The sequence below is a fragment of the Apodemus sylvaticus genome, chromosome 5, assembly GCF_947179515.1.
Source record: "Apodemus sylvaticus chromosome 5, mApoSyl1.1, whole genome shotgun sequence".
NCBI classification, from domain to species: Eukaryota; Metazoa; Chordata; class Mammalia; order Rodentia; family Muridae; genus Apodemus; species Apodemus sylvaticus.
Window position 1 is genome coordinate 65,251,041 of NC_067476.1, and position 140,538 is coordinate 65,391,578.

At 44.4% G+C, this 140,538-nt stretch overlaps 8 protein-coding genes across 11 annotated transcripts; 3 read left to right on the plus strand and 5 right to left on the minus strand.

The window, feature by feature from the left end:
• Positions 1 to 6,049: 6,049 nt before the first annotated feature.
• Positions 6,050 to 12,633, plus strand: Btbd18 (BTB domain containing 18). Its single transcript, XM_052181176.1, has 2 exons — positions 6,050 to 6,191; positions 10,069 to 12,633. The coding sequence occupies exons 1-2, from the start codon at positions 6,068 to 6,070 to the stop codon at positions 12,117 to 12,119; spliced, it is 2,175 nt and encodes a 724-aa protein (XP_052037136.1). The 5' UTR covers positions 6,050 to 6,067; the 3' UTR covers positions 12,120 to 12,633.
• Positions 12,634 to 12,979: 346 nt separating this feature from the next.
• On the minus strand, positions 12,980 to 14,632 carry Selenoh (selenoprotein H). 2 transcript variants are annotated; one of them, XM_052182823.1, is made up of 4 exons: positions 14,395 to 14,632; positions 14,160 to 14,305; positions 13,935 to 14,039; positions 12,980 to 13,159 (listed from the first exon to the last, which is right to left on the minus strand). In XM_052182823.1, the coding sequence occupies exons 1-3, from the start codon at positions 14,496 to 14,498 to the stop codon at positions 13,939 to 13,941; spliced, it is 351 nt and encodes a 116-aa protein (XP_052038783.1). In that variant the 5' UTR covers positions 14,499 to 14,632; the 3' UTR covers positions 12,980 to 13,159; positions 13,935 to 13,938. The 2 variants fall into 2 exon arrangements, with proteins under 2 accessions (XP_052038783.1, XP_052038782.1); XM_052182822.1 differs by having other exon boundaries at positions 13,910 to 14,039.
• A 780-nt stretch (positions 14,633 to 15,412) lies between these two features.
• Positions 15,413 to 23,452, minus strand: Tmx2 (thioredoxin related transmembrane protein 2). Of its 3 annotated transcripts, XM_052182826.1 has the most exons (8): positions 23,196 to 23,447; positions 20,351 to 20,411; positions 19,989 to 20,102; positions 19,654 to 19,730; positions 17,633 to 17,739; positions 17,368 to 17,433; positions 17,133 to 17,262; positions 15,413 to 16,645 (listed from the first exon to the last, which is right to left on the minus strand). In XM_052182826.1, the coding sequence occupies exons 1-8, from the start codon at positions 23,382 to 23,384 to the stop codon at positions 16,499 to 16,501; spliced, it is 891 nt and encodes a 296-aa protein (XP_052038786.1). In that variant the 5' UTR covers positions 23,385 to 23,447; the 3' UTR covers positions 15,413 to 16,498. The 3 variants fall into 3 exon arrangements, with proteins under 3 accessions (XP_052038786.1, XP_052038787.1, XP_052038788.1); XM_052182827.1 differs by lacking the exon at positions 19,989 to 20,102; XM_052182828.1 differs by lacking the exon at positions 15,413 to 16,645 and having other exon boundaries at positions 17,170 to 17,262; positions 17,379 to 17,433; positions 23,196 to 23,452.
• A 285-nt stretch (positions 23,453 to 23,737) lies between these two features.
• Positions 23,738 to 33,402, plus strand: Med19 (mediator complex subunit 19). Its single transcript, XM_052182829.1, has 5 exons — positions 23,738 to 24,000; positions 30,678 to 30,934; positions 31,087 to 31,183; positions 31,465 to 31,559; positions 32,110 to 33,402. The coding sequence occupies exons 1-5, from the start codon at positions 23,784 to 23,786 to the stop codon at positions 32,176 to 32,178; spliced, it is 735 nt and encodes a 244-aa protein (XP_052038789.1). The 5' UTR covers positions 23,738 to 23,783; the 3' UTR covers positions 32,179 to 33,402.
• On the minus strand, positions 33,327 to 61,801 carry Zdhhc5 (zinc finger DHHC-type palmitoyltransferase 5). The gene is made up of 12 exons (XM_052182824.1): positions 61,514 to 61,801; positions 56,686 to 57,848; positions 48,695 to 48,816; positions 41,943 to 42,100; positions 39,990 to 40,162; positions 39,748 to 39,850; positions 38,971 to 39,062; positions 37,992 to 38,124; positions 37,547 to 37,670; positions 36,287 to 36,399; positions 35,008 to 35,867; positions 33,327 to 34,605 (listed from the first exon to the last, which is right to left on the minus strand). The coding sequence occupies exons 2-12, from the start codon at positions 56,787 to 56,789 to the stop codon at positions 34,440 to 34,442; spliced, it is 2,148 nt and encodes a 715-aa protein (XP_052038784.1). The 5' UTR covers positions 56,790 to 57,848; positions 61,514 to 61,801; the 3' UTR covers positions 33,327 to 34,439.
• A 7,633-nt stretch (positions 61,802 to 69,434) lies between these two features.
• Clp1 (cleavage factor polyribonucleotide kinase subunit 1) lies at positions 69,435 to 82,460 on the minus strand. Its single transcript, XM_052182830.1, has 4 exons — positions 80,694 to 82,460; positions 73,406 to 73,731; positions 71,688 to 72,315; positions 69,435 to 70,523 (listed from the first exon to the last, which is right to left on the minus strand). The coding sequence occupies exons 3-4, from the start codon at positions 72,291 to 72,293 to the stop codon at positions 69,852 to 69,854; spliced, it is 1,278 nt and encodes a 425-aa protein (XP_052038790.1). The 5' UTR covers positions 72,294 to 72,315; positions 73,406 to 73,731; positions 80,694 to 82,460; the 3' UTR covers positions 69,435 to 69,851.
• Ypel4 (yippee like 4) lies at positions 79,904 to 84,512 on the plus strand. The gene is made up of 5 exons (XM_052182831.1): positions 79,904 to 80,129; positions 82,467 to 82,792; positions 82,953 to 82,996; positions 83,312 to 83,420; positions 83,586 to 84,512. Exons 2-5 carry the CDS (start codon positions 82,652 to 82,654, stop codon positions 83,673 to 83,675), a joined length of 384 nt encoding a protein of 127 aa, XP_052038791.1. The 5' UTR covers positions 79,904 to 80,129; positions 82,467 to 82,651; the 3' UTR covers positions 83,676 to 84,512.
• Positions 84,513 to 112,196: 27,684 nt separating this feature from the next.
• On the minus strand, positions 112,197 to 122,324 carry Serping1 (serpin family G member 1). Its single transcript, XM_052182832.1, has 8 exons — positions 122,212 to 122,324; positions 121,621 to 121,698; positions 119,912 to 120,494; positions 118,193 to 118,327; positions 117,310 to 117,513; positions 116,988 to 117,124; positions 114,686 to 114,905; positions 112,197 to 112,684 (listed from the first exon to the last, which is right to left on the minus strand). Exons 2-8 carry the CDS (start codon positions 121,672 to 121,674, stop codon positions 112,431 to 112,433), a joined length of 1,587 nt encoding a protein of 528 aa, XP_052038792.1. The 5' UTR covers positions 121,675 to 121,698; positions 122,212 to 122,324; the 3' UTR covers positions 112,197 to 112,430.
• Positions 122,325 to 140,538: the final 18,214 nt, after the last annotated feature.

Here is a 140,538-nt window from a genome sequence, read left to right on the forward strand (position 1 = left end):
GTTTACGAGGGAAGGGGTTGTGTTTGTTGGATTTTGTTTTTTCTTGGGTGGAGAGGTTGTTTTGTTTTGTTTAAGACAGGATCTCACTCTACCCCAGGCTATCCTCAAACTCAAAAGCCCTGAGCCTGTTTTCTGATAGGGCTGAAGGTGTTTTACCACCTGATAAAACTGGTATCAGTTATTCACTAGTTACTACAGGAAGATGAGTTAGGAGGTTTCTTCTTCTATGTTTGTACTTAGATTCACTTGTGTGTACTTGAGTGCACATGCACCACAGCAGTCAGATTCAGGTCAGAGAACAATCTGCAGGAATCAGCTCTCTCCTTCCTCCATGTGAGCCCAGGGGATTAAACTTCGGTCATTATCTTGGTGGTAAGTGCCTGTATCCACTATGACCTCTTCTAGCCCTATTTTTAATTTAATTTATTTTATTTTTTGAGACAGGGTTTCATTATGTAGCCCTGATTGGCCTAGAACTCTTGATATCTAGACCTGGCTTTGAGCTCACTGAGATTCCCCCAGTGTCTGCCTCCTGAGTGCTAGGATAAAAGGTGTGTGTTCTTATTGGCTGCTGCAAAGTGTATCTTCATAAAGCTTTCATATCTATAATGGTAATATACTAAGAAAAGAGACTACAGTCAAACCGCTGGCTTCCAGCTACATCTGTACAAGTACACTAGTTCCGATGCCTGCACCACTACCTGACATAATATCTGAACCTCAGTTTCCTTAGCTATAAAATGGAAATATCTATCTCTCACTGGGGAGATGGCTCAGTGGATAACTGTTCATTTGCTGCTCAACCATGAGGATTACAGCACCAATGTAAAGAACCAGACATGGCTATATGAATGCCTATGGATAGGAGTGGGGAGCCCAGAGGGTCACTACAGTTTGCTGGTCACCAACCCAGGTCCAAACTTAGGGAAGTAAATCAGGGAGTGATAATGCAGAACACTGGATGTTCTTCTCTAGCCTGTGTGCCTGTGCATCACATATCACAACACATACAAATCTGTTGTAAGAATAAAAATACACATAAAAGTCACTTTTGCTTTTCAGTCAGACCTTGCTATATATAGTTCCTACCAGAATAAAACTCAAGATGGCCTTGAACTTCCAGCAACCCTACTGCTTCAACCTACAAAGTACCAGGATGACAGAGAATCTTCTGGGTATATGCCCAGGAGTGGTATAGCTGGGTCCTCAGATAGTTCAGTCTTCTGAGCAACCACCAAATTGATTTCCAGAGTAGTTGTACCAGCTTGTAATCCCACTAGCAATGGAAGAATGTTCCTCTTTCTCCACATTACCTGGCAACATAAATGTTTTCTAAAGGTATCTAGCATAGCCGGGCAGTGGTGGTGCACGCCTGTAATCCCAGCACTCTGGGAGGCAGAGGCAGGTGGATTTCTGAGTTCGAGGCCAGCCTGGTCTACAGAGTAAGTTACAAGACAGCCAGGACTACACAGAGAAACCCTGTCTCGGGGGGAAAAAAATCCAAAAATCCAAAAAACCAAAAAAAAGATGTCTAGCATATAGTATAAACTCGTTAAGAATAAACTGTTGGCCTGGGGACATGGCTCATCAGTTAAGAGCACGGGCTGCTCTTGCAGAGAACCAATATTCAATTTCCAGAACACACACTGTGACTCAAAGTCATTCAGAACTCCAGTTACAGGGGATCTAAAGCTTCTACTCCCTTCCTTGAGTACTGAATGCAATATGGTTCACAGGTCACACACACACTTTTTTTTAAATGAGATGGCTCAAGGTGCTTGTCATACCGCAATTTGATTTTGATTCCCAGGCCCCTCATGGTGGAAGGAGAGAACTGACTCTCACATGTTGTCCCTTGGTTGCAACTCACACTGGCATATGCAGCCACACACATATAAACACTAATTAAAATGCAATTTTAAAAAAAACAAAGAAAAATGGATTATTAAAATGGGCAGGCTGGAGAGATGGCTCCACAGTTAAGAGCACTAACTGCTCTTCCAAAGGTCCTGAATTCCAGCAACCTCACAACCATCTATAATGGGATCTGACGCCCTCTACTGGTATGGTTGAAGACAGCTACAGTGTACTCATATAAATAAATAAATAAATCTTTTAAAAAATGGGCATTGTAGTGCACATGCCTGTAATCCTAGCATCTGGAAAGTGGAGGAGGCAGAAGGATCAGGAGTTTGCCTAGCATGAATGAAGCTTTGAGTTCCATTCCCAACACCTCATAAAGTAGGTGTTGTGGCAAATGCCTATCATCCCAGCAGGAAGAGTAGAAGTTCACTGTCTTCTTTGACTACTTTGCAAATTCAAGGCCTGGGCTACATGAGATCCTGGTAATAATAATAATAATAGTAACAACAACAACAATAACAACAACAACGGGACTGGAGAGATAATTCGGTAACTAAGAACACTAGTTCCCTTCTAGAGCACCTGGGTTTGGTTCCCAGCACCTACATGGTGGCTCACAACTATCTGTAACTCAGTTCAAGGAAATCTAAGTCCCTCTTCTGGCCTTCAAGGGCACTAGACACACATATAATACATAGATATATCAGGCAAAACACCCATACACATAATCATTTTATAAAACAAAAAAGAAGGGGGTCTAATGTGTAATAGTACTCCGGAGGCGGAGGCAAATATATCTCTGTAGGCTCAAAGTCAACCTGATTTACATAGTAAGTTCCAGGACAGGAGGGTTCAAAACCATACCAAACCAACTAAACCAACAAATGAAAAAGCAAACAAAAAAACAAAAAAGGGGGCTAGGGAAGATAGCTCAGTATTAAGGGAACCTCTTGGTCTTCCACAATTCAATTCCCAGACCCACAAATGATAATTCACAACTGTCTGTTGCTCTAGCTCCAGAGAACTGAACACCCTCTTTTGGCCTCTGTGGACACCTGTACATGAGTGGCACACACACGGAGACATATACACACATATTTTTAAATTTTAGTTTTAATAGAATTGGTATGGCCAGTCTTTATTCTGACACCCCCCTCAAAGTTTTCAGTGGTTCACCACTGCCAAGTAATGCAACCAAGGAAGCATCTATCAAGTGAAATTCAATCATTGAACTACTTCTGTCTTATTTTGGGGGGTGTTGTTTGTTTGCTTGTTTTGTTTTGTATTTTTTTTGGGGTGGGGGGGGTCGAGACAGGGTTTCTCTGTGTAGCCCTGGCTGTCCTGTAACTCACTCTGTAGACCAGGCTGGCCTTGAACTCAGAAATCCGCCTGCCTCTGCCTCCCAAGTGCTGGGATTACAGGTGTGCGCCACCACGCCCGGCTTTTTGTTTGTTTTGAAATCATTGTTTTTAGTACCATCCCTGAAAAGTTTCTAGTCAGAAACGGGGCACTCCACAACTTGAGTCACCACTTCTCTGAGATTCAGGACTGGACCTGAATACATGTGGTCTGGGTGGCGGGGTGCGGGGCAGGGTGTCACAAACCAGTCCTGCGATTGTTCCCCCTCCGGACCTCTCTAGTTTTAGAAAATACCTATCTTAAGTAGCAATATTGCAAGCAGAAACGAATGTTTGTTTTTTTCTCCAAAAGGTCTAGAAGGATCTAGCCAGTACAAAGGTTATTTGCAGCCTCTTCAACAGCAACAACAAAAACAAAATACCGCACCTCAACCGCTTCGAAGCTCTCCCTACTTAAGCGGAAGTCTTGGCCCCGTCCTCCATGTGCTCCGGGACAAGGCAGATTCCAGAAGAATCCCTCCCAGCAGGCCCGTGAGCCCTACCTCTCGCAGCCGGACCGCTCCCCTCAGCCTCAACTCCCTCGATACTTCGCCTCCCGCCAAAGCGCCCTCCTGCTCTGATTGGCTCTCCCAGGAGCGGCCGTCCAATGAGGATGACGTATTCAGGCGCGCGGAGGGACCGCAGGCGGAGGAAGGAAGTAGCGAGGAACCCTCGACGCCCGGAGCGCGAGGATGGCAGCGCGCGGTGTGTAGCCTGGGCCGCGGGCCGCGTGGCCTTAGACCCTCGTCATCATCACTGCCCAGTGCATGTGGGTGCTGGAGACCTGCAGCGGCCCGGGGACGGCGAGGAGAAGCTACAAAACCCTTGTGACCAAAGCCAGCGGAGTCCGTGAGGGCCAGTCCCGTTTTCAGGCCTCCAGTAGCTCCTTGCTCCATTCCCAGAAACCCTCGCGCCGAAGATCCCTCTTCAAAGGAGTTGGGCCTGGAGGCCCAAGGCGTGCCGGGTGACCTGCCTTGCAGGGCCTTCTGTGTCGCTCTTTTCTCCACTAACCCTCATTTTCTTGTTTCTGGATTGGGAGGGGATCGCTGAGGCTGTTGGCTTACCTGTGCTGCTTTGCTCAACCTTTCGGGCTTGAGCTGGACATTAGGAGGAAACCAAGCAAGTGGACAAGAGGACCAGAGGAAACTGAGGACAACAGGAACAAATTCTTTTGCAAAACAATTCCAGGTTGGGTTTGAGGAGAAGGCTAGGCATTGATGTTTTGGAAATCCTTCCCACACCCTTGCAACAGGGGCCTCGCTCTCGTCTACATTTCCTATGACTGGGATGAAAATTAGTAGTCTTTCTCTCCCTGCCCCTTCCACCCTCAACCCCACCCCCACCCCGATCATTTTTCTCAGTATAAGGCCTCACACATGCCAGGCAAGACTTCTACCCCTGAACTATACCATCAGTCCTTATTAAATTCTATTTTGAGAATGGAAATTAGCCATGCTGGTCTGAAACATATAATACTCCTGCCTTGGCCTCCTGAATAATAGCTAAGATTATAGACATAGGATCACCAAGTCCAGCTGATACTTCTCATTCTTAATCTACTTATTTACTCTTTTCTTTCCTGGTAGTTGGCGTGAACTATTTGGACTCTTCAGTGCTACCTGACAGAAAACTACATAACCGTACCAGAAAAAGAACATCCAGTTCTACAGTGAGTAGGGGTGGGGAAGTGGTCATGGCACATACACACACCCACAAACTAGAAGTGTTAAGTCAGAATGTTCATTTTATTTGGGTGGAAAAGAGACAACCGCTTACCACTCCTTGTTCCACTGTTAGCCAGGCAGTTAACCAGGGACACAAAGTCCATAGTTTCGCAAATTGATGAGGACAGTCTGGCTCACTTTGGTCAATCAACAGTAGTTTGGTTTCTATGTAAGACCTCCTAAATCCTGTCTTGTCTTGATTGTGCACCCTCTGCTGGTTAGTGTAATAAGTGAGAGTAAAATGCATGTGGCTTTCCAGAGTCACTTATATAGCTAGCAGTATTGTCTTTGAAAGTGTGAAATTCAGAGTATACTGAGATGTGGTGCTCAGGAAGAATGCCAATCATTGGCACTACAGGAGTTGGGTCTTGGTGCTAATATGAATGAAAAAAATTGAGTAATAAAGATAGCGGACATTTGAGGAAGAGTGTTATTTTGTGCTAGGCACACACTAGACTAAACAATTTTGCCTGTAATGACTCATTTAATTTTATTTTGAGTCAATCGCCCATGTATCCCATGCTGGCTGGCCTCAAACTCAAAGTTCTCCTGCCTTTTCCTCTCGGTTGCTTCAATTACAGACATGTAATTGTTTTGTTCTGTGTTTGAGACAGGGTCTAATATACCCTACGCTGGCCTTGAATTAGTTAATTCTGGGAGGATGGATGTCCTTGAATTCCTGATCATACTACCTGTCCTTCCCAAGAACTGGAATTCTAGACATACTCCACCATGTCTAGCTTATTTACATTTTTTTTTAGAAGTCTTACAAGGTAAGTACTGTTATTTCCATTTCATGCATTAGAAAAGTGAGTCTCTGAGAAGTTAGGTCATCTGAATAATATAAATACAGCTATGCTACTTCAGAATAGCCAAGACTCACCCTGTCATAATAGTCTTTCTTGACATTATCCTCACGGTAACTTCTCAGCTAGTGTTTCTTCAACTCATTAGCTTTTAAATTTTCTCTGCCATTGCATAGACAAAAACATAAGTTAGATATAATCATAACTCTGAAATATGTTATCTCCCCACAGGAATCTGAACCAGGAAAACTTAGAAGGTTTATTAACCAAATACAACATGTGCTCTCCTGCCAGTTCCAAAATCCTGTACAGGAACCCCCGATTCCTCCGGGTAGCCTTTCTGCAGCTTCATCACCAGCAGCAGAGTGGTGTGTTTTGTGATGCCCTTCTGCAGGCAGAGGGTAAGAAAGTAACTGCAGTTGAACTGAACAATCACTATAGAACAAACAAGGTAAAATGAGTTTAAGGCCAGAGGTAAACTGCCAACCCAGAAGAATGTTATTAGCTATAAATATTGTAAACTTTGACAAAAAGCTTTCTGTTTCCAGGACAATTATTTTTGTGAGGGTATGAGGCTTTGTTAGTGGTGGTGTTTGTTTTGTTGAGATAGGGTATCACTAGTAGCCCAGGTGACCTAGAACTTGCTATGTAGGCCAGGCTGGCCTCAAACTCAGAGACCTGAAACTCCTCTGCCTCTCCAGGGCTAGGATTAAAGGCTTTCTTTTACCACCACACCTGGCTTAGAATAAGGTTTTTGTTGTTGTTGTTTTTTGAGATAGGGCCTCATGTAACTTAGGTTTTCCTCACTCTGTGTAGCTGAAAAAGGTCTTGAACTTCTAATTCTCCTGCCTCCTAAATCTACCACCATGCCTAATTTGATGCAGAGCTAGAGATCAATCCTGTGGTTTTTGTGCATTGTAAACAAGCACTCTACAAAATGAGCTATATCCCCAGCCCTTCTAAAACTATTCTCAAGAGGAAAATTGTTGGGAAGCTGAAAAGATAGCTTAATGGTTCAGATTATTGACCCCTCTTCCAGAGGATCCTGGTTTGATTCCTAGAATCCACATTTCAACTTACAATTGTCTGTAACTCACACGTGTGGGACACAGATTCATTTGTAGGTAAAACATAAAACCATTTTTTTTAAAGTTAAACTGTTACTAATTTTTTAACTCCTAAAATTAAAACAGAATGGGGCTGGAAAGATAGGGCTCACTGGCTAAGAACAGGTTGCTTTTGTACCAGCAGGCACATAAGTCCTGTTCCAGGGGATCCAATGCTCTCTTAGCAACTGGCACATATGTGGTACATATGCTTCTCTGTGGATGGAGTATTCAGTATATAATTCAAACCTGGGTTTTAAAAAAAAAAAAAGTAAATCTTGAAGATAGGCAGGACTTGCTGTAAAAGGATCACAAGGACAGCCCAGGCTACAGAGTGAGGTGTCCTCATGCATGCTGCTCCTGTGTGTGCCCATGCTCTGTCACAGACACAGATATCATTTGTTTTGTGGGCTGGGAGGTGTACCATGGCACACAGCTTACAGGACTCAGTTGTCTCCTTTCATCATGTGGGCTTCGGGGATGGATCTCAGGGCTCGGCTTGGTTGGATGCTAGTACCTTCCTATGCTAAGTCATCTTTCATGCCCAGACCATCTCAACAAACAAACCAACATAACATTAAACAAAAGTGGGGGGGGGAGGGGTTGGCTGGAGGGATTGGTTAAAAGCACCTGTGGGTGTTACAGAGGACCACAGTTCAGTTCCCAGCAAAGGCATGGCATTTTACAGGCTATCCAGTTCCAAGAGATCTGGCGCCCTCTTCTGGCTTCCTTAAGCATCAGGCATCTATGCAAGCAGAACATACACATAAAATATAAACACATAAATCTTTAAAAAAAAAATAGCTGGGTGGTAGTGGTGCACGCCTGTAATCCCAGCACTCTGGAAGGAGGCAGAGGCAAGCAGAATTCTGAGTTCGAGGCCAGCCTGGTCTACAGAGTGAGTTCCAGGACAGCCAGGGCTATACAGAGAAACCCTGTCTTGAAAAAAACAAATCCAAAAAACAAAAGTAAAAAAAAATAAAAGTTGAGCATATAATTGAGTTGACAGAGTGTTAACCTAGTTTTTAAGAATCCCTGGGGTTCAATCCCCAGCAGAGATTAAACCAGGTGGGGTGGTACATGCTGTAGAAGCAGGAAGATCAGAAATTTCAGGTCATCCTTGACTACATAGGGACTTTTAAACCAGAATACAGAACATGGCATCCAGCCCCAAAATAACTAAGAGGATAGGGAAATGGCTCACTGGGTATAAGTCCTAGTGTGCAAGCATGTAGACATAAACCTAATACCCAAACACATAGTGCAACTGTCTATAATCCCAGCACCCCTACAAAGAGATGAGTCAGAAGACAGGAGAACCTTGGGAGCCCAAAGGACAGCTAGGCTGGCCTAGGAAACACATAGAAAGATAGAAACCTTGTATCAAAGAAAAATGAGGAAAAACACAAGTTGTTCTTTGACCTATATGTATATTTTATAGCACACACACACACACACGAACTGTGCATCCACACATATCCTATGCAAATAGGGGCTAGGGAAGGAGCTTAATTGGTAAAGTGCTTGCCTTGAAAACACAAATATCTATGTTTGGATTGTCAACACCTATATAAAAAGCTGAGTGTCTTGATATATATGTTCCTATATTCCCAGTGCTGGGAATGTAGAGATGGACAGACCCCTGGGGTTTGTTGGCCAGCTACTCTAGCCAGGTTGGTGAGATATCTCTCTCAAAGGATAAGATAGAAAATCAATTGAGGTCAACTTCTAGCCTCCACATACCCTAAATAAGTAAGCAAATATAAACTATAGGAGTTAGGGAGATTGAATGCTCTATGGGTAACAAACTTAACATGCAAATGTGAGGACCGGAGTTTGAATCTTCAGACCCCAAGTAAAGCAGTATGGTTGTGCATACCTCCAGACCCAGTGCTCCTTTGCCTAGATGGAAGGCAGGGGCATGAGAGTCCTGGGAAACTTGTAGACCAGCTGTCCTGGTATTATGAAGGACAACAAAGAGATCCTGTGTCAAGGAGAAAGGTAGGAACTGACATTTGAGCTGGTTCTCTTCCATGTTTATGTTACATAGCATGCAGTTATCACCCCTTCACGAATATGCATGTACACACAAAGAAAAGAACTAGAGCCTGATTGCTCTTCTCAAATGATTCATGCATTTGAACCAGTCTGGGCTATATAACCAGATCCTGTATAGAAATAAGCAAACAAAAACAAACTGCAAAGTCTTAATGGGTGTAGAAAGTCTTTAAAATGTACATACTATTCTAATCGGATAGTTGCAAAGGTTTAAAATATGTCAAGCACTTAGGAAAGCTTTTTTGTTTGTTTGGGTCTTTTGAAAACAAAATCTCACACCTTAATCCCAGCAATCTGGAGGCTAAGACAGGTGTAGGTGGATCTCTGTGAGGACACCCTAGTCTACTGAGGGAGTTCCAGAACAGCCAGGACTTCACAAAGAAACCCTGTTTTGAAAAACCAAAAGAAAAATATTAAAACAATACCATATATATAGCTCATACTGGTCTTTAGAATGTCTGATTCCTGATATTTCTATCTACCAACTTCTGATGTTACATACACCACCACATGTGACTTGGACAAGGTGTGTGTGTAGTTGTTTTTAGATTTGTTTTCTTTATATGAATACACTGTAGCTGTCTTCAGACACACCAGACGGCATCAGATCCCATTACCAGATCAGATGGTTGTGAGTCCCCATGTAGTTGCTGAGAATTGAACTCAGAACCTCTTGAAGAACAGTCAGTGCTTTTAACCACTCTTCAGCCTAGACAAGGTTTTTTTGTTGTTGTTTTTTTGTTTTTGTTTTTGTTTTGTTTTTGGTGTTTTGGATTTGGCTTTTTCGAGACAGGGTTTCTCTGTATAGTCCTGGCTGTCCTGGAACTCACTCTATAGACCAGGCTGGCCTCGAACTCAGAAATCCGCCTGCCTCTGCCTCCCAGAGTGCTGGGATTACAGGTGTGCTCCACCACCGCCCAGCTTGGACAAGGTTTTTAAAGCCCTAAACACATTGGTTAGCTGACACTGTTTCATATTTCCTCTCTCTTTTCAAGCTGTTGCTTAAGGTTTTTTTCTCATCTCCAAATTAGTAATTTTTGTTATTATTGGGACTAAAAACAAACCAAAGCAAAGAAAAAGCATATTAACTGTGTTTTTATTTTTGTTTTTTGAGGTGAGGCTGTCCCAGCCCACTGCTGCATCCTGTCTGCCTGCAGTCCCTTCTTCACAGAACGCTTGGAGCGGGAAAGGCCAGTTCAGGGTCGGAAGGTGGTGCTGGAGCTGGGAGGCCTAAAGATCCAGACACTAAGGAAGCTCGTGGACTTCCTGTATACGTCAGAGATGGAGGTATCTCAGGAAGAAGCCCAGGATGTGCTGTCTGCTGCCCGTCAACTCCGAGTGTCAGAGCTGGAAACCCTTCAGCTAGAGGGTGGGAAGTTAGTAAAGGCTCCACAGGGCCGAAGACTAAACAGAGAGTGCTTACAACCACCAAGTGCTGCACCAATCTCTACCAGAGTGGTGGTACCCAGAAGCCGCCCTCGAACTCCGCTGCCTGTCACGGAGACTCCTAGTCCTCTTGGGGCAGTGAGGTTGAAATCCTTAGGGGAAGAAGAGGGGGCTCACAAAAAGAGCAACCTACCAAATGCAGATAGCTTGTCAGACACTCTTCTACTCAAGAAGAAAGCCAGGATTTGCCTGACTCAAGAAAGAAGCTCATCTCCATCCAGCCAGAGAGAAGGGCCTAAGGAAAACAAGAGTAACCCTGGTCCTACAGCACTTCCCAGCTTGTACCCTTCTGTAGATGAGCAACTGTTGCCCAGAAAGATCAGGCTGAGTCGCTCAAAGCCTTCACCCCATGTCTATACATCTCTGCCTTCCAGCATGTTAAGTGGTCCCAGCTCAATACCCACAGCCCCTGGCCGGCGTCTTTGGAGGCAGAAAACTGTAAGTAAAACAGCACAGGGTGTGGATAAGCAGAAACCAGGGGAGATCAGTTCTCTCCAGAGCACTGCAGAGCCGCCTGATGCTGGGAAGACAGGCGGAAACAAGAAGCAGAGCCCAGAACTCAGAGCTCCTACCTCCAACTCTGTAGAGGAGGGGCAGGTTGGAAGAGTAAAACTTAGGAAGATTGTCAACGGTACCTGCTGGGAGGTGGTACAGGAGCCTCCCCTCAGAAACACTCAAGATAGCTCCCAGATCCTAGAACCCTCAGAAGTAGAAGAGCCTCCTGGAACTCTGCTGTCCTCAGTTAATGAACAGGACATACCTGCTAGAATACAACTGTGTCAGGACTCCCCTGAGAGCCCTAGGCTTCAAGACATTCTGCTCTCTGCTAGCCACTCCCCACACCACCCTGTGGTGAAGTCAGAGTTTGAGTCCAGTCCAATGCTGACAGGGAAGGAATCTGACTTGAATATTGACTGCAGAGAGCCCTACACATTTGACACAACCTTGCTTAGCCAACCTTGTGAGGCTGAGCAGTATCGAATCACAAGTGCTGCAGCCACCAGTGAACTGGAAGAGATTTTGGACTTTATGCTATGTGGCTCAGATGTTGAGCCACCAGTAGGATCTTTGGAGAGTCCTGGGGCTGAAGGCTGCAGAACCCCAAGTTATCACCTGTCAGAAACAGGAAAGAATTGGATTGAAGGGGAAGAATGGTGTTTGCCAGACATGGAACTCTGGCCCAGAGACCTCACAGGATTGGAAAAGGAGCCAGTTGGTGAGAACAAAGAGCCAGTTGAGCCCTTTAGTCCCCTTGTCTTGCGCTCTGAGAACACAGAATCAATTGAGCCCCTTAGCCCCCTTGTCATGCCCTCTGAGGTAAGTAGAGAGGCACTGTCACTAAGAGGCTCTTGGACTCCAGACCTTGAAATTACCAGCTCCCAGCCACTGGATGGTCAGGGAGAAAAACTTCTCCACCTTGACTCCTCTGACCCTTCCCAGAGATCTTATAGTGATTTCTCTCCTCCATGCTCAAACTGGGCAGAGACAGGGCTGGAAGTGTCCCTAGGCATGGATGAGGTATTGTGTCCTGTTCCCAAGGCAGTCAGGGAAGTGCCTGCCAACCCTGAACTGCTGGACCCATTTCCTGGCAGTTCTGAAGACGAAGAGATTGATGTGGTAGACTGGACAGTGGAAGGGAGGTTGGGGCCCACTAATGTTCCCTCTGTTTGGCCTGACCCTTCCTCAGAGTCAGAAACAGAAGTAGATATACTAACATAGTAGAGGCAGGAGGGCAGGTTAGCGCTCCTAGGAGGGTGACAACTGTTCAACAAAAGGCTTTCTTGGCAGAAAAGCAAGCACATCTCCTCCTCTCAGCACTGACCTCCCTTCCTCAGGTGTGCGCACCAGGCAGAAGTCAAATAAATAGCACTACCATGGATAGAAAATTATGAACAAAGCTATTTCTTTGTAGTCCATTTTTCAGTGACAAAACTTTGTGGTCCCCAGCTCTGGTCATAAGAATAGTTATGAGTAGGCCTCAGTTCATGAGACATCTCATAGTCACTGATAATTCAGGAAAACTTTGAGCATTGTTTGTGGTTGTATTCAAAGAATGTTTGAAGCCATGTTAGGTAGAACACTGAAATGAGTGGGATCTCAAAATTGCACAGGCTGGCCTTAAACTTTTGACTTCTGCCTCAGCCTCCTGTAGCTAGTGTTACAGACTTGTGCCACTAAGCCCAACCTATGGGGCGTACTCACTGCCGGTATGGGAAGTCAAGAGAAAGCTGCCACAGAAGCCAGAAAGATGTTACTTCCATGACCACTTCTGAGAAGTAGATTAAAAATAGTTGTTTTAAAAAACAGATTTGCTTTGTACCGTTTTGTTTTAAAGTAGGGCCTCTGGAGGCCAGATTGGCCATGAACTCCCAGTCCCCCTGTCAGACTCCCAAGAGCTGAGATTGCAGGTATACACCACCAAACCCCGCAACATTCATGTTTTATAAGTATTTCACATGTTTTTCCTTAGGTCTTAAAATTTCCAGACATAAGTTACTTTGCACTATGAAAAATACAAACACCAACAACCCCACAAAGCTAGTTCTATTAATTTTTAAGACAAAATTTAAACTTGATCCTTATTCTCAGATACTTGAACTTTTATTAAACAATTGAAACACTTTTACAATGCCTTGCTGGAGGGCTGCCTCACAACTGAACCATCACTTCTGGTGAGGAAGAAACTATGGCTTCAGGCACACAGCTTAAGTTTGGCCATGCACCATCATAAATGCTTCAACATCTCCAGGGACTGAAAGCTGCAAACAGAGACAGGAACATCAGAGCAGGGTCAATCACAAGGACTGAGAGAGACATGCCCACCCTCACCTACAACTCCAGAGCTCAGGAACTTCACCTTCCATCAGTGATTGCTAAACATGCATAACAAAGCACTAGGGACAAAAATCAAATCCATGTAACCAAGAAGTGGGGGTTAATGCTACCATATCTCACAGATTACTAACAAAACCCAGAAAAGGTAAAGTGAAGTAACAGCAAAGATTCTGCCAATACAAGGGAGAAAAACCTTAACTAGAAGTAAGCCATACTTTATTGACGGGGTAAGATTTGCAATAGACTCATGGAATTAAAAATAGTACCAGAGGTAGAAAACTGAATTAGCAAACAAAACTTGCCAATACCCTCAGGGCAAGACTTAACTAACTTCAGAGAGCACAAATGGCACTTAGATGTGTTTGGGGGTTGGGAATGTTTTTTTTTTTTTAATATTTATTTATTATATGTAAGTACACTGTAGGTGTCAGATCTCTTTATGGATGGTTGTGAGCCACCATGTGGATGCTGGGATTCGAACTCATGACCTTTGGAAGAGCAGTCGGTGCTCTTACCCGCTGAGCCATCTCTCCAGCCCCAGGGGTTGGGATTGTTATCAGCAGGAATTCTACAAATTAGCTCCTCTTCGAAAATCCCGAATCCCATGTAAAATATACCATAATGGTGGACGTTCCTGTCCACCCCAGTGTGCATCCCCTGGTCATGATGCAAACCTCAACAGGAGGATTCTTTCCCAACCTCTTTATGAAAGGTACTTCTTCAATTCTTCAACCACCTCTTGAGGCTCAGGAAATTTGAGCTTTCGCGGAGGGCCCTTCTTAATACCAGTCCAGAGTTCAACACCTGGGAAAGGATTGGATAAAGTCAAATTATGGTGGTACTCATTAGTAGTACCCACTCCCCTCAGTTATCAGGTGGCCGGGGGTCGCTCCTCGCCCCTCCCCCATCGCGGCCTCCACTCACGGCTGCTGTCCGGACGCAGCAGCGTCACCTCGAAGCTACCCCTCCGCGGTTTGGACGGGTTCACTTGCACAGGTAGCTCTGGGGCCTCCAGTTGCAGAGCCTGGCTTAGGGCAGCAGCATGGCGGCCGTAGACGCGTCAGCTCGTGCTGCGGACACAGCGATTGCAAATGGAGTCTCTGGTCCCAGCCGCCAGAGCCTACTCTTTCCTGCCCTCCTCGACTCCCCAGCCCCTCACCAGTGCTCAATGACCACGGCCGCTCCCTCCGCCAGCTTCTCGCGCTTGTCCGCCGGCTCGGTAGGCGCGGCCCCGGCCTTACGCTTTCTTCCGAGAGGGGCCATGGCACGGATTTCGGGATGAAGCGTTGGTGGAATAAAGTGGCGACGCAACCCCGAAGGGCCAGCAGCCGGGAATCAGTTGCAAAGTTCAAATCTCGCAGCAAAGGGAATCGCGCCGGGGTGGGGTGGAAGGGCACGTGATCTGAAGGCGGAACCTTTCAAGCACAACCACACAGCCTATCAGGAGGGAGTCGGCGCGGAAATCCGGATCAATCCACTTTGTACCGCTGTGGGGTCCTGTACTGGGATCAGGAGAAAACCACTTTGGGCGGAGACGGTGGGACCTGGAGAGCCTCCCTCCTCAGACCAATCCCAGTGAAGTCTACACCGCATTTCCATCACCGCATTTCCATGGCGTTTGTACGTAGACTACACAAACTAGCTAATGCGCACCGATTTTGTTAATCCACATACCCACGTGGTGAAACCAAACGGAACGATTAAGTGTTTTTGGATTAGGTTTTTTTGAGACAGGGTTTCTCTGTATAGCCCTGGCTGTCCTGGCGCTCACTCTGTAGACCAGGCTGGCCTCGAACTCAGAAATCCGCCTGCCTCTGCCTCCCAAGAGCTGGGATTACAGGCGTGCGCTACCGCCGCCCGGCTGATTAAGTGTATTTTTAAACCCCTGCCATTTGAACGGTTAAGTGTATTTTGAACCCCAGCCATTTACAATCCAGATGCAGTAGCTGGTGCCTATATATTCTCATATAACTCAGGTGAAATCAAGAGGATGGTGACTTAGGGTTCATCTCCAACGGATAAAGACCCTCACCCATAACTTTAAAAGGAAGTTAATTGAGGTTTAGAGGTGTGTTTGGCTTTTGGAGTCCCTGAGTTCAATCTTAGGATTTAAATTTAAAAAAAAAAAAAGCAGTTCCCCTGCAGCTGCCACTAATAAAGGAGAAACACCAGGGCAATCAAAATAACAATCCCTTTATTAGGAAAAGCTGTGGGATAGGAGAGAACAGCGGTCCAGCCACAGGGCTTTCTTCTTCAGGCCCCGCCCCGCCACACAGTGGAACCGTTCAGGTTTATAGCACCCTTCCTCTCAGTTCCCACAACTCAGGATGATCATTCAACTCTATTTCCAATGATAAAATCCTGGTTGAAGGCTTTTCACCGGGATCAGTGACGCTTAAATGATAACACCCCTTTTAGGTGTTCTGCCTTCATGTGTTTGTGTACCACATACATACAGTGCCAGTTAAGGTCAAGGGCAGATGTCGGAGCCCCTGAGACTAGAGTTATGGAGGGTTTAGCCTCCATGTGGCTGCTAGGAATCAAACCTGGGACCTCTGGAAGAACAGCCAATTCTTTTAACCACTGAGCCATTTCTCCAAGCCCTTAAATTTCTTTCTCTTTAAGATTTACTTATTATGTACAGTATTCTGCCGGCATGCCAGAAGAGGGCACCAGATTTCATTATAGATGGTTATGAGCCATCATGCAGTTGCTGGGAATTGAACTCAGAACCTCTGGAACAGCAGCCACCAGTGTTCTTTCTTAATCGATGGGCCATTCTTTCAGCCCCAAACTTAAATTTCTTAATGCACAGATCAAGACAGAAAGGCCTAAAGGAAGAAAGGGTCCTTAAGGAAAAATTCTAAGAGCTTCATACTCTGACATCTAACATTAGAGTTTAATTTAGTCTATGCTTTGCAAGCTCACTAGGAGGAAAAATTAAACCACAAACTGGCAATATCCAAGTGTTGAATAGCAATTTACACATTGACCGAACCTTCGAGGGAAACCATTTCTACCTCTATCCATGAGATCACTCCCTTCGAGAAACAGCTGCCCAGGGCAGAAGAGCCCTTCCTAGTAGACTGCTTCATGGTTCCCAAGATGCTTCTTTAAAAATCAGAAGCAGGCACAGTGCCCCCACCCAGGCACAGCTAAACAGAGAAATCAAAGGCCTCAGGCAAGGATTGTGATTACAGCTGGAACTGGGCCTCAAAGGTTCCTGAAACTGACAGGAGAGGGAGCAAAAACAATTCAGGATCCTATTTGTCCTTCTTGTTTTCCCCATTTGGCACAGCAGTGGGAGCAGGGTCCACAGGCTTCTCTTCTGACACGTTGTCTCCACCCTTTGAGAGCTTCTTCGCTCGTTGGTATAGCTCATTCAAGTTGAATTCTCGAATCACATTCTCCTACACAAAAAAGATGAACACATCAACCGCTAGGCAGGAAGGTGAAGTTCAGAGTTTAGGAGTAGGAAGTATTTACCTAAGCACAGTCTATAAACCAGAGGAACCAGAGGGCAGAGTCTGCCCTAACCTACCTTTTTTCTGATACTTGAATGTTCACTAGAGGCCAGTTATTGTGCCAAGAATTGTATCTACATGCAACGGTAAAGCAGTATGAGCTAGGTGGTACTGCCTTGGATTTACTGAAATTTAGTGATGAAGAACCTAATTGCCTACAGAATACAGGCACTTCACAGACCAAGTGTTTATCATTTTTCCTCAGCATTAGCAGCATATAACATAAATCTGCTGACTTAACAGGTAACATCCTATAACTAATCTACGTCCTCAGAATCAAGTGTCAGAACTCAGGGTTACACCCAGACTAAGGATATGGCCCATTCACTGCTGTGTATCTTTCTCCCAACCATTGCCCTTGTGTCTCACATACCTCAGAAAAGGTCCAAGAGACAGCTCGTCCTTTCTTGTCAATCTGTGGCCGACGAATTACCTCCTTGCCACCTTGGAAGAGGATCAGGGTAGGGAGTTGTTTGGTGAGAGGTGATGTGCTCACTTTGTACCTACAGGGTCAGATGAGGACTCAGTACAGTGCACCTGTGTACATTACTTACAGCAATCACTCCAAGGAATTCTCACTCAGGTCTTTAGCCCAAGCATCTACATACCGTGTGCTAACATCTGTGTAACGTCCAACATCTACCTTCCCAAAATTTAGCCCTGAACAGTTGTACCTGCAAAAAATATATAGTGTTTAACAGACTGAAAAATAAAGGACTGGACCGAGGAAAATTAAAGTATAGATATCGAGGTAAGAAAAGGAGAAAAAAAGAAAAAGAAAAAGCGAAACAACTTTGGATATGTGAAACTTAAGGACAAAGGAAAGGAGCCACAGCATTTCTGTTTCTGATAGGCCTCACTGTGCATACTCACTTGAGGGACAAGTCAGCGTAGATGGGAGCAAAGGACTGGCAATCATTAGACCAGTTGGCAAAGAACTCCACAATCCAAGTGACTCTCTTGTCTCGCTCCAGTTCTTCCTACCACACAAAGGGAACAGAGAATAGGCTAAATCACCTGGGCATCTGAGAAGGTTCAGACCTGACAGCCTGGGCTTCCTCTTTCCTATACGAGTACCCTGACAACACTTCCAGGTTTGTCTGTCGGTGCCAGGCATTGAACCCAGTGCCTCGTACATGTGAGGTAAGCAGTTTACCACAAATAAATATCACTTTTTTGGGGGGAGAGAGGGATAAAATAAGCATTTATAAAATATTATTTATCAAGAGATGGACCTTCTCCTGGAATGGCCATCAACCTTTTTAATAACCTGAAAAAAAATTAATTGTATTTATTGTGTGAGTGAAGGCATGTGTGCCACAGTCAGCTTCAGTCAATTGTTTATTTTTTAAAAATTTCTTTATTTCATATATGTGAATATACTGTTGCTGTATTCAGACACACCAAAAGGTGGCATTGGATATACATTACAGATGCTTGTGAGCCTCTATGTGGTTGCTACAAATTGAACTCAGGACCTCTGGAAGTGCAGTCAGTGCTCTTAACCATTGAGCCATCTCTCCAGTCCTCAATTTTCTCCTTCTAATCTGAAGATTGAGGCTTGGAAGCAAGGACTTTTTTTTTTTTTTTTAGTTTTTTTAGTTTATTTTTTAATTATTATTTGTGTGTGTGTGTGTGTGTGTGTGTGTGTACGTGCGCGCACGCACGCACGCACGCCATTGTGCACATATGGAGGCCAGAGAACAACTCTGTGCAGTGGATTCTCAAATTCTACTTGTTCCAGCGAGCAAGTTTCAGGCTGTCAGGACTTGTGCAGCACATATCCTTACATGACGAAACCCATCTCACCAGCCTACCATTCTTTACTGAGAGAGAAGTTTCCAATGGAGCTGGAACTGTTCTAGAACTCATTATGTAGCCTACACTTCCTCAAACTTGCAGCAACCCACTAAGCAGACCTTTAATCCCAGCATTTGGTAGGCAGAGGCAAGAGGAGCTCTGATTTGAGGCCAACCTGGTCTATGGAGGAAGTTCCAGGATAGCCAGGACTACCCAGAGAAACCCTATCTTGAAAAACCAAAATAGCCAGGTGGTGGTGGCGCACGTCTGTAATCCCAGCACTCTGGGAGGCAGAGGCAGGTGGATTTCTGAGTTCGAGACCAGCCTGGTCTACAGAGTGAGTTCCAGGACAGTCAGGGCTACACAGAGAAACCCTGTCTCGAAAAAACCAAATCCAAAAAACAAACAAAACAAAAAAAAAAAAAAAAAAACCTTATCCTCATCTAGCTTCAAATAAATGGGACATAAACAATATGGTATTTATTAGGCTCTGCACGATACTGGGAATCACCCCTAATCTAAATCTCTCATGCTAGTTTGGCTACTACCCCAACTATGCTCCCCAAATACTTGCTTTTTGCTAATTCTCTGAGCTACTTCTGCTCCAGCAATCTGCTGTCCTAGGGAGGCATTTCCCTCCGGCACGTACTTCCAATCATGACTCATAGAGACTTCCTGTCTTCTCCCTCTTTGCCAACTCCGTGCTCCTTCTCTTCCTGGTCCCTACCCGGGACCCACAATCTGGTAACTCAAACTCCATCTCTCTCTATCCCCCCCCCCACTCTCCCACTTATTGGCTGTCACTAGTTTTAACTACTAGTTTTAAATTGGGGAGCAAGGTTTAAACAAAGGCATACATGAGGATTCACTAGTCTGGAGCAACTGGATTTTATGGTACAGAATTTAGTGTTTGAGTACAAGCAGCACCAGACCAACCCCCTATACAGCAATCGTACCTCAGCCTCTCAAGTATGAGGATAACAATTACCCATCACCAACCCCAGCTATTTACTTTTACCATGAGGCACTGTCTTTATGAATGAAGAACACAAAACCACAAAGCAGGATCAAGAAACAGAAAGTAGAATACTCACGTCGATGGTTTTATCATTGAAGTACTTGATATACTCAGGACCCATGTACAAGGGGGGCTTGCAGGTCATCAGGAACACTGAACACAGAAAAAAATGTCAACAATGCCTTTTACAGATTTACTTACAAACTCACTCAGGAATTTCAGACATCAAAGAATACATACATGCACATATTCCTCTTAAAATCCTGTCTAAGTAAACACCACCAGAGCTACACACATTTCATTAGGTGCAAGATAAGGATCTCAAAAAAAAACCAAACCTTTATCAAAGAACTTTACTATTTAAAATTATTACATTATAGAACCTTAGCATAATAAAAGCCATCTTCTCACCTATGCAGAGCGTGAGGTACAGCAGGCCCATTCGAATATCCAATCGGAAGAAAAGAATTGCGTTGGCCACTTTACTAAACATGAAGATGTTGCCTACATGCTGCTCCACAGTGACTGGAACACAGAGACAGCACAGTCAGGCTGGGCTGAAGCTCCAGCCCACTCTTTGTCCCTCTTCCTGGGGTATTTTGAAATGGGAACAGGAGGGAGAGGACAGAGAAGCCCAAGGTGAAACTAGCCCCTGGCCTGAAATGTGGAACTAGTTAATTAACTAAATACAATGTTCCTCTAATAGGACAAAAAAGGAGCCTCAGCAGGACAGGAGGCCCAGATCCCAGCCAGTACACAGCAGGGAAACTCACTGGATCTGCGGTTCTTCATCATCACAATGGCACTAAGGAACATCAGGATCTCCACTTCTCTCTGGAAGATACAAGAGCACAGTGCTGAAGGAGACTGATGGGGTCGGGGGCAAACTATGAAATGCAAGACAAGAGATCTAGCTTGAGTTGGTAAACAAGACATAAACGGAGCTAGCTGAGGGGCAGTGGTACCAACAAGTCAAAAGACCTAGGCTTAGGGTCTACCCTTGGCAAATGGCTGGGATCTTTCAACAAATCCATGACCTTTGGGTTTTCTCTTTTTTTTTTTCTTTTTCTCCATCTCTCCTTCTGTCTTTGAGACTTGGTCTCACTGTCTTGCCTAAGCAATTTCTTGCCTAGTCTGTAAAGTACCAGTATTGGGGTATATAACTATGTCCCATATTTAGCGACAGCTATTGTGTGTATACACTCTCATGCATGTGCTACAGCACACATGTGGAAGACAGGACAACTGCAGGAGTCAGTTCTTCTTTCAAACTCACAATGCTCCTCCCACCTTAGCCTCTCAAGTGTGGGCCTTCTTTTTTGTCATTTGATTTTGAGAAGTATCTTGTTATACAGCCGGGACGACACTGCTTTGTCTTTTATTTTGTTTTCGCCAATCTTTCATAGGTCAAGCTGGCACCCAACTTGCTATGTTGGTTTACTTTAAACTTGTGGTCTTCTTGCCCGCACCCCCAAAGCTGAAATTACAATGTGGATTACGATGCTGTGCTTTTTACAATTACTGTTATTATTATATTATTATTAAATTCCTATTCAGTGACTCTCAAATTTTTATGCTGTTTTCCATCTTCAGGATACACACAGTGTTGAATCTACATGCAGTGATGCACACATGTGAACCCAGCGTTCTAGAGGACAGAGGCAGGAGAAACACCAAAAGCTCAAACCTAGCTTGGTCTACCTAACATGTTCCAGGACAATGAGGACAACAGACAGTCCCACTGTTGCTGGCCGAGCCTGAAGAGTGACCCTAATCTTTTAGGAGTCCACTCAGGCCAAAGTGGGATTCATAGTTTCATTAAAGGAGAGTTTTACAGCTAGCCAGTATAAAAAGGGGTGTGTGCATTTGTTTTTAAAAATTATTTTTATTTTATGTGTAATATATTAAATGTGTATTCGGGGTTAACTTGAATGTTTATAAATGTACTGTCTGTCTAGTACTCACAGAGACCAGAGGTCATTGCTGGACCCTCTGGAACTAGAATGATGGATGGTTTTGAACCATCATGTGGGTGCTAGGAACCTCACTCAAGTCTTCTCAAAGAGCAGCCAGTGCTCTTAACTACTGAGCCATCTCATCTCTCCAGTCCCCAGAGTTGAGGTCTTCTTAATTCTATATTTGCTTTTTATTATTTTTATCACATACTGGTATGTGCAAGTGAGTGCTGGTGCCTAAAAAAAGACCCCCCAAATTTGGAGTTACTGGAAGCCCCATCTCCTGATTTAGGCAATAAGAATCAAATCTGAGTTACCAGAAATGAGTACGTATTATTCCCCCTACTTCCCCCAAGACAGGGTTTCTCTGTGTAGCCCTGGCTGTCCTGGAACTAGCTCCGTAGACCAGGCTGGCTTCAAATTCAGAGTTACACTGGCCTCTGCCTCCCAAGTGCTGGGATTAAAGGCACATGCCACTACTGCCTGGCAGGAGTATGTGTTTTGAACCACTGAACCATCTTTCCATTCCTAGGCTATTTTAATATAGTCTTTAAGTATGCAGGTTAAAGGAGAAAGAGGAGTTCATAAAGACTCAAAAACATAAGCACTTCATTTTCTTTACCACTCATCTATACTGTACTGGTGGGATCTGAAGCTGTTATCTTCAGAAGGCCTAATGAAATCATAGAGCAATTCTGAGGAGGTACCTGGCAGAGTTGCAATTTATAAAGAAAGACTCTAGAGTACAGGAACTGAGATAAGTAGGGTATCTGGTGTGCTCTTTTGTTTTGAGTTAGGGTCTAACTATGTAGTCCTGATGAATCTAGAAAGTCCTATATAGGTTAGGCTTACCTTACATCAATGTTACAAAAGTCCACCTGCCTCTGTCTCCAGAGTGCTGGGATTAAAACGGTACAATGAAAACCCTGGCAACAGTATTTTATCTTTAATATAAACAAAGTTAATAATCTTGTTTGAGAGTAGAGAACATGAGGCCTACCCAAGGTTATATTAATACCTTTAGGCCATAAGTCCTGGCCATTGCTATTTTAGCATAAATATCTGTATAGGAAAGCTCTATGTCCACAACCTTCATGGCAAATGTTAATTGTTCTTAAATATTGCTCCTTAGATGGTTGAGGGGCTTCCCCCCACCTCATATTTTTGTAATCTTCCCTATTTTCCTATTCCATCTCAGAAAGATAGTGTGTGCAGTTACTATGCCCAGATTAGCAGTTTTCCACCAATGTCATTTATTTTGTTGAGTCAGCGACCTATGTCTGCCGGTCTATCAGAGAATTGAATACGGCTAGACAGCACTTTCTGAATGCTGTACCTTGAGAAATCGCCTAACTGCACAGTGATTACTTCGTTAAAAAAAAATTAGAAAAATTTTAAATGGTATTTCCACTCCTGGCCTTGTCTTCTTCAAAGGCACCCAGGTAACTTGGAATCACTGTAGAATACTGTTCATCTGTGAGGGAAAGCCTGGAATCTGTTTCTCCATCTTAAACACGAAGACTAAGACTAGATAACGGCCTAGGCTCCTCACTCAAAGTCTGAAAGGCGGCTACATCCCGAAACCTGCACCCATATTTTCACATGCACCTGCAGTGCAGGGATGGTCAAGGTCGAGAGGGATGGTAAGGCAGGGGGCGCTCACCCAGTCAAAGTCACACGGGTTGCCATCTTCGCGTTGCGTGGGGAGACCATTGCAAATCGGCGGCAGTTTCCTCACGAGGAGAAAAGCAACGGAAAGCAGGGCAGACAGAAGGCAATAAGGTCGGGCTAGCCATCGTGAAAGCCGCGGCACCGAGTACACCAAAGCAATCAGAGGCGCGAGGACAGCCATCTTTCCTGCCTACTCTCTCGCCGGCTCACTCCCGCTCCCCAAAACGTCGCCTCCGCCCCCACCAGAAATGCTTCTATTGGGCCAAATATCAGATGCAACGCCTCCAGACCCGGATGTAGATCTCTTATTGGGTGCTATAATGAATCAGAAAATGAGTTAAATAGTCTATTGGTCCTCATAGTTGTCGCTTTTCTACTTGAGTCATTTTATTGGCTATTAGTCTGCAAAACACTGAACAGTCTCTCAGGCGACGGAAGTAAGTTGCCGGAAGGTGATAGGCGGGGCTTAATGTACCCAATGATGGGAAGCTCTTAGACAAAGAGGGTGGTGCCCTGTTGAAGTCCTGTCCAATGAAAGTAATTAACGCCTGATCCCGGGTAAGCAGAAGCGGAGAGTGCAATGGAGAACTTCACCGCTCTGTTTGGAGCGCAAGCTGACCCCCCACCGCCACCAAGCACCCTAGGCTTCGGGCCTGGGAAGCCTCCCCCGCCACCCCTTCCTCCTCCAGGAGGTGGTCCAGGCACAGCCCCGCCCTCGACGGCGACCTCGGCCCCCGCAGGAGCCGATAAGTCGACGGCTGGAAGTGGCCCCTTCTACCTTATGCGGGAATTGCCAGGTGAGTGGTGGGCCAAAAGTAGCCACTCAGGTAATAGTTAGGTGACGGTTGGGCTAGCTGCCTGCCGCGCTGGAAGTGAGGTTACAGGGCTACGCGTGGCCAGTGGGCCAGTGTCTGAAGCCTTTCGGCGATTCACAGCCCTAAAGGATAATTTGATTTTCTGGGGTGGGTTTGGATTGGGTGTGAATATCTGGGACTACCTCTAGCGAGAAGTTCCGTGATCCGGGTTCTCTGACCGCCGTTTGTGACTATAAAAACGTGAGCCGTTGTTTGGAACTCGGGAGACCCGATTTAACGTCTGGAGACGTTACGATATTAGTTTAAAGTCTGTCACAAACTTGCTTTGTAGTAAGTTGCCTTCATTGTCAGGGTCTCGGAGATTAACCTGTTCAAAGAAAGGATTAGAATTGAATCAATTCTTACATTCATAAAATTATTCGGGGAAATTGGGGGCGGGGGGCGTGGCTCAATGGTAGAACTCATGCCTGCCATGGATAAGGCGTCGCGTTCACAGAATCACCTCTGAGTAGGTAGCATTCAAGAATAAATAAAGCCATCCGTGTATGGACAGAGAGGAGATACTAGATTCAAGAAGGTTTTGTGGTGGGGCTTGGAATATCTGAGGGGCAGACGATACATTGGACTCTGGAAAGTGAACAAATCCATTAGTGATGGGAAATAGGTAGAGGCCTTTATAAGGCAATGTAAGTTGTTTAAAGTTCAAGTTGAAGTCATTTCAAGATGGGTGCGAAATGATCTAATTTAGTGATTTTTAGATATTCAGTAGAAACATGAGAAATGAAAATGGGATAATCAAAGTTAACTGTTCAGAAAAGAGATGGTCTGGACCAGGTCTTAGCAGTAGAGAAGCAAATGAATACAAGTTACATGTTAAAGGTAAAGCCTACAGAAATAAAGAACTAAATATAAACGGAGAGAGGAATTGTGGGTGTGGTAGTCTGAGAGTAGGAAGTTATGGAAAGAAAAAATTTGAAGAGCTAAAAACTAAGAGGCGTTCTGCGCCTTTTTATTGGAGAGTTGAGTCCATTGATGTTAAGAGATATTAAGGAATAGTGATTGTTGCTTCCTAATATTTTTGATGTTATTTTTATGTTTGTGTGGATATCCTGTTTTGGGTTTGTTGGAAGATTACTTTCTTCCTTTTTCTAGGGTGTAGTTTCCCTCCTTGTGTTGGTATTTCCCATCTATTATCCTTTGTAGGGCTGGATTTGTAGGCAGATATCAATTAACTTAGAAAGGTTTTTTTATATCTACCATTTTATCTGTAAAATTTTCCATGAAATGGTCAATTTTAACGTGTTTGTCTATATATTTCTTAAATTTATCAAAAATATTTTCCATGTAAATCTTCAATTTTACCCGAAAATGCTTATAATTCCATTTTCAATCAACTTAGAATTATTTTTATGCCTATCATTTTATCTGTATAATTTCCATGATAGTCATCAATTTTAACATGTTTTTCTATATATTTCTTCAATTTTATCAAAAATATTTTCCATGTAAATCTACAAATTTTATCAGAAAATGTTTATAATTCCACTTTCAACTAACTCAGGAATACTTTTATGCCTACCATTATTATATCTATATAAAATTTTCCATGATAATCTTCAGTTTTAACATGTTTTTCTAATTTTTTCTATAATTTTACCAGATATATTTTCCATGTAAATCTTCAGTTCTATCATAAAATGTTTCTATTTTGTTTTTCAATTAATATAGCAATGTTTTTTATGTTTTTTTAAAGCTAGTTGAAATGAATCTTTTTTTAAAACAATTTTTTTTAACTTATTGTTATATCTCTAAGTACACTGTAGCTGTCTTCAGACGTGCCAGAAGAGGGTGTCAGATCTCATTACAGATGGTTGTGAGCCACCATGTAGTTTCTGGGATTTGAACTCAGGATATTCGGAAGAGCAGGCAGTGCTCTTAACCACTGAGCCATCTCTCCACCCCCACCCCCACCCCCACCCCCCTGTTTTAATGTCTTTAAAAAAAAAAAAAAAAGAGGTATCTGGGCACCTTGAATCTTAGGAAACTTGTGGTACTACATACCAGCACTCAGGAGGTGAGGGCAGAAGGATCTGGAGTTCAAGCCCAGCCTAGGAGACATGAGATCCTGCTTCAAAAAAATAAATAAAAAGTTTGTTTATCCCAATTATCTATTAGCAAAATAGTTTGGAGTTCACATCAGTGTAGTAACCATATGTAATACTTACCTTAGTCCTTTTAGATAGATTGGTATTGTCTGTATTTTATAATTGAAAACTGAAGCATAAAGAAATGACTGTGCTAAAGCAGTTTTCTTTTTCCTTATTTTAGTTGTTTTGTTCTTATTGGGTTCTTTAAGTTGTTTTTTAAGATTTATTTATTTTATGTATATGAGTACATCATTGCTCTCTTCAGACATACCAAAAGAGGGCATCAGATCCCATTACAGATGGTTGTGAGCTACCATGTGGTTGCTGGGAATTGAACTCAGGACCTCTGCAGCCAGTGCTCTTAACCACTGAGCCATCTCTCCAGCCTGTCTTACTGAGGTTTTGAGACAGGCTCTTACTATGTAGGCCTGATTTGTCTCAAATTCATTGTAGACTATGCTGGCCTTGAACTCACACAGATCCACCTGCCTCTGCCTTCAGGTATGTGAAGTTTATCTTTTGCATTACCCATCCTAATTGTACCATTTATTTATAACTCAGTTGATAAGTATTGACTGTTGGAGGCAAACGCTTGATATGGTGGGATTATAAGAAGTGGGGATTATTAAGCCTGGTCTTCAGGTAGCTTGTTTTTTGAGATCCAAGATACATGGTCTAAGGATTGTGCTTATATTTTGTGGGTGTCAGTCTTATTTATTTATAGTTGTGCTTCACACAGGAAGCAATGTTAAAAACTACCTGATGGTTTTTAAAATCTGTTAGCCAAAATGACAGCAAGAATAAGATATCATTTATGTGAACCCTGAAGAATTTATATAGGTGAACAAAATTAGAAAGTCATTTTCTCAAAGGAAATAGTGTTACAGTTGCTGTTGTTTTCTACCCAGAAGATAATTAGATCCAGCTGGATATATTAGAAATTTTACATGAAGACTAGTGGTTGATTAGACATCAAAGTTAAGTTGTAGTAAAATATGATTAGGAAGGCTATGGATGTAGTTTCGTTGGTAGAGTACATGCTTAGCATGCATAAAGACCTCTCTATTCAATCTCCATACTTGACAAACCAGGCTTGGTGATATACTTCTATAATCCCAGCAGGAAGATCAGGAGTGCAAGGTCATCATTGGCTACATGAGACATTGCCTTAAAAGGGTCTATGGGAACTGGAGAGATGACTCAAAGGTTATGAAGTTAAGGATATTTGATGTCCAGAGGACCAAGCTTGGTTCCTATAACCCACACGGGAACCTCACAATTATCTGTATATAACTCTAGCTCCAGGGATCCCAGTACCATCTGCCGGTCTCCACAGGCACTCAGATAATATGTGGCATACATCCACACAACATCCACACATATACACACAAATAAGATAAAAAATAAATCTTTAAACATGAATCAAGAGGCGGAGGCAGGTTGATCTCTGAATTCAAGGCAAACTTTGGTCTACATAGTGAGTTCCAAGTCATCCAAGACTTTAGAAAGAGACTGTATAAAAAATTTTTTAATAAATCATTTTTTAAAAAATTATTAGACTCAAGTACCATGAGAAGTAGAGGTTTATACACCCCCCCCCCCCCGCCCCCGCCCCAATGCACTCCAGGCCTTCCACAAGCTACATAGGAAACTAAGCACTGTGCTACTGTTTTATTGTTTTTTGTTTTGTTTTGTTTTAAACAAGAAGTATTGCTTTCTAAAACTACAGAACCTGAGTTCCAAGAATTGGAATAGAGAGGCCATAATGATGTGAACAATACTTAGAACTTCAAGAAAAGGAAAAAAAATGAATTTGCATAGAATTGACATAGAATTGGGAATTCAAATTTGTTTTTAGAGTCATACTTTTGGTTTTTAAAGATTTATTTATTATAAGTAAGTACACTGCAGCTGTCTTCAGACACACCAGAAGAGGGCATCAGATCTCATTACAGATGATTGTGAGCCACCATATGGTTGCTGGGATTTGAACTGAGGACTGAGTTAAGTCAGTGCTCTTAACTGCTGAGCCATCTCTCCAGCCCCGAGCCATGGTTTCATAAAGGGGTTTAGAAATCTTTTTCAGAGAACAGTTCAAATAGAAGTTAAACCTGTATTTATTTTTTAGTGTTTATATGTATGAATGTTTTCCTGCATGTGTGTTATGCACTGTGTGTGTGTGTGTGTGTGTGTGTGTGTGTGTGTGTGTGTGTGTGTGTGTGTGATCCTCTAACTGGATTTATCTACACATGCCTGCGAGCAGCCCTGTGGGTGTTGGAAATAGAACCTGGATCATCTCCTCATATTTACTTAATTTTTATTTCTTTCTTTTTTTTAAGGCAGTCTCATGTCACCTAGGATGGCCTCAAACTCCTGCCAGTCTAGGAAGAGCAAGAACTCCTTATTTTCCTACCTCTACCTCCTGGATGCTGGGATTACTGGAATATGCCACTTTGATATGCTTGAACTCCTTTTTTACAAGTTTTGAAAAGCATTGGCTGTTGTGGCTCACACTTTAGTCCCAGCTCTTGGGTGGCAGAAGTAGACAGATCTCTTTTCTTTCAAGACTAGCCTGGTCTACAAAGCAAGTTCCGGACAGCCAGGGCTGTTAAACAGACAAACCTTTCGGGAAGAAAAAAAATTATGAAAAGCAACAAGTGCCTTCTCTACTGAGCCATAAACATAACCTTCTCGGAGGAGCACTAGCAGAAATAGGACAAATGAGATAAAACAGAAGGCATGTCCAGTTAGGAGAGGCAACACTGTTGCACAACATTCTTCTGAGTTATTTCACAGTGAAGAGAAAGAAATATGTAGAGTAAGACCTAGGCCAGAAGAAAAGTGCTTGTTTATGTCACAAACATTTAAATGTATAACCTAGGCACTAGCCAGTCATATGAATAAGACACCAACCATCTGTCTTCACAGTTCAGAACCTGAACTTTCCCAAGTAGATATCATAAACAGGCCACTTTACCTGTTTGCTGTTGTAATTATCAGTGAAGTTGTACATTAGATATTTCTACTCTTTTATTTTGTCCATATTATTAGCATATTTCTATTCTTTTGAAAAAAGTCAGCCATTGAATATATTGTATCTGTAACTGAATTATAAGGTTGCTATGCTGGTTCACACAAAGATGTTTCTGAGATATTTTATGAAAAGCAGAACAGTATTTGATACAATGCCAAGTAAGTTATTCTAGTTAGCGTTTTCCTTTTCTCAGTTTCTATCTCTGCCCTCCTTTGCTCCAGCGCCTTTCCATCCCTCTAGTCCATGGTACAGTATTTTGTGTTTGTTTATTATGTTACTGAGGTGGGGTGTTTGAGACAGGCTCTCATTAGGTAGCTCAAACTAGCCTTGAATGCAACTGCCTTATCTCAGCCTTCTAAGACCTGGCATTATACCTACAGGTGTGCATCACCATACCTAGCAATCGTGTTATTACAGGTTTAGTGTCTATAGTCTAATATGCTTATCTAAAATGTTTAGTTTTTCAAATTTCAGAATATTTGCATAGATTTTTACCAGTTGTACATCCTGAATCCAAAAATAGGAAGTCCAGAATGCTCCAAAATATGATACTTTTTGAGTGCTAGAATTCACTAAGTTTCATATTTCAGATTTTTGACCTACAGATGCTCAACCATAAAATTTGCTTTTGTTTCTGTTTGATTTTGTGTGTGTGTTTAATTGTATGATTTTTCTGAGACAGGGTCTCTGTGAGACAGCCTTAGCTGTCTTGGAACTAGCTTTGTAGACTAGGTTGGCCTTGAACTTACAGAGATCCACCTGCCTCTGTCTCTCAATTGAATGCTGGGATTAAGGGCATGTGCCACCAGGCTTGGCTTTATTTGGTTTAATTTTTTTAAATAAATAGTTTATAATTGGCTTGAATAAGAATGCCCCCCCCCAGAGGATCATATATTTTAATGTTTAGTCACCAGGGAATGGAATTCCTTTAAAAAGATAAGGACTAGGAAGTGTGGCTATTGGCTCTGAGGTTGAACAAGCCCATGCCTAGGCTCTCTCTTTCTAGGCTGGGGATGGATAGCTCTCAACTCCTTCACTAGCACCATGCGCTCTCACTGTGCTACCCAACATGATAATGAACTGAGCCTCTAAAACTGCAAGCAAGTTTCTCATAAGAGTTGCTGTAGTCTCTTCATAGCAATAGCAGTAACTTAAGATAATTCTCCTTAAATTCTCCTCATTTACATTTACATTAAAATATAGTCCTTCTTGGGACTGGAGAGATGGCCCAACAAGATATGCAAAAGAACCAGATTCAGTTCCCAGGGCAGCTCACAACCTTCCTTAACTCCAGTTCTAGGGGATCCAACCCTCTCTTCTGACTTACTTCTGTAGGCACCAGACAGACACACATGGTACATATAACATGCAGATGAAATATAAAGTAAATCTAGAGGATTTTTTCTTTCAATTTACTTCTGAGTTACTAACAAAAAGTTATCTGCTTTTGGTATAATCTCATTATTACTGTTTTCTAGGCAGCACAGAGCTGACAGGCAGCACCAATCTAATCACACACTACAACCTGGAACAGGCCTATAATAAGTTCTGTGGGAAGAAAGTAAAGGAAAAGCTAAGTAACTTCCTGCCTGACCTGCCAGGGATGATTGATCTTCCTGGCTCCCATGACAACAGCAGCCTCCGCTCCCTCATTGAGAAGCCTCCTATTCTTGGAGGCTCTTTTAATCCAATCACAGGGACCATGCTGTCTGGTTTCCGCCTCCACACTGGCCCGGTGAGTCTCTCTTTGGGGAGTAAGAAAGCAAATGGTCTGAAAGGCGTGGAAGTAGTTTTCTGTGCAAGTCTGTTCCTTCATAATTTACTGAGAACAGATGATGGGAGAGAGGATTTTCTCTGCTCACCTGGACCTTCCTTTGGTTCCCTCAGTTGCCGGAGCAGTGTCGGCTGATGCATATTCAGCCTCCCAAGAAGAAGAATAAGCATAAGCACAAACAGAGCCGTACCCAGGATCCTGTTCCCCCAGGTAAGGAGCACCTCTTATTCAGATGGAGACACTGGCTCAAGTGTGACCTGGCCTTTACAGTTAAGCTTAAGTTACTCTGGACCCCGAAATGTCATGTAGTGACATTTCTTTGGCAAGTAGTGACTTAGCACAGGTGCTCTAACAGCATCTCTGTATCCTTTCTGGACACTTGAGAAAAATATTAGTTACAACTTCTAGAGTTAGATTTTCCTGTAGCCTTAAGAGTTTATAGCAGTAGATCTTAAGCTCAACGGGTTATTGACTCTTAATGTTTCCTATAGAAACACCATCTGATTCAGATCACAAGAAGAAGAAAAAGAAGAAAGAAGAGGATCCTGAACGAAAAAGGAAGAAGAAAGAGAAGAAAAAGAAAAAGGTAGGGGCTGTTGTGGTTAGGACCCATTGAGTTTTCTGTGTCACCTTGTCTTTTTTTTTTTTTTTTTTTGTATTTATGAATACATGTGCTTCCCTACATGAGTGCAGTGTCTAGAGTGCAGTGTCTTAAGCCCTAAAGCTGGAGTCACCGCTATGATGGTGCTGGGAACTGAACTCAGGTTTTCTATAAGAAATCCAGCCCCTTATTGATAATTTTTTGAGATAGTGTTTCACTAGGTTGTCTAGGCAGGCCTTGTAGTTCTTCTGCCTCCATCTCCCAGGTATCTGAGATAACAGGTTTATGCTAGCAGGCTCATCTTGTATGATTTATTTAGAATTTTTGTTGTTTTGTGACAAGGTTTCAAGTTGTAGTCTTGGCTGGCCTGAATTCAGTGTAGACCAAGCTGGTTTCTACCTCAGAAATTTTCTACCTCAGAAATTTACTTACTTCTGCCTCCAAAGTGCTGGAATTAAAGGCATGCACCACCACATCTAGTTAGGTCCATCTTTTAGTTTCTGAATGTTCTTACCCTTTTCTTTGTTTTCTCCAGAACCGACATAGTCCAGACCACCCAGGTATGGGCAGCTCTCAAGCCAGCAGCAGCAGCAGTCTTCGCTAATAGGACTACTAGACTTTGCCAAGGATGGCTTTCCTATGATACCAAACCTGCTGATAAAAACTCTCTTCCAGGCACTTGGACCCTGTTGTGGGGGCATCCAACAGCTGGACAGGGGCCAGCCCCTGCTGTGCATGTGACTAATACACTAGAGAAGGGCCATGCGGCCATGCTTTTTTTATGGTTTAGTCCAATTGGCGTTTTCATGGATATCCTTTTTACAATAAGCTGTTTTTCTTTTTTTTCCCCTCTTTTGTGCAGTTTGATTCCAGGACTTCAGTGTTTTATTTTTTGTTTTAAAGTATGTTTAACACACTGACTAGTATGGCTGTCTTTTAAGAGGCAAGTGCCATTCTATTTGAGTCAAAGTTTTTAGGGCAAGGCACTAAGATGCAAGAGATTTTTGGATCTTGCCATCACAGTATTTCCTTAGCAGGCTGGAAAATCAAAATGAGAATAGAAAACATGGTCTGAAAACAGTTTGCTAGTATGTTCCTACCATAGATACAAAATATGTTGCTGATTATGCTCAGAGCAGAGTGCCTGAATGATCTTCATCTTCCATCTGGAAAGCTGGCCCAAATAAGGTTTATACCTGTGTGAGCCACAATCACCAGTATATTTTAGCAGGAAAACAAACTAGTATTTGTCTCATTATGCTCACATCTTTTTCTGGGGCCTGGCCCCTAAGACCTGTGTATAATAGCCAAGTTTATTTCTCCCTGACTTTTTTTTCCCTACATGTTTTTTAAGTGAACCTCTGGCAAGAGGTTTAATGCTGGATTTGGTTGTTTTGAAAGTTTTTAGTTTGGGTTTTTGTGAGACATCACACTATGTAACCCTGGCTGGCTATGAAGACTAGGCAGGCCCCAAACTCAAAGAGACCCATCAGCCTCTACCCACCAAGTTCTGGGATCAAAGGCATGCACCACCATGCTTAGCTGTTTTTACTTTCAAAAAAGGAAATTGAGGAATAGCAACAGATTCAACACAGGATGTTTTTGTTATGAAAAGCTAGGTTTTTCTCACCCAGCAGGACATTTAATTTGATAGCCAGAATAAAAAGAATCAGAGAATGAGGTTTCCCTTTTGACTCCTTAAGACCATTCACCCTGCCTTAACCAGACAAAACACAAGTCAGGGGGAACTGGTTAGATCAGGATTTATTTTATTCCTTGTTGGTTTAAAATGGCTAATCAGAATAAAAAATTAAAGGGTCTCTGTATAGAGGCTGGAGTCTTCCCTGTTTAAAGGTTAAAACCCAGCTACCCCCCTACCCAGCACCATATTGAGGTGGGCTAAGGGGTAAACCCCAAGGGACAATCGGAGGGGCTTAGGCCTGCCACTCCTTCTCTCTATCCCATTTTTGGCATATGATGAAAAAATATTGCTTTTTGGATTCTTCTCTCCTGGCCTTGGATTTTAAGATTTCTCTGTAAATTATAGGGAAGCATTGAAGGGGCTCACTGAAGCCCACCACAATCCCTGTCTCCCAAGAATGGAGGGTGGGGTTGCCTGGTGTTAGGCCACGTTCTATTCCTCATCTCCCACCACCGTCATGGAACTGTGACCCCTTTCCTGGGAAAACTAAAAAATTTCCAAGTTCTTTTATCTGAGAACCCCAGATGTACCCAGGTTTCTTTCCTAATCACCTAGCACCAGGAAGGGTGCTACTTCCTTAGTCGGTAACTGGGACAAAAGAGAGGGAACCATGGAGAAAAGGAAGACTTTAATGTCTCTCTTTTCCTGCTGGTCTAAGGAAAGGGAAGAATAAAATCCCCCTCCTTATATATATATCTATATATCTATATATCTATATATCCCTCCCTTGTTTTCCCATCCCAGGATAGATATATAATTTCTTTGATATTTATAATATATATATATGTACACACACACCTGGTAACGGAGAAGAGGAAAAAAATAGAATCCGTAACAATAATAAAAAAAATTATTTCTGGTTTAAAAATGATCTGGTTCCCTCCAGGGCGACGAGCAATTGCACAAATGTCCACTGAGTCTGGTCCAGGGATCAAGGAAGGGAAGGTCTTAAAAGATCAAAGGAGGGGGAGGTGCCACCCCAGTCTCAGGGCCCCAACTCTCCTTAACCTCATGGCATTTTGTAAAACAAACCTCATCCTCTTGGAATTGGTGGTTTAAAAAATGTCCATGCAAAGAAGGGGAGCCCCTTGAAGGAAGGAAGGTGGCCACCTGAGGCCCTTTGGTGTAAGTGCAGAGGTGTGGGGGAAGGGAGGCGCCAAGATTCACACAGAAATCTCGTATGTGGTGCCACCCACCCCTGACACCTTCTTGACTCCTCCCCTTGTGGGGCTACTGAGAGGTGGCTGGCCTGGGCCAGGGGAAGCTGAGCCTATACTCTTGGGCTGCCCATTGGATTTGCTGTAGGTGGTCTTGAGCTGTACTTCATCTCTGGGGGAAAAAGAAGAAACAGACATCAGGGAAAGATGCACAAAACACACACAAAACACACACACAAAGGGTCTAATATCGGGGTTGGTGAGCTTTTTCATATATTACCCAAACAGTCCAGTCCCTTTTACTTTATTGATATGCTTTTTAAAATAAGACTGATTTCTGTTTCTCACCTAACTGCAGCTCTCATATACTTAATTTCTGGCAAAGAAAACCTTCAGGAAGGCAGTATTATCAGTCTTAAGTCTCTTAAGGAGGAATTGTTCATGAAGGCAATCAAATGTTCTGAAAAGAGTTCTCAGAATCCCCAGAGTCGCCTATACTAGAATCGTGTACAGCCAAAGGCCTGATGCTTTCTGCTAATTGAGCTGAATTAAGGGGGGTAAGACAAATACTTACTTGGGTGTCAGTAATGGCTGCAATGCTACTTCCTCTGTCTCAGAGACACCAGATGGGGCTTTTTGGCTGCTATAGGACATTGATCGGCCCAGGTAAGGGGCAGTTGTGCCTGGTTCAGGGGACCCTAGTCCCCGGCCTCTTAGCCCATCTGGTTTGCCAAAACGGGGGACAGCTGGGCGTCCCAGTGGAGTCTTGCTCAAGGGTGATCTCTTGGAATCATCTGAGGAGGAACTAGTACGGGGGGCATGGCCTGAGCCTGGTGTTGACTGAATGCCTGAGTCTCCCAAGCCTGGTTCTTCCTCACGGCCTGCAAGTGGAGGTGACTGTCGTAGCAGCTTCTCTCGTTCCTGGAGGGAGGCCACAATGTGGCGAGACAGATTGTCATAACGGACTGGTGAGGGTTCTCTGTGTGGTGGGCCAGTTGTCAGCAAACGTGGGTGCCTCTCGGCTTCCCGTTGCTGGGCCAGCCGGGCTGACAGGAAGGGAGAGGTGTAGCCTAATGGTGGGTCTGGCTCAGGCCCTGCCTGTACTGACTCAAAATCAGGGCTGTCTGAAGGAGTGAGTAGGCTGTCATAAGATAGACTTCCATTGCGTGTCTGGTTGGCCAGGCTCTTATAGGAGGTGGAGGTGGTGCCCTCTGAACGAATGGACTGCAACTGGCCCAGCTCAAAGCCTGTGCCCTGAGCTGACTTGAGGCTGGAGGATCGTGAGCCACTGGACAATGGATCAAAATGAAAGCTTTTGCCAAAAGTGGGAGACCGGAAGCTCTCTGGTTCCAAGCTAGGTTCTGAGCGGTAGCTGGGATGGCGGCTGCTATCTGCAATTGAAGTTGGCTCCTTTAAGCTGTCTCCACGACTCAACTGTGGAAAAAGAGTAAGCAGTCTTAGGAATCCTTTTGATAGCTGCCAGACACCAGAGCCCAAAGACCCCCTGAAGAACAAAATTGCATGCCAGTTGTACACTTCAAACCTGGACATCATATGGCTTGTCCTTACTGAAAAGCTATAACCTGGAACAAATACCTCACTTAAAGATGCAAGAAATGAGGCTTTCAGAAACTAAGTAACTTGGCAGAAGTCATTTCTCAAATCAGATTTGACACTAATTTGTGGTTTTATCTAGTATGTGTCATTGTTCCTTTTTTGATGAAAACACAAGGAGATTCAACTCCATTAGTGCCAATAATCAGTAAATGCAATGTCCTTGGCGTTTACAGTCCCCCCTCCTCTCCTCCAGAATGAGCAGAGGTTATGACCCCACTTCTTGGAGTACACAGTACCTTGGCGCTGGAGGAATGAGGCATGGCGGCTGATGTGCTACTGCTGCTATAACCTGGTCGATACTTGTACATAGTAGGTGTAGGGGGGCTGTCCTTGCCCAAGAGACTGCTATCTACATGGGGGAAAACCCAGAGAGAACTACTTTTAGTAAAGCTAATTCTTTTAACCTTTATGGGGTTTCTGAAAATACAGGGAAAAGACACAGCAGAATCAAATATACCTAATAAAAGCAAAGTCTAGGCAATAAGATTTTGCTGTGGTCTAAAGACTCAGCTGGGCCTGGTCCTTAGATAAAAGTCCCAGCTACTCAGAAGACTGAAGCAGGAGGACAAATGCTGAGCACATAAACACGTGCAAGCGGAATACCCATCTACATATGATAAAAATTATAAAACAGTGATAGGCCAGGAGACAGAGGCAAGCAAATCCCTCTGAGTTCAATGATAATCTGGTCTACATAGTTCTTGTTTCTTTGTTTCATTTTGTTTTTCCTGAGTGGCCTTGTCCTAAAACTTTGTAGACCTGGCTGGCCTTGAACTTAGAAGTCTGTCGGCCTCTAACTCCCTGGTGACCCACCCACTAAAGGCTTGAACTATCACTGCCTGGGAAGGGGGTGGGTGAGTTATTATTTTTTATTTTTTTAAGAGCAAAGATCTAGCCGAGCGGTGGTGGCGCATGCCTGTAATCCCAGCACTCTGGGAGGGAGAGGCAGGCAGATTTCTGAGTTCGAGACAAGCCTGGTCTACAGAGTGAGTTCCAGGACAGCCAGGACTATACAGAGAAACCCTGTCTTGAAAAAACCAAATCCAAAAAAAAAAAAAAAAAAGCAAAGATCTCTACTAGTTTCAAAATCAGTGGTGGGCAAATGCATCAAACATACTAAGAAATTCTCTGACTTAGGCATACTCTCAAAAAATAAAAGCAACTTGCCATAAAAGCCTAAAGACCTGAGTTCAATCTGCAGAACCCATAGTGGAAGGAAAGAACCAATTCCTGGAGGTTGTCCTTTGATCTGCCAAGCCACCACCACCAGCAGCGTAACACACACACACACCATTCACATATACAACTGTCTATTGATAAGTGACATCCTTCCTTTTCTAGCTATTCAAAGAAAACTACTCCAGTATCATCCACTGGGTGTTCTCAGACATAATTCAACTATTACCTCCCAGCCCTTGCTCATTTTCTCCTCAGCTTACATAGTACCCATTCCTGTCTTCTATCTCTAGGATCTCACAGATCAGGGTAGCCCTTACCCTCATTAGCAGCCAGGCCGAGGTGTGTTCGAAGGCCTGTGTATCGGCTCAGGTCTGGCTTAGGTGGAGGTGGAGGTTCCGCATCTGCAGACTGGCTCTCGGTTATCTCTAGGCTTCCCTTAGACTAATAAATGAAGAGAGAGAAATCAGGTAGGGAAACTACATTTAGGTAATATTAAATTGGCATAATGTAAGTACTAGGACAAGAGTCAGTTTGGGGATAATAAAGAACAAAAAAAGCTGTCTATCATCTGAAAGATGTTACATCTTATGAAGACATGGAAGAAAATGGCTTGGTGTGTATTGTCATTGAACTTGAAATCTAATGAAGAAAATATCTGTATTTAAGTGACTTTAACACAAAGATGTACATTCGATGCAAGTTTCTCTTTGCCATGAGTGAAATTCCGTGGGTTTACCTAGCTTTACTTTCCTAATTTCTCACCTTAGTCCGCCGCAGTTCTCCTTGGATGCCATTATCCATGATCTTCACAGTTATCTGCCCATCTGACACTTCTGGTCGAAGGAAAGGAGGTCTAATTACAATTGTCTTCTCTTTCTTTAGTCTCCCCAAATACCTGTGTAGCAAGAGTGAGAAAGTTTTCACTTACTTTTTTTTTTTTGATATTTTATTTATGTGCATTTCAAACGTTATCCCCTTTCCCGATTTCCCCTCCAGAAACCCCCTATCCCATCCTCTATCCCCCTGCTTCTATGAGGGTGCTCCCCCCCTCCCACCCACCCACCCACTTCTACCTCACTGCCCTGGCATTTCCCCTACACTGGGCATCAAGCCTTCAAAGGACCAAGGGCCTCTCCTCCCACTGATGACCATCCTCTGCTACATATGCAGCTGGAGCCATGGGTCCCTCCATGCGTATGTACTCTTTGGTTGGTGGTTTAGTCCCTGGGAGCTCTCAGGGGTCTTGTTGGTTGATACTGTTGTTCTTCCTTCACTTACTATTTCATTCAAAATTTCTACTTGCATACCTACTAGGAAGCATTGTGCACATACAATAAGCAGTCATGGGCTATAGTATATAGCTCAGTGATAAAGAACAAGACCAACAGTTTAATCTTCAGCATCAAAAACCAGTCCTATCAGAGTAGTGTAAAAGTTAGTGCTAAACTGATTTAATTCAATGAAAACCTTCAGCAAGAATATGCTTTATAAGCAGGTATCTAGCATTCTGAAGTTGAACTGTTACACATCCTCAGTTCTCAAATGCAATTAGCCATACCTAAACAACTCAAGTCAAGAATTCACCACAAGATCAGCATGTCTCTTCATTGTAGCACTCACCATTCTAAGAGCAAACCCTCCTAAAAGGCCATTTTCCATTAAACATCCCTTATTCAGAACAAGCCCAAAGGAGACAAAAGTTTAACTAAGAATGAACACTAGTCCAAGGGTGTGGGTGTACCTGGGTGCTGGAGAACTGCAGAGGACCCGGCTAACATTGTTACAGCAGCCATTGGTGAAGGGATTCACACCTCCCCGGAATTTACCTGTAACCTAGGAGATAGAAAGACCCAGGTAGGTCAGACTATGCCAAAAGACAAATGATTGTGCAGCCACTCTTTCAGGTCAAAAATTGATACTAGGAATGATTAAGAACAGAGATTCTAGAGTGAGGGTTCTCAGTTCAATTTCTAAGTCTACCTCATAGAAACTGACCCTGTTAACAGTTTCCTGTATAAAATAGGTTTACATACCTTTCTGAATACTGACTAAATCCCCAGATGAATTCCCTTATATAAATGGGTACAGTAACTCATCTCTCCATCATTATACTATTATACTATACTTAATACAGTATGCTACATAAAGAATTATTGTATTATTTACGGAACAATGCTAAGAAAAAGGACATATATATTCAATACTGATGTGATTTTCCCTCCAAGTCTATACCATCCATATTTGATCGAACCTAAGGAATCCCAGACAGGCTAACTGCAAGATAAGACTAAGCAATTGCCTCAACCTCCTAAGTAAGATTACAGCTCTGTACCACCATTTCCAGCTTTAACTCAACTTATTGCGGACTTGGGCCTACTTCATTTACTTTCCCCACTACTATTAATCTCTATCACATCACATTAAGTATTCACTGGCATTGTATCTGTGAAAGGGTTATGTTCTTCACTAGTAAGGGCTTAAGACATGCCCTGTTCAGTCTCCTGCTAGTTCTCCTTACCTGTTCATTGGTTGTGCGTCCCCTAGCCACCAGCACCACATGAAATCCTGTGAGGCCAGCTACAGGGATGAAAAATAAGCCAGCCACACACATTACTGCCATGCTGATTCCAAATAGTCAAGGAAAACTGAACAATGTTATCTTGCTTTCCCCGGCTCTATTATGACCACTTCCCCTTTACTTTTCAACTTGCCCCACAACCCCATGCCCCCATCCTACAAGCCAAAGGCATTCAAGGATACGTGACAGCAGTGCGGACCCCTGAGAGTTCCTCTATGTGATAGAGGACATAAAGGAGGCCAAAGCCAAACACACCCATGATGTGGGCTGTCAGGGAAAGGAGGAAAAGGAAGAAGTATCTGTAGTTCCTGCGACCAATACAGTTGTTTACCCAAGGGCAGTGATGATCAAATTCCTAGGAACAAAAAGATACAGAATAAAAGGCATCTTTAAAATACAGCACTAGGGTTCCCAGATGGTTCACTGGGTAAAGGTATCTGCCACCAAGCCTGACAACCTGGGTTCAATCCCTGGGACTCCCATGATAGGAGACAACCAATTACTACAAGTTATCCTCTTACCTTCACCCCTGTGCCAGTCACACATACATGCACATCTACCTGTCCACCCCTCTCCTCCTACTCTCCCATATACATAAAGAAGAAAACAAAGAAAAACCAACAGCCCCCACACAAAAAAAGCAGTATTAGATCTCTTCTGTTAAAAAGAGGAATTAAATAACAGAACTTAAGTTTTACTTTTAGTTATTTATGATCATTTAGTTACAAAAATTTGGAAAATTTTTAAAACTTAAATTTAAAAATATTCAAAGCAGTTTCTCTTTGTTCTATGTTAGCTGAAAGACCTTCCAGAGGTTGGCCAAAAGCCAAATTCTCAAATTGATCTAAAGTTTGGCATGGTGCTGCAAGTCTACAATTCCAGTACTTGCGACACATGAGGCTGGCCACAAAAGTTGAAGGCCAGCCTGGTCTACATAATGTGTTTTAGGCCAGTCAGAACTACATGACAAGTCCTTGCTTTAAAAAAAAAAAAAAAAAAAAAAAATCTATGCAACCAAAAAGACAAAAATGTTGGTAAAACATTCAAGATTTATGGGAAAATAAAACAATACAGAAGAATAGCTACAAAAATGGAGCTAAACACAAGGCCATGCTTTTTGTACAAGAGAGAACACTAAGTAACCACAGGATAGATGGCTGAGACTGAATCCTGGGGTCAGGAAAGCTGTTATTAGAGCAAAGCTTCCTGTGGAATAACAGAGCTCAAGCTCCGGCTCTCCTGTGCTTCCTCCAATACCAGTTGATTCAGCTGAACCATGCAGATCAGGCAGTTTGGCAGGATTACACCTCAGCAAGCTACTCTAGGAACTACAGAGATTGGTTGGTGATTAAGGTATGTGCTGTTCCTACAGAGGAATCTGAAGTCAGTTCACAGCCCTTCCATCGGTCAGCTTACAACCTCCTAGGCTCTGGTCTCCTGTCACAGCACTTCACGTGCAAATACCCACAAATACATATAATTTAAAAAATAAGTCTTTGCTTAAAAAAAATATTATTCTAGGGGGTGCAAGACGGCCAAGTGCTTAAGAGCCTTTACTGCTCTTTAAGACCTGGATTCTGGTCCCAGCATCCACATGGTAGCTCAGAACCTATTATCGGTAACTTTAGTTCCAGGGAATCTAATGCCACCTTCTGGCCTCCTCAGGCACCAGGTACACACAAAAATAAAAAACAAAACTTTTCAAAATTTATTTTTAAAGACAGAGCTGGAGAGATCTTCCAGAGGACCTAGGCTCAATTTCCCACATGGAGACAGCAGTCTGTGAGATCCACTTCTAGTCTCCAAATGCACACAGTACACAGATATACATGTAGGCAAAAACATCTATAAGTAAATAATAAAAAATTTAATTAAAAGACAACTTAGGATAGACAAGAATCTCACCCATCCAGTGTTCTTTTCCCCCCCAATATTTATATATGTATGTATATATGTATATGTGAGTACACTGTGACTGTTTTCAGACACACCAGAAGAGGACATCAGATCTTATTACAGATGGTTGTGAGCCACCATGTATGTGTTTGCTGGGAATTGAACTCAGGACCTCTAGAAGAGCAGTCAGTGCTTTTAACAGCTGAGCCATCTCTCCAGCCCCCATCCAGTGTTCTTACCTCCACACAGTTGTCACAGACACTGCAGTGGGAGCATCTAGGAGGGCGGTAAAAGCGGCAGGTGGCACACCATTTCATTCGCACCTGGATACCCTTGATCTCCACTGTTTTGTAAAGGGGAGCTCGGAAATCATCTTCTTTGTCTTCATCTTCTTCAGCTAGAAAAGAGAAAAATTTAAAAACAACTATGCCCAAACTATTAAGTACTAGCAACATAGGATGTTCAAAACATAGTTCTTTAATACTTATTAGTGTGGATGTGGCTGTGTGTGTATCTGTGTATGTGTATGCCAGAAAAGGGTATTGGATCCCATGGCGGTGCTGGAGTTATAGGCAGCTGTGAGCTATGAATTGAATCTCTGCTACCTTTTTAGCACCAAAACATAGTTTTTTGGGCTTTTTTGGGGGGGGGGGTTGTTTGGGTTTTTTTGTTTTTGAGACAGGGTTTCTCGGTGTAGCCCTGGAACTCACTCTGTAGACCAGGCTGGCCTCGAACTCCTAAATCCACCTGTCTCTGCCTCCCAAGTACTGGGATTACAGGCATGCGCCACCACTACCCGGCTAAAACATATTTTTTTTAATTACCTCAAAATAATGTTATATTTTACAAATCCACAGCTCACATCATACTAGATGGTTAAGAACAGAAGTTTTCCCCTCATTTCACGAATAGTAAGAATATATATTCTTAATTAATTTTTTTTTAATTTAGTCATTAGTCTGCATATATGTGTGAGCACATGTGTGTGGAGATCAGAGGACAACTTTCAGGAGTCAGTTCTCTTTGCATATGAGTTCACACATTTATTTTTATTTTATGTATACAAGTGTTCACCCACAAGTATGTATATACACCACATGCAGAAGCTAGAAGATGGCATCAGAGCCCCTAGAAGAGAGTCACAGATTTGTGAGCCATTATGTCAGTGATAGGAATAAAACCTGTGGCCTCTTTAAGAATAGCCTGTGTTTTTAACTACATAACCTCATCTCCAGTCCAAATAAATAAACCTTAAAAAAAAAATAAAAATAAAAAAGAACAATCTATTAATGAATGCTGGTAACTTTCCCCCAGTTCCCTCTACTTTCCCAATGATGCTGGCTGTAAGTGAGCATTGATCTTGTAAAAATCACTAATATTTTACTTACTTTTGTCTTTAATACATATCTACATATGTATTAAAATTCAACAAAATTTTATTTAGGGCTGGTGAGATAGCTTGTCTAGTAAAGACACTAGCTGCCATGACTCTAACAACCTGAGTTTGATTCCTGAGACTCACAAGGTGTAAGAAGAAAACTGACTCCATATGTGCAACATAAAATGCACCCAATAGAGTCGGGCAGTGGTGGTGCACGCCTATAATCCCAGCACTCTGGGAGGCAGGGGCAGGCAGATTTCTGAGTTCGAGGCCAGCCTGGTCTACAGAGTGAGTTCCAGGATAGCCAGGGCTATACAGAGAAACCCTGTCTCGGAAAAAAAAAAAAAAAAAGACAAAAAAAAACAAAAAAACAAAAAAAGAAACCCCAAAACCCAAATCAAAAAAAAAAACAAACAAACAAACAAAATAACAAAACAAAGCAAAACAAAACAAAAAACCAACAATGAATTCATGAAATTCTTAGACAAATGGATGGAACTAGAAAATATCAGCCAAGCTGGGCAGTTGGTAGTGCACGCCTTTAATCCCAGCACTTGGGAGGCAGACACAGGCAGATTTCTGAGTTTGAGGCCATCCTGGTCTATAGAGTGAGTTCCAGGACAGTCAAGGCTACACAGGGAAACCCTGTCTCAAAACAAACAAACAAAAAACAAAACAAAAAAACAAAAAAACAACAAAAAAAAGGAAACAAACAAACAAAAAAAGAAAATATCATCCTGAGAAAATATCAAACCCAATCACAAAAGAACATACATGGTATGCACTCACCAATAAGCAGATATTAGTCCAGAAGCTCGGAATACCCCAAGATACAATTCACAGACCACATAAAGCTCAAGAAGAAGGAAGAACTAAGTGTGGATACTTTGGTCCTTCTCAGAAGGGGGATCAAAATACCCATGGTTCACAGCCAACCAATAGATTGAGCATAGGGTCCCCAATGGAGGAGCTAGAGAATGTATCCAAGGAGCTGAAGAGGTTTGCAGCCCCATAGGTAGAACAATAATATATACCACCAGTACCCCCAGAGCTCCCAGGGACTAAACCACCAACCAAAGAGTACACATGGAGGGACCCATGGCTCCAGCTACATATGTAGCAGAGGATGGCCTTTTCAAACATCAAAGAGAGGAGAGGCCATGGTCCTGTGAAGGGTCAATGCCTAGTGTAGGGGAATGCCAGGTCAGGAAAGTAGGAGGGGATGGGGTTTGATAAGCATTGGGAGGAGGATGGGATAGGAAGTTTTCAGAAGGGTAACGAGGAAAGGGGATAACATTTGAAATGTAAATAAAGCAAATATCTAATTTAAAAAAAAAGAAACAAAGAATATTACTTTCCCCCTCATATGCAGTTGGCAATTTTTACTTTCATAATTAATCTAGAAAAAATGTGGGAAAGAAAAGTGATAATACAGGCATTACAAAAATGAAGTTTTCAGCCAGACATAGTGACAAACACCTTTAATCCCAGAGGCATGTAGATCTCTTGAGCACAAGACTTTAAGTTCAATCCTCATCTTACTACTCCTGTAGACACATACTATATATAAATAAGCCTAAACAGTGGCATATATAAAACTGTGGTTTGTTTTTCACATATGGTCTTACCATATAGCTATGGCTAGCTTGACAACTACATAAATCTGCCGGCCTCTGTCTCTCAAGAGCTGTGACCAGAGGTATGCAATCATGCCCAGGTCATATGTAAAATCTTCAGGGATGTAGCTCTCTGATAGAGTTACTGTCTAACATGTGCAAGTCCATGTGTTTACTCCTCAGCAATGTAAGAAAACAAAACAAAAAGTCCTTCAAAATAAAGGGAGTATACCATAATATAAGAGTTCTCTCTGGACAATGAAGTTACATGCAGCATTTGTCTCTGCAATATTCCTAAACAAAGATTTGACTAAAAGCTAAGCATTTTTTTTTAGTTGGCAGTGATGCCTTTAATCCCATCATTGAAGAGTCAGAGGTTGGTGGATCTCAGTGAATGAGGCCAACTGGGCCTATGGAGGGAGCTCCAGGACAGTCAGGGCTACATAAAGGAACTCTGTCACAAAAACAAAAACACATTAAATAAAACAACTAATTAATTAATTAATTAAAGGTAAGGAATATTTCTGTGGCCTAGGCTGGCTGCAAACCTGGGCTCATAAAACTGTCCTGTCACCATGTCATGCACCATCATCTTGGCACAACATCTCTTATTATACACATCTTTTCAACAGGAAAATAAAATGCTTGGTGTTTTAAAATTTCTGATTTTTCCACATTATCTATAGAACTCAACTAATTTAACAACAATTAAATAATTATTCTCATCTCTTAAGCACATGTGTGCATCTGTGCGTACACACACACCCACCACTCCCTTCTGAACTTAGCTATTTGAAAGTAATGATCTTAAAAACATTTTAAAAGCTGGGCAGTAGTGGTGGACACTTAATCCCAGCACTCAAGAGGCAGAAGCAGGTGGAGTTCAAGGCCAGCTTGTTCTAGAAAGTGAGTTCCAGGACAGTCAGAAGTCAAAGTCACCCTTTGTCTTGCTTACTAAGAATTGATTCCTTACAAAATTATTTTTATTTTACAGTCTCAAAAAAAAGAACAAAAACATTAGAAAAAGAAATTACAAATGGTCACCACAGCTTCCATATAGTAGGCTACTGAATATTTGATGAACGAATGTTAATAACTCACTAAAATAGCGTTCCTTGGTTTTGGGGCCCAAGTGTTCTCTCACAGAAATCCCAAATGATCAGTAACACTGAAACAGGCTTTCAAAGAACAATAACGATCAGGAAAACCTAATCTCACTTCCTATCCCAAGTCCACTTAGAAAATCATCTCATACTTGTGAGGAAAGTAGATGTCACTAGTAATAGCTTTTTGTTAGCTGATGATCTCTCTACCTCTTTCTTACTCATGATAGGTCTTATCCTCATGCCCTTTCCAAAGATGAGCCTACTCCCTCCATGAGCAGGACTTCCAATATACATCAGGGAAGATCGCACTTCCTCCCTGAAGATGACTTTCAGCTTTTCCTGTTCTTCCATTTAGGCTTCACATTCTTCTCTGGCTCAATTTCCTCATGCTTCTGTCTTGTAAAGATTGCTTCTCCTTAAATATTATACCATCTTCTACCTTCTTTGCTTACTTCTTTTATTTATTTATTTATTTTTTTCGAGACAGGGTTTCTTTGTGTAGCCCTGGCTATCCTGGAACTCACTCTGTAGACTAGGCTGGCCTCGAACTCAGAAATCCGCCTGCCTCTGCCTCCCAAGTGCTGGGATTAAAGAGTGAGCCACCTCCACCGGGCTATGTTCTGTCTGTATGTATGTTTACACACCAGAAGAGGGCACCAGATCTCATTACAGATGGTTGTGACCACCATGTGGTTGCTGGGATTTGATCTCAGGACCTCTGGAAGAGCAGTCGATGCTCTTAACCACTGAGCTGTCTCTCCAGCCCCTTGCTTACTTCTTTTTTTTTTTTGTTTTTTGTTTTCGAGACAGGGTTTCTCTGTGTAGCCCTGGCCATCCTGGAACTCAGTCTGTAGACCAGGCTGGCCTTGAACTCAGAAGTCCACCTGCCTCAGCCTCCCAAGTGCTGGGATTAAAGGCGTGCACCACCACGGCCGGTGGTGTTTCTTTGTTTTGTTTTTGTTTTTGTTTTTTTATTTTTTTTTTTCTTGCTTACTTCTTAAACGAGGACTTCTTATACTTGCTGACTGCTTGCTCATTTTCCATTCACTGCCTGCAAACAACTGTAATTCAGCTCTATCTTCTACTTATGTATACATGAATACACTACTTAAACTACTATTAAGATACATTTTTCAGCCAGCTGTAGTGGTTCACACTTGTAATTAGAGCACTCAAGAGGCTAATGCAGAATTCAAGGCCAACCTGGCTAGAGTGAGACCCTGCCTAAAAATAAAAATAACTTTGTAAGGAATCAATTCTTAGTGAGCAAGACAAAGACTTTCAATTACTATACTAGTAATAAGTCAGTTACTTCATGAGCTCTTCTTAGCCTTCTCTTTACTTTCTCCTCCTCCTTGTTCAATCCCTCTTCAGGGGCTATTTCTGCTATACTCATAGTAAAAATGGCAGAACTGACCAGGTCTTACCTCATCTCTTTCCTAAGCTGACTCTTCTTTCTCTAGATAATCTTACTCCTGCTGTTTCAAATACCATAGCTGCATATTCCTAAAACAAAGTATTTAACTCCTATTATTCAGTTGTGTGCTGGTTAATTGTACCAAGGAATACCTCAAATTCATTATCTAGGTCTCAAGAGTATAGTGCTTATCTAAGGACTGGGTTCAATCCCTAGCATAGAAAAAAAAGCAAATATACAACCTATTTAATATTCAGTTTATCAAAATCAGCATCCAATTTATCTCCCAAGTTATGAACCTTGAAACTATCACAATAAAATTATGCTCTCCCATCTAAGTGCTATGCAGGCCTAACCTTGCTTAGCTTCTGAGTTCAGACAAGATCAAGCATGTTCAGGGTGGTGTAGCAGCAGATTGTTTTATACTCTGCTCTGCCCCATTAAGCTGTCATAAGTGATTCTGTTGAATCTACTTCTGAAAAAGCTGTAATTCTAGTCTTAAATTCAAATTTTCATCTTGTTTATATTATTGCCAAAGCCTGTACACTGTCTGAAGAATTATTTTTTGTAAATTGAAGACCTCTTTGGTATCAAAGGAAGAAGTATAATATATTTACTGAGGCTTACTTGTTAAATGTAGCAAATGACATCCTTCACAACCTGGGCCTAGGTTTCTTTTCTGGCCTCACCATATACTACACCAAATGCTACTCCAGCCTTGACGACTTCAACACTCCATGGGCACAAGCTTCTGTGTCTCCTTCCTGTGCCTGAAACTGCCCTCCAGTCTTCTCAGCCATTCTTAGCAGTACTTCATTCATTTTGCTGAGCAAATGTACATATACTTGTGCCTGCTTTCTCAAGAGAACCTTACCCAGACTTACTTTCTCATTTGTACCTAACACCACTCAGTGTACAAGATCTAAACAAATTTCTGAATAAAAATCAAAGATTTGACCCAAAGAAGCAGACCAAAGCACAATCCCTATTCAAGATGCTATTTATAATTGATACCTGTTGAGAGAGAAAAAAATCAGTTTCTCTAATGGAGTGACACTGGGTATCAAGCCAAGGAACAACAGTAGGCCAACACAAAGCAAACTCCAGTTTGTGTGCATATATGTTAAGTTTAATTTTGTTTTGGTTCTTTTCTTTTCTTGTTTTGTTGTTGTTTGTTTTTGAGAGGAAAAGGATATGAAGTTGGATGGGCAGGGAGATGGGGAAAGATCTTAGAGGAGCTGGGGGATGGGAAAGAATACAATCAAACTATAAAAAAAAAAAACCTTAAATAATAATACATTTAAATAATAAAGGTTTGATCAAAAGTGAACCAAATTAACTAGATATTGTGATATATATTCTAGTAGCGGTATCCAAGACTCCCTACAAGCCCAAGATCAATTGTTATCTGCCCAAATAATTATTTTTAATGACAACAGGGAGCTTACATGAGAGTACAGAAAGATCTTACCTCGGGGGAAAATTCCTGGGTCCATAAAGGTGGCCATGCTGAAGTTGGCCAGCACAAAGAGAAACATAATTGCATTGTAAATGGGCACTGCAGGTGACACATACAGGCTTAGTCCTGGACACCTGTAGACAATAAAGAAAACAAACTCCTTTGACACCAACATAAATCTATAGAGAGTCAGCCTTCTTACATATATATAATTGTTAGATTTACCTCTGACATTGCAGATTATCTTTATCTCTCTTTCCTAGCCATTAGTATCCCAGTTTCCCACAAAACTGTTCAGTTTACTTCAGGATGAGACAATCTTGTATTAACTCCCTGCATCAAGGTCTGGTTCTTCAGAATCTTTACACAGCCTTACAATGTATCCTTATCTACTTACAAAACAGAACCAAGAACTAGGAACTGACTGAAGAATGTCAGCTACACTGCTGTCTCTGAAGCAACTTAAAGTTTTTGGACCCATCTCTCATTGATGATCTGCTTAATAGCCCAAAGCACGTGGCTGCTACCTGCCTCTCTAGCTCCCCTTCTGTCTTTACAAGTAGCTTTGTACCAATCTCAACTACTTTGGGTTTCTCTGCCATCACCTATCTAGAGACCAATTCTAATGGTTAAGATTGAAAATAAAAGTCGGGCAGTGGTGGCGCACGCCTGTAATCCCAGCACTCTGGGAGGCAGAGGCAGGTGGATTTCTGAGTTCAAGGCCAGCCTGGTCTACAGAGTGAGTTCCAGGACAGCCAGGGTTATACAGAGAAAAACCAAATTAAAAAAAAAAAAAAGATTGAAAATAAAAATAAATCTGGGCATGGTGGCACACACCTTTAGTCCCAGCACTCAGGAGGTTGAGGCAGGTGGATCTCTGAGTTTGAGGCCAGACTGGTCTATGGAGTGAGTTCTAGGACAGCCAGGGATACACAGAGAGACCGTGTCTCAAAAAGACAAAATAATAATACAGACAAGAATATATATCAGAAGACAGAAATTAAGTTAGGCACAATAGTGCACACCTATAACACCAATGCTTAGAATGTGGAAAGTACAACTGCCAGTTCAACCACATAGGCTCCACAGAAAGGAAACAAGGGGTCCATCACTTTGGCCGCACACATACTAAAATTAGAATAATACAGATCATCATGGCCTCTACGCAAGAATGACATGTAAATCTGTAAAGCATTTCATAAAATATAAAGAACAAAACTAGGTTTCTCCTACATCCAAAACTGGAGCAAAGAATGAGAGGAAAAGTTAAGACAATTTCAGACAAAAAATCCTATGGAAGGCTAGGTGAGAAAGGACACACATATCCAGTATCCATAGCATTCAAATCAAGAAACGTGCTTTAGATACCTCTGACAGGAAAGACAGGGAAGCCTGCTAATGCAAGCCTAACTTCAGGTTCTTTTAGAACCTAACTCTGAGTAGAGAGGCTGTCCTCTCTTTTCCCAGGAACCAATATTATCTCTTGTCTCAGTTCAGAAAGAACTTCCTCCTCACCACAAGACATCAGCTAAATACCCTAATCTGCTTTGTGTGGTTGAGAATTTAATCTCCAGAATAAGGACAGCATCTGCCCTTGTCCCTTTTTACCCAGAAGACAGGAAGAATTTAATGAAGGAAAAGATGGGCCTATGATAAGACAACTATTGATATCTAAAATACTAACAAACAGTCAAGAAAGGTGACCAGTTCCCTTTAAAACAAACAAACAAACAAACAAAAAAACCCACAACTGTAAATAGTGACCCAGGACAGTTTAGAGGCAGTAGACTTCTTAATTAGATATAAATAAACCAATGAGACACAAATCTGTCACCATTATCCAGTTTTTCAAAGTCAGCCATCCATTTAAAAATATATACTCTAAATACTATTTATGTGCCAGGCTTTGGAGCTAGTAAACATTAATCAACTCATTGTTCTCTTTACTGGGCTATATAGAATTGGGAACCAAAATAATAAAGCAGCCATAAAAGTGAAAGCATCCCTTTAGCCACAGCTCCACAGTATCATCACAGAAAGCCCCAGAAAGCCCCTTCCTCTGTGAGCGCTTCTGCTCAGAAAAGATGTTCTCATGTCATGGTGTGAGCTGGGGTAGACCTTTGGAAGGAAGAGTCCCTGCAGAGCCTACTTCCCAGGTTTCTCAGGAGGGAAGGAGAGAAACCAAAAACCAATCATCCAAGTCAGAGCCCCTCCTTAGTACTTAGCTGTCCTTCAGTTTCCGCCTGCGGAAGGAAAGAAAGGGTGACTCACTTCTACAGCCTGGGAAGATAATTAGAAGGGAGAAATAAATTAAATCTTTACAACAGTGAGGTGCTTGTGACTTAAGATTCTTAGAACTGGTCACTGTAGCCCCTCACCTCAGAGCCCAATCTAGGTCTTTCCTTTTATTTATTATTTTCCTCCTCACACCCTCCCATTGTTTTGTTTTGTTTTTGAAAGAGGGTCTCTTTGTATGGCCTATTTCAACCTGGCATACTAGAATACTCTCACACTAACTTTGGAACTTCTAATATTCCTGCCTGCTTCAGCCTCCTGAGTGACAGTATTACATACAGGCTGTGCTACCACACCTGGTTCAACTCTTGATCTTTTAGATCCCACCTTTTCTTCAGTGTCATTTCCAACAAAATAAATCACCCAATTCCAAATGTATCCTGCCAAACTTTACCTTTAAACCTCTATCAGTACATTTCAGTGAAATACATAATAGTAAAATTGAGTTTATCTATTGTTAAAATAAAGACTGTTCTCACAGTGACAGAATGTCTAAGTGATTCAAATAATTCACCTTCATGAACAGTATCTTCTAGGCTGAGACTTGCAGCTTCTAGCCTTAGGACTCTTAACTGAAGAACAATCCACCTCAACAATCTGTGAGCAAAGCCTGTTTCAGCCACACCCTATGTTCTACTTGTCTTGAGGAAAAAGCTTTCCATGTTTTAGCACTCTGCTAGATTCCAAGATGACCACCCCAAGTGGCCTGTTTGAATCGGTTGCCTTTGATAGAGAGAGATGTAGCCAGACCTAAGGAGAGAAGTTAGGACTTGTCCTTAGCTCTGTAAGTAATAATCACAGAGCACAAGAAGTTTAGGGAGTGGCTGCAGCTCAGGAGCTGAGTCACTGATGGGATTCCCAGACATAAACCACCCCAGGTAGAACAGGTTCTTCTGCCCACCCATTCATTATGTCTATTTTCAATGCCAAGTAAAAGGGGAAGTGGGGGTTTCAATAGACACTCTCCTGAAATCTTGTTCCCTAACATTTCTAACACTTCCTACTGCTTTAAAAAAAAAAAAAAAAAAGGTCAAATTCCTAGAAAGAAAAACTCGACCAAGAAGTTTTAAATTCTAATTCTTTCTCAATTCCCTGGAAACTCTTAAGCTTGCTACTTGTCACTTCAGTTGTATAATACACACATGAAAATAAAGGAGCATGTCTGAAAAGATGTTAAAATTCTTTTATGGGGAGGGGGAGGGAAGTCCTGTCCTTTGTTTTGAGACAGGCTCTCATAGTGTAGACTAGGTTGTTCTCTTACTGAAGACCCATCTGCTTGCCTCCCAAGTGCTGAGATTATAGGTACGTGCCATGCTTTGCTACTAGAATTCTTTTTAAATCAGCATGTATCATACTGAGAATTCACTAGATATAAGACACAAGAAAAATCATCACTATCATCAATTATCATTCAGCTCTTTCATCCTTAATCCCATCTTCCCTATGTGAGATACTAGAGATTCAAGGACGCTTAAAGCTGAGGCACTAAGCTCCTAAGAACATGCCCGTGCATTCCACCCAAGCCTAGCATACTGCTTGAGCATTTGAGCATTTGTCTAGTGTTTCTTGATGAGAAGGCTGGAATGAATGCCCCATTTCCATGCTAAAATTTCATCAAGAACACTTCTGTAAAGATTCCACAGAAAACAATTTGTCCTCTGAGAGGTTCATAAGTTTCTCTTTACTCTTGCTTTTTGTACTTCTAAACCCTGTAATTTCCAGCAGCTGAACCATGTATACAGTAGGACCTGGGCACTTATTCCTGGATGAGGAAAACCACACAGAAAGAAAAGGAACAACCATGCTTCAATTAATGCCCCAGATCACCAGGTTGTTCCCACTCAAATCAGGTGCCCACACCTCTCCACTGGTATGAAAAGAAAAGAAAAAACCCACAGAGGTTGCCCAGTTCTGTAGATAGAAAGATTGGAAGAGACCTGAGGCAGAATCTGAAAGAAAGCAAGTTGGCCACAGATAGGACACTGAAGAGACTATCTGGATTACACTTCAGCTTTCATTCTACCAAAAACAGAGATCTCCCTACCTCTTCTCCCCAACTTCAGAAATGAAAAATTGAGACTTGGGAACACTATAGAGGAGATCAATTTAGTGATTCCTAATGATGTTGCCAAGAGCTCGGAGGTCTTAGGCACTCTGGGAAGCTGGACTTATAAAAAATCTCATTTGAACCCTAGCATTCTTAATTTTTGTTTTATGTCCTAAGATTCCATGTAAGATACCATCTAGAAACTTTCAGACAGCTGAAATAAAGTGTTCCAATTCAACTTCTTTATAGATGGAAAGGAAGAACTGAGGTCCAAAAACACTTAACAAAGTACCAAACTCAGTCTCAAAAGCCAGGTATGGTGACACATTTAATCCCAATACTCATGAGCCAAAGGCAGTCAGATCTCTATGAATCAGCCTGGTATACATAATGAGTACCAAGCTAACCAAAACTATTTGGTGAGACTGTCTTAAAACAACAAAAAGCAGCCAGAGGTGGTGGCACACCTTTAATTCCAGCCCTTGGGAGGCAGAGGCAGGTAGATCTCTAAATTCAAGGCCAGGCTAGTCTATACAGTGAGTTCCAGGACTGGCTCAGTGCTACACAGAGAAACCCTGTCTCAAAAAAGCAAACAAAAAGTATTAAACTACCACAGATGGAACCCAGATGCAAATTCTATTACGTAATCAGGAAGATGCAGGTTTACTTAAACAGATATTCTACCCAGACAGTGAAGACAGAAATGAATTAGGACAGGCTACTAGCAGCTCCTGCCTGGCTTTAGTACTAAACAAATGAAGTCAATGAGGAGGAGGATCAGCTCTAGGGAGAACCTCAACTACTCTTTACAGACTTCTCTGGGGCAGAAAGCATCATTATTTCTTTGATGACCAGACCTAACTGGTAATTTCTGTTCATAGCTTTCCCTACTTAACAAAGAAGCATGGAGGGTAAATTGTTCCTAATTAGTTGAAGCCTACATGCCTCCACTAATTACGTCTGCCAGCAGAAAGGAACTCTTCCTCCTGTTCCCAGTCCTCCAGGTCCCATAGTAATTATCACCTGGGACCTAGACTGATGTAAGAGCCACTTGTAACCTAGTGAAAAGAACAGGAGGGTGACAGAGCAGTTACAGATTTATGGCCCCACACAGAAGTGAGTTCAAAAAGAGCCTTCCTCATTTCTTCTTTTGAAAGCACAAATTCTTTCACCCAGTACAGTTTTAGTGTTTCCCAAGGAACTGCATCTCAAAGGGAAGAATGCAGAGAAGAACCATTCTTGAGAGCAGTGGTGCCTCAGCCCAGAAGGATGCTTAGTCAAGAGACACTTCAGATGGAAATGACAAGGCTCAAGGCTCTCAGAGGAAGCAAGAGCTAAGTGATGGGGAGAGACTGTTCAGTGGTTAAGGGCACTGTTGTTCTTCCATAAGACATCTTTCTATAACTCCAATTCCAAGGTATCCAATACCCTTCCTGTTCGCTGAGGGCACCAAAAAAAAAAAAAAAGTGATAAAGTTAAAACAACAAAGAGCTTAGGACTGACTCCACAAGGTGGACCAGTGAGACTTTGGTAAGAAAAGGAGCCCAGACATTGATTCTGTGGAAACTAATTCTGGACAAATTTCACCTATGATTTTAGGCTCTCCTAAATTTGAATTAAAAGCAGAAATTCCAAATAGAATCCATTTTTTCCCCAGGCTAAGGATATAGTTTTATGTTAAAAATAGTCACCTAGCATGCACAAGACCCCAGAGGCAATCCCCTGCACCACAAAAACAAAAACTTTTTGCTACAGCTGATACAAGAGGGCACCCGAGTCAACTGGGAGCAAAGAATGAAAAAGTAGTCGAAACAGCTTCAACTATCAGTAAGACAATGCCTGTCAGAACAATTCTTTTGTGGGCAAACTGGTATAACAAGCCAAGCACTTCAGTGGTTCCAGATTAACAAATTAAGATACAGATTCTGCATGCTCGATCTCAACAACAGTTTGGAAGAGAAAAAACACTGCCTGAACACATTAGCTACAAGAGTTTGACTTCCAAAGGAAAACAGACATTCCCAGCAGGTATATCTAAAGGTATTACCCTGATCCAGTTCTTGACCCAGCACAACATTACTAAAGCACAAAGATATAACTATCCCTTGGTTAAGTTTTTGATCTTGCTTACACAAAAACAGCAAAAATCAAAACATGTTGACACTGAAGAAGCACTCCTCCCATTGCTATTTGACATATCAAGGGCAGAATATGAGTTATACAGGTGACAAGAGAATGAGATCTTAGTTCTCTGATTACTCCAAGAGGTACAACTGGAGTTCTTACTCAATGACTCAACAGTATAAAGCTCAGAAGGCTGGTATAGATTCATTATGAACTGCTAATAGAAAAGACATTAGGTGGCCACACTGGGGACAGAAGGGAGAAAAAAAAAAATCAGTCACCTCCAGTAAAATAAATATGAACAAAGTCTTAAGATCTTAACTAAGAAGGATCCTGATCCTAGACTCCAAGTGAGGTATCTTTGAATGCCAATTACTTTTCCCATTAGAATTAATGAGTATAAGAACTCCCACTCCTTTTAGTGAGAACTAATGCAAATGACTCTTCTAGCATTTTCTTCCCAAATAAAACTTCTTTCCTTGGAGCCTTTACTTCTCCAGACCTTAGCTCTTACAAGTATAGAAAAAAACAGTTAGGTAACACTAAAAATCAACACTATCTCATTAGTATATCTTTTTTTTTCCAGTTTTTTGAGACAGGGTTTCTCTGTGTAGCCCTGGCTATCCTGGAACTCACCTTGTAGACCAGGCTTGCCTCGAACTCAGAAACCTACCTGCCTCTGCCTCCCAAGTGCTGGGAATAAAGACATACACCACCACTGCCCGGCTCATTAGTATACTAAGACAGGAGGATCATGAACTTAAAGCCAGCCTGGGCTACACATATCAAGATTCTGTCTCAAAATTCTCAAATCTCAAAACCAATTTTGGCAGAGAAAGGTAAAAAACGTATACAATCTAAGAATTCAGGAGGCAGAATGAGGATTAACACAAACTTGAGACCAACCTGGTCTACTTATGGAATGCCAGGCCAGCATGGGCAACATAGTGATACAGTGTCTCAAAGACAAAAGACAACAATAATAACACCACCAACAACACCTCTCTGAGGTACTCAGCTTTCACAATTCTAGCCTATGTCTCAGACATGCCAGATGTGATTGCTATTTGAAAAGACTTAAGTCAGCACAGCCTTTGATCTCAGCATGTGAGAGACAGAGGCAAGTGGGTTATGTGAGTTCATGGACAGTCTGGTCTATAGAACAAGTTCTAGGACAGCCAGGACTCTGAAGAGATCCTGTCTCAAAAAGAAAAAACCAACAACAAAACAAATAAACAAAAAACCAACAACAAAAATATTTAAAGCAATTCTAGGTCTCTTTTTCATTTAAATTTCTTGAAGCCTCTCTGTGTATCCTACTTCCTTCCTAGTTTAGTATCACCTATGATGAAACTAGACAGGAAAACATGAAGCCATCTATGAGTCCGAAGGACAGAAAGTAGAGGGCACTAACAGAGTAAGGTCAGGCAACTGTAAATGAGCTTCCACATAACTAAAGAAACTGAAGAAACAAACAGTCTTCACTTTCCATGGCCTGACCCTCCCTCCATCAAATGCCACTTTGGAGAAAACTCACGTAAAGGCAAAGAAGAGTGTTGTAGCTCCCACTAGAAATATGGCGGCTGCTGAGACCGGTACATACTTGCTGGGTTTGAACCTCTTTCCAGACTCTGCGGGCATGTTGGAGCTCTGATGAAAGATGTGCCCTGCCGCATAGCCCAGGCCCACACAGCGGCAGAACAGACAAGAAAATGGGATGAGGGAAACAGAGAGGAAAGAAGCTGGGGAAAACAGAAAATGTATAATTATCACCCTTCCCCCTCCCAAATAAAAATGAAGGTCAAAAGATCTCAAATGAAGGAAAGCACATGGGAGGGGGAAAGGTGATTTCAACTGATTAAAAACCACCTCCCCAGAATAGAGCAGAAAAGGAGATTAAGAATCACAACTTGTACAGTTTAAAACATGAAGACAAACAGTAGGCTGTACGCATGCAAACAGTCCCAGGTGGAAAACATGCAGTCAGGCAGATGAAGGTATATCTCATGGATGAAGGCAGGTCTTCAAAAGGGAGGAAAGAAGCATCAGGGGGTGGGGAGGGCAGGAAGCTTTAACTCTTCTGAGGAAATACAAAAGCCCCTCCACAACACCACACTTCCACAAAAAATATGAGCAGCACCTAAAAGGTGTGCCCTGGGTTTCTATTTTACTCCAAGAAGGAACTTGGGGTCTCTTCCAGCTTAAAGAAAAGCTGATTTTTTTTAACTGCAGTCCTTGTCCCTTTCCTGCAGTCTTCTCAATGCCACCACTCTCACACCTTGACTTCACCAGGGCTGGTTGTCTGGCAATGGTGATTTAATTTTATTTATTTCTCTCTTGATGGCCAAAGATGGACAACAGCTGTTACAAGGTTGAGTTGTAAATCCTTTTCTTTGAATGGGGAGAGAGAGAGCAGTATTGCCTGTTTTCAATCTCTTCTTGTTATTCCCAAGCCTTTTAAGGGCTCTGCTTCCCATAAAGTTCATGAAAAACTAAAAGGAACTTTAAAATCCTTGAAGCCATGTCCTTTTCAGTAAGCAGAATAAGATGAAGTTGATTTCACCTGATGACAGTTTAAAAGATTACTTTAGATAAAGTTCCAAAAATGTCCCTGTTTCCAGGTTAGTCAATGTCTCTGATCTTTTGTCTTCAATCTTGGGCTTCCTGGATGCCGAGTTCAAGTGGGATATGGTGCTTTACCTAGAGAAAACCAAATTATCATTATCAAAAAAATTCTTTCATGGTATTTCTTAAGAACACCAAGGCTAGCTGGGCGATGGAGGCGCACGCCTGTAATCCCAGCATTCTGGGAGGCAAAGGCAGGTGGATTTCTGAGTTTGAGGCCAGCCTGGTCTACAGAGTGAGTTCCAGGACAGCCAGGACTATACAGAGAAACCCTTTTAAAAGAAAGACTATTCTCCACTTCACTTCTATGTACGTGAGAATAAACTCTAAATAGAGTGGAAAATACATTCAGAGTCCTTCACCTTTTTAAGGACTACTCAGATTGGAAGGAGAACCTAGTCTTATCTGAGCTAAGGTCATTCAAGGACTAGCTCTTATAAGCCCATCTCTCTTGACAGAAGGACAGTTACAACACATAGCGAGAATATAAAAATCTAAAAACAAACAAGGGCACAGGAGTGAAGGGTAATGCTAAAACAGATTTTTCTCTTTGGACAAAGAGGATATTTATTTCTATAATAAAGCAAGGAAGCTTAAAAATAGGACAGTAACTATCATTTCCTTTTTTGTGCGCCTCTTTCTATGCCTATGGCTTTTAGCTACAACACCAAAGAAGCAGAAATTCAATTTTTGTACTTTTGGAATCATCTATTAAGGGTCCTAGACAAATGATCTTGCACCAAAAGGTGAAATATTCTCTATGAGAAACTAGGTTTCCTCCAAATTCAATGTTTTTTTAATTCCTAACCCTGACCTACTCGGAGGTAAACTAAACTCCTCCTAATTCAATATGATTAGAGTAGCAATTATATCTGTTGATCACAGTAACAAAACAACACGAGCACCTTAATTTTACTGGATGCTTTTCATCTGGTGATCTCAAAGCACTTTACTCACATTATCTGGTGAGTCCCTTATCCTATTTTGTAAAATTGAAGGCTAGAGAATGCCTGAGGCCATTCCACTGAATCACTTGGGTAGCCAGGTTCTGAACCCCAGAGTATAATTGCTGACACAGACCCTTTCTACCACACTACATGCCTAATGATACCTTGGATCTACTGACCAAGGTTTCTGCTTAAGTTAGAATTTCAAATGAAAGCAGTGCTATTCCCAAGTTGTATACTGCTTGATACCAACCAATAGCAGCTATTAAAACATCAAAAGCTCCAGACAATGAAATACAAATGTGTTCTGTAATTTATCACTTCTTTTCTTACCTACAACATAGAAGGCAAAGGAGCCTCCTGTCACCACTCAGTCATGATGGTGAATACCTTTAATCTCCGCACTCTGAGAAGCAGAGGCAGGTAGATCTCTCCAAGCCACGCTGATATGCATAGCTTTCAGGCCAGCCAGGACTAAATAGTGAGACTTTGTTTCAAAAGAAAAAATAAATTAAAAAAAAAAAAAAGATGGGAGGAAAGGAGGGAGGTAAGCAACATTAGAACGAAGGCCCAAAGACTGCACTAAGTTTCTACAGTCCTACTAAAAACCAGATCCTATTTAGTCCTGATTTTATGCTTATTTCTATTTCCTTACTTTAGGCCTAAATATCTTTTATCAACTGGCACAAGGAAATTTCTTGATTTGTAGATAGTATTATTAAAGGAACTGTTTCCCTCAAAACTCCAAAGACAAAAGGAAAATTACTTAAATATTATGTAAAGTGAATCCTACACTATTGCAGATCACATTTACTACAGAATAAAAGCCACACAGGCCGGGTGGTGGTGGCGCACGCCTGTAATCCCAGCACTCTGGGAGGCAGAGGCAGGCGGGTTTCTGAGTTCGAGGCCAGCCTGGTCTACAGAGTGAGTTCCAGGACAGCCAGGGCTACATAGAGAACCCTGTCTCGGAAAAACCAAATCCAAAAAAAAAAAAAAAAAAAAGCCACACAGACTAATTCTGCCATGGTACAGCAGTACATGAGATTACTCATGTGAGGAACCACATACTGAAATATAAATGAGACCATCGTCTAAAATGTTAGGATATATATTAGAAGGGACAAGATAAAATAATTTATTGGTTATAAATAACAATACGCCAAGTCTTATCAAAGGAATGTGATGCAGAGACAGGACAAAACCGGAAAGGTGAGTGTGGTTCATCAGTCACACTCTGGTGTATCCACAACACAATCACCAAAGTGGACAAGAATGTGAGTGACACATGCTGACCAGGGGATGAAAAAATCACGAGTGAAAATATGTATGTATAAAACAAACAATACAGAGTCAGGTGTGGTAGCCCTCGACTTCAATCGCAGCACTTGGGAGGCATAGGCAGACAGAACTCAGAGTTTAGAGGCCAGCTTGGTCTTATAAAGTGAGTTTCAGGGCGGCAGCGGTTATGTACAGAGATCCTGTCTCAAAACAACAACAAACAATTCCAGATATGTAGTTTGAAGACTTTCATAAGGTTTGATATAAGTAGCTCCTTTGGAGCAGTGCCATTAAGAGTACATGCATTATTTGTTAAAATAGCCAAGCTCTATAGCACAGAACATTAAATTTGAATGTATAAAAATAGAGATGTCATATAGAAGAATGCATACATGCTATGAAGGAAAGATCCAAGTAGAAGTTTAAAAAAGAGAACAGCTGGGCAGTGGTGGCTCATGCCTTTAATCCCAGCATTTGGGACGCAGAGGCAGGTGGATTTCTGAGTTCGAGGCCAGCCTAAACTACAGAGTGAGATCCGGGACAGACTGAGCTTTACGGAGAAACCCTATCTCAAAAAATAAAAAATAGAGAGAGAGATCGAGAATTACCATTACAGATCGACGTAGGTGTCCAAGTACCTAGCGACAGAATTCTTACAAACACTATGTGAATTTGTATGTGCTCATGAGCAGCGGAGAGATCTGTCTGATACAAAGCAGACTCTCACTGGGATAAAAGGATGGAGATCTAACTTAAGATTATCCTGGACAAGATGGCATTAACCAGGAAGTAAACCCAAGATAACAAAAATGGCCTACAATGTAACATATATCTATTCTACGACTACTTCTAATAACTTTACTTTCTTGTTTCTTAATTTAATGGTTTCATTTGGCCAACAAGGAACTTTAAACCTCCCTAGGAACAGACAGCTACATATAAAAAAAAAAATTGTCAAATACATGCAAGCCCTACTTGTAAAAAGTACAAAGTACTAAAAGCATGGAGCACCTGGCTGGGGGGGGGGGGGGGCAGGGAAAAGCAGCAGATGGATGGGAGGAAGAACAGGTAACCACAGGTCGAAGCTCAAACTAAGTACCAGGGGAGTGTGGGGCGAGGGGCCTGAACCGCGGGGCGGAGAAAGGAGTACAGTTCCCAGCCGGCAGCTGGAGCCGAGAGTCATCACCGGGGACAGAACTGACTACCCCTGGCCCAGAAAACACCAAATCCACCGCGCGCAGGGCCCGCCGGAGCTGAGAGAACCGCGGGCCGGGGAAGGAAGGGGCGGCGGCTCCGCAGCTGGGCAGCCCGGGACCAACCGGTTCCAAGCCCCGGCGGCCATGGCTCTCTGGACTCCGCGGGCGTCCGTTTCGGGGCCCGTACAGCCAGAGGAGGGGTAGGGCCTTAACCTCCTCCCCTCCGCGGTCCCCCTTCCCTAGAGGTCACTCTCCCCTCCCACCTCACTAGCCCGGCACTTCCGGTTCCGCAGGGGCCAGCGTCCCCGGTACTCACCCCCGGCGCGGCGCCCGTCACCGCCGCCGTCGTTGTCACCGCCGTCGTTGTCGCCGCCGCCTCCCAGCAGTGCCGTCTGGCCTCTGAGAGGCAGCGCGCGGCCCCCGCACGCTCCACGCCCGCCCCGCCGCCGCGCGCTCCCGACGGCCGACGCTCGCCTCCGTGCCGGCGCGCGGCCGTTGCCCTCAGCCCAGGGTCTGAAGCCCTCACGGCGTTCCCATTGGCTCCCAGGCGCGGGCGCGTGGGACATCTCTCGCGGGGCACGTTCTTCTCATTCATGCGGCTCGCGCCGCCGAGCCCGCCCCCGTTCACTCTTCCATTCACCCCCCCTTAACCCCCGCCCCCACGCCGCTCTGGAACGTGCGCGCCACCGCGGGCGACCGCGGCGACCTCGCCTTCTGATTGGCTGCAGGGGCGCGGCGCCGCAAGCACGTAGTGATACGGGAGCGCGCGCGTTTGGCCGTCGTGTCTGGCTTGATGGTCGGGAGACCGGGCATGGCGAACTGCGCAGGATTGGGAAGGAGGAAATGAGCAGGCGAGGTCTTTCTCTTCCTTGGTCCGCTTTCCCATTTGTAGGGTAGCCAGGAGACACTTTTAAGAAAGAAATTGTACGTATGCACCGGAAGTGCTCAAAAAACCAAGCAGATAGATACCCTTTCTTAGTTCACCAGCCTCCTCCGAGTTAGCCTGGTACAGTCCTGACAAGGGTCTACGATAGCCAATCACCGGTTGGCCTTTCCGGCTTCCTTCCTTGCCTCTTCATTCATTGGTGTAAGAATTAGATAGGCCCCTCCCCCCCTTTTTTTTCTTTAAGGAGTGAAACTTTATTTAAAACAATCCGTTGGCGAAGGTGTCAGTGGGGTAAATTCTCAGACCATGGCGGAATTCCTGAGTGGTGATTGCTCACACATGGAAAGGAGGCGGCACGGCCAGTAGAGCAGTCTGAGGAGCGGGTAGTGTCAAGGGCTGGGTTAGATGAAGGAGCGCGGCTGCTGTCCCTAGATTCACAGTGCTAGATTCGCCGGTGGAGTGAAGCCCGGGCAGTGCGCGGTGCGAGGCGTAGACACCTCCGCCGACTACACGAGGCCTGGGCGCCCTGACCTCACCCAATTTGAGAAAACAGGCTGAAAAGGAAAGTCTTTCTAGAATAGCTCCTGTCCCTGGCGAGCTGCTGGCCAACTCTCCGTAGATCTCGGCTCTGCATTTTGCCCTAATTAGGCTGAGACAGCTGCGGACCCAGTAGCTTTGCCATAGGGCTCTCCTCTCACTTGTAAAGCAGCTCTGTTACATAACAGCCCTTCAAAACGATATCCCCGAGCCACTTCCCTGAAGCGAACGTCTCTCCTTCAGGGTGATTTCCAAGCCCTGTCGTTGTTTCCTTGACTTGACTTCAAATGTTACTGATTTAACTTTGACACTTCAGCCTTAGGCAGCCAGTTAAAGCAAAAATCTACCCCTTGTTCTTTAGAATCTAGCCTTATCCCTTATCATTTTTACTACTGGCTTCAATGCAACATTTATTGCAGCCCTTTCGAGTATGATTTTGTTTTGTTTTGTTTTGTTTTGTTTTGTTTTGTTTTGTTTTGTTTTGTTTTGTTTTTGGAGACAGCGTTTTGCTGTGTAGCCCTGGCTGTCCTGGAACTCACTCTGTAGACCAGGCTGGCCCCGAACTCAGAAATCCACCTGCCTCTGGGATTACAGGCGTGCGCCACCACGCCCGGCTTGATTTTTTTTTAAGGAGTGAAACTTTATTTAAAACAATACCTTGGTGAAGGTGCCAGTGCGGTAAATTCTCAGGATGGTTGCAGAATTCCTGAGTGGTGGTAAGGCCTGGCCTATGCCTCACACGTGGAGGAAGAAGGAGGCACGGCCAATAGAGCAGTCTGAGAGAGTTGTAAAAAATCTTCAGCCATTAGTTGGAGGTACAACTTTTATCCTATCAAGTATATTCTGCCAATAAAATAATGTTTCCTTAAGATGAATCAAATTTAATCTAGGATTTTAAAGCTTTATTTTCTATCCTTCACAAGTTAAGCATTCTTAGTTTTTCCTACCTTTTTAAATAGGAAAACTATTAGTGTGTGTGTGTGTGTGTGTGTGTGTGTGTGTGTAAGTGAGGGGGAAGGGGAAGGCAGACAGAGGTCAGGCAACTTTCGGGTGTTGGTTCTCTCTTGGCTTACAGAAATGGAGCTCAAGTTGTCAGTCACACCCAGCAAGTCCTTTCACCCACTGACCCATCCTGCCAGCCCAATTTTTCTACTAAGACCTGTGTGAGTCATCCTGTCTCTTGGCCAGAGTAAACTAAATGGAAAAAGTATCCCATCATCCAACCAGAGGTACTCAATACCTCAGGGTCAGTAGGGACTACCTGATTGTCAAGCCCAATTTTAACTGGATGAGTACTAGAAGAAGCATAATCACTGTCCCAAGATGTAGTGACAATTTAGGGATTTTGGTTTCTTTTAAAAACACAAAAATATAAGAATATGCTTTTGTTTTAATTGCAGATGTAGGAATAAGGGGCTGCTTCAGACTCTCTCCAGCCCCTAACTGTGTTTGCCTAGTGCATTAGCAGAGGCATGGTTTTGCCAGCTCCAGACAGTTTCTGTGATTGTGTAGTGTTTGTAATTCTGGGAACATTTCAGAGGTTATATAAATGTTAGAGCCCTGATATTGGTGGTTGTTGGTCATTCAGGGGGGTTGGTTGTAGTTTGTTAGTAGTAGTGCTCAAAGAAGAAACAAAAAGAAAGGAAAAAAGAAATGAAGATTCAGGAACTCAGCCAGGCAGTGGTGGCACATGCCTTTAATGCCAGCACTTAGGAGGCAGAGGTGGGTGGATTTCTGAGTTCGAGGCCAGCCTGGTCTACAGAGTAAGTTCCAAGAGAGCAAGGGCTACACAGAGAAACTCTGTCTCAGAAAAAAACCAAAAAATAAAAAATAAAAGATTCAGGATCTCTCTCTCTCTCTCTCCTTTCTATTGTGTCTAGTGATAGGAGGTGAAACTGGGGGATAAGGAGTGAGGAAGAGAACCCACAAAGGAGCAAAGGTACCAAAGCACAGCAAGAATTCCATTCTTCTTTTCTTTTCTTTGTTTTTTTTTGGGTTTTTTTGTTTGTTTGTTTGTTTGTTTGTTTTTTGAGACAGGGTTTCTTTGTATAGTCCTGACTGTCCTGGGACTCACTCTAAACCAGGCTGGCCTCAAACTCAGAAATCCGCCTGCCTCTGCCTCCCAAATGCTAGGATTACAGGTGTACACCACCACCGCCCAGCTCCATTTTTCTTTTCTTAGGAGTGCTTAATAGGATGTAACTCAAAAACTTCTGAAAAATAGTCCAGAGTAAAATGATGACTAAAACAATATATTATCCAGATCATCATACTTGAAATAAATTACTTTGGTTTTTTGGATTTGGTTTTTTCAAGACAGAGTTTCTCTATATAGCTCTAGCTGTCCTGGGACTCACTCTGTGGACCAGGCTGGCCTTGAACTCAGAAATCCACCTGCCTCTGCCTCCCAGAGTGCTGGGATTACAGGCCTGCGCCACCACCGCCGGGATAATAAATTACTCTGACAAGTATATCAGATAATACCGGCGCCTTTTCTCTAGTGTCACTATGCTCTTTCAAATCCTCTTCCCTTGGATTTTCTCATGCTTATAAATTGCAAACCAGTGTCACAGTTCAAATCAGCAAAAAGAATACTTTCTTTCCGGGCAGTGTAACAATAACAATAAATACATTTTTTAACCTCCTCACATTAAAATACTATCTTTACTCCCTGTCCTCATAAAATAGACCTTTGGAGCCAGGGATGAAGCTCAGTGGCATAGTTTTGGCTTAGCATCAAGGCCCGAGTCCTTGGCGTAACCTGCCACATATAAGCATCTGCTAAAAGACATTCTTCCGCTTTGTTCTCGGATCCTAGCCCCTTTACTGCATTTTCCCCCTGGTGTGTGTTTGTTTCTGTTTTTTTATGTTTGTGAGGTAGTAGTGACACACACACACCACAGAACATGTATAGAGGTCAGAGGACAGCTATGGGAGTGAGTTTTCTGTCAGGTTTGGCAACAGGTTCCTTTACCTGCTAAGCCATCTTACCAGCCCTCCACCCTGTTTCTTAACAAAAGTTTCTTGAAAGACAAGCCTGCACCTTGGCTCTGTCACCGCCATTGCAGCACTTTACTTTTCTAGGTTCTGCTACACACCAGTGCTCTGGGATCCATAGTGAAGTCTTCTTTGCTAGTCCCCAGTTTGCTTCACATTCTGCCCCCGCTGCTGTTTTGTTTCGTTCTGTTTCATGCAGTACTGACAATGGAATGCAATGTCTTCTGTCTGTACTACCAGAATTACATCCCAAACCCATTTGATCTTTTAATTCCACTTTCCTTGTTTCCACTTTCACAGTACCTAAATTACTAAATTATACTGCTTAAAACATTTCCATATTTAAAGGTTAGTGGCTGCCACGAACGTTCAACCTGAACCTGTTCTAAGGCTCCAAATCTGTCTATGCTGTACTTCCAGTTAGATGAGTAATGACTCAGACTTCAACAATACCCAAACTCACTTGCTAGTCTCTTACTACCTACTGTAGTTTCCTGGCACCTGAGCACCTGCAATCCCAGTACTTAGAAGGGCTAAGGTAGGAGACTCAAATTGGAGACCAGCTAGGGTTACAGTGACATCCTTTCCACAAAAAAAAAAAAAAAAAAGTTTACATACACACATATATATGTATATATAGAGAGATATAAAATGTAGTTCATATACACACATATTTATGAATGAATAATAATGATGAGATAGCTCAAGTTGGTAAGTAAACAAAGGTGATTGACTCTACAAGCCTGGTGACCTGAATTCCATCTTGAAACCCACATAAAAGGTGGACTAACACCACTCCATACGTTGTCCTCTGACCTCCACACATGTACTGTGGTAAGGATTTCACATAGATGCACATTCCATCATGCACATAGATAACCACAAAAAAATGGTAACAAAAATTTTTGGTGCTGGAGATATGATTCTGCAGTTAAGAGCACTGGCTGCCCTTCTAGAGGACCCAGGTTCAATTCCCAGAACCCATATGACAGTTTACAACTGTCTGTAACTCCAGTTCCAAGGGATCCAACACCCTCACATAGACATGCATATAGGCAAAGCACTAATGTGCCTAAAATACAAGTAACTAAATCTCTTAAAACCTTTAAAACATTTGTTTATGTAAGTCAGGCATGACAGCACATGTAGTAATCCCAAAACTTATATGGTGGAGGGAGGAAGACTGCTAGCTGTGTACTGAGTTTGAGTATACTCCCTGTCTCAAAACTGCTCATGGGCTGGAGAGATGGCTCAGTGGTTAGCAGTACTGACCGGCTCTTCCAGAGGTCCTGAGTTCAATTCCCAGCAACCATATGATAGCTCACAACCATTTGTAATGTGATCTGATGACCTCTTCTGGTGTGTCTGAGGACAGCTACAGTGTACTCATATAAAATAAGTAAAATTTTTTTCAAAACAAAACAAAAAACATGTGCACATAGATGACTCAGCAGTCAAGAACACCTGTTTGCCAAAAAGGGGGGGAGGGGCTGGTGTTATGATGGCACACACCTTTAATCCCAGCTCTTGAGAGGCAGAAGCAAGCAGATTGCTGACTTGGAGGCCAGCCTGGTCTATATACAGATAGAATTCCAGGACAGCCAGGATCATACAGAGAAACTCTCAAAAAACCAAAAACATGGGCTGGAGAGATGGCTCAGCAGTTAAGAGCACTGACTGCTCTTCCGAAGGTCCTGAGTTCAAATCCCAGCAACCACATGGTGGCTCACAACCAACCACCCATAACAAGATCTGACACTCTATTCTGGAGTGTCTGAAAACAGCTACAGGGTACTTACATATAATAAATAAATATTTAAAAAAAAAAAAAAAACAAAAACAGGAGAGGAAAAAAAAAGTACTTGTTACTTTTCCAAAGGACAGAATTTGGTTCCCAGCACCCACATAGCAATTCACAGGCTAAACTCCAGCTCCAGGGAACAGATGCCCTCTTCTGGCCTTCCTAGATACCATGCATGCATGTAGTGTACATACATACACACAGGCAAAATATTCACACACATAAATTTTTTTTAAAGAAAGATTTATTTTATACATATGTGAGTACATTATTGCTGTCTTCAGACACCAGAAGAGGACATAGGATCTCCTTACAAATGGTTGTGAGGTACCATGTGGTTGCTGGAATTTTGAACTCAGGACCTCTGGAAGGGCAGTCAGTGTTCTTAACTGCTGAGCCATCTCTCTAGCCCAACACACACCTAAAATTTAAAGCAAGAATTCACACATGCATGCACTCACACAACCCCTCATAATCATCCTTGATTCCATTTTCTCTTATCACTCAGCAAGTCCCATCCATTTTACTTTCAAAATACCACAGATGATACAGACAGTAGCTCTCCTCAGCCCCTTTTCTGCAGCCCTTATCCTGTCCACCAATTCACATGGATACTGACACATGAATATCCCCGTTTGTTCCCTGGCTTCCCCAGAGGCTTGCCCTCTGAAATCAACTGTCCACATAGCAATGATCTCTTTAAAAGAGTGGGTCAATAAAACATGGGCAGTACTGGAGGCAAGATAGATACAAAGGGACAGAGGACAGGGAAATAGGGGAACATCAGGAGAATTAACCAAAACTAAGTGCATGAAAATGGCAGAAAATCTGTCACATGTAAAATGCATTGTACCACTCCTCTGCTTAGTGTCCAGTTAGTCCTATGATCTCTCCCACTGCTGTGGGCAAAATCAACTTGATGCCAATTTATGAACCATGCTTTATCTGATCTTTCCAGTTCCCTCCAGCTGCACTGTTACTTTTGTTTGGTTCATTACACCCAACTACCATGCTTTTTTCTTCACTAAACTCGAAGCTTTCCTTTCTAGGATTTTGAAGTTTATCTGAAAGCTTTTACCGTTTAATTTGTCCAGGTCTTTCTCTCGATACACTCAGAAAGTACCACCCATGACTCTGTCCCATATCCCCAAATGTAAGCTTCTGTATACTACTTGCATTTTTTATTCTTTTGCTGAAAGCTTCATGAAACATTGTTTCACACCGAGAAGAGTTTCTGATGAGTATGAGAGTTGTGGGATGAAAAAAAGGTTAAATTTATTGTATACTTACTGATGTTCAGACAAGATATACCAAAATGGGCTTTTCAGACGAATGCCCAAAATCTCTAGTATATTTGGACTTTTGGGCCTGATTCCACACAGACAAGATGAAGAAAGCTTTAATAAAAAGGTAATGAACAGGGGCTTGAGAGGTGGCTTAGCGGTTAAGAGCACTGGCTGCTTTTCCAAAGGTCCTGAGTTCAATTCCCAGCAACCACATGGTAGGTGACAACCATCTGTAATGGGATCTGATGCCCTGATGCCCTCTTCTGGCACGTAGACAGAGCACTCACACACAAAATACATAAACTTAAAAAAAAAAAAAAAAGGTAATGGACTATCTCAAGGAAATTAGATATGAAATCATCCCAAATTATCTCTAGCCTCTAATCTCCGAATATACCAGGCACTGGAAACAGGTTTACCAGCAAGAGTAAAATGTGAATGGCTCACAAGCAAGTTCTTATTTTCCCTTTCTCACAGCATTTTAACAATAAATTATTCCTATAGTTTCTATAATGCTTAGGGGTGAGAAGTAAAAGTAAAAAAGAATCACACCAACTTTTTTTTTGGGGGGGTGTAGAATAGAGTTTATTGGGAGTTAGTGGTAGAGAGGTAGAGAGAGAGAGAGAATATAGAGAATGGAGGCCGGCCATGACCACGTGGAGGGGGGGAAGAGCCCCAGGGGCAGAGAGGTGAGTGTGGGAGAGCGGAGAGCAAAAGAGGTCACACCAACTTTTATGTCAATAGTATTTATTAAAATAATTGTTTTCAATTTTGAACTCTTTCTCACTTTCATCCTGGTTAAATAATATAAGAAATACTATATAGAGATATTAGAAAGTGTTAACAAGAAAACCCACATGGTAGCACAGTGGAAGACATGGAATTCTCTAGGGTCTTGGAATCTTTAAAATGGTACCTTAGGTGATCTTAAAAAAATTTTCTTTTTGAGCTGTCTCCTTTTGGCTCAGAGTAAATGAACCAAATAGTAGCCAGGAATCTGGCTTCTAACTGTTTCAAGAGGTAGAGACTGTGCTTTCTGCTAGTTGGGCCTTGTCAGCTGCCTTAATAAGATTGCTATAGTTCATTCCATCTGCCTTTGGTGATGGCCAGAACTCTATGGCCCAGAAAGTGAGGCTTCTTGCTATTACTACTTGAGATCCATGAACCGGATATCCATGATGAGAAGAAAGTTCTTAGGCAATGGGCGGGGGGCTGGAGACAGGACAGTAAACACCTGGTGTTCCACATCCACACTGGTCACAACAATGAATCCAGCCACACTTGTCTCAGAAAGATTTTCTTCTGTGCCCTCAGCAGTGCTGACACTCAGGAGATGGTGCACCATATCTCTACCAGGGGTGACAGGTACTAACTTGAGCTGGTTGTCTTCCTGAGACATGCCCAGAGGTAAACAGGAGTCTGGGATGGTGGGTGCTCCAACTTTGTAGATTTTCACATCAGAAAATTTGACATTGAAGGCATGGGGATAGAAACAGCCTCGGAATCCATAGAAATACTCACGGATACGTTCATCTCTACATTCCCGACGGAAGTCCTTGGAGCGTTCTACCACACCCCCTGATTTTGGGAGCAACACAGTTCGAACAAAATGAGGGAGGTCCCTTTTCAATTCATTGTACAGTCGTTCTTGATCCAGAACCACAACCACATCCACCTCAAAGGCTGAAGCTGCGTGCACCAGAGCCTGGTACCCATAGCCCTTGACCCAGCCACAGGTGTTGATGACACAGCCACTCACAGAAGCCCTTCTATTCACTTCACACCTTTGGTTGAACACATCTGCTAAACGAGATGTAATCTGGAGAAAAAAAGCGAACAAAAGTAAATAAATCTGTCTATTTTTCTTAGTGATTTATTAATTTTTATTTCATGTGCACTGATTGGTGTTTTGCAAGTATGCATGTCTGTGTGAGGACGTCAGATACTCCTGGAGCTTGAGTTAGTCATAAATTGCCATGTGGGTGCTGGGACTTGAACCCAAGACCTCTGGAAGGAGAGCCAATGCTCTTAACCACTGAGCCATCTCCCCAGCTCCTAAATCCATCTAAGTTCCTCTTTGAGTAATAGGTGCCATCCAAAAACTTCACAGGCTGGGAATCCAACTACAAGCCTTGCAATGTGCTTGTCAGTTGAGCTACATAGAACCTTAGCCCCTGCTTCCCAGGATTTTTACTTTTTCTGAAACAGGGTTTTAGTGCAAAACTCTAGCCTAGCTTCAAACTCCTGAAAGTCCTACCTTAGCCTTCCAAGTCCTAGGATTATAGGGATGGGCTACAGTACTCACTGGTATATTAACATCAAAATCGATATTTTTAATGACTGTGGTTTTAACCCCACAACACGGATTTAACTTTGTTACTTCAGCAGCTTCCTTTTTAAATTTTTTTTACTTTTTATTATGTATCTGTATGTATGCCTGTGCACACGAGAGCAAGTGCACACAGACACCTGAGGCCTCAGATCCTCCTAGAACTGGAGTGACAGGCAACTGGGACTAGCATGACATGGGTGCTGGGAACCAAACTCTGACCCTTGACAGGAGTAGTACTGTTTCTGGTTTGGTTTTGTTTGCAACAGGGTCTCACTATGTCCTGGAATTCACTATGGGGACTGGGCTGGCCACAGACTCAAGAGATCTGCCTGCCTCTGACTCTGCTGAAATTAAAGGTATGTGCCAGACTCCAAATTGCTGAGCCATGTCTCCAAGCCCTCTGCTTCCTGTTTTACCTCTTAATAATGAATTCCTTCGAATAGTGCTACAAAATGCTTAGCAGTCTAAAGCTGACTTAGTTTTAAAATGGTCTCTTATGAAATTAGATGACAGTAATACCACACCAAAAAATAAAAAAGGCAATTACATTCAGAAGGAAAACTGTGTTGTTTCAAGTAACAAAGTTCCCTACTTCCTACCCTGATTGTAACTTATCCCTCTACCCCACCTCCCCTTAGCTCCAGTTCTGACCTTATTATAAAGCTTGATGTTGGTCCCAGGTGTGGTAGAGCCAAAATGATACACAAGAGGGGCCTGGATGGAGAAACCTTCTTCCACATCTGCTGGACGCTCAATGTACAGGGCCCCCATGGTACCAGGGATGGACACAGAGCCCTGGCCTACATCCAACTCCACGTAAGTAGGACGGCGGCCCAAACGCACTGCGTAGTTGAGTAGCAGTCTACACACCGTGGACTTGCCCACATCAGTAGGACCCACTACCATCACGCGGGGACCTCTCTCTTCTTCCTTTTCTGCCTGCCTCCGCATCTGCTCCAAGGCTGTATGAGTGTTGAGGTAAAGCAACATAGGGGTGTCCTTAGAGACATAAGCCACCTCGGTCCGGCCACTCAACTGCAGAGAACAGCCATGCCAAGTGAAAACAGCCACCTTGGCACCAGCATCAAAGGTGAATTTCTTGTTTCTGGTCAGCTCTGTGCCAAAGATTTCCGCCATGCCAGCCAACAACTCCAACTGAACTGACTGAGATGCCTCCACCTCAAATCGAAGCTCTGTTTCTCGCTCTAGTTCAAACTTAGTCGTTGGCTTCTTATCATCATTGGATTCCTCGCTCATCTTTTCTGTAAAGCTGCCGTGCCTAGAACCCAAATTAAACATTTGATCAAATCACCATATCAGACCACTGTTCAAAATCTTCCCTTAGTCCCTTTTTCTTTTTCTGCACAGTTCTTATTGCCTCCAGACTCACTGTTTACAGCCGGTCTCCCCACAACCAGGAGGTAGAGGTATTTTTGTTTGCTCCCAAACAAAAGGTGTTAGCCGGGGGCTGGAGAGATGGCTCAGCGGTTAAGAGCACTGATTGCTCTTCTGAAGGCCCTGAGTTCAAATCCCAGCAACCACATGGTGGCTCACAACCATCCGTAATGAGATCTGATGCCCTCTTCTGGGGTGTCTGAAGACAGCTACAGTGTACTTACATATAATAAATAAATAAATCTTTAAAAAAAAAATGGGTGTTAGCCAGGTGGTGGTGGCACATGACTGTAATCCCAGCACTCTGGGAGGCAGAGGCAGGCAGATTTCTGATTCGAGGCCAACCTGGTCTACAGAGTGAGTTCCAGGACAGCCAGGGCTATACAGAGAAACCCTCGCGAAAAAACCAAATCCAAAACAAACAAACAAAAGGTGTTGAGGTGTAGTGCACCTCAACAAAAAACAGAGTGTGTGAATGACTAGGACATAAAAAGAAAATTACTTACAGATGTAACTAACAAGAGTTTTGAATTGCATAGTCTTTCCTCCATTACTCTTTAGGAAAATAAAGTAACACGTGCCCATTCTCCAACTCCCTTAGCCAACAAGAAACAAGCCTCTGAATCGTATGCAAAGAACAGGACACAGGGTTCGGACTCAGAAAACAATTACATGTCCAGCTCTGGGACTACCAGTAGTTACTATAATCCATCCACTTAATACCTGAACCAACTCCCCAGCTGATATATGGTGGACATTTACATGTCCTCACATAACAGTGCTGTGCCGGGGAATAACATGGAGCACAGTTGGAAAAACAAAACAATTCACTGTAAATTAGAAACTACCAAAGAAATTTTAATTACTATTTCTGATTCTGAACCATAATTCTGGGTCCAGTATTTGTCGCAGTTAGCTCCGACACCAAAGTTTGCCAGGGCCTCTCAGAGGTAATTAGGGTCCTTAAACCTTACCTATACAGCCACGGACTCCAAAACAGCGTTACAGAACGCTCGGCGCACACCTAAATACTAGCCGGAAAGCAAAAGCGGTTCCGCTCTTGCGCAGTAGTAGGAGACGCGGTTGCGTGATGCATCTTGGGATGTGTAGTTCGGAGTGAGCGCGCACCACCGCTTGGTCCTCTGGGAATTATAGTTCAAGGATTGTTCCGTGACGCGCGAAGGTGGGCGGGGCAGCGCCGTCACTTTATGCGGGAAGACCGCAGGAGGCGGAGAGACCTGGCTGGTTCGCCCACGCGCGGGAGGTAGTTACGTGGTCTCTTATCTGCTGTCCAGGAAAGCTAAGGGCGACCAGAGGGAGAGGCATTACTGTCTAGATCAAAGCTCTGCTCGACTAGACCACAAGCCAAAATAGTGGGGAAGTTATCTTAAGCAGGAGACCCAGGTGGAGGGAAAGTGGCAGAACACACACACACACACACACACACACACACACACACACACACCAGGTCAATCAAGCAGTCCCCCTTTGAGGTCATGCGGAACTGGCATATAGAAGAAACTAAGTGTAATTCTCCTGCCTCTGATCTTCTGAAGATGCTGGGATTTAGACTTGAGCCACCAACCAGGATGATTTTTTTTTCTTTAGTAAACATAGAATAAAAGTCCAATGACTTCTTTCGTTTATCTTATAAATCAGTCACTATCCAACAACTTCTGCCAGATTCTAAATTGTTTCTCTGTGCACAGCTGGCAGTTATACAAAGTCAGTCATTTACACACTTCTAACTGGTTCCACTTCCATAATCCACTTTTCATGAGTATGGTCTTTGGAATATTGTATTAGTTCACTACCTGACTTTGGATAAATCACAGGCTTCCTTTCCCTGAGACATCTCTATAAAATGGGAATAATAACAGTATTCAACCACCTAAAATTGCTTTGAAGATTGGATGAGACATATGTGCCAAGAACAATGCCTATAATATAGAAAGTATCTGATGTTAGCTTTAAGTTTTTATTATAGGCTGGGGAGACTATAATAACATCTGTTTATACAGTGTTTTACATTTTTCAAAGTAGTTTCAGGTGTCTGTGTCACAATACCCAACAAACCCGGGTAGGTATAATATCTCCAATTTCATTTAAGAAAACTAGGATAATCAGAGACATTTTCCCAAGCACTCAGTTATTAGTAGAGGTAGGCTTTTGTTTTGTTGTTGCTGCTGCTGCTGCTGCTGCTGCTGCTGCTGCTGCTGCTGCTGCTGCTGCTTTGAGACAGTGTCTCACTGTCCTGGCTGTCCAGGAACTCACTGCATAGACCAGACTGGTCTCAGACAGAGATCCATTTGTCTCTGCCTCCAGAGTACTGGATTTAAAGGCATTAAAGGTATAAAGGCTTAAAGGCAAGCCTTTTGATGGTTCATGTCTTTTGCCAACTTAATTGAATCTGTAAACAACTTGGACACCGAGGGTGGTGCATCTTTGGGTGTGTCTGTGAAAGGACTCCAGAAATACGTAACTGAAGAGGAAGATTCATCCTGAATGTGGACAGCTCCATTCCAGGGCCTGGGCTCCTAGACAGAATCAGAAGAGGAAAAGGGAAACGCCACTTAAGGACTTACATTTCACTCTCTACTTCCTGATCTGGCCAGACATAAGCAAGTTTTCACCACCATGGCTGCAAGCCATTACCACTGCCATGCCTTCCCTGTGTTGATTGACTCTGTGTCCTGAACCATTCATCAAAATAAAACCACCTTTCGGTTGCTTTTTGTCAAGCATTTGATTATAGTAATGAGAGAAACATAACTAAAACATTTAAACCAAGAGCTTAGGGGGCTGGATCAGTTATTCTTTCTTTTTGTTGTTGTTTTTTTTTGGGGGGGGGTGTTTTTTGTTGTTTAGTTTTGTATTGTTTTTGAGACAGGGTTTTTCTGTGAACTCTGTAGACCAGGCTGGCCTCAAACTCAGAAATCTGCCTGCCTCTGCCTTCTGAGTGGTGGGATTAAAGGCGTGTACCACCACTGCCCGGCTTTTCTTTTTATATATAATTTTTTTTCTGGGTCAGTTTCTAATAATGGGTAAACAATTGCATAGTGTTAGCTGCTAGGTGTTGTTCCATGGCTGGATGGGTAGTCCTTCAATTCTAGATAGAATCCTGTACAGTAGTTATAACTGTAACCTCCATTTTACAGGTTTTCTTTTTTAAGATTTATGTGTATGAATGTTTTGCCTATGTGTGTGGACCACACTCATACTTGGTGCCTGCACAGGTCAGAAGATGATGGAGTAATAGATGTTTGTGAGCAGCCATGTGGGTGCTGGGAATCCAATCCAGGACCTCTGCAAAAGCAACAAGTGCCCTTAACCCATGAGCCAACTTTCCAGCCACTCCACCCAGCCCATACTGTCTGTTTGTAATTTTGTTATTTATTTTTTATTTTTGGTTCAATTTTTCTTTTTCCTTTTTTTTGTTTTTTTTGTTTTGTTTTGTTTTTTGTTTGTTTTGGGTTTTTTTGTTTGTTTGTTTTTCAAGACAGGGTTTCTCTGTCTAGCCCTGACTGCCCTGGAACTCACTCTGTAGACCAGGCTGGCCTCGAACTCAGAAATCCACCTGCCTCTGCCTCCCAAGTGCTGGGATTAAAGGGGCTCAATTTTTCAAGAAAGGGTTTCTCTGTGTAGCCCTGGCTTTCCTGGAACTCATTCCTTAGACCAGGCTGGCCTTGAACTCAGAGATCCATCTGCCTCCACCTCTTGAATGTTGGACCTAAAGGCGTGAACCACAACTGCCCCATATATTTTTATGTGTGTAAGCGTTTTGTCCACATGTATGTGCATCGTGCGCATGCCTCATGCCATTCTAGATCAGAAGATATCAGATTTCCTGGAACTGGAGTTACCAATAACTGTGAGACACAATTGCTAAGCCATCTTTCCAATCCACTGTTTGGCTTTTAAAGCAGGTGAATACTTTCCTCATTCTTGCCCATGTGATAAATTTGAACTGAGAGATCAGGGCAGCTTTCTGGTCTACCTCTCTCTTGCTGGTCTTACCTAGCACTCGGTTTTCAGGCAGGTAAATTGTCACCTCTCATGGTTTTCTTTGGAGATGTGACCTAGTTATACCGTTCATTCTCCATGCAGACATTAGCTTTTGAATGAACTATTCGACATAGGATCCTTTTTTCATTCTTCAGAATTTTACCTCTAGACTTCCATTAGCAAGAATGTAGCTAAGGGCTGGAGAGATGGCTCAGTGGTTAGGAGCACTGACTACTCTTCCTAGAAGTCCTGAGTTCAATTCCCAGCAACCACATGGTGACTCACAGCCATTCGTAATGGGATCTGATGCCTTCTTCTGGTGTGTCTGAAGACAGCCACAGTGTACTCATATACATAAAAAAATAATTCTTTTAAAAAAATGTAACCTAATCCCCTTTCTTCAGAACTCACTCTTCCCGGTCTGATTCTTTGCTCCCCCCCCCCCTCTTGTTTTTCGAGACAGGGTTTCTCTGTGTAGCCCTGGCTGACCTGGAACTCACTCTGTAGACCAGGCTGGCGTTGAACTCAGAAATCTGCCTGCCTGTGCCTCCCAGGTGCTGGGATTAAAGGTGTGCGCCACCACTGCCTGGCTGCTTCCACTCTCAACACCTCCCAGTTACCTCAAAGTCATCTTCCTTCAGATATTGTATAATCATCTCAAGCTGAATTCAGGAAGAGCCCTCTCCTCCCTTTGATATTGCTCTCCACTGCTTCTTCTTTCTTCTTCTCCTTCTCCTCCTCCTCCCTTTGAGATGGGGTTTCTCTGTGTAGCTCTGGCTGTTCTGTAACTCACTCTATAAACCAGGCTGGCCTCAAACTCAGAAATCAGCCTGCCTCTGCCTCCCAAGTGCTGGGAATAAAGGTGTGCGCCACCCCTGCCCAGCTCCACTTTGCTTCTTAAATACAGAAAAAGAACAGCATGTAAGCCATCTGAGTGTGTGTGTTGCCTGCACTCTCTTCATTTCCAATCTCACCAGGCACCCCCTGCTGTCTCCCCACCCTCCACAGGACACCCCATCATTCCTTCCTGTGTGCTGGTCCTTCTCCTCTGCAGCTAAGTCTTTGATAGTTTTGATCCTTTGTTGATTTAAATTTATGAACTTTTTTTTGTTTTGTTTTTTTTGAGACAGGATCTCTCTGACTGACCTGGAACTCACTCTGTAGACCAGGCTGGCCTTGAACTCAGAAATCCGCCAGCCTCTGCCTCCCAAGTGCTGGGATTAAAGGTATGCGTATGCGACACCACACCACTGCACAGAGGGACTGTTCTCTGTTTTCCTCAAGCCCGGATCCTCAGCCGTCTTCCTCTTATACTTCCTTTCTCTTTCCTTTGTTTGGCTGATCATGTTGTGTGTCCTGATGTCCATGTGGGGGTGGCAGTGTGCTACAGTGAGGAGGGCAGAAGACAAGGCTTTGGAGTTGACCCTCACCTCGACATAGATTCTGGCCCTGACAGGGGACTGAACTCCGGTTTTCAGTCAGGCTTGTGGCAAGCAAGTGCACTCACCTGCTGAGCCATCTTCACAGCTCCAGTATTACCATTTTTATCTGTTACCAAGACAAATCCCGCCCCCCCCCCCCCCAGTCCCCATCCCCGCCATCTTTTTCTCTGGCTTTTGTGTTTTGAGTACCTTGAACTCTGGGATCCTCCGATGTCTGATTCTGCAGTACTGGAATCACAGACATGCGCCATCAATGACCAGCTTGCCTGTTTTTAGGCAGAGTCTCACACTGTAGCTCAGACTGGCCTGCAACTCTCTGTGTACTTCAGACTGACCTCTTACTCAGAGGAATCCTCTCACCTCAGCTTCTTGAATAATGGTAATTGCCATGACTGATTCCTTCCTTCTTTAGCCAGTTGTTCTCATTTTCAGGCCTCTAGTACCAACCCTCATAATACACACACCATGTCTTCAGAGTTTATCTACACTCCAGACTTGATCCTGATTAAATATTCAGAATTCCCTTTTCTTCTCATTGGACTAACAGGATCTCTCTTTACCTGTTTCCCTTGACTTAATCATCACCCCTCACATGTGAGAAGAGAGATAGATGAGAAAACTACTCTCCAGAAATCTGTGTTTCAGCTTTCATTTTCTAAAATTTAACCTATGAAATAAAATGGAATTTTATCTTGTGGATGGGTGCATGTTCTGGGCCCACATAATTTCGTAAGAGACATAGTACTGCACTTCATGGAAAGTGCATAACTTCTAGGTCAAATGAATTTTATCTGGAAGCTGATTAAAATATATATATATATATGGAAGCTAGAGAGATGGCTCAGCACTTAAGCTGCTCTTCCAGAGGTCCTGAGTTCAATTCCCAGCAACTACATGGTGGCTCACAACCATCTGCAATGAGATCTGATGCCCTCTTCTGATGTGTCTGAAAACAGCTACAGTGCACTAATATACATAAAATAAACAGCACTAACCCATAACAGCATTCAATTTAGAATGCTAATTTAAAGTTAACTACAAAAGGAGGGGACAAAATAAAATTTCATTACTCTTTACTTCATGACTATCGTATGTCAGGCACTTTGGAAATTTACACACTGTCTCACACAGTCAATTCTCCTTGAGGTAAACAGTATTATTAGCTTCACTGGTCAGAAGAGGAACTGTATGGTGCAGAAGGATTAGTCACTTGCTCAGTGTTCCTGGCAAATAATTGGCAGAGCTAAGATTTCAACTCTGATGTCTTGGATATCAAAGCCAGACACTCGGCCCTTGTCTGAAGATGAAAGCAAACTACTATTTTGCAAATATCTTCAGCATGCTGGGCTTTGCCCTAGACTTTGCCGTCTTCGATGCAGAGTGAAGTTTCCTTGAGGCTCTGCTTCTGAAAGTTTACACTTCTGTTAAAAACCTCATGTCACATAGGTTTCTCCATTCGCAGCACTAACTCTTGGGAGGGAGTTGATAAAAGAGCTTCCTGGGTTTCAGATGCCATATTTGACCTATGGCTTCTTTGGGGCCATCAAACAGACATTAAAGCTTCCAAGTCCTCAGTCTGAACACATTTGAGAGCCTGGTTTGTCATCCATGACAATTAATATATCCTCCCTTTACCCTGCACCAAAGCTGATGTCAGAGTTGAAGTGGAAATGTCTCATGTTGAGTACGTGTGTACTTCCTGGCTCTCTCTAGATCCACCTCCCTTCGCCATCCTGGCTCCCTCCCTGCCACCCTCACTCCATCCCTGCCCTTCCTTGGGTTCTGTTTCCTTGGTCACACAGCTTTGCTCCTTAACAACATATTTCTCCTTTTCCTTACCACTTACGTGGACACCCCTAAGCCATCCGTCCCTCTGCCCCTACTAACATCACTCCTCTAGCCTGGTCCCTTGATGCCTGCCCCCTCCCTCCCTCTCAACCCGCCTCCTGTGTCTCCCAGCCCTGCTCTGACGTGGGAGGTGAGGGGGGTGGGGGGTTGGATGACTCACAGTGTTATGATGCAGTTCCACAACACACAGCCACATTTACCCACAGACCGAGGGACAGAGCAAGAGGCAACCTCTGCCCCCCTCCCCAGCAGCTGCCAGCCTGCAGTCCCAGACCTCAGCCCCCCCCCCACTACCCTCCCCAAATCCCATCCCCTTCCCAATTGAAGGAGCCAACAGAGAAGAGAGAAGAGTGAACAGAGAGATTGAGAGAGATAGACGGAGATCTCTGGAGCAGACCTCAAGGTGAGGGGGCAGCCCTTCTCCAAATCAATTTTTCCCCTTCGCAAATTACCTCTTCCTGCTGCGTGTTGCTTTCTCCCCTTTGCAAAAGCATTATTCATGCACCCTTTGTCCTCCCTTCCCCCTCCCCGCTGCCTCTGCTCCTCTCCTCGGCTCCTCCATCCTTCCCCAAGCTCTGACGATTCTCTCGCACTTATTTCCTGGCAACTTTGTCTGCAGCATCTGACATCACTGTTTATTGTTTTTGCTGCTGGTGCAGACCCCCAGAGCCAGCCCTGGGAGCCGGCTGCTCTGCTAATTATTCGGACCATACCATACTGAAAATGCCTGGCCCAGGGGGAGGCGAAACCTCAAAGCAATTGAATACATCCGTTGTGAGCACAAGTCCCCCTCCCCTTTTTTATTCCCGAGAGGCACTGGATTCGCATCTGGTGCCACCAGTCTCTGCCTTGTCACTTCGGCTGTCAGTGGCCAGTCTTCCCGGGAGCAAACCCTTCCGTTCCCCCCCACCTCCCACAGTCCAGCCCCATCTCAGCTTCAGGGACCCATCTTCTTCCCAGCACTCACCTTTGTTTTTGTTTTGTTTTCTGACCCCAGTAATTTGCCTGATTTACTTCACCCCATGACAGGCGAGAAATGGCAGAGATGGGAGAAGAAATGACCCCAACTCTCCTTTTTTATGATTTTTTTTTTTTTTTGTCCTTTGCAGCTTCTCCTCTGCTGGACAGAGAAGCAGGGGACAGGGAGGGAGGCGTGACAGTGACGGAAGGACGGGGCTAGGGAAGAAGATAGCGGGAGGGGGCAAACCTGGCATCTCCTAGTCCCTTGAAGTAGGTGTCTCAAGGTGGCTGGTACCTCGAGGGGAACTGAAGGCAAACTTGAAGATCAAGGAAGAGATGCTGAACTGTAGCAAGGAGGGCCAGAACACAATGTCACCCTGAATTCAGCCCAAGGTGTCTTCCGAGGACTCAGACAACAGTAGAGAACCAGAAACTGAAGATGGTCTCACTCAGGGGGATTTGTGGAGACTGCATGACAACCCTTGGAGACAATAGAAGAATCGGGTGTTTATGGCCACCACGGAGGACAGAACAGCCTGTTTATCTTGGTAACTGAAGCTGTACTGCCTCCTCTGCTTGGTGGTCTAGCATCACGAGAGCACATCATCACGGGCACCTCTGAAGGAGACACAGGCTACCCAACCTACAGCTGCAGAACACTCCACCAGAGGCGGAGGCACATTGCCTGCTTATCAGAGTTAACAGCAGACAACTCCCTCCTTATCCTCTGCCTGCAGTACCCTCAGCCACTTTGGGACAGGAGTGTGAGCAGATCCCAGCGCCTCAGGATTCTTAATCGGATCCCTGCAATTATTTATTTTGCTGCTGTCCTGGCACTGTGTTTGCTCTGGCTTCTAGGAGGAGAAATGTGTTCTGCCTTGTGCCCCAAAGCCCAGCTTTTCAAAATAAGGAGTCCCCTTACCCTGCTGCCTCCGGTTAAGGCTGCTCCCACTCTATAGCGCACAGCCCAGGAGCCTGGCTTCTGAGGTGCTGCTTACTTTCCACAGGTCTAGCTGTCAGACTTGCTGGAGGAAAGTTAATTCTCCTCCTAGGGCTAGACGCCTGTCTTTAACTCAGATCTAAGGCCACGGTAAGTAAGCAATGAGACCAGAGGACCAGAGGCTAGGAAGACAGCAAGTGCTCCCTCTAGCCCCAGAGCTGTATCATCCCAGGAGGCAGGATTGAGGAACAGCCAGGGGTAAGGTCTGCAATACTGAAGAAGCTACCAAGTTCTGTGGAGTTCCAGGGCGCAGGACTCCACCCCAGGGGAGTGCTGGAACAATGTGTGTGCACCCATCTGCCTGTTCTTCTTTCCTTCCTTCCCAAAACATGGGCCAATTGTAGCGAATGGAGACCTTGAGACAGAAAAAAGCAGATACGCTAAATAAACAAATCCAACTTCCAGGAAGAGCTGGCTTTTAAAAAGGTCCCAATCTCATGTTAGGGTGCAGCTCCTCAGAGAACTGGACACAAGGTGGGCCTCTGTAGGCGATGCTGCTCCCAAAGCAGTGTCTGCCAGCAGGCTGCTCTCAATGGAAAATGCTAGAGGCTGCTACTGTCTCTGGAGAGAGAAAGGTACCAAATCCCTGGCCATGGCACAAGACGCCTGGAACCGCTGCCAGAACAGAATGGGACTCTAGGGGACAGAAAGTGCAAGGAGAGGCTGAGGGCTGGTGGTGATGGGGGCAGTGCGGAGGACTGAGCTCCGTCTTCTCTAACCAATCACAAGCGGCTCCTTGGAAGGGCCTACCTCCACTGATGCACCTTCTTCTCTTGCCAGGTGATTTCCATTTCTATCTGGTTCTCGTCTGGGGGGGGCCCTGGCAGGGCAGCCCCCCCACACTTCTACTGTCCTGAAACACGGCTCTAGCCAATCTGCTCCGCTGCTTTACCTGCGACCGTCTCTGTGGGGGCTGCACGGCACCAGCCCCTCCAGCCCGCCAGGGCATCGTCCTCCAGCCCGTCATGCCCAGCTGTGACCCTGGCCCGGCCCCTGCATGTTTACCCACCAAGACTTTCCGCAGCTATTTGCCCCGCTGTCACCGCACGTACAGTTGCGTCCACTGTCGAGCACACTTGGCCAAACACGATGAGCTTATTTCCAAGGTAACGCTGAAGTGAGGGTCTGCCACTCCCCCAGTCTTTTACTCCAGGCTTGCCAAGAGAGGGGGCAATGGGAACTGCCGAGGTCTCCAGCCACTCCAGCTGGGGTTTAGGTTTAGGGCTAAGGGAAACCCAGTAGTCACTGTCTGTCCTGTTTCCACAGTCCTTCCAAGGAAGCCATGGCCGGGCCTACCTGTTTAACTCCGTGTGAGTCCACCTCTTTCTTTGTGTGTGTGTGTGTGTGTGCGTGTGTACTTGTGTTTCAACAGCTTTCCTCTTTGCAAAATGGGGGTGTGCCTTCAAAAGGACCTGGTACTCCTGGTTCTACAATCCCCTCTGTAAAGGCGTAAGGAAACACAGTTTAGTTTCCTGGGGCAGAAAAAGACCCAAGCATTAATAACATTAATTCTAGAGGGGTGGCCCGCTGAAGGCAGGACCCCAGTAGAGATCCTTCTGGGTTGGTTGGGGGCTGGACTGACAGAGCAACCCTACTGTGTGCTGGGTCCTTGTTTCCTGAGACAGGGTCAACGTGGGCTGTGGGCCAGCTGAACAGCGCCTCCTGCTCACAGGACTCCACTCGGTAGCTGACATTTTCTGTGAAAGCTGCAAGACTACACTGGGCTGGAAATATGTAAGTATTTGAAGACTCCTACAGTCCCTGTGACCCTCCAAACCGTGTCCACACAGCAGGCAGAGTCCACAGACGGGGCTTGGAATTGGGCTGGCCTAGGTGGAGGTAGAGGGGAGGCACCCTTTCCCATGGTCATTACTTTACTCCCCTCCCCCAACCCCCCAGGAACAAGCTTTTGAGACCAGCCAGAAATACAAAGAAGGGAAGTACATCATTGAGATGTCACACATGGTGAAAGACAACGGCTGGGACTGAGGGGCTCAGCAGTCTGTGACCCTCCTCCGCATGCCCCACCCTCCTCACACCAGTCCCCTGGCCCTGCTGAGCAGTCCACACCAGCATGAGTACTGCCCACCCCTGGGGAAACCTGGTTCCAGTGATCACCTCCCCCTCCCCCATCACAGAAATACCAGGTTCTTTGGAACAGGAGCCTGGGATACCCCAGGGGTGGTTATGGCTCAGGAGTGGGTAGCAGTCAGGGAAATCCGGAACAGGGGAAGGAGAGAACTGTGGCAGGCACCAGAAACCAAGAGATGGCAGGGCATGAACTCAGGCAGATAGGACTATGAACTACCAAATGTTGATCAGCCTTTTCTGAATAAACAGGGCAACCATTGGCGGTGGGGCTAGACCACAGAGAGTGAAATTCTGGTCTCAGATATCAGGGCCCCAGAGTCTGAGGGTAGTTTATCCACCCCCATTCTTGGTTTAAAAAAAGGACCAGGGATGAGGCCAATAGAAGGAAAAACACAAACCCTAGACCCTGGGAATCAGTTACAGGGGTTTCCATTTCACTCCACTGTTTACCTTGGCACTAAAGAGGCACTTTCAAGTATGTAATCTTTGCCATTGGGTGGGGTGGGAAAAGCTGCTCCAAGAACAGCCCCCACCCCCAGCTGGCTGTTGCCAGAGAGCAGTCTTTAAGGGCATTCCCCAAGGCTCAGCCGCTGCTCCTTAGGACCCAGTCCTCTGGAGGAGGCGGATCATCAGCGCTGAGGGACCAGTCTTTCCTGTGACTGCCACCAGCGAACGAAACTTTTGTATGATACATAAAGTGTTTGGGTCTATTTTTAATAAAAAGGGGAAAAGCAACTGTGAGGTGGCTGTCCTGGCTTTCCTTCCTTAGGTATGGGCCTTGTACTGTCCCCTGTATGCACACCAGCAAGGACACCCCCCCTTAAACCAGTAGGAGGCAGCAGTTGCTTTGTCTGTGCCAAGATCCTCCACCTGTTTCACAAGCGGTAAGCATCCAGGTGAACCGAGGTTTTGATGAGCTTGTCCAAAGGGAAGGGACATCTAATACCGTCTCTCCCCAATGAGGCTACTCTTTTACCCAGATCAGGATGAGCAGCTAGTGTAAACATATTCCAGTTTAGTGTTTTCTTGTGTATCCATGATTTCGAGGGGTGGTGGTCCTAAAATGTCTTAATTCATGGATACCTTAAGGCTAAAATGAAAACCTATGGGCTGAGATAATGCTGGCAGTTGATCTAAGGTGGGCTATAGCATCAAAAGTATAGCATCAACACAAAGGTGTGATGTAAGGAGCATGGCCAGGAGCACTGATGTGAAATTTCAGGAGGCTCAGCCCCTACAGAAAAAGACTAGATCTATGGTAAAAATCATCTAAGTTACATTCTTATTTCTAGATTAACTAACTCATGGGCACTGCAAATATTTATAGGTATGTATTATTTGCCAGGGGATGTGTGGGGAGTAAGCCAGCCATGGCCAGACTTTTTGGAGCTCTGAATCTAGTGGCCAGAAAGCAGCTAATTAATTCCAGTGGAAGATAATATGGGCTCTAGTACAGACTAGCTTCCTAGATTTGAGGAGTCAAGGGTGATTCACAGAAGAGAGACCATGTTAGAAGGATGGGCAGGGTAAGGGCAAGATGAGGGAAGTTCAGACAGAACCGTGTGACGTGGCACAAGCTAGGGTAATTTGAGGAAACTGTGCTTTGCTGAGGCTGGAAGAGAAGTGCAAGAGGATGAGACATGAGAGATTAAAATGGGAGAAACAGGAAGGGGGCTGTAAACATTAGAGGATGGTGACTTCATCTCAAGGACACTGGGAAAGCATGGACAAACTACTGTTATAGGCTGGCCTTCTAACTTGCTGTATGGCTCTGACTTTCTAATCCTCCTACCTCCACCTTCTAAGTGCTGAGATGACAGGCATGCTCTACCCTGTGTTAGGCATCAGGTTCAGTAATTTCTGCACACTATACAACACTATACAAGCACTCTACCAACTGACCTCCATCCTCATCCCAAAACTTAAGAAAGCTAGCATGGCATTGCTAAATGACCATTTTGTGCAGACATGAAGCTTTGGGGTTGGGGTGGGGGTGCCATAGCTTCGCTACATAGCTCTGGCTTGCCTGAAACTTCCTATCTAGATCATGCTAGTCTTGAACTGAGTTTTACCTTGAACTTAGTAATCCTTCCTGAGTACCGGGATTAAAGGTGTGCACCACTATACCCAGGGAGATTCAGATAACTTTATTAGATTGAAGTAATGGATTTGGAGCTATCTGTAGTATCTCAAATTTCGTTAACATCAGAACGGAGAGGCAGTAGACAGGACAAAGAACTTGCAGACACAGAGGGGCCAAGAAGCCAGAAGCCCGAGTGCTGGGGCCAAAGGAGGGGAGGCTGATCCACTGTCTTACTGATGCCAGTATCTCCTTTCCTTAAATTCTAGTAGGTACCCAATACCATCCTTTGGCCCCACTTCCGGCATCAGAGCCGGCTTTACAATCTGCTCAAGGAGAGCCCTGTGAAAGACAGAAAGTCAGTGGTGTGGCTGTGGGGCACGAGAAGACTCTGGGCGCCACTTAAGAGATTAATCTTTTAAGATCATAACTAGTGCTGTCCAAATCTTGGGTGACCAGCAGGTCTGCTTTCAAGAACCATCACAATCAAGTGAGTGGTCAAGGGAGGGTCATGCTGAAAGCTGTGAGTGAAGAGACTCCTTCTGTCATGGAAGACGCAAGGACGAGCAGTAGGGGACCGGAGGGACCCCGAAGCCCCTTTCCTTCCCTGTGCACCTCCTTATCCCCAGTGGTCCTCTGTGGGTCTCACACAATTTCTTCCATACTTCACAAAGTGTTCATCCCAAACTTTATCTGAAAACTCAGACCTTCATTTAGGAGCTGCCCCCGGGGTTTTAGTCTTAAAAACTGAAGGGTTCAGATGATATCCTCACATAACCAGCAGGTGGCATCAAAACCATTCACCCTCCCCCACCTCCCCAGTTCAAATCTCTCTGGACAGGTCTACAAAAACATGGGTGTCTTTCTGTTGGGCTTAGGACAGAGCTGTTAACTTATGAGATCTACAGCTTTAGTAGCTGAATAGCTTGCTCATCCAACGAGGGGCTCCATATATCAAATGCCCAGCAGTGTAGCTGGCTGGTGCTCAGACGGGAGAGAACACAGTGCCGCTGAGGAGGCTGCCGGCACTGGGTAGTACTACAAGGCCGATGCCCTTTTAACATTGCACTGCTCGGTACGCGTTACACAGTAGCACAATGTGAAAAGAGCTCCGGCCAGCAGCAAAGGCATGCCGGCCGCCTCCTCACCCTCTCCCAGGCCCCGACCAAGCTCCGCTCACGGCCTTCCGCTCTCATTTCCTTCCCAGTAAAGATCCTTTTTTTTTTTCCTTGAGGGGTGGTGGTGGTGCAGAGCCAAGTGAGACAGCCTGTGGGATTCCTTATCATTTGACACTTCTCAAAGGAAATAACTGTTTAAAAAAAAAAAAAGACCAGGCGGTAACAGGCGAGGTTGCATTCTGCCTGCAACCTTTCAGGCAGAGCCTTTCACCGAGCGTGAGGATCTCAGGTGACCCTCCAGGACCAGAGTAATTAGAAGGTAACTACAGGTGCTTAGGCAGGAGAAAGAAGTTCCCTGATCTGGAGGTGCAAGCAACTGAAACCCCACTGTTTCCTCTCTGATGTCTTCAAAGTACCCCATGGATGTGGTATTAAGTGAAATGGTCAGTGATTTGGCTCTTGAATTAAGGATAAGCTCTCATTGCCAGTGGGATTAGAAGCAACGTTTCCTGTCTACCACGAGTTTAGTGGTGGAGTCTTCACACTCATTTCCGTGACCCCAGTTCAAAGCCAGGTGCACTTGGAACCCAAGGCTCAGAGCCACGCAGGCCTCTAGAGTCACACACCAGGTAAACATACTGATCTGAAGCCAGTTACAGCTCTAACCTAAGGGACCGAGACTGTCAGAGTCCTCCCTGTGGAGGTCCATTCAGACATGGAGTAGTCTGAAGGAGACCCCCACCCACCCTCATTGCTGCCAGCAGGAAAAACGGAGGACTGAATTCCATGTGGGTGCTTTTCCTCTGGGTTTCCCCTCCAGCCTCCTCCCCACCCCTCAGGAAGCAGGAGAGTGTCTTTCCCGCCTTCCCAGGCAGTTTGTTCTTGTAATCAGCAAACACTGGGCCCTGCCCCACAGTTTGCACAGTTCTAATGGACAGAAACCAAGGCCCGGTTTGGGTCAGTCGCCAGGCCTCTCTGCTCCTGGAGTTGGGCAAGCCAGATGGGAACAGGACCAGACCAACATGGGGCAGAGGGACAAAGACAAGACTACCCAGGGAGCTTCACGGTAGCCAAAGAAGCTGCTTCATCAAGGAGTTCCCAGATCTTTCCTTAGGGAGTGAAGGGATACGCAGCTGGGACACTGAGTCCCTTGGAGCTCACGTGCACAACTCATTCCTGAGGGGAGACCAGCAATTCAACAGCCAGCAGGACCCCTCCCCCACCTTGGGCCCAGGAGCCATCCCCCAGCTCCTTCCAGAAGCGGGTGTAGAAACAGAGGAGGAAATGGGGGAGGGGAGGCCCTGGCTCAAGTTCTCTCCACTCCCCCTCCTCATTGGCCACCATCTTCCGGCCCCAGCCCGCCAGAGCAGCAGGAATGGGGCCCAGCCTGTGGAAAGGAGAGAAAGGGCAGGTGGGGGGTTAGCCGGAGCAGCAGGGGCAAGGGGCTGGCTCCAACTGTCTCCTCCAGCAATCCCCCCTCCTCCCGCAACCATGGCGACGGGAGGAGGAGAGCAGGAGGGTCCTGAAAGCCCTGTTCTGTGAATGGGATGAGAGGGGCAGCTGGGAAGTGTGGGGTGAGGGGCACTTTTCCTCGACACCCAACTGTGCCCCCCCCACTCCCCGCCACACCTCGAGGCTGGACCACACGCGCTCGCACGCACACGCACAAACTCTCAGCCATACTTGCTGCACAACTCACCCCACAGTCGACACTCACCCCAACTGGAGGGTGGAGGCACGGCTCCCCACGTCCTCACAACCCACCGCTACTAGCTAAAGCCAGCCTCACACCCCTACAAGCAAGTGGGGCTCACCTTACAAGTTCTGGACGTGACAAATTCCCTGCAATGCTCTAGCTGCTCCTGGAACACACCCTCCAAGTCCCCTGCGTCCCCACACCCTCCCAAGCCCAGGGACTGGCAGATGGCTCAGCCTCAGAGCCCCCCACCCATCCCCACCACGCCCCCCATTGGAAAATGACAGTGAGGCCACCTCAGAAAGACATGCCTGGTGCTCCCCAGTTAGTGTTTCAAAAGGAAAAATATAGAAGATGCCTACGAGTAAGGGGGGGAGGGCAGAGGAGAGAAAAAGGCCAGAGCACCCCCTCCCCTCGCCGAGAAAGAAAACCGAAAAGCGCAGAGCTCCCGATACCTACACATCGCTCTTCTTAGGTTCCTCTGCCCGCCACCTCCTTCTTCCCGGGCTCTTTCTCTGCCTTTCCCTCCCTTTTGGCTCTCTTTTCTGGCCTCGCTTCCCTTCTCACGCCCTCTCGTATCCCGCCAGCCTCTCTTCCCCTGCCAGGCTCGAGTCCTCGCCGGCCGCCCCTCTGCCCGCCGGCCAGGACGGAGGCTCCAGGATAGGCTGGCTGCGGCGCTCCGCTCCTCTACAGATCTGGCTCTTCCCCCCGCGCCCCCTTTCTCCTTCCTCACTCCCTGCCGTCCATCTTGAATACTTGGGATTCTTGAATGGAGTGAGCAGGATCCGCTCCCCCAGGCTCTCATTGGCTGTGTGTTAACCCTTTTGAAACGAGATCCTCCCTCCCATTGGCTGCCAGGCTCCCCTCTTCTCCCCCAACCCCCATCCTCTCCGCCTCTCCACAGCCCTCGAGGTCAGGGCGCTCCCCGGCGCCCCCTCCCCTGGCCTCTCGCCTCCTGTTCCCTACTCCTACCCCATTTCAGCATGCCCCTCTTCCAGCACTTTTCCATCCCACCCCCCTACGACCCCAGGTTAAGGCAAAAGCAATTCCCGCCAAATGTAACTTGCGGCTGGGCTGGCAGAAGCCCTCTTCCTAGATGCCCCTGGATTTGGGAGACCTCTGAAAGATGTACCGGGTCAATTTCCTGCCTGTATTCAACTCTCCTTCAGACCAGAAGTTTTCTCTATCCGGGAATTTTCTCAGCATTTTAGCCTCACCCAAAGCAGTGCGGGAGCCTCTTGAATACGTGCGCCCCTTGGGCTGGGCAGGAAACTGGCAACTCCAGAAAGAAGAGGTGGGGCTGTAGAGAAGAGCTAATCCCGAGTGCCGCAGGGCAAGCCTGACCCGATCAGGAATGCACAGCATCTGAAGCCCTGTTCAGTCACAAACATCCCTCTGAACCAGCCTTGCCCCACCCCCATCACCACCACCCCTGCTCAGTCCAGGCTGACTTTCTTGCACTGGTTAGGGTCTTTGAGCTGGAGGATCCTAGAGTCTCAGAAGGAAGGAGAAAATGCGGGTGTATGTATCAGTAAATAGGATAGCTGGTATCTAGACCCATATCTACCTGTAACAAGCACGCAGTGATCATGTTCCTTCCATAGGCCTCAGCCTAATCAATTGAAAAAGAGAGATCCAAAACAGAGCAGCCATATGGAATTTTCTGGGTACAAACGGAAATGGTTCTATATGTGTGTCATCTAAGATGGTAGCCACCAGACATACCAAGCTATTAAGCACTTGAAATCTGGCTAGAGCAGAGGAACTGCCTTTCAAATTTAGTTTAACATCACTTTAAATTTTATCAGTATATATTAATTGTATACTGTTTATGACTTTTGTTTATTTTGTGTGTTTTGTATTTTGTTTTGTTTTGGGACAGGGTGTCTCAACCATATATAATTATATATTCATAAATACTGAAACATAAATACTGATGCATACATATATTCATATATATATAAAATCTTTACCCTGAAGAATAACAGAATATTCTTGGATTTTTTTCTTTGTTGTGTGTGTATGTGTGTTGTTTGGGGGATTTCTTGAGCCAAGGTCTTGCTCTGTGGTACACCCCAAATTTGCAGCAGTCAGGATTTTTCAATAAGCCTCCCCCGCAATGGTGAGATTACCACCCAACAGGTGCCAAAACACCCTGTCCCCCTCCCCTTCAGTAAAGAAATTCTTTTGTTTTACCAAAAGCTGTGCAGTTTTCCAGACCCACATCAGGCATCACCAAGGGCATCAATGCAATAGGAAAGGAAATTCAACATCCTTGTCCAGGAATCATTCTGTATAGATGCTAGTTTGTTTTTTTTTTTTTTTTTTAATGTTGCTGTTTAACATGCAAGGTATGTGGGGGACATGCATGGAGGTCAGAAGACAACTAAGATTGGTTTTGTCCTTCCACCATATAGGAACTTACTGTTTTTTACAAGGCTTAAAAAACAAGATGTTGCTGGGCTTGGTTGAAACAAGCTTGTAGCCTCAGCATTTAGGAGACAAAAGCCTGAAGATTAGGAATTTAAGGTCATTCTTAGCTACATAACAAGTTTGAGACCAACCTAGACCATAGGTGAATTTTTTTCAACAGCCAAAAGTAAGATATTGTTAGGGGTGGAGAAGAGCACAGACAGTATTCACGACTTAATATGCACCAATAAAACCAGAACACGTCTTAATATAGTCAAACACATCATTGTGTCTATTCAATATGTGTTTTTTAACCAAGGCCATATGGGAGCTGGTGTAATAGTTTTTCACAGTGGCTGATATCTAAGGATGATCCGTTGTGGGCAGATCCAATAAGTTCCTTTAACCAGCATATGAAATCCCTGCGTTCCAGGGTAGCTAGAGCTACAAGAAAACAGGCAGAAGCTGAGCGTGGTGGTGCATGGCTGCAATCCCAGCACTTCAGAGACTGAGACAGGTGAAATGCTAAACTTGAGACCAATCTGGGCTACATAGTAAGATTAAAGAGGGAGGATGAGGAGGAAGAAGAGGGAGGGAAGGAAGGAAACAGCTCAGCACTGGCTTCCTGAATAAATATTAGTGTAAGACCTCGCTATCTCCTACCATGAGGGAATGAAAGAATGATTGGATTTATTAATTTCTGGGCTCAATCAGAAATGCAAGGCACTGGCACTTATGAAGAAGTGAGAATGCAGGATATACAGTATTCACTTAGATATAAGCTCAGACTACACATACAGGACTCTAACATAGCTCAGAGAGGCACTAGTAAAGAAGAGGGCTGAACTTGTAGAATATCTGTTCAATCTCTGCTTCTAGCAGGTTCTGCGAGGATAACATGCTGTGTGTCAGGAGAAGTTGAAGAGATACTTAGGAAGTGACTCTGTCTTCAACATCCCTTTACTCCCAGGTGAGATTGCTAGCTGACTCTGGTGAGAGACAGCTTCAGAGAAGGGAAGGCTTGGAAGGAAATTCAAAAGGGTACCTGGTAGTAGCACCTGAGACTTGACAACTCAGGGCTTTAGGCAGAAGCTAATGGTGGAGGAGAGCCAGAGCACGCCAGGCAAAAGGAGCAGCATGGAAGCTGAGAGGTGGGGATATGATGGTAGGTGCTCCAGGTTGTTTGGAAATTCCTCAAAACCCTAACGTGTATGGAGAAAAACAGGAGAATGGGAAACAAGCTAAGGCAGACTCTAGAGTGAGTTCCTGCAGCCACTGCTCAGTTCCAAAGGCATCATTTTCCTTGACACTCCTCCCCTTACCAAGTGACACTGCCCATCTGTTCATTTAGCTGGGCTAGCACCTCTATCCTCAGCTCTCAGCCATGTTTGCCTTGGTCTAAAAGTCCTCTGTTCAACAAGACTTCTCCCTACAGACAGAGCAGAGTCTCCCTCGCCACTAGAGGACTGATTCACTTGGCTCTGCCCATGTATATCATATGTATGAAGCGTTTCTTTTCCAGTCACAGCCTTCCAAGCCCTGCTTGACCCCATCCCTTCTCTGGAAAGAGAACAGAACAGTGTGAAAGAGAAGGGAAGAGAGATTGGCTGAAGCAAGCTTGTCAGTGAGAGCCTCTTTGGCTTCCCCTCCTCCCTCAGTAAGGTGCCTTTTCATCTTCACTGTCTTGCTTCTTCTCTCCTGTGCTCTCATGTCTGGCAATTGACAGTATGGAAAGCTCTGTATGGCCTCAAACATGTTGTTGGCTGCTAGGTGCGCAAATTAGAGAACTAGACTGCAGGTATACCAAAAGGGACAGATTCAAATAGACATGAGAGCCTTTGTTCTGAAGCGCATCCCTTTCTCTGAGGTCTTCATGCTATCCTTGCTTCAGCGAATGCCCTGATGACTGTATCTCCAACGCCTTTCCCTAAGCTAGGGGAAGGATCAGCAAGGTACATTTCACAGACCTACTCCTGCATCTGCCTATCTTTGCATACATAAAGCTCTCCAGGATGCAATTGTGCTCATCGGTTTATAGACTCCCATGGCTACTTTCTGCAATCAAGCCGAGTGATTGCAGCTAAAATGCAGCTGGCAAAAGCCTAGCATATTTACTACCGGGCGCTTTACAATAAAAAGCTTGCCAAACGCCTAGCTTATGAGAAGTTTTAGACTTTGTTTATTTTAGAAAAATGTAAGATGGGCAACTGAGAAGGACCTGGAAAGGTGGCTGGGACATCATCCCAGCACTCTGGAAGTTGAGGCAGGAGTATTTACTGTGTTGGTCATGAGTTTGAAGCCAGACTGGGCTACATAGTGAGTTCCGGGCTAGTCTGAGCTTCATCATAGTAAGACCCTGTTTCAAACAACAACAAAGGAGGGGGGAGGGGGAGGAAGAAGAGGGAGGAGGAAGAGGGGGAGGGGAGAAGAGGAGGAGGAGGGAGAGGAAGAGGGGGAGGAGGAGGAGAAGGAGGAGAAGAAGAAGAAGAAAAAAGAGAATGGGAGAAGAGCAAATGGAAAAGAGGAAAAGAAGGGAATACAAGATGCCTAACAATGACGCTGCAAAGACACACTCCACTTTCATCTCAGCCTCCATGGGCCACCTCAGATCTTCTCTCAGTCTGTTCCAAAACACTCAGCAGTACTATCTTCACTCTAGCTCTTCTTCTGTGTTCTGTTCATTTATTTTATTTCAAAGTGGTGCATAACAATTTTGTATACAGTATGTGAGTCAATCACAAGTTTACAATGAATCAGTGATCAAGTCAGGATAATTAACAGAAACAGCTCCTTTCTTTTTCTTTAGTTTTTCTTTCATAAGTTATACAAATTGCTCTGACCCAGACCCCTTGTTATGCTGACAATGCTACTACTTTTCCTCTTAGGTAAGTGACTCAGTGTCCATCATTCATATAGCCTCTGTTTTTTTCTGCACCACCCCTCACCCCAGATTTCCTATCACCCATTAATCACTGCAACACCCTTCTACTTTGAGACCCAAATTTTCAGCTTCTGCATATGAATTTTTTGTTTGTTTGTTTTTTGGTTGGTTTTTTTTTTTTTTTTTTTGATTTGGTTTTTTGAGACAGGGTTTCTCTGTGTAGCCCTGGTTGTCCTGGAACTCACTTTGTAGACCAGGCTGGCCTCGAACTCAGAAATCCGCCTGCCTCTGCCTCCCAGAGTGCTGGGATTACAGGTGTGCGCCACCACCGCCCGGCTTGTTTGTTTTGTTTTTTTGAGACAGGGTTTCCTGGCTGTCCTGGAACTCACTCTGTAGACCAGGCTGGCCTCGAACTCAGAAATCCACCTGCCTCGGCCTCCCAAGTGCTGGGATTAAAGGCGTGCCTCCCAAATGCTGGGATTAAAGGCGTGCGCCAACACCGCCCGGCCACATATGAATTTCACATGCATCCAGAGAAGTACAGCATCTGTTTCAGTATGTCTGGCATGATTCATTTATCAATCCATTCTTAATTTTTTGTAATACTGAGTATGTGGGGAGTGCATAAGAAGACATGGGTGTGTGCCGGGCAGTGGTGGCACTCGCCTGTAATCCCAGCACTCTGGGAGGCAGTGGCAGGAGGATTTCTGAGTTTGAGGCCAGCCTGGTCTACAGAGTGAGTTCCAGGACAGCCAGGGCTACACAGAGAAACCCTGTCTTGAAAAAACCAAATCCAAAGAGATAAAAAAGAAGAAGAAGAAGACATGGGTGTGAGTGTACAAGGAAACCAGAGGCATCAGATCCCCCTGCAGCTGAAGTTACAAGTGGATGTAAGATAGCAGAAGTGCATGTTGGGAACTGAATGTAGGTCTTCTACAAGAGCGGTACTCACTTTTAATCACTGAGCCATCTCTCCAGCTCTACTCGCCTATTAAAATTATTATCATACTTTTTATAGCCAGGTGTGGTGGTACTTTTCTTTAATTCCAGCCCTTGGGAGGCAGATCTCTGGGAACTCAAGGCCAGTCTGGCCTACAGAGTATGTTCCAGGACAGCCAGATATATAGAGAAAGACCTTGTCTCAATATTTTTATTCCATGTGTACCTGTGTATGTGTGCATATATGTTATGGTGCTCATGTAGAGGTCAGAGGACAAACTTTGGAAGTTCTTTCCTTTCCTGTGGGTACCAGGAATTGAACTCAGGTCTCCAGGCTTGGCAGCAAGTATCTCGACCTGCTGAGCCATCTCACCAGCCATATGTGTGACTATTTTTAAATTCTTGTAGTCTGTTTCTGCTCCTGCTCCTACTGAAACAGTCCCACTAAGACACATGTTATTTCCTAAGGCTTCCTTGGTATTGATGCATTGTCCTCTTTCCAGTTCTCATCATTTGTCATCGTTAACTACATGTGTCTTTTTAAAAAATCATTTATTTTTATCGTGTGTGCATTGGTGTTTGAGGGTGTCAGGAACTGGAGTTGCAGATAGTTGTGAACTGGAACTGGAGATTGCAGATAGTGTGAACTGCCGTGTGGTTGCTGGGAATTGAACTCAAGACCTTTGGAAGAGCAGTTGATGTTCTTTTTTTTTTTTTTTGGTTTTTTCGAGACAGGGTTTCTCTGTGTAGTCCTGGCTGTCCTGGAACTCACTCTGTAGACCAGGCTGGCCTCGAACTCAGAAATCCACCTGCCTCTGCCTCCCAGAGTGCTTGGATTACAGGCGTGCGCCACCACCACCCAGCGCAGTTGATGTTCTTAACCACTGAGGCATCTCTCCAGTCAACTGCATGATTCTCGAAATGTCCGCGGTGTCTGGGCAGTCCCTCCGGGGCTGACTCCTTCTCCAGCCATTGCTCAGCTCCCTGTGTACAGCTCCTTCTTCCTCTCTTACTGCCCAAGCATACAGAGCCCGCAAGACTTTGTTTTATTTTGGTTTTTTGTTTGTTTTTAAAGACAGGGTTTTCCTATATAGTTTTGGCTGTCCTGGAACTTACTCTGTAGACCAGGCTGGCCTCGAGCTCACAGAGATTCACTTGCTTCTCTCCAAGTGTGAGAATTAAAGGCATGAACTGCCACCACTCAGCATTGTAAGAATTTATCTTTAACACTTTTGTCCATGCATATTTTCACTGGACTGTGAAAGATTGTCGTGTGCCTATTTTTTTTTCACTTTTCTTTGAAATTTATTTATTTATTATATGTAAGTACACTGTAGCTGTTTCCAGACACACCAGAAGAGGGCATCATATCCCCATTACAGATGATTGTGAGCCACCATGCGGTTACTGGGTTTTGAACTCAGGACCTCTGGAAGAGCAGTCGGTGATCTTAACCGCTGAGCCATCTCTCTAGCCTATTCTGTGCCTAATTTTGCAGTCACATTTCTATGCTTGTTTGCTTTGCTTTGTCTTGTTTTTTGAGACAAGGTCTCAAATGTCCCTCAGGCTGGCCTTACACTTAATACTATTACCTCAGCCTTTCAGGTGCTGGTGTCACGGCTTTGTAGAACCATGATCAGCTGTCTAGTCATTTCTGCAATGACAGTTGCAGAATATATAACTTCTGAGCTGAAAGTTCAGATTTCTAACAGAAGACAATTCCTTAGACAGATGTCGTACCTGCCAGACAAGCTCAGTTTGTTTAACATCAAACCCGTGTCTTTCTACGCTTCTGCCTCTTCCTATCCCTTTGGGCTCTTTTCCCATCTGCTGTTTAATTGTTGTTATTCCCAAGGGAGCTGCTCTTGACTCTTCTGTCTTTAGTGACAATTTTATCCATTCTTAGCTTCAACAGTCATTGCCAAATCTGTATCTCTGCATGTGTTTCCAGCTGTCTTCTTACATTCCCAAACAGATGTGCGAGATGAGCAGCTGCTGATTTTGCTTGACTAGATGCCACCCCGCCTCTGGCAACCACATTTTACTTCTGTTTTCTAGAGATACCTACTATTTACTTTCAGTCACCATGATTCACACGATACTGACCCCATCTGCCCATTCAAGGGCAGTTACACAACTGAAATGTACTAGCTGCCTACTGCTATGTACCCAGTTAGTCCGGACTTAATGTCTTAGAATAACACACATTTCTTTTCTTCGCTGTTTTTGTGGCTCAGGAATCTGAATGATACTTATTGGGTCCTCTGATTAGGGTTTCTTGTGAAGCTACAATGAAAGTTTCTTTCCTGGCTGGGGTTCCATGGAGGAAGGATCTAGTCCATGCTTACTTTCATCATTGTGTCAAGATTCAATTCCTCCAGTACTGTGGACTATGAGCCTCTGTTTCACAGTGTTACTAAGTTCTTCGAAATGCGAGGCTCTTCAACATAGTAGCTTGAATCATTCAAGCCAACAAGAAAGTGATTCTGCTGGCAAGATGAAAGTCACAAACTTTAGCAACATAATCATGGAAGTGGCAACCCCACAACATTGACAACCTATTGGTTAGAAATCAATCCCAGCACTTGGGAGGCAGAGGCAGGCAGATTTCTGAGTTTGAGGCCAGCCTGGTCTACAGAGTGAGTTCCAGGACAGCCAGGGCTACACAGGGAAACCCTGTCTTGAAAAAACCAAAATAAATAAATAAATAAAATAAAAATAAATAAATAAAAATCAGTTACTCTGTTAAAATAATAATGATAATAGCACACAGAGAGAATTAGTTTTTCAAGAAGAGGGAATTACACAAGAGCCTGGATACCAGGATACAGTATCACTGAGGGTCATCCCAAAGGCTGTCAATCACACCAGGCTTAGCTAATCAAATCATAATGACTGATTCAAGGACGAGTCAGAGTCAATCATAGTTTTGGCTTGAATGCTTTGGTTCGAATCTTTGAAAAAGCCATATTGCTAGGATTGTTAGGTTAGTGGAAGAAGGCAATCTTGAAACTGCTACTGGTCATAGCTACATACGGGAAATTCTAACGCGACAAGGTAGTCAACAGAATTAGAGGCGAGCAATGGAGGGTGAACATGCTAAAACTGTGTCTACAGCTAAATCCTTCAACTTTGGGACAAAGTCTTGTGTAGCCCAAAGTGACCTCAAACTTGCTATGTAGCAGAGGATGATTCCTCCACCTCTGCCTACCAAGTGCTGAGACAACAGCTATGCGTTCCCCTGAGGCTTCAGAGGACCTAGATTTGATTCCCAGCACCCACATGGTGGTTCACAACCATCTGTAACTCCAGTTCCAGAGGGTCCTGTGCTGTCTTCTGGTTTTTGAGGGCACCAAGCATGTGCTTGCTACACATACAACATACAGGCAAGGAAAATACTCACATGTAAAATAATAGTGATAAATATAATATTTAAGAAGGAAAAGAAAACTGTCTCAAAAAAGAAAAAATGAGAAAAGGTTACTTAGCTTAAAGTTCAAGGTTGAGCTGCCCTATTAGTTCGGACTCTGGTGAAGGATCCCTTGAGTGCATCAGAAAACATGGGGACACCACCATCATAGGAAAACATTTGAGAAGGAGTGATTACGTGGTGAGATTAAAAGCCAGAGGGATACAGAGGCAAGTTTGCTCTTTTTGTTTTGTGTTTTTAAGACAGGATTTCTCTGTGTAGCCGTGGCTGTCCTGGAACTTGCTCGGTAGACAAGGCTCCTGGGTGTAGGGATTAAAGGTGTGTACCACCACCACCACCACCACCACCACCACCACCACCACCACCATCACCTTCACTACCTCCACCACCACCACCACCACCACCACCACCACCACCACCACCTCCACCACCACCACTTCTACCACCTTCACCTCCACCTCCACCACCTCCACCACCTCCACCACCTCCACCACCTCCACCACCACCACCACCTCTACCACCTCCACCACCACCACTACCACCACCACCTCCACCACCACCTCAACCTCCACCACCTCCACCACCACCACCACCACCACCACCACTTCTACCACCTTCACCTCCACCTCCACTACCACCTCCACCTCTACCACCTCCACCACCACCACCTCTACCACCTCCACCACCACCACTACCACCTCTACCACCACCACCACCACCACCTCCGCCTCCACCACCACTACCACCACCACCACCACCTCTACCACCTCCACCACCACCACTACCACCTCTACCACCACCACCACCACCACCACCTCCGCCTCCACCACCACTACCACCACCACCACCATCACCACCACCACCTGCTAAGCTTGCTCTTTATAGCAATTTGCTGTATCAAGATCTGACTTGATGACTCATTGCATGTGACTAGTATGAATTTTGTTTGTTTATTTCTGACAAGGTATTGCTACGTACTTCAGGTTGGCCTAAAATTTACAATGCTCCTACCTCAGTCTCCCTAGTGTTGAGATTGCAGGCATGAGCTGCCATGCCTGGCTGGCTAGGCAAGATTTAATTTTTTTCCTAGAGTGATATTCTCAGTCACCTAACTATCTTCCTCTAAACTGCCAATTTTGGGCTGGAGAGATGGCTCAGTGGTTAAGAGTACCGACTGCTCTACCAAAGGTCCTGAGTTCAAATCCCAGCAACCAAATGGAGGCTCACAACCATCCATAAAATTCTTTTTTTTTTTTTCTTTCGAGACAGGGTTTCTCTGTATAGCCCTGGCTGCCCTGGAACTCACTCTGTAGACCAGGCTAGCCTTGAACTCAGAAATCTGCCTGCCTCTGCCTCCCAAGTGCTGTGATTACAGGCGTGCACCACCAACGCCCGGCTTGAATAGGGTCTTGAGTGGCCAAGCTGACCTATGAGCTCACTATGTAGTTAAGGCTGGCCTTGAGCTTCTTATTTTCTTGCTTTCCCTTCCAAGTTCTTTCTTGAACTCTCCTGGTTGACCAATTACAGAATTGGAGTAGTGCATTTAATCATTAAGGCCTTGTTTGTTTTGTAATCTATTTTTATGTATAAGGCAGGGGTTTTATTATATACCACAGCTGGCCTCAAATTCACTCTTAGCTTAGCTTGGTCTCAAACTTGCAATCTTCCCCCCTCTCTCTTTCTCTCTCTCTCTCCATATATATCCACCCGAGACACATGTTGGGGTTATAGATATGAGCCACAACTCTGGGCTATTTACTAAACATTCATAAGAATAAGTGATACCAAAGAAGTGAAATGTGATCTGAATTAGGTTCACAAAGGACTTCCTGGTTCTGGAATAACATTTATTTACAATGAAGTTCTGGGTTCGGACCGCAGCACTAGAAAAAAAAATTAAATGAGCTTACTGGTGGTTGAAAATGAAGGACTCAAGTACTGTGTGATCATGCTACTGAGTTGATAAGACAGGGTCTGCAGGGCAGGAAGGTTTCTGTGTTGGAGGAAGATAAGAAAACATGTTGGGGAATGAGGTTTGTACTGGATACACCAGCAGGAACATTTATGTGTACAGAAAAGCTCTTTTTCCTCTCTGTGTTTTGTTTTAAGCAATATATATCCAAGTGGCACTTGGCAGGTGTCAGATGTTTTGCATAGAGCTAAGGACAATGAGAAAAGATGTGTATGCCTTCTGGGAGGTTTGCAAACTTATTTCAACATCAGCACCAGAGCAAACTTTTCTCATGTGGCCCACTCCTAACCTCACTCTGGGATACTCTTGGAAATCAGCCTGCTCCCACAAAGTAGAATTTCATAGCTAAGGGGTTGGAGTTGCAGGGATGGAAGTCTGGTTGAGGTAGAAGAGTCTGAGGCTTGATTATAATGCTGGAGCCTAAAGAGGAGAGATGTGACCATACTAGTGTAGGCCCCTGGAAGCATCCTTGTTCCATTGGCTCCACTGTGCACTATCTGGTACCCCTAAGGTTTGTATCTGGTCTTCCCTGACAGAGCTAATACAGCTTTGGGATCTTAAACTTCAATAGAAGAGAGGTGATGTACAAGAGGTCCCCATGGGGCTTCCAAGCACAAATGCTGAGCCACAGATCCTTCTGCTTCTTCTGCTAGCTCATCCAATCTGAGCTACTGTGTTAGGACAGAGTTGGGACCCTGCTGTGAATGACATTTCTAGTATTGCTTATACACTGACCTTGGAAAAAATTATTTCTTAAATGCTTATTTTTATTTGTGACTGTGGTAAAAATCAACTTGAAGCCACAGCATTGTTGCAATGTAACACATGCACATGTAAAGACTAGTTGAGAGGGAGTTTGGCGTGGGAGGGAGAGTCTCCATGTGGTGGGGGAGTGGGGCAGAAGGCTAGGGGTTGAGCCTGGACATGCCCACATTTATGGTTTTGGAGAGAACTGAATATTGGGCTAAAATGGTTTTTGCTTTGTGGAACAAATCTGTGGTCACTCAATGAGAAGCAGAGTACAATGGGGAAGGGAGCTGTGGGGCCCGACTGTCACTTCAGAATGATGGATGAAGCTAATTCAAGGCTTGTAATTAGTGATCAGAAGCTTGGTGGGAAATGGATGTACCCTTGTTACTCAAGAGGCCTTCCTCCGGAGCTGGGGCTTGGATGTAACGTTTACCCCTTTCAAGACAGCAGCATGTATGTGCTTTTTGTACAAGAGTGTGAATGTGCTCATCTGCACGTGTCTGTGACTCGTGTGTGTATGTGTGTGTGTGTGTGTGTGTCTGTGTGTGTGTGTGCGCACACACACACACACACACACACGCACGGCATGTACTTACATGTGTAGTATATGTCCGAGTTAGGGTTTTACTGCTGTGACGAGACACCATGACCAAGACAACTCTTAGAAGGACAACATTTAGTTGGGGCTAGCTTAACAGTCTCAGTCCATTATTATCAAGGTGGGAGCATAGCGGGGTCCAGGTGGGCCTGGCACTGGAGGTGCTGAGAGTTCTACATCTCATTCAGAAGGCAAACAGGAGAAGATTGACATCCTCAGGAAGCTAGGAGGAACCTTATGTCAAAGCCCACCCCCACAGTGATGCACTTCCTCCAACAAGGCCTCACCTCCTAAAAGTGCTGCTCCCTGGGCCCAGCTTATTCAACCCACTACAGCATATATGTTACATTGCTAGTCGAGACAAAGACTAGAGTGAGGAATCATTGAAATATCAGGCTTTCGAATGTGTCATTTGAAGAGACTCTGAGAAGTCCAGGCCATCTCAGTGTCGCAGATGGCAGCCCCAGCCCATTCTGCAAGCATCAGACCAGTGGACCTGCATTTGTAGTGGTTACACCCGAGGTTCTTGTTATGGAAATTAGGGAATCTCATATGTTCTCAGCATTTCTTCCTAAGGTTGAAAACTATGGTTGGGCAGTGGTGGCACACACCTTTAATCCCAGCACTTGGGAGGCAGAGGCAGGCAGATTTCTGAGTTTGAGGCCAGCCTGGTCTACAAAGTGAGTTCCAGGATAGCCAGGGCTAAACAGAGAAACCCTGTCTCGAAAAACAAAACAAAACAAAACAAAACAAAACAAAACAAAAAAAAAAAAAGAAAGAAAAGAAAAGAAAAAAAGAAAAAAATCTCTTTATTTGTTTTAATGCATGCGAGTACACGGTAGCTGACTTCAGACATCAGAAGAGGGCGTCAGATCCCATTACAGATGGTTGTGAGCCACCATATGGTTGCTGGGAATTGAACTCAGAACCACTGGAAGAGCGGTCAGTGCTCTTAGCCACTGAGCCATCTCTCCAACCCCTGAGTGTTTCTTTAACTGAGGCTGAGGAGAAAAAATAGCTGTTAGTACCTTCTAAAAGATAAAACTACCATTGGGGAGGGGCAGGAATCTTGTATATCAAGCACAAGTTCTGGAATTAGAGGAGTAGGCACTGGAGCCTACTCCTAACCCTACTGTCTGTCAGCTGATACACAGTCAATAAGTGCATTAGATGAATAAAAACTTCATTTGTTTCATTTATAAATAGGAGATAATAATGTCTGGTGCTACTTGTATGTTATGTAAATCTTAATGGTACAAATTTGAAATACTGAAAATCTTCCACAATTACAAAAAATCATCAAGGATTACATAATTTCAAAATTACTGGCTGAGGAGGTTGTAAACTATACTCCTAATTATTGCTAATGACAGAGACACTTAAACTAGCAACAGAAAATAACTGCCATCAGCACTCATGTTATGTGAAATCGAGCTGCTGTGCAAGTACATCGTAACTTTTGACAGTGACATTAATGATGATGTGACATGATTTTAACATCCAGAGGAATCATTTAAGATACCATCTGCATCCTGGATTGATGTTATCTCGGTTCATTAAGCCAAGGTGTTAGTGCCAAAAACAAAACAAAACAACAACAACAAAAAAAACAACCTCCAAAATCAATAGCTTTGTAATGGAAATTAGACATGATCATTTTTGAAATGTATGAAAAAACCCAAATAGGGTCAGAGAGGTAGTACGTCAGTTAAGAGAGCAGCCTGCTCGTCAGTGCTGAGATTAAAGGCTATGCCACAACATCTGGCCCAGGCCTTTGTTTTTGTTTGTTTAGTTCTTTGGTTATTATGTTGTTTGTTTTTGTTTTTCTAGTCTATTGATGGTTAGTTTTTTTGTTTTGTTTTGTTTTATTTGAGAAAGGGTCCAAAGTATTCTGGAACTTGTCATGTAGCTGAGGCTATTATACCCTTGAACTCCCAATCTTCTTGCCTTTACCTCCCAAGGATGGGAATCAGACATTTGCCGCCACACTGTACTCAAAGGATACTTCCTAAGGGGGTGGGCTTCCGTGATCACGGAGGCCGAAAAGTTCCATGACAGGCCGTTAATACACTGGAAGATCTGGGAAACCGGTGATACATCCCAATCCAAGTTCAAAGGTCTCAAAACCAAGGAAGCATGTGACGTCACTCTCAGAGGCCAAAGGTCCGAGAACTGGAACCAGTGAGAGTACTGGACTGACTCTACAAGCCAGAAAATCTAGTGCTCCAATGTCCAACAAGAGAAGAGTGTCCCAGCTCTAGAAAAAAAGAGCAAATACTAGTTCTTTTCTTTTACCCTAAATTTTAAATAATTTCTATTTTATATTTATGTGTGCAAGTGTTTTTTTAAAATTGTTATTACATTACCTATTCACTTAGTGTGTGCATGTGTAGGCATGTGTGTGCCAAGACATGAATGTGGAAGTCAGAGACAGTTTACAGATGTTGGTTTTCTCCTTTCCTTCCATTTTGTGGGTCTGGAAGATTGAACATAGGTCATTCTCAGGTTTGGGAGTAGGTGCTTCACCCCCACTAAGATATCTCATTTGCCCAGGGTGTGGGTGTAATTTTGTCTGTATGTGTGTACGTGCACTTCATGCATGCCAAGTGCCTACAGAGGGCAGAAGAGGACATCAGACCCCCAAAAATGGAGTTAAAGACAATGTGAACCATGATGTGGGTGCTTGGAATGAAACCCTGGAAGAGCGCCTATCCACTGAGTCATCTTTCTAGTCCCTCCTTTACCCTTTTGCTTCATCTGTGCCTGAAGCCAGCTGGATAGTCCTCATCTATACCACCGGTACATCTTCTACATTGGTCCATTGTATCCACACGCTGGTCTTCTCTGAAACATTCTCAACGACATATCCAAAGATAATGGCATAAGCCCGTCAAGTTGGCTTCTAAAATTAAATAACATTGGGCTTACTTTGTGTCAGGTAGTTACTGATACCACTATGACTACCAGCTACAGCTTAGGACAAGACCCTGAACATTGGTGGACACCAGGATAGTTGTGACTCAGAGGTCTGGAGCCTTCCAGAGTCTCAACAGAACCTGAAGGTATTGTTATTAAAAAACAGTTGAGCTGGTAAGAACTATAAACTTTGCGAGGTTGGTTGTTTATTGTTGTCCGGGAATGGAACTCCAACGTTGTGTGTGAGTGTGTGTGTGTGTGTGTGTGTGTGTGTGTGCGTTTTAGACGAGCACTCTGTTACTGAGCCATACCTTTGTCCAGGAATCAAAGTTTGAATCCAGATTAAGCAGCTGAAGATTGTGGGTCACCGTTGGCTTCAGCAGCACACACGGGAAATATCAGAATGAGGGGCTGGGGAGATGGCTTAGTGGTCAAGAGCACTGACTGTTCTTCCGGAGGACTCAGGCTTCATTTCAAGCACCCACAGGGCAGCACATACTTTCTGTGACTCCAGTTCTGCGACCGCCATGGCCAAATTAATTAAAGCAAGGAATTAATTAAGACAGGCTTTTTATTCCTGCACACAGGCTGCTTCTCCTCAAGGCAGGGCTTGAGAGGTCAGTGCTGGATATGAGGAAGGTGAGATTTTTATAGCTTAGGGGTAGGGGATTTCCAAATGGGGATTTGGCAAGAAAAATAGGCAGGGTTTCAGGGGCAGAACATAAGCATTACTAGTTAGTTATAACACCCTCCAGAAACAAAAGCATGATTACAAGGTGGTCGTAACAACGGGTGGTCATGACAAAGGAGCCATAACAGCCCTTTTGAAACAAAGACATGACTACCATTCTAGAAGCAGGCAGTACAGAACCATCTATAGTTAAGGTTACAGGTGGGGCATAGCCCAATTCGTGAAAAACACTTTCATCATAAACAGGAATGAACCTAGTTTATCTTTGCTATAAGATGGTTTTTTGCTATCTTGCTATAAGCCTAAGATGGAGGCAGGCTGATTCTTCAATCTAACACCCTCTTTGGGCCTCTGTGGTTATCAGACATGAATGTGGTACACAGACATACATGCATGAAGGCAAAACACCCATACACAGTAAAGCAAAACAAAACGAATAACAAAAACAGCAAACCAGAACTATATGGGGAAGATTGTCATGGCCCCATACAAAAACTGTATGCCAATTCCTGAGATTTTTCATATTTGAAAGGAGCAGGACATTAGGCTGGACCAACCAAAATTCAAGGATAATGTCCACCTGATTATGCAAGACAAAGCTTCAATAGCTCCATCATGTGGCAGAAATGCTAATTGTACAGAAACCACAATCCACTGGTCTTTATTAGAATTTCACACAGGTGCTTAATTGGGAACAGGATCATGGGAATAGGTTTGCTGACTTATAAGACCCTGTCTGCCCAAAAGTAGGGCTTCAGGTAGATATTTTAGGAGTATATATGTCTTTCTCTGCAATGCTCTGTCTTTTTCAAAAATACATGTGTTTCTGAATCTGGGATTAAGGATGTCACAAAGTCAGCAGAAGAAGAAAAATCAAGGGCTGCAGAGATGGCTCAGAGGTAAAAGCACCGACTGCTCTTACAAAGGTCCTGAGTTCAATCCCAGCAACCACATGGTGGCTCACAACCATCTGTAATGGGGTTCCATGTCCCCTGGTGTCTGAAGACAGCTACACTGTACTCATATAAATAAATAACCTTTAAAAAGAAGAAGAAGAAGAAAAATCAAAGCATCCTACAAAGGCATGTAACAAATTTGTTCCTAGTATTAGGATGTCAACAAAATGTTTTTAATGCATTCCTTTTGGTGGTGTTTTGTTTTGTTCTGAGTCAGGGTTTCTCTGTATAACAGAGTTTTGGCTGTCCTGGACTCACTTTGTAGACAAGGCTGGCCTCAAACTTACAAAGATCTGCCTGTTTCTGCTGAGACTCCAGGAGTGTGCCACTTCATCTGGCTCATTTTAGTTTTTTGAGACGGGCTCTCTCTTTGTAGCCCCAACTGTTCTGGAATACTCTGTGTACTCTGTGTAGAGCAGGCTGGTCTTAAATTCATAGTGATCCACTTGCCTTTGCTTCCTGAAGGCTCTTTTGTGTTCTTTTCAAGACAGGGTCTTATTGTAGCCTAGGTTGGCCTATAGCTCACTGTGTAGACCTTAAAATTTCAATAATTCTCCTACTTCAACCTCTTCAGTCCTGTTATTACAGAAGCAACAAGCCCAAATTTCCTCTTGGTTCCCTTAAAAATATTGTTATTACTATTATTATCATTATTGGTGCAGGTGTGTGTGTGTGGTGTATGTGTATATGCAGGGGGATATGTACATCTGTGTGGATATGTGTGATGTATATGTGTGTGTGTGTGATGTGTTTGTGTGTGGGGTGTGTGTGTAGTGTGTGTGTGTGTGTGTGGTGTATATGTGTGTGATATGTTTTTGTGTGATATATATGCGTGTGTGATATGTTTACGTGTGGGGTATGTGTGGACTGTATGTGTGTGTGTGTGTGTATTATGGGTGTATATGTGGCAGTGCCTAATGTCTGCCTGCCTAGAGGACTGGTCTGCAGCTGCTGAGTTGTATTTGGTGTTTGCTACAGGACTGAACTGCTGCCAAAGAAAATCAAGCTCCCTGCCTGTCCCCCAAAGAACTATTACTGAACAAGTCCCCTTCCTCCATATCCTAATAACTTTTCTCTTCTACGACCTCTTCTGAGTGGTGGGTTAGAGGTGGAACCCTTATTAAAAGTAGGTTGCAAAACGTTTATGCCTACAGGGTGTGTGTGTGTGTGTGTGTGTGTGTGTGTGTGTGTGGTGTATCCGTCATAGGACAATTTTTGAAAGTTGGTTCTCTCTGCACTTTCAGCTGCAGAGCCATCCCCTTAGTCTCCATAAGGAAGAGCTCAGAGCAGCAGCTTGCTAAGGAGAACTGCTAGAAGTCTGTACAAATACGTACAACCACTTAGGTTGGCAATGTGGCCGGAGTGATTCATGTATTCTTTCATCCATGCTCTTTGCAGAGTGACTTTGAGAGTCTTGTCTTTAAGAGGTAGAGATTCTGTCCTTTTATCTTGAATTTGAGCCGATGTGTTGACTAACTGACCAATATAATTAAGCAGGAGTGATGTTATATTTCCTGCTAGCTTCACATTCCAGAGGCCTTGTAGCTGGGTGGTCATGGCACACACCTTTAATCCCAGGGTTTGAGACACAGACAGGTGGATCTTTGGTTCAAGGCCAGCCTGGTCTGTAGAGTGAGTTCCAGGACAACCAGAGCTACACCGAGAAACCCTGTCTCAAAAAAACCAAAACCAGCCTACCAAACAAACAAAATGGAAAGACCTTGAATATCTGTTTTCTAGAATGTCTGCAACCTTTGTATGAAAAAGAGCAGACTAGCCTCTATGAAAGTGAGATTACGTGAAACAGTTGGTCATGTGATTCCTCAACATCATGTCCCAAAATGTGTGCAAGAGTTTATGTAGCCCAGCAAGGTCCCTCTGCATGTAGTCCACTCTAGTACAGAAGCAAGGGTATGTAGACAGCTCTTGGACTGTGAAACACGGCAGGAAGCAGAGATCTTTCCAATCTTAGGACACATTGGGGTGACTTGTTTGATTCTCAGTCTTGACTGGAAGACAAGCTACAACGAAGAGTTGGCCTAGCATTCTGAGGCTTTGCTTGGTTTTGCCTCGCCTAGAAACTGAAGGGAAGCCCAAGGACAGAGCAGAACCATAGCAAGTGGATAGCACGGAAGGGATAAGCAGTGACTGTTGCTCCATCTCCTCTCCTCTCCCGCTAAGGATGCTCTGACTTCAAGCAGAACAGACAACCAGAAAATTACAGGGACCAAAGTTCCTTTCAGGAATAAATCTCTTGGCTGCTGTGATGGTTTGAATGAGAATGGCCAAAAGAAAAGAAAAAAAGAAAAGAAAAAGAAAAAGAAAAACCAGGTGGTGGTGGCGCACACCTGTAGTAATCCCAGCATTTGGGAGGCAGAGGCAGGTGCATTTCTGAGTTCAAGGCCAGCCTGGTCTACAGAGTGAGTTCCAGGACAGTCGGGGCTATATAAAGGAACCCTGTCTCTGAAAAACAAAACAAAACGACAACAACAAAACAAAAGAATGACCCCCCCAGAGGCTTGTATGTTTGAATAATTAGTTAATAGAACTGCTTGGGGAGGATTAGGATATGTGACCTTGGGGAGGGAAGAGGGCTTATGGGACTAGCAGGGAGTGGGGACCCAGAAAAGGGGAAATCATTTGAAATGGAAATAAAAAATATATCAATAAAAAAAAAAGGATATGTGACCTTGTTAGAAGAGGTGTATCACTGGGAGGGTTTTTTTTATTTTTTTTATTTTTTGAGGTTTAAAAGCCTGTACTATTACCAGCCAGTCAGCTCTCTCCCTCTCCCTGTCCCTCCCCCTCCCCTTCTCCCTCCCCTCCCCCTTTCTCCCCCTCTCCCTCTCTCCCCCTCCCCCTCTCTCCCCCTCTCCTTCCCCTTCTCCCTCCCCTTCCCCCTCTTCCTCCCCATTCCCCCTCCTTCTCCTTCCCCTTCTCCCTCCCCCTCTCCTTCCCCCTTCTTCCCCCTCTCCCTCCCCCTCCCTCTCCCTCTCTTCCTCCCCTCTTCCTTCCCCTGTCCCTCCCCCTCTCCCTCTCTCCCCTTTCCCCTTCCCCTATACCCCTCCCCTCCCCCTTCCTTCCCTCCCTCTCCCTCCCTTTGCCCCTCCCTCTCCCTCCCCTCCCCCTTCCTCCGTCATACTTGTGGATCAGATGTAAGCTCTCAGCTACTGCTCCAGTGCCATGCCTGCCATTATATCCCTGTCCTAATGGCCATGGACTCTTACTCCCTGGAACTGACCCCCATCCCCCACCCCTCAAAGTTGCCTTGGTCATGGTGTTTTATCAGGGTAATAGAAAAGTAACAAGACAGCTACCAGAATCCATGCTAAGCTTATCCTGCCAAGGGTTATTAGAAGCTTGGGTGATCTCATATCCTGTACTTAGTCATGTGCCTGGCTCTCTAGCTCAGCACCCTGGAGGGAAGGAACAAGCCCAAAGGCTCAAAAGCTTCAAGCTTGGGTCCAGTTACGTTAGGTGACATTTTACTCTGTCACCCTCCTTCCAAGAGTCTCAGCTTCTTACACAAGATTTTCTGGGCAGGAGGGATGGGGAGAAGTTCTTAGAATGTGGGGTATCTGCTTTTGGGATCTATATCCCGGCCATCTGTTACCCTGCAGGGAGATCCCCCAACCTAGAACTACAGCAAGCAGCCTGGCTTGAGCTTTGGGATAACCCCTTTTGAAAATTAAATCTTCATCATGTCTGGAAGATGCTTGGGAAATGTCTGAGGGGCGATGGCTCAGGGAATATACTTGCCTCTGGCCTAGTCATGGATGGGAACTTGAGTGTCTGAAGTGTGTGTGGACAGAGCTGGGGAGGGGAGACTGTGACCAGGCTAGAACCTGGATCTTTCTCCTCATCAGTAAAAAAAGCTGATGAGCTAAATCCAGGAATGGTGCTCTGCATATTTGAGTCGGAGGTGCCTTAAATAGGAGAGAAGAAGGAGACAGCGGAGAAAGAATGTGAAACATATTGAGGAGGTGGGGAGGAACAGAGACAGAAAGATGAGGCAGGGACAGAGATGGGCTGAGGAGGGAGACAGACAGGGGAAGAGGGACAGGAGAGGTCGGCGCTGAGGCATCAATGAGTTCATGGGGATAGGCCACAAAAAGGAAAAACAAATTTGGAGGCAGAGACAGAAAAAGCTTTTTTGGGAGGAGTTTTTTGTTTTGTTTTGTTTTGTTGGGGTTTTTTTTTTGGTTGTTGTTATTTTTGGTTTTTTTCAAGACAGGGTTTCTCTGTGTAGCCCTGGCTGTCCTGGAACTCACTTTGTAGACCAGGCTGGCCTCGAACTCAGAAATCCGCCCGCCTCTGCCTCCCAAGTGCTGGAATTAAAGGCGTGCACCACCACCGCCTGGCTAGGAGCAGTTTTGTTATACCAGGCTATCCTCCAATTTATGTTCCTCCTGCCGTAACTCCCAGAGCAGTGGTTCTCAATCTATGGGTCTCAGTCTCTTTGGGGCGAGGTGTTGGATGACCCTTTTACAGGGGTTGCCTAAGACCATCAGAAAATGTAAATATTTGTGTTACAGTTCACAAGAGTAGCAAAATTCCAGTTATAAAGAAGCAGTGAAAATAATTTTATGGTTGGGGTCACCACATTAGGAAGGTTGAGAAGCACTGCTCCCGAGTGTTTGAATTACAGGTTTGTGCCACCATGCCCAGAAGAAAGCCGTTTATAAAAGGCTTTGAACAGCCTGAGTTAGTCATACAAAGTCACTGCAGCAATTAAACGTCTGCAAAACTCATAGCAGAATGCTTACGATGATTTCCACCATGTTCACGACTACTGCTACTGCCACATTTTTAAAGTTATCTTTTATGTTTGACTACTGCTACTGCCACATTTTTAAAGTTATCTTTTATGTTTAGTGTGTCAATGTTTTGCCTGCATGTAAGTCAGTACTCCATGTGTGTACCTAGTACTTGTGGAGGGAGAAAGGTGTCAGATGTCCTGGAACTGAAATTGCAAATGGTGTGAGTTGCTGTGGATGCTGGGAACTGAATCACCCAGGACAGCAAGTGCTCTTAACCAGTGAGCTCTCTCCAGCACCTATTGCTACTTTTTGGGGGTGTGGGGCAAGCAAATAACCAAGATAAGGATCATGGCAGATACATGTGTATCAGTACATTGATGTGTATTTGTGATCCTTAGTTAATGGCTCTCTACCCCATAACTTTGTAATGGTTTCCCACTCTAAATCTAAATTTCACCATGCAGATTGTTGATGAGAAAATGGTTAACTTGATACAGGCAGACAAGAGAGAAAGAAGTTGTGTTCTTAGAACACAGGTCATCCTGGTGGCAGGACATAGGAGACATGTAGAAGAATGTCAAAAAGTGTCACATAAGACCAGTGTGGTGGTTTGAATAGGTGTGGTCCTAGACTCATGTGCTTGGCCTGTAGGGAGTGGCAGTATTAGGAGGTACAGTCTTGTTGGAGTAGGTGTGGCCTTGTTGGAGGAAGTGTATCACTTTTGGGGGTGGGTTTTAAGGTCTCAGATGCTTAAATCCAGGCTCAGTGGCACACAGTGGTGAGCTGCTACCTGCAGATCAAGATGTAGAACCCTCAACTCCTCCAGCACCATGTCTGCCTGCACGCTGCCATGCTTCCCGCGGTGATGATAATGGACTGAACCTCCAAAATTGTAAGCCAGCCCCAATGAAATGGTTTCCTTTATAAGAGTTTCTGTGGTCATGGTGTCTCTTCACAGCAATAAAACCAGGACTAAGACAACCATCAAAGACCGGTCATCCCCCAACCAACCTGCTCACTAAGGAAGGTGCATTTATATGCCTAGGGAAACTCAGTTAGTCAGACAAGCAAGACCGCTGGCCAATCCTGACACATGGATGAAGTAATAAACATCAGGGGCTTTAAGCCACTGAGTCTAGAGTGGCTTAGTACACGGAGCTGATGTAGGAAGCATGGCAATCCTTGTTTTCTGATATTGAGGTAACTAGTACACAGAATCATGAGAGAAGAAAATATCTGCAAGTTTTATTTGTAGAGTTTGATAAGCTTGAACCATAAAAGCTGCAAAAAAGTGCATCAAATTTTTTTTGATACCCTGGGGGTTGGTGAATAGAAACAGTTCGGTCTGCCACTTCCTAAGGCTGGAAGCGGCTAGAGGACGCGGTAGCAAGGAAATAACCGGACGAACTGAGGCTTAGATGGCAGTGTTTACGCAAGCCTGTCTCCTGCCTGTCTCAACCCCTGGGGTCGTATATACGACCCATGAAGACTGGGAACTTGTGTTGCTGGTCCCAGAGCAGGAAGAGGAACGGTTGCTGCACCTCAAAGATGAGTAAGTTTCGGGCCACGGAGATGGCGGAGGCTGCAGATGCTTCCACGCCTTTCTCTGTCAGTTCCAGCACCGTCTCGTGTTTCATGGAAGACACCTGAAGATCTGGGTCTTCAGTCAGCCCACACAGGTTGAGATCATACGTGAAGTCAAAGAATTCTAGGGCAAAACCAAGAGAAAAACAAAATCAGACGTCAGCAGGAAACTCATGGCGGGTGGAGATTCTCCTCTTAATTTCCTGGGTTAGTCTCAAATTTCCACATCCTCTTCCTCCTCAGGTTCTACATCATGACTCCTCCTGATCTTGTCAGTGGGAACCCCTGCCAGGAGGCCCAGCAACCACTCTCAAGAGATGAGAGGCCTTACTCTCTGCCTACCACTAACTCTCCCCTGAAAAAATGACATCATTGCTTTTAAAAGGACTTTGGAAAATAGAGATGGGTAATAAGCTATAAAATGAGATTATAGGACGTTGTAATGCTGTGAAGTCATAAGTCATAAATATATACTGTAATTCCTCTAATTCCTCTGTCCTAAATTCCCTAGCATTTCCTTAGCAGCAGAGGTGCTGTTTTAAATATTTAAAATACTAAAACATTTTGTTTTAATACTTGTTTTTGATTTTGTTTTGTTTGATTTATTTATTTTATGTATATGAGAATATCGTTGCTGGGATTTGAAGTCTGGCCTGGAACCCACAGAGATCTGCCTGAATCTGCCTTCCAAGTGTTGGGATTAAAGGTATGTGCCATCACCGACTGGGTCAATATCTTTTTTTGATTTCCCTGTTCCTAAAGCCCTTGTAATTCCTCACAAGTAGGAGTACCAGGCACATCTTTTAGTCTATTATTTGGTTTTGTATCCTGATTCTAGAAAGTCAGATTATATATTAGGTGCTCAAGTGTCAGAACAGGAAATGAGTGACCAATCTAGGTAGAGATGAAGTTAAAGCTTAGAAAATGGTGCTTCGGGCAGGAGAGATGGCTCAGCAGTTAAAAGCACTGACTGCTCTTCCAAAAGTCCTGAGTTCAAATCCCAGCAACCACATGGTGGCTCACAACCATCCATAATGAGATCTGACACCCTCTTCTGGGGTATCTGAAGACAGCTACAGTGTACTTAGATATAATATGTAAATAAATCTTTTAAAAAAAAAAAGGAAAGAAAAAATGGTGCTTCTGTGAGAGCCAGTGAGCTGACCCTGCTCCTTGCCGGGCAGTGCTGGGTTGCTGGCCCAGGTAGGCTGGGTTCTGGAGCACTGGCCTGGCTGGCATGGGGAGAAGAGCTTTCCTGATGACCAACTCAGCTCCAGGGTTTTGCATTGGTCCACCCCAACATCTACCCCTCTGTGAACTTCGGAGTCCATGAAATGGCTGGTCCTGCAGACAAAGCTGCAGCAGCTCTGCACAACACCCAGCAACATGGTGAGGATCCAGCATTGATAGCATAGCAGAAGCCAGAGGCCTCGAACCAGACCTGTGACTCACTGCAATGAGCATTTGCAAATAAAGCTGTTTGGATGAAAGGGTGCACTTGTGACACACCGTAGCATACTACAGCTTCTGTGTTTGTTTTCTTTTGTGGGGGAGGCCGCAAGGGTGGATATGGAAAGATGGGGAGACGAGTGGGATTAGTGTAAAATGCACAAAGAATCAATAAAAAGTTAAATAACATTAAATCTCCCAACCAATAGGGAAAAAGTGAAAAAATTAAAATGATCCTTCTAAAGTCTCCCAAGAACTCAGAGCCTCTAATGTGCCATCTCTAGATGGATCTGAGCTTAGCCTGAGAGGTGGCTGGCTAGTGAGTGTGGCCGGGGCAGCGACTGTCTGCAGCCCATCTGGTCGCATGGTTCAGTGAGTCAGAGGAGAAACATCCCAGAGGTCTGGAGATGCGGACTGCCGTGGTGCTTTGACTCCGACTAGTTCAAGGGGAAGCCAGGCAAACTTTTGGTAAGTCGCACACAGTTTCGGACTTTCAGCTTTCTCAGTGACCTCGTGGGATAAAAACCTTGTCCCTTTAACTTACATAGCTGCAGAGTAAACTTGTGTTAAGGATGAGGGAAAAAAAAGAACTGTAGAATGACAGAGCCACGTTTTAGCGCCACCTTTCCCGCCTCCCCTCACGGCCGGGCAGTGAGCACAGGCGGCCAGGGCTCACCCAGTCTCTCCATGATGGACAGCATGTCTTGGCTGCTCTTCACTTTGATACGCGGCATCGTCAGGTAAGTGGGCTGGAATTTAGACAGCTCCAGCTTCTTCATGACGGCCTTGAAGACAGTGGGGTTGAGCTCCTCTTCCATGGCTTTAAGCGGGTGCTTCGGGCTCTGGGGTACCATGATCACGAAGCTCAGGTTGTGAGAGAGCTGCAGCTGTCCCACCTAGAGAGTACGAGATGCACCTCCTTAGCTCCCATTCCCGTCTCCGGGCCGCGGGACTGTCTTTTGGTGTGTACTGTTTCAATAAGCGGCAGCTAAACTGGACTGCGTGCTGCGTGTGAAATGGGGATGCCGCTCCATCTGCCTGAAGCGTGCTGGGCCTCGTGAGAGCCCAAGGAATGAGGACAAGTTTTAGCTACCTTGACTAGCTGTGTAATAATAGAGAAGGGATTGGGGTTTTCAACTCCTTCTCTATCTTCTCTTCCTTTCCTCTTTTCTCCTCTTCCTTTCCCCCCCCTTTCTTTTTTCTTTTCTTTCTTTCTTTCTCTCTTTCTTTCTTTCCTTCCTTCCCTCCCTCTTTCCCACCCTCCCTCCCTCCTCCCACTCTTTCATAAGATCTTATGCAATCCAGGATGGGTTCAAACAGGATTATCCTGAACTAACTCTCTCTCTCCCCTTAGGTTTTTCAAGACACGGTTTCTCTATGTAGCCCTGGCTGTCCCAGAACTTGGTTTGTAGACCAGGCTGGCCTGGAACTCACAGAGGTCTGCCTCAGTCTGCCTCCTGGGTGTGCCACCACCCCTCACCTGACCTTGAACTTATGATCCTCCTTGACCTTCATGTTTTAATGTCCTACGTGCTAAAATTACTGGTATATACCACCACAATCAGTTTTAGGAGGAGCTGGGAATCAAACCCACAGCTTTGTGTGGGCCTGGCAAGCAGTCTACCAAATGAGTTTGAGATCTGGTTTATTTAAGCCCTGTTTCTATTATTCTTCCAATTATTTCTAGATTATTTTTAATACCAAAAGCAACTTTTCCATGTAAATAGTTGTATAGTGTACTTTTTAGGGAATAATGACAAGAAAAAAGTTTGGCTGTGTTCAGTATAATTTTTTCTCACAATGTTTTCTGTTGATAGTTCTTCTAATTCATGGATGCACCCACCACCCATGGATAGGGATGCTGGCTCAAAAGCCCTCCCTCTGAGACACTGATATACACACACCCGAGTGTAAAGGGACCCAGAAGTCTCCCTTAGTGGAAACCAGGCTAGCTATGCTTCGAAGATGTGTTCTCCTTATGTTCAGTGCTGAGACACTGCTTCCTACCCTACAGATCTGGGTCTTACAGTTCTAGCAAAGTGGGAATGCTTAGGCACTGGGCATGGAAGAATTTAGTATCTAGAATCTTATGGGATGTTCCTCCTCCTCTTCCTCCTCCTCCTCCTTTAGACAGGAACTCTCTATTATATAGCCCTGGCTCTCCTGGAACTTGATTTGTAGACTAGGCTGGCCTTGAACTCACAGAGAACCATTTGCATTGCCGCCTGCCCCCCTCCCCCAAGTGCTGAATTAAAGGTGTGCACTGCCAAACCCAGCTTGGGCTCCTTATTCTGTCTTTTCTCTCTTTCTAACCACTAGAATTATATTGCTCAATTTCTGATAAGGAACTTAATTTAGCCTGGTATTGGTGGCGCACATCTTTAATCCCATTACTCAAGAGGCAGAAGCAGACAGAACTATAAATGTGAGGCCATCCTGTGCTACAGAGTGAGTTCCAGAACAGCTAGCACTATACAGAGAAACTCTATCTTGGAAAAAACAAAACAACACCCAAAACACAACAAGAAATGTAACACCTGTGTATATATACATGTAGTACATATCTGCACATATCCAGTTATTCACCTACAAGTGTGTACGAATACTGGAGAACAAGTGTACACACACAGAAGATAGCTTGGCAAGCTATCAGTCTACCCAGAGTGCTGGCTTCAAAGAGAGAGAGAGAGAGATACACAGAATTAAAACACGACTCACTGTTTGCCATTTGACACAGTAGAGATGAATGAAGACGATTTAGAATTGTGTCTAGTTCATGTCTTCCAGCCTAAAATTCCCTGCCTTGGCCAAAACTAGAGAGAGGAGGAGGATAAGAGGGTGGGGCCAATGGACAGAAGAAGGAGAAATGGGGAATTTGCAAGCAGGCACCCCATAATGATCAGGAAAAGGAAGTCACTGCAGAAACAGAGCCCGGGCACTCAGGTTTGAAGCAGGGCTACAGTAAGCCCAGAACTTACCTTGGCCTTCAAAGTCTGGTCAATGAAATGAGCCACAGGGTACTTTTTGCTACTAATCATGGGTACTTTAATCAAAGAGTTCTTGTAGAGGAAAGGCGCCATCGTCTTTTTTTGCTCAAATGCTTTCTTCCACTTGGCTAAAGGAAGAGAGGGTGGCTGTATTGTAAGGAGGGGCAAAAGGGTATTAAAGGGTCTGTTGGGGAGGGTAGGACCATCAGTCACATGGGAATGTGGCTGTGGAATGCTGAGCCCGCTGGCATGTGAAGACTGAAGGAGAGGCAGGACAGCGTTAGGCCCACTACCTGCCTGGCGTTTTCCTTACCACTCAAGTAGACGGCATTGAGAAGGACGAGGCGGGTGTCGGAGGGCAGGCTGTCCAGCAGCTCAGTGATCTTGTGGTTGGTGTGCTCAGCCACCCAGGTGTTGATGAGTTCTAAGTTAGCGTCACTGTCTGGGCCCAGGACTCTGGGGCTGCTTCCATACAGGCTCTGAGAGGCATTCACATAAGTGTCCCTTATGGCCAGATCTGAGAGGCAGGAAAAGGCAGGGAAGTGTGAGTCCTCTGAGCAGTCCCACCCCCCTTCAAAGGGCAAGTGTGAGAGTGAGTACACTTCCCGTAGGTTCTGTTTTGCTTCTTCCTTATTTTCTTTTCCTGAGATGGCTATACTACGTAGCTCTGGCTAGCCTAGAACTCACATAGAGCAGACTGACCTGGAACTCACAGAGATCTGCCTGCCTCTGCCTGCAGAGCGCAGGGATTTAAGACCATCACATTGGTTCCTGTGGTTCTTCTTGCTCAATCCAATGATGACAAAATGCTGGAGCAGGGACCAGCCTGCTCCTCTATTAGAGATGCTCGAATTAGGTTCAAGAAAACAAACGGGGAGCTGGGGGCCACAGAGCCACTCCTCAGCACTCCCGCTGCCCTGCTGCCCGGCCCTCACTAGACCTCCTTCCACAGGACAGCTCGAAGTTGACGGTCCCCTCTGTCCTTTCCTTATTCAGCAGGAATAAACCTTACTTCCAGGCCTCAGTGGAAGCTCATGACAAGACTTTCTGACCTTTGTTCTCACAGACCAAGTCTACTGGAGGGAATGTGAGTTCCCATCTGCCCTGACTCATCCCCACCACAGGCTCCCCATCTTCTCTCCCAGGCTTTCTTTTCCAGAATCATCCACAGCTTACCATCTGCCCTGGACACTCACCTGGGCTATGGAAAATCTGAGACACAGAAGTGACACCTTTGGATGAAAAGGCCTTTAGTGCTTGGTGGACGCAGGCAAAGTCCTTGGGGTAGGAAAGGACGCTCTCCAGGTTGCTCTTGGTGCTGTTTCCAGCACCTGCAACACAGGGCAGAGAGATGGGGGTTTTTGGGGGAAGGAATGGGAGACTGGGGCTGAGCAATGGCTAGAATGCAGGGTGTTTCGTGTTACGCTGGGGATCTCAGAGCATCAGATTCTGGAAGACAGTTCATGTGCCAGGGAGAAGGTAGTGGGCATTCCCAAGTCGTCCCACTAAACTTTTCCAGGGCGTCAGATAGTCTCCTTCCCTGATTCTCGACCTCTGTGAACCCCGTCTGTCTTTCTAGCCACTTCCACGCTGACTTTGATTTAAATGGTTTGGATTTACAAAGGGGGTCATCCTGAAGCAGAGGCATTTGATCATTATAAAGAGAGATATAAAGGTCTATTATAAAAGAGGATGGGTGTTATGCGTTATTAGACAATTACTGGCTATGCCTTCTCTGCTATAATAGCTAAGATTTGCCGAGAGTATCTCTTCTGCTCCAGGCATTCTAAGACCTCTGCTATGCTACCTTATTAAATTGTCACCAAGCCTTTTACATGGGATACTCACATGCGTATTATATAGAGGAGGACCCTGAAGTTTCAGGACTTATGTTATTAATGTATCTAAGACAACAGAGCTAATAAATGAAAGATGAATGAAAGATTTGGACTAAAATTAATGTACCAAAACCAACTGACTAGAAAGGACCTCCCGGGTGACTTTGAGGATATCTGAGGAGGACAGTCTTGTTATCATGCCTGGAGAGTTGGGTGCTACCAGCTATGGTGGGACATTAGGATTTGGCGATGTCAGGAGAAGGAATCTTATCTGCGTAGTCTCTAAAAGCCTTTCTGGAATTTTCCTTGTTTGGGTATGAGAAGTGTCACCTCTCTCTTTCCATTGCCTGTGGTAATTTGTTATTGCCTTTTCCAAGATGGATCTCTCTCTCTCTCTCTCTCTCTCTCTCTCTCTCTCTCTCTCTCTCTCTCTCTCTCTCTCTCTCTCTGGTTTTTTGAGACAGGGTTTCTCTGTGTAGCCCTGGCTGTCCTGGAACTCACTCTCTAGATCAGGCTAGCCTCAAACTCAGAAATCCGCAGGCCTCTGCCTCCCAAGTGTTGGGATTACAGGCGTGCACCACCATGCCCAGTTTGAATCACTCTCTTGAAGGCAGAAGGCTTTTTCCCTCCCTATTTAACAGGTAATAAGCCACACTCAAGAGAAGTTATGTGAACTGTCCACAGTTGTATAGCTAGGAAGTGCATCACCATGATGCTATCCTAGGTATATCTCTGGTGATTTCATCTTTCTTGTTGCTTTCCATTGCTTTGAACCATGATTGGTGACTGGGACCTTACTTTGTATGTTATAATGAGTTCATAGGGGTTTAGTTTATAAGCAATTGTACAAGATGGAGAGATGGCTCAGCCATTAAAGGTGAGGCTCACAACCAAAAGGATAAGTAATAGTACCTAATTAAATCATTGTTAAATGATACAATGTTCAAGAATGAAGGCATACCACCCCTATTAGCAAATTTTACAGGTTCTTTCTACAGACACAGCCTCGCAGAAGGCCTGTGGTGGGTGATCTCTATGAATGGGTCCCGCTTACAGCCTTTCAGAAGTCAGTCTTACCAAGAAGGACCTGTGTGAGTAGGCTGGCAATGCTGAACGGGGAAAAGGCCATGTTGGTCTCAGCCTTCTTTGTAGCTGAGAAGGCATGGTAGAGCTTCACTGAGAAATCTGTCAAAGCCTCCACCAGCGTAGCCTCTGAGGAGTCTCTGTCTGAATCAGAGCACTGAGCAAGTGGCTCTGGGCAGAAGGGTTCAGTAGGAACCTGGATGGGAGCATCTGACGTTGTGGAGGGCTGGCTGGAAGAATTCACAGGGGGCTGGCTGGAAGAATTCACAGGGGACTGGCTGGAAGAATTCACAGGGGGCTGGCTGGAAGAATTCACAGGGGACTGGCTGGAAGAATTCACAGGGGGCTGGCTGGGAGGCTCGGTGGGTAACTGAGCAGCTGGTTGGATGTGCTGGACGAAGGCCTCGGCTATTTTATCCATGGTGTCATTTGTTACTTTGGTGACCCCACTGGTTGTTGACTCAGTGGGACTCTGGGAGCCATTTCTTTCAGGGAAGCTGTCTCTGCTTTCCTCTTGAGCCACCAGTGGATCCTGGATGCTGTGGCTGGTAGCTTCGGAATCTGAGAAGGCTCTATCCTGTGGTTCAAGAAACAGTGTTTCATTTCCTGGTGAGCCACAGTTCCCTCAACCACTCCAAGCAAGATGAGAAGCGTGGGAACATATCGTACCAGTCGCTTCTAGTACAACCTGGCAGGTGACACCTTGGACCAAGCCCCCAATTCCTTCAGAAATAGGCAATGCGGGGGGGGGGGGGGGGGAATTCTCTGCAGAGCACATGAGGCAACTCTGATTTGGGTTATCTGTTATGTGTGTCCAGTGATCACCATCCAAGAAGCTGTTTTCTTGTAAATATTGACTTGTTTTGACTCACTTGCCAGGCTAGTGCATTTGTGAGTCTTATTTTAGGACTGTGGATTTTCCAAGGGTGGATGCGGTGCACCAGTGGGAACTGAAAACAATTAGTATTCCAAAAGGAAAGGAAGAGACCAGTGGGGACTAGGTACAGTGGCCCGACCTTAACCCCAGTCATCTGGGCATTTGGCAAGTGGAGACAGGAGGATCTCCTTAAGTGGCAGTGTATTCAGGAAAGTGTGCAAAAATCCAGATCCCTTGCTTAACCAGACATTATGTGCTGACTCCCCAGGGTCACCTGGGATGCCAGCTTCCAGCATATTCCACTGCTCATCCACCGGAAGCAAGCACTCACTGTTTTCATGAGTTTACTTGTATCCCTGTCCTACTAGGCTACTGGGACCACAGTGCTCTTAACCTTGGTGTAGGTCCAGGTCTGTCTGCTAGCCTTCCTCCTTGCAACGCACTTTCCACAAACCCTAGCTTAGAAGAGCACATCATGGCAGCATGAGGGGCGGAGGGTGTCTGTTTTTCACAACTTTGGACTCGTTCTTCATCTTCCCTTCTAATGACCCATCTAAGTTGGCTGACCCGGCTGATGGGCTGGGTAGTCTATGTATTCTCCCTTATACATATTTGGTTAAAGAAGCCTGGAAAAGGGTCCTGCCCAAGGTCATTCTGCTAACGTGCCTTCCAATATACAACCCAGTCCCTCCAGATCCCCTGGTCTAACGCTAGTTCAAGGCTCGAACTTAAGACTCTCAGGAGAGGCTTCCCTCCTTCGCCAAAGTCTGAAGAGTTAATTCTCACTCCTACCCCCGCCCCATCCTCTCACAGAGGGACCACTTACCCCAGCCAGCAGCAGCAGCAGCAGGAGGGTCAGTGGGGTCAGCCTGGAGGCCATCTGGGCAGCGATGTCAGCTGCGTCCTACGAAGCCAGTTAGCCTCAGAGCCAGCCGCGGAGCCTAGGAGCTCAGGGGGTTCAGCCCATCCCCCTGCCCGCCCCCATTCCTTTCCAGGCCTCGACCCTTCCTTGGTGTGGTCTCTCCTCCTCCCTCTAGGGCAACCTTCTCCCTGGCTCCGCCCTCTGTTTTGTTTTCCCCAAACCGCTTCCCTTTCCCGGCACCGGCTGGCCCTTCTCTCGCTTCACGCCCAGGTCTCAGCCCATCTGTTCAACCTCCCTAGTCCGCTTAACTAACAATAAGCCAGAGGCAGCAGGAGGAGGGCCAGGGCAAGCTGGGCAGCACAGCTTTGAGGATGAAGAGGAGGAGGAGGAGAAAGAGGAGGAGGAGGAAGAGGAGGAAGAAGAGGAGGAGAAAGAGGAGGAGGAAGAAGAGGAGGAGGAGGAGGAACAAACGGGTGGAGAGTAGGGGAGAAGGAGGCAGGAGATCTCCCTGCCAAGCCCTCTTTAACTTTGCGTTCCTCCCAAAGCCCCCATTACCAAATCTGGTCCAAGTTCTTGGTCACTAGGCAGCTTCAGGGCAGACTGAGTGGACAGTCACAGAGGGTCAGTGAGGGTGGAGTGTGGGGAGCAGTCTCAGCTATTGGCTGGCTCAGGACACAGCCCAGTTAAAAATTAAGGATGATTGATTGCTAGTGTGAGTTCCTGTAAATCAGGATGAGATGGATCGGATGAGTCTGGAATTGTGGGCCAGACTAGGAGGTGAGCCTGGAGTTCCTCCTGGAATGCCGTAGGATGGGATTGGTTGGGATAAGGAAACTTGAGTGCAGCTCTTAGCGATCTCTTAGCAATCTTAGGGTTTTGTGGATCAAGATGAAGGTAGAAGGAAACACAAAACGTGCCTCGGGTTTGATAAGGGATGTACTTTTTTAGATTAATGGGTACAGCAAGCCTTTGGAAATAGACCACGTGATAGTTAAGAAAACAAGCCTTAGAAGTAGTTAAATGTCTGGCTTTCCATTGTCCTCATTTGGAGATATGCCAGGCTTGGACCTGAGTCTCCTGAAAACCCAATGAGATGAGACCGGGAAATCTGAGGTTCCCTGCTGAGCCCTGGTTTCAACCCCTAGTAACACAAGAAACCAAAACAACCAAAAAACCCAACGACCGAAACAGAACAACAACAACCCCAAACCAGCCCAAAAAACAAAAAACAAATCCTGAGGCACATGTATTTGTGGACCGTGGCAAGCAGGAACCCTGTCTGAATTTTAAGTAAATCCCATGCAATCTTATAATATGCTTGTGATAAAACTTTTTGCCATTTGCTTTGTATCTAAAATTCAAATTTGACTGAGGAGTCTGCATTTTATTTTGGACCTAACAGTCCTACATCCACTGCAAAAGCAGGCTGTTCTCCCTGGTAAAGCACTGTATCTTGTGAAGGTTTGTTGTCTAACTGTAGGCCTGATCCTTCCTGCCTCTGCCTCTTTCAGGAAAGTCTGTAGCCGAGATCTGATCCTCAAGCAGATGAGAACATTCATATCTTCCAGGGACCTTAGAAAAGTTTTACCTCCCTCTGTGTTTGATTTTCTAAAAGCACTCCAGGAGCTGCTAAACCACAGGGAGGCTCCATAATCTCAGGACCATCTTTCGAACAGTTGTAGGCAAATTCCACTTTATACCCCAGGCCCCAGCTGATGGGCTGAGGATTCTGGGAAATGGGTGAGCTAAACTAAAAGTCAATATATTCATGACTTTTTTTTTTTTTACAATGTCTTTGTGTTTGTTTTCTCATTAACTCTCATGACACCCAGGAAGTGAGTACTAATATTAATCACATCTTACATGAGCTATTTATTATTTTGTCTTTCTTTCTTTCTTTCTTTCTTTCTTTCTTTCTTTCTTTCTTTCTTTCTTTCTTTCTTTCTTTCTTTCAATGAGGCTCAGGGCCTGGAGAGATGGCTCAGCAGTAAGAGAGCACTTGATTGCTCTCACAGAGCCTCTGGGTTTAGTTCCCAACACCTGCTTGGTAACTCACGATCATCCGTAACGCCAGTTCTAAGCATCCGATACCTTCCTCAGATCTCTACAGGTACCAAGCACACATGCAGTGCCCATACATACACAAAGGCAAAGCACTTATTCATGTAAAATAAAATAAATGAATGAATAATTTAGGAATGAAGCTCAGAGTGATTACTGGATCCACAGAAGACAAAAAGTGTATGGTTTGGATCTGAAATGTCACCAACAGACACATCTATGCTGAACACTTGCCCACAAGGTGGCTGACGGTAGCGGGTGTCTACAACAGCCTTTCAAGGGTCACACCTGGCCTCTGATTCTGGCTCGTCTGTCTTTTTTTTTTTTTTTAAAGATTTATATATTTTATTTAGATGAGTACACTGTAGCTGTCTTCAGACACACCAGAAATGGGTATCAGATCTCATTACAGATGGTTGCAAGCCACCATGTGGTTGCTGGGAATTGAACTCAGGACCTCTGGAAGAGCAGTCAGTGCTCTTAACTTAGCTGAGCCATCTCTCCAGCCCCAGGCTCGTCTGTCTTTATCTCCTGGTCTGATCTGCCACAATGTGAAGAGCTTCCGCCCCATGCTCCTGCCGGCATGAGTAGAGCTGCTTGCTAGACCCCCCCACCCCCACCCTGTGGGATGGACTCTGGTTCCCTCTGATATTAGGAACCAGACTGGACATTTCAACTCTGAAGTTGATTATGTCAGGTATTTTGATCACAGAGTCATGAATGTAACTAGTATAGAAAGTCAGTGCCACAGTAGGATAATTTCTGTGACCAAATCTATCCTTATGGTATGGAGACCTTCGGAACAAGTTTGTGGGGAGAATAGGGAAGAATTAGGAAGTGAAAGCGAGGGAAATGTCACAATATTGTAAATGCTATTTAATGGGCTATTTTGGTGGACGTTTGGAAGACTAAATGCCAACCAACATGTAAAGACAGACCATGAGGTTTTTGATAGCAATAAGGATTCTATTGAGAAATGGATTATGTTCAATCCAGCAAAGAATTTGGCCGTGTTCTGTTCTAGTCCTGAAATTTTGAGTAAGATTGGATTGAAAAGTAATAGACTGTATATTGATAGAAGAACTTTAGAGATTGTAAGTGAGAATCAGGAGCAAAAACACTGGCAGAAAGATAGGAATCCGATGTGGCTAGGAAAGGATCGTGGATTGTTTAAAGCAGCAGACAAATCAGCTGCACACAAAGTGGCTATAGTTGTTAAAGAGATCAATGCCACAGAAGAAAAACTGTACTCTTTGTGCAACGGAAAAGGTGTCTTGAGGGTGAGACTCCGTACATCAAAGGTAGTGTTGTATGTTATAAACTGGCAGCAGGGCTGGAGAGATGGCTTAGTGGGTAAGAGCACCGACTGCTCTTCTGAAGGTCCTGAGTTCAAATCCCAGCACCCACATGGCAGCTCACAGCCATCTGTAAAGAGATCTGATGTCTTCTTCAGGTAGCTACAGTGTACTTACGTATAATACATAAATCTTTAAACTGGCGGCAGCATAAAAAGAGATAGGACAAGAGAAAGAAAGGAAGAGGCTGGCCATGGACACACGGAGAAGAGAAGGGAAGAGAGTGGGGGGGGGGCGGCAGAGAAGACAGAGAGAGAGAACAAGAGATAGCAAGCTAGACAGCAGTTCTTATATGGGAGCTTGGCTGTTGCTAGGTAACCAGAGAAGCCTAGAGGAAATGCTAACAGGTACATCCAGGGTATACAATGGGAAAACCATTTCTTTTCTTTTTAAAATTTTATTTTTTCTTGCATGTGTCACACTCAGAGGATAGAGAATAAAGGTCCCAGATTCCCTGAAGCTGGAGTTTATAGGTGGTTTGTGAGTCACCTGATAAGGATGCTGGGATGAATTTTGGGTCTTCTGCAACAGTGGCAAACATTTTTTTTTAAACTGCTGAGCCACTTTTCCAGTTATGAAAGACTTCCACCTAAGGAAGGTTCTTCGCTGGTTATGCTATGTAAAAACTCAGCTGAGGTCCAAGAGCCTTGATACTACTACAGTGGATTCCTAGCAGTGGACGCTGATGTCCTCTGCATACGGTTGGTTTTACAGGTGCACAGAATAAGACTTTTGTGACCATGGAAGCTTGCACCTGGGAGGCCAGGCGTAGGCATCAAGCTCGGAATCCTGCAGTGAATCCTCTGGAGGCCGATGTATGAAGCTGTGAAGGTAAAGAATACGAGACCTCACGATGGGTGTGCCAGAAATGTGTGCCATCTGCTGAGTAAAATCGCAGGCACCTCTTGAAGCCATCCCAGGAGAGAATCCATGTGTAGTACAAATGAGAAGGCCTTAGGGTGGGTATGCCAAGGCCTGTTAAGTTCACACGGTGCTACTACATGCCTGGAATGCTGGACCTGGAGCTACAGGAATTAACCCTTTCCTCACTGGCTTCATTCTCACCTTGATCTGATATTTCCTTGCTACCCTGCTGCAGATTTTAGGGATTGCTGTTGAAGCTGTACTAAATTTATTTTTGCATTACAAAATGGCCAGGTGTGGATGCTATGGCTTGAGTCTGACCTGTCACCTGGAGATTCACCTGCTTATTCTCTAGCTGGTGGCACTATTTTGAGGTGGGGGAAGACTTTTAAGAGCTGGGACCTGATTGGTGGACGTAGGGCAGGCACTACGGCTGAGCCTTTGAAGGTTGTACCCACCCAACCCCTGATTCCAGTTCTTACTGCTGCCCAGTCTACCACAGCGTGAAGGGCCTCCACCTCATTTCCGTTACCTTGGTCAGAGACTTTCTGCTATGTCTACTCTGCTTGGATGTTATGAAAATCTCTGGAGTTGTGAGTCAAAGTGAATATTCTCCTTTTAGGTCATCTACGCCAGACAATTCGGTCACTGTTAAGTGAAAGTAACGGAGAAACACAACAGTAAGTATCAATCGTAAGCTTGGACCAAATCTGGCTGACCTTGGAATCCTTGTGGCTGCTGGTCCATGCTAGGACCAGGCCATAGCAGCCCTCAGAATGTGATCCTGGAGCCTCCTCCAGTGCTTTCTGGTTTCAGGGTGAACAGTGGAGAAACAAAGCGATTTCCTCCAGTCGTAGACCTCTTTCCTTCAGTATTTTGGCCATCGCTGTCTGTGCGCCCTGGCCATTCCCAGGGTAGATTCACTATAGCAGCTTTCTTGTTTGATGAAGCAGAAGCTGTAGCTCACTGCCTCACCACGTTTACAGAATTTCGTCTTAGTGCGGCTGTGGTTGTGAATCTGTCCTTCCCCCACCACGGGCAGCTTTGCTTTGCGTGCTAACCAGTGCTTTGTGTGAATGAGCTTTGTCTTTGATTTCTTACAACACACCTCTTTCTGTGGAAACCACAGGGTTGGCAGACACGGGTTTGATGTGGGTTCCTGGTGTCACTGTTACCACAGATGGTATCTGGCTTTTATGCATCACCGTCACCTCCCATGGGTGTTTTCCTGCTTAGTTCTACAGAGTTTGAGCCTTTCTGGAAATCTTGCTCATTCACATCCTTCTGCTAAAACCTCTATTCTTTTCTTCCTGGCAGTCTCCAGCTGGTACTGAGAGGTGGATGGAGATCAGGGATGAAGGCCAGAAATAAGTATAAATATTTGTTGAGACACAAACTTTCCAATTCAGAAAACCCTAAGCGACCTCCTTAGAAGTCCAAAACTTTTTAGAGTAGAATAGAAATGCTCAATAACTCCTAAGATAGACGTTCTAAGTTGGTTCATTCATTTATCTAAAGATATTTTATTCTTTCAAATTTATCACTTCAATGTCATATATTTGCTTTGTAATTTGTTTAAAATAAATCAGACATTTATAAAATTAATTTATTACAGACACAACTGCTTTTTCTTCTTTTTTCTTTCTTTTGTTTTGTTTGCTTTTTTTTTTTTTCTGAGACCCTTTTTTTCTCTGTGTAGCCCTGGCTGTCCTGGAACTCACTCTGTAGACCAGGCTGGCCTCAAACTCAGAAATCTGCCTGCCTCTGCCTTCCAAGTGCTGGAATCAAAGACATCCACCACCGCTGCCTGGCTGACCTTCAGTTTTATTTTCTGATGAAGTATGTGTTTCAATAGCTGTGTACAGTCTTCAATTTTCTATCATTTAAAATTATTTATGGAGGCTGGGCACAGTGGCACATGCCTTTAATCCCAGCACTTGGAAGACAGAGGCAGGCAGATCTCTCTGTGAGTTCAAGGGCAGCCCGATTTGCAGAGCAAGTGTCAGGGCAGCCAGGACTGTTACACAGAAAAACCCTGTCTCACAAAAACAAAAAATCCTGCCGGGCGGCGATGGCGCACGCCTTTAATCCCAGCACTTAGGAGGCAGAAGCAGGTGGATTTCTGAGTTCGAGGCCAGCGTGGTCTACAGAGTGAGTTCCAGGACAGCCAGGGCTACACAGAGAAACCCTGTCTCAAAACAAAAAACAAAAAACAAACAAACAAAAAATCCAAGTCAATCAATCAATCATTGCTCTTAGCAACTGAGCCATTTCTTTAGTCTTCCTTTTTATTTTTTATAAATAATATTTTCATTACCTTCGTGTATTCGTGTGGGGTGGGGAATGTGTGACAGTCAGAGGCCAGCTGGAGGCATCCAGCTTCTTGTGGCTCTCAGGGATTAAACTCAGATCATCAGTCTTGGCTCAAGTTCCTTTGCCCACTGAGCTGTCTCTAATTGGCCTCATGCCCACTTTCTTAGAAATGGCTTGGGGGGGGGGGCTGAACTCTTCTTGTTTGCAATGCAAGTCCATTTCCATCTGAGTGTCTCTAGCTTGGCTGTCTTAAAGAAAAAAATCCAACTATTATAACATGTGGCTATAGTTTATTTTCATCTATGCATGGTTTCAGCTACCTTCCTTTTTTTTTAAAATTGGAGAAAGTAGAACCTCACTGTGTTGCTCAGGCTGGTCTTCATCTCTGTACTCAGTCAGTCCTCCTGCCTCAGAGCTGAGGCTGCTGCTGCATGCCACCACACCTTGTTAATTTTCAATAATTTTAGTGTTCTGCAGTTTTATCTGTCCTGCTGTTGATGGATTTTTGGGTTGCTTCCAGTTTCAAGCCATTTTGTGCAATGCTACTCCGGACATACCTGTTTTCAACCTGTGTGTCTTTAGAGCTTACAAATAGGAACGTTATGCAGCCTCAATTTCACTGACATTTTCCAACATGTCTTTACTAGTGTAGACTCTCGAAGAAGTTTACAATAGTATTGTAATTTTCTTTTTTTAAATTTTTTCCTTACTTTTATTTATTTGTCTCAGGCTGGTCTTGAACCCCTGATCTTCCTGCCTCTACCCACCAAGTGCTGGGATATTTACATCCTATCATTACACCCTGAAGTTTCTGGTTTCTTTGCAGATTGAGTTGTGTTGTCTGATGTCTTTCTGGAAACTGCCTTATGAGAGGATGTTTTTGCTGAAGCAGACACGTGGGAGGATGTTTAGCTGAGAACAGACGTGGGATGTTTTTCTGGAGGCAGCCTGGAAAATGGTCATATGCTCTTTTGCTAGAGTGGATGCTTGAGAGAACACGCGATGTTTGGAAAAGGTATAAGTATAATCCAACAGACAGTAGACAGCGCTGGCTGGTATTTGTATGCCTTACCATTCTTTGTTGTTTGTGACTTCACAGAAACACACCAAAAAACTTCTCATGGTGTTCTGGCAGCTTCTTGCCACTTCTGTGGATTCAGGCAGCTGGTGGCTTCTTGCCACTTTCGAGGATTTGGGCCGATTGGCAGAGCCTTGAAGTTTCTTCTAGATTGATCTGTCATTGTTGATTCGTGAACAGTGTTTGGGAGTGGATTGAGCTGATTTGTGTGAACTGAGCTGCTGATATCCTGACAACGCAGACTGGACTTGCTTCAAAGAATTTTTTTTTCTTTTTTGGTTTTTCTAGACAGGGTTTCTCTGTGTAGTTCGGGCTATCCTGGAACTCACTCTGTAGACCAGGCTGGCCCAAGGAAATATTTCTAAACAGCTCTACATCCTCCTTTGTTCTGTTAAGCTCTCCTTCCCACTGCCTGCGGTGGGCCAGAGGGAGGTTTAAGCATTTAAGAACACTTACTAAAAATAGGTTTTGAATAATCTAAGCCTATAACACCCAACTAAATTTGTTTGTATTTAGAGATGATCTTGCTATATACCCCAAACTAATCTCAAACTGGAGATTTTCCTGCTCCAACCTCCATTGCTGGGTCTACAGGTGCCCCTCACTTGGTGTTACTAATGGTGCATAGAATCACTTACTTACACCCATGTTCTGTTATCTGGTCAAACATTCTGAAGGAGTCTGTGAGGGCAATTTAAAACTTTTGTTTGTTGCCGGGCGGTGGTGGCACACACCTGTAATCCCAGCAGCCTGGTCTACAGAGTGAGTTCCAGGACAGCCAGGGCTATACAGAGAAACCCTGTCTCGAAAAACCAAATCTAAAACAAAAAACAAAAAACAGAACTTTTGTTTGTTTGTTTGTTTGTTTGTTTGTGTTTGTTTGTTTTCAGGCAGGTCTCACTGTGTAGCCCTACTTGGTCTGGAACTTGCTATGTATAACCAAGGTGGCCTTAAACTCAGAGTTCTACCTGCCTCTACCTCACAACGCTTGTACTAAAGGCCTGCACCACCCTGCCTGGATTATTTACTTTTAAGGTTTATTTGTGTGTGTGTGTGTGTGTGTGTGTGTGTGTGTGACATCTCAGGTGCCGTGTTGTGAGTGACACAAGTGTGCAGAGACCCACACACTTGGATGTTGAGTGCCCTAGAGCTGCAGTTACAGGAAGTTGCAAGCTGTCTCACGTGTGTCCTGGGAACCGAACTCCAGTCCTCTGGAAAATAGTAGTGTTTTGAACTGCTGAGCCACCTCTCCAGCCTCTCTCTCCCTCTCTTTTTAAATGTCTATTATTATATTTAGTCATTTATGTTTGTTTATGTGTGTGAACATGCATAGGTTAGAGGTTTGAAACCAGCAAGAGTTGTTTTTTTTCCTTCTACCAATGTGGATTACAGGGACCGGCCACTGAGCCCTCTAGGCTAGGGTGGTTTTTAGGTGAGCTTCACATTTGAGGAAGTCAAATTGCCCACTTTGATGTGGGAGGGTCTCGTCATGTCAGCTGAGGTACTGATAGAACAGTCCTCCCTCCCCCTCTCCAGAAGGGAAGCATTTTGCCAGGAGACTGCTTTTAGATTAACTCCCACAGTCACGTGAGCCAATTCCTTAAAATAAAATTCTTCTCTATATATACACATCCTGTTGGTTTTGTTTCTCTGGAAAACGTGACTAATACAGGCTGAACAGTCAGGCTCAATATGGTGTGCTCCTTGACAGCTGGGGACCATCAGGGGTTTCAAAGGCTTATGGCAAGAGCTTCCCGCTCAGCTCCCTTGGATAAGGCCTCTAGCTGATACCCTTCCTTGTCAAGGGTATCAGATACCTTCCTGTGTCAATGAGCAATGGGCTTCAGTTCCCTGGCCGACTGCAGGATTGGTCAAACAAGGACCACCCCAGACTCTTGTTATTATAACGTCTGAATCCCACCGCCTCTAGCTACTTATTCTGTTCCTGAGAGTTCAGCTCCTGTGTGGTCCACCGTGACATGTGTTGTTCTCATCCATGGTAATAGCATATATGAGGCTAATCAACCACCGTACCTCTATTCTTTCCAGTGTCTGGCAGTACATGTTAGACTCCCTCTCACCACAGGCTGAGACCCTTTCAGCCCCATGGTGAACAGGAAGTGACTGGAGCCACAGTTACTATTTCCTGGGGATGGAGAGACGGCTCCACGGTCAAAGCATTTGCTCACTCAGCTCTCTGCATTTCCTCTAGTTTTTCATAACCACCTGTAACTCCAGTTCCAGCTCAATGCTCTCTTTTGCCTCCGTGGGAACCTGGCTCAAGTGCACATACCCACACACAGACACACACATTAATGTAAACATCACACGTCTCATCTTAAAGGAAACAAAAGATAGTTTATTTTGGAGTTGTTTGGAGTGACCATGGTCCGTGGATTTAGGTTACTCCAAAGTCCATGTTCCAGTGTGTGATAGTTTGTACATACTTGGCCCACAGAGTGGCACTATTAGAAGGTGTGGCCTTTGGGGGGCCAGAAAAGGGGAAATCATTTGAAATGTAAATTAAAAAATATATCAAATAAAAAAAGAAAAAAGAAAGAAAAAAAAGAAGGTGTGGCCTTGTTGGAGTAGGTGTGTCCCTGTGGGCATGGGCTTTAAGACCCTTATCCTAGCTGCCTAGAAGCCAATATTCTGCTAGCAGCCTTCAGATAAAAATGTAGAATTCTCAGCTCCTCCTGCACTGTGCCTGCCTGGATGTTGTCATGTTCCATGATGATAATGGACTGAACCTCTGAACCTGTAAGCCAGCCCCAATTAAATGTTGTCCTTGTCAGAGTTGCCTTGGTCATGGTGTCTGTTCGCAGAAGTAAAACCCTAAGTAAGACACAGTGTGGAAGCTGTTTCATGAATTTTTTTAGTTTTATAAAATAAATAAAATCATAAATCAGGGCAAGTTTAAAATGCACTAATGCACTGGTGGGGACCCTGGAGAGGCAGATACATGGATATGGGGGAGCTTTTTGTTAAAGGCCTAAAGTGTTATTATCTGATTATATTCTTAGCTCTTGGATTGGTTTTTTCTCTTTTCTTTCTTTCTTTCTTTCTTTCTTTCTTTCTTTCTTTCTTTCTTCCTTTCTTTTTCTTTCTTTCTCTCTTTCTTTCTTTCTTTCTCTCTCTCTCTTTCTTTCTTTCTCTCTTTTTCTCTCTTTCTTCCTATTTCTCTCTCTTTCTCTTTCTTTCTTTCTTTCTTTCTTTCTTTCTTTCTTTCTTTCTTTCTTTCTTTCTTTCTTTCTTTCTCTCTTTCTCTCTTTCTCTCTTTCTTCTTTCTTTCTTTAATATAAGATCTCACTATACAGCCCTAGCTGGCTGGTTTCAAATTCACAGAGATCCACCTATCTTTGCTTCCCAGATTGGCATTAAAGGTGTGTGCTGTCATGCCCAGCTGGAATTTCTTTTTGCTGGTGTTTTTATTTAGTGCTGGAGATGGAACCCAGAGCCACATGCACTAAATAAGCTACACCCCCAATCCCAAGGTTTGGAAATTTACTTCATTTCGAAGGGTTTATTTTTAAATATGTACAGGTGTGCACATGTGGTTATGTGCATGAGTGCAGCTGCCCTCGGAGGTCAGAAACATCATATTCCCCCTGGAGCTGGAGTCACACTTGGCTGTGAGATGGTTCCTGGGACCTAAACTCCAGTCCAACAAGTGTCCACAACCACTGAGCCATCTCTCCAGTCAACGGTGGGCAATGACAAATGTTCTCCACAGTCTCTGGCTTTGAATACTTGGTCTCCAGTGGGTACTGTTTGGGGACTTGTGGCCTTGGTGGAAGATGTATGTCACTGGGGGTGCTTTCATCTGAATAGGTGATGGGAAGACCAGCAGTACTTAAGGAGAATAGCATCATTTGTTTGGTTTGGAGACAGATTTCTTGTATGCTAGGCTAATCTCCAACTCAGCCTGTAGCTGAGGGTAGCATTGAGCTTCTGACCCTCCTGCCTCCTCGACCTTCTGATCGCTGAGATGACCTGCATGCATCCTTGGACTCAGTCTATGTGGTACTGGGGATTGAACGGACAGCTTCCTGCATGGGAGGCAAGTACTCTTCCAGTGGAGCTCCACGTTGACCCTGAGAGCCCGGTATTAAAAGAAGCAGATTGCCCGCACACTGGTTTCACCTTCTAAGTTTGGCTATGGCCAAGGGCTACTTTGAGTCAATCAAGGGATGTCCACTGTGACCCAGTCAGAATTCTTGCCTGCTTCCTCAAAAGTTCAGATTTCACTTCTGGTCTATGCAACTTCCTGTCACCTCTTCCTTCCCCTACCACCTCACACCCACATACACCAGGCACACAACAGAAACTCAGTAAATAGCTGTTGACTAATTGAATAGGTGAAGTTCTTTGATATTGGCTTTCCAGGACATAGATTGTGCAATTAAGCCTTTTAGTGATATTTCTCCTTATGGTGTCTTCTGGCTTACAAAGAGGCTGGTATTGCTTGTTCTTTCTCTATGGAGAAGAATTAAGAGGAGTGATACAAAGATATCACATGGAGGATGGCTAGAGAAGGGGAGATCTAGATTGCCCAAATTCTGGAGAAACAGCTGCAGCAGGAGCTCATGGGTACTTCTGGGTGAAGGCATATTTTTCTTTTACTGCCCCTATCCCAATAAATGGCACTCTCATCTTTCCTCATGATTTATAGGCCAGAATGGTTCTCAGTTTCCCATTAAAAACATCTCTTTATTAAGTCAAATATTTAAGCCTTAGCATGAGTTGTCTGTCTGGCCGGGCATGCATGCTACAGGAAAGTGATCCTTTGGCAAAAACGGAAAAAACAAAACAAAACAACCAAACCATCCTAAGTCGCTGGTTTCTATCAAGCCCCTCTAGAGCCTTCACGTTTGCCTTTGCCGTCGCTCACACAGTGTTCATTAAAGATGCGAACGTGGGAGAGACTGTTCAGTGGATCAATCACCTGCCCCCACAAGCTGCAGGGCTTGCACGAGGACCTAAGTTCTGAGCCCCAGAAACCACATAAAAGCTAAGTGTGGTCTTGAGTGTCTGTAACCCTAGCTCTGGGTAGGGCTGAGACGGGATGCTGAGAACCTCTTAATTTGCTTTAACCAACTGGGCTCTGGGCTCAAGGAAAGACCCTGCCTCAGAAGACAAGTGGAAAGGGACCCTGTATACAGGTGTGCCCGCATGCATGCACAAATACACACACAACACATACACTCACATACTCACATACACTACACGCCAGGATCTGTTTACACACACACACACACACACACACACACACACACACACACGGAATGTACATTCAAACCTGGCTGCGTTTTTTCTTTTCTCTGATTCATTCATTCATTCTTTCTTTCTTTCCTTTTCTTTTTGTTAAGACATCTCTCTCTCTCTCTCTCTCTCTCTCTCTCTCTCTCTCTCTCTCTCTCTCTGTGTGTGTGTGTGTGTGTGTGTGTGTGTGTAGCCCTGGTTGTCCTGGAACTTGCTCTGTAGACCAGGCTAGTCTCGAACTTAAAGATCTAACTGCCTGTGCTGGGATTAAAGGTGTGGGCCACCATCACCAGGCAGACTGTTTATCACCTAGTCAAGCTTTCTAGAGATCTCTCTGGGTCTTACCTGCAGCCGTAGAGCAACTGAGAATCCACAAAGGCTCCTGCCTTCCACAGCTCTTCCTCTGCCTGCATTTTCAATGATTTTTATCTCTTAGCACCGCTCCCATTTGACATCCAAACAGTGGGTCCAGAAAGCCGACCTGACCTGTGTGTGGTCTGTCTTACTAGACTTCTCTTTAGCCTTCCCCATTAGGTTAAAAAAGAAAAACAGGAGAGAACAAAACTCTGAGATCTTACTGTATCTTCCCACCTCTGGGTGGGTGATAGAAGCCCCCCCCCTTCCCCGAAGTCAGGGATGCCACTTTACTCCGGTTTCATTTCCTGTGTGGGCATGTGGGTGTGGGGTCCCTGGGAAAGCAGGGAGCACGCTAAGCTGCGGAGAGCATTCACTCCAGCCGGTTAATTTGCTCTTCTTCAAAGTTCTCCACCCTCTCTTTTTCTCTCCTTCAGTAAGACGTGGCAGTGTGGATTTAACAATACTCTGCCTTTGGCTTCTTATCTCTGAGCATTTTAGAAAGAGCGCTCCGCTGGAATCAAAGGCCAGTCTGAAGTAGTTTCCTCACAGGGCCCTCCGGGAAGCTGACCTCCTGCCCTCGGGCTTGGCAAGAGCAGACTCTGGGGTAATTCTGGAACTTCCCAAATCCCGCGAAAACCCGGCCATTGGGAACAGATCAGCCCTTCCGGGATCATTCTGGGGCAGCTGAGACAGCCTCATCACAAAAGGGTTGAGATTGCTCAGGTCTGTACTTCCAGCCCTAGCCCTGTTAGGAAGAATGTCTCTAGACCCCATTCGGGTCTCCTGTGCAACGAGGGACTTTGATTTCTGCTATGGTCTCATCTGCCCAACCATAAGATTACTTACTTTTGTATTGTTTAATGGGTTCGGTTTGTTTACTGGCGAGCTAATAGGAAAACAGAGCAGGGCATCATTTCTATAAATGGAAAAAATCAATAGCACTCACCACAAATAGAACAGATCTGGGCCAGCCAGGCTCACGGCCTTGAGCCTGTGATCCTTTCAGGGCCTATGAATACACTTTAATTTCTCTTAAAATTAGAAGAAAAATTAAGTATAGTAATAGTGAGTATTGTTACTCATACCCCTTGCCTGGATTTGTGTGTGTGTGTCTGTGTGTGTGTCTGTGTGTATGGGTACGGAGGTGAGAGGACAACAGCATGTGTCTGTCAATGGTCTCTGTGATTGTTTGTCCATTGCCTGGGAAGCTAGCTGGCCTGTGAGCTTCAGAGGAGCCTTCTGCCTCGCCGGTTCTACCCCCATAAGAGCGCTGGGGTTATGGGTGTCCGTGCTGTGTGTTTAAGTGGGCTCCAGGGATTTAAACTTAGGGCCTCACATTTGCACGGCACCCACCCAGCTACCATGTCCAGACACGGATTATATTCTTGCTCATTATGATTTAATAATATTTTTAAAATTATTTTTTATTTCATGACCACCTCACAGAATTTTGTGGGAACTGAGAACAAGAGTTTAGATTATTACTTAAGAAATGTCCAAAGTCGCTGGGCGGTGGTGGCACACACCTGTAATCCCAGCACTCTGGGAGGCAGAGGCAGGTGGATTTCTGAGTTCGAGGCCAGCCTGGTCTACAGAGTGAGTTCCAGGACAGCCAGGGCTACACAGAGAAACCCTGTCTTGAAAAAAAAACCAAATCCTGAAAACTAAAACACCAAAAAAAAAAAAAAATGTCCAAAGTCCATATCTCTCTCTTTTTCTAAAAAAAAGACATATTTATTTTATGTATATGAGCACACTGTCACTGGCCTCAGACACACCAGAAGAGGGCATCAGATCCCATTACAGATGGTTGTGAGCCACGATGTGGTTGCTGGGAATTGAACTCAGGACCTTTGGAAGAGCAGACAGTGTTCTTAACCACTGAGCCATCTCTCCAGCCTGATTTAATAATATTCTTAATATGAAGATTTTGTGTTTACTTGTTTGTTTTTTGAGACAGTGTTTTCCTGTGTAGCCCTGGGTATGCTGAAACTTGCTCTATAGACCAAGCTGGCCTTGAACTCTGAGATCTGCCTGCCTCTGCCTCCTAAGTGCTGGGATTTAAGGCCGCCACCACCACCACCACTGCCACCACCCTGCAGATATAAGGTTTTTTGTTTTTTTTTAATGGAGGAAGGAAAACAAGCCAAAAACAGCCATGAAAATCATAACACTGTAGTCTTAAAGGGAATGTCACTAGGATAAACATAATGAATAAAAAATGCTGTTACTAAAGCCTTCCTGTTAAATGTGCAGTGAAGCCTCTTCCCTCCCTCCTTGTTAAATAGAGGATTAGAGGCAGCAGTGCAGTGACACAGTGACAGATGCCTGAGATCTCAGCACCTGAGAGGCAGAGGCACAAATTTAAGGACAGCCTTAACTGAAGACCAAATTAGAGTCCAGCTTCGGCTAATGGAGACACTGATTCAAAAAGAAGGGAAGGAAATTAGCATGCATTAGATATTAAAGACTGACAAGTGTGAAGCTAGTCATTTATCCTCAGAAACCAACGAGCGCAAAAGGCTTTTTTTAAAAAAGGATTTGCTTATTGTATTTATGGGTGCACTGTAGCTGTCTTCAGACACACCAGAAGAGGACATTGGATTCCATTACAGATGGTTGTGAGCCACCATGTGGTTGCTGAGAATTGAACTCAGGACCTCTGGAAGAGCAGTCAGTGCTCTTAACCTCTGAGCCATCCCTCCAGCCCCTCAAAAGGCTTTTTTAAACAAAAGACTTATTCTATTTTATTTTTATATTATTTATTTTATTTTATGTGTATGTGCGTGCATATGAATACAGTTGTCTACAGAGAATCCCCTGGAGCTGGAGTTATAGGTGGGTGCTTGTGATTCACCCCAGAAAATGAAGGAAGGAAAAAGCAAAAAAACAAAATAACAACAACCAAAAAAACCCTACTTTTCCTCCCCCCAAAAAACAACAAAAAATTTATTTCAAAAAATCCTTCCAAGTTTTATTATTATTATTATTGTGATGATGATGATGATGGTGATGATGTTTTCTCTGTGTAGTCCTGGCTGTCCTGGAACTCACTCTAAACCAGACTGATCTCAAACTCGTAGAGATCTGCCTGCCTCTGCCTCCCAAGTGCTGGGATTAAAGGTGTGCACCTCCATTGCCTGGCTGCAGCTGCAAGGTTTTGTTTCGTTTTGTAATAATAAACATCACATACCAAATTTTATCAGACCCAGAGCAGAAAATGTGTTTTAAATCTATCTGTGTATTCTGTAGCTTTGGAAACTGAAGCCAGGCTTTCTTCCTACTAAATAAGCTTTCTACTTATTTTTTTAAAACCCTGCTTTTGTTACCTAAACCCACTTAAATTGTTCTGCATCCTTTTGGGGGATTTACCTGCACTGGAAGTCGCTGGATTGAATGATGAGGAGGAGGAAAATGACAATGACAATGACAATGTTGTTGTTATGCTGTGGCCTGCTGACCTCTTCCAGTACCAGGCATACATGTAGTACCCACACATAAATTCACACAAAACACTCATGTGCATAAAATATAAATGAAGTTTATAAAATATAATGAAGTCATAAAATATAATGAAATTTAAATGTTCACCTGTAACCTTTAGAATCTGTATTTGTCTACAGTTTTGATCGGATAGTTATTTAAACTTTCTTTTTTTCTCTTTTTTCTTTCTTTTCTATATTCTTTGTTTACATTCCAAATGATTTCCCCCACCCAACCCCTCCCACCCCCAACCCCTCCCAACCCCCCCAACCCCCTACCCCCACACCCACCCCATAAGTCCCATAAGCCCTCCTCCCTCTGCCCATTCCCCAATCACCCCCTCCCACTTCTCTGTCCTGGTAATCCCCTACATTACTGCATCAATCCTTTCCAGGACCAGGGCCCTCTCTTTCCTTCTTCGTTGGCATGATTTGATATGTGAGTTGTGTCTTGGGTATTCAGAGCTTCTGGGCTAATATCTACGTATCAGTGACTGCATCCCATGTGTGAATGAGATACCTCACTTAGGATGATATTTTCCAGTTCCATATTTATCTTAATTTATGGCATGTCTGGTGGGTGTCACAAATGAAATAAGGCAGACACAGAAGGACAAAGACTACATATTATAACTCACATGCGGGATTTGTGTTCTGTTTGTCTGGAACAGGGCCTGGCTGCCAACTCTTCAGGTACCCAAAATTGACATTGAACTGATTCTCCTGTCTCCACCCCGCAAGTGCCAGAGTTTGTGCTAACACAGCCGGCTCGTTCCCTATGTGGAAGTTTTAAAAAGTTCTCGCAGAAACAGAATAGAATAAATATTGCTAGGGAGTGAGGAAGGGAAGCAGAGAAAAATTATACAGAAACCTGGACAATAGATACCAAATATGCTTAGGTAAAAGAAATAAACTCTAGTGTTCTTTTTTATGTTTTACTCTCTCTCTCTCTCTCTCTCTGTGTGTGTGTGTGTGTGTGTGTGTGTGTGTACATATGCCATGGTGTTTGTGTGGAGGTCAGAAAACAACCTAAGAGGCTCAGTTCTCTTCTCTCCTCCCACCGTGTGGGTTCTGGGGAGCCACAATCGTTGCCTGTTGAGCCATCTCTCCAGCCCTGAGTTCTTTTCTTTTCCTAACTAAAAAAGAATATTTTAGGTGTATGATTCTTTTGCCTACATATGTGTACGCCATATGTATGCCTGAGCTCCTGGAGTTACAGATAGTTTGTGAGCTGCCGTGTGGGTACAAGAAACTGGGCCCAAGACGCCGTGTGAGCAAAAAGTGCCCTTAATTGTGGAACCATTTTTCACACTAGGGCAAATTTCACGAACAGTGATTCATGATATATTTCATAAAGAACTAGAAGAGTTTGTAGATCCTGAACACAAAGAAATGTTTGCCATGCAAATACTAATTTGATCATGACATACATACATGTGTTGAATTACCACACTGTACCCATCAGTGTGTACAATAATTATGTTCCAGTTATAATAAAGGAACCATTTGCTTCTTGCCCTGTGCCTGTATGTGTGCCTGTGTGTGTGTGCTCTTACAAGCTGGTTCTGGGCCCTTCCCAGAATTCCTGAGTTCACATCAGGATGCAGGGCTGTAAAGGATAGAAGCACAAACATCACACTCTGTGCTATCAGCCCATTCAGGTTCACGACACCCAGTCACTTTGCCAACGCTGTTCCTTCCCTCCTATTTCCAGCACCTTCCTCTCATGGTCTTGTGGAACTCACTCTTCCGGCTCCCTCACTTTGATTCTGTCATCCGGGAAGTCTTTGCCCTGCCTCCACAAGGAGATCAAGTGATTTTCCTCCTCCTCTCCTCCTCTGGACTGAGTGATTCATTATGTGATTATCATTAAAAATTCATAGGCTTAACTGCTGAGTGTGGTGGTGCACATGGTGGTGCCTTTAATCCCACCACTTGGGAGGCAGAGGCAGGCAGATCTCTGAGTTCTAGGCCAGCCTGGTTCACCAACAAATTCCAGGTCAGTCAGGACTACATACTCAAAGAACTACAAATACAAAAATTCAGAGGCTAAATTCTCAGTGTTTCAACTGCCTAAGAGCTCCTCTGAGGACAGACACCACAATTTCTC

What these genes read in the sequence shown, in the direction of transcription:
- Ypel4 (XM_052182831.1), top strand. Translation starts at nt 82,652, where the DNA reads ATGCCCAGCTGTGACCCTGGCCCGGCCCCTGCATGTTTACCCACCAAG. An exon ending in GCCTACCTGTTTAACTCCGT is followed by an intron (nt 82,997 to 83,311) that starts GTGAGTCCACCT and finishes TTCCTGAGACAG; the next exon opens with GGTCAACGTGGGCTGTGGGC. An exon ending in CTACACTGGGCTGGAAATAT is followed by an intron (nt 83,421 to 83,585) that starts GTAAGTATTTGA and finishes CCAACCCCCCAG; the next exon opens with GAACAAGCTTTTGAGACCAG.
- Med19 (XM_052182829.1), top strand. Translation starts at nt 23,784, where the DNA reads ATGGAGAACTTCACCGCTCTGTTTGGAGCGCAAGCTGACCCCCCACCG. An exon ending in CCAGGATCCTGTTCCCCCAG is followed by an intron (nt 31,184 to 31,464) that starts GTAAGGAGCACC and finishes TGTTTCCTATAG; the next exon opens with AAACACCATCTGATTCAGAT. An exon ending in AAGAGAAGAAAAAGAAAAAG is followed by an intron (nt 31,560 to 32,109) that starts GTAGGGGCTGTT and finishes TGTTTTCTCCAG; the next exon opens with AACCGACATAGTCCAGACCA.
- Btbd18 (XM_052181176.1), top strand. Translation starts at nt 6,068, where the DNA reads ATGTGCTCTCCTGCCAGTTCCAAAATCCTGTACAGGAACCCCCGATTC. An exon ending in TGCCCTTCTGCAGGCAGAGG is followed by an intron (nt 6,192 to 10,068) that starts GTAAGAAAGTAA and finishes TTGTTTTTTGAG; the next exon opens with GTGAGGCTGTCCCAGCCCAC.
- Tmx2 (XM_052182826.1), bottom strand. Translation starts at nt 23,384, where the DNA reads ATGGCTGTCCTCGCGCCTCTGATTGCTTTGGTGTACTCGGTGCCGCGG. An exon ending in TACACAGATGTTAGCACACG is followed by an intron (nt 17,263 to 17,367) that starts GTATGTAGATGC and finishes CTGACCCTGTAG; the next exon opens with GTACAAAGTGAGCACATCAC. An exon ending in TCTCTTGGACCTTTTCTGAG is followed by an intron (nt 16,646 to 17,132) that starts GTATGTGAGACA and finishes TTTTTTGTGTAG; the next exon opens with GAGAATGTGATTCGAGAATT.
- Clp1 (XM_052182830.1), bottom strand. Translation starts at nt 72,293, where the DNA reads ATGAGCGAGGAATCCAATGATGATAAGAAGCCAACGACTAAGTTTGAA. An exon ending in ACATCAAGCTTTATAATAAG is followed by an intron (nt 70,524 to 71,687) that starts GTCAGAACTGGA and finishes TTTTTTCTCCAG; the next exon opens with ATTACATCTCGTTTAGCAGA.
- Zdhhc5 (XM_052182824.1), bottom strand. Translation starts at nt 56,789, where the DNA reads ATGCCCGCAGAGTCTGGAAAGAGGTTCAAACCCAGCAAGTATGTACCG. An exon ending in ACACTCTTCTTTGCCTTTAC is followed by an intron (nt 48,817 to 56,685) that starts GTGAGTTTTCTC and finishes TATTGTCTACAG; the next exon opens with GTGTCCAGGACTAAGCCTGT. An exon ending in CAGCCATTACTGACACCCAA is followed by an intron (nt 34,606 to 35,007) that starts GTAAGTATTTGT and finishes TTTTTCCCCCAG; the next exon opens with AGATGAAGTACAGCTCAAGA.
- Serping1 (XM_052182832.1), bottom strand. Translation starts at nt 121,674, where the DNA reads ATGGCCTCCAGGCTGACCCCACTGACCCTCCTGCTGCTGCTGCTGCTG. An exon ending in CAATGCCGTCTACTTGAGTG is followed by an intron (nt 117,125 to 117,309) that starts GTAAGGAAAACG and finishes CTCTTCCTTTAG; the next exon opens with CCAAGTGGAAGAAAGCATTT. An exon ending in GTCCATCATGGAGAGACTGG is followed by an intron (nt 112,685 to 114,685) that starts GTGAGCCCTGGC and finishes GTTTTGCCCTAG; the next exon opens with AATTCTTTGACTTCACGTAT.